This window comes from Crinia signifera, chromosome 3 (genome assembly GCF_055691185.1).
Source record: "Crinia signifera chromosome 3, ASM5569118v1, whole genome shotgun sequence".
Lineage (NCBI taxonomy): Eukaryota > Metazoa > Chordata > Amphibia > Anura > Myobatrachidae > Crinia > Crinia signifera.
Window position 1 is genome coordinate 50,027,821 of NC_139219.1, and position 121,896 is coordinate 50,149,716.

At 46.8% G+C, this 121,896-nt stretch overlaps 1 long non-coding RNA gene and 1 pseudogene across 3 annotated transcripts; one reads left to right on the plus strand and one right to left on the minus strand.

Annotated features, from left to right (window-relative positions):
• Window positions 1–24,217: 24,217 nt before the first annotated feature.
• LOC146062485 (uncharacterized) lies at window positions 24,218–120,932 on the plus strand. Of its 3 annotated transcripts, none has more exons than XR_014471350.1 (4): window positions 24,218–24,433; window positions 39,375–39,468; window positions 114,038–114,227; window positions 120,798–120,932. It is a non-coding gene; the product is annotated as an uncharacterized LOC146062485 (long non-coding RNA). The 3 variants fall into 3 exon arrangements; XR_014471351.1 differs by lacking the exon at window positions 24,218–24,433 and adding an exon at window positions 38,692–38,728; XR_014471352.1 differs by lacking the exons at window positions 39,375–39,468; window positions 114,038–114,227; window positions 120,798–120,932 and adding an exon at window positions 75,258–75,584.
• On the minus strand, window positions 46,052–46,158 carry LOC146066045 (U2 spliceosomal RNA; annotated as a pseudogene).
• Window positions 120,933–121,896: the final 964 nt, after the last annotated feature.

Consider the following 121,896-nt stretch of genomic DNA (forward strand, 5'->3'; position numbering starts at 1 on the left):
ATGCTCTACATGAACTGTGTTTTTATACCAGTTCACACCCTCTCTGGTAATTTCCCTGTAAAGCTATCCTATCCAATGCCATATTTGATGTGATGAATTTTTATTTGTGTTGATGTTTTTAATGGATGTTTTTAGATGTTGTGATTAAATACTTCACTATATATCTTCTTCTTCATTTTTTATCCCGGAGACTCATATACCTCTGGATCGATGTATATTTGAATCAGCGCAAGCTAAGTGATACCTTTGTAACTTCTCTTTGCATGTACACTTTTTGGTGGAGGTTTGGGAAAACTCCACACTCTTAGGAGTCACTGGCATTGCAGCTTATTGCGCACTCATAGTCTAGTACACTTTAACTCTTTCTGTATATGTCATCGTGAGCTGAGTCGGCCACCGTGGACCTCCCACTTTCAAGGACAGCTGCGGGGAGGTCCAGGGGAGGGGAGTGCCAATGGCTCTTAGAGTCTTGCCTGGCCTTCTGGAGCTCGCAATTGGCAGCGCTCCAGCTACACTGACCCTGAACCACCGGCCGCTGTCACATAAAGTCACAAGATTTAGCCATCTGCAGCTTGTAGAATCTGCACTCACCGATGTCATATACCGTATATATATAATGCACATCGCACATTTCACAGTCCAGCGCAGTTTGAGTGGTACCAGATGGGAGCCAAATTGTTATCAATTGTCAAACAGGTGACAACCACTGTAACTTTTTCAAAAGTATTGCCAAAAGAAGGTTTGCAAAAGAAGTAGCAAGTATTGTGAAAGCAAAAAAGTTGGCCTTTAAGAAATTTAAGCAGATGCAGAAGAATGAGGACAAAGAGGACAAAGAGGTGTATCTTGTTAGACAGAAGGAGGCTAAGAAGGTAATCAGATGTGCAAAAGCACAGGCTGAAGAGAAAATGGCCCAGTCAGTGGGTAAAGGGGGGAAAACTTTTTTTAGGTATATAAGTGAAAGGAGAAAAACAAAAAATGGAATAATTAGACTGAAGACAGAGAGTGGAAGTTTTCTTGAGGGGGACAATGTAATAGCAGATATTATTGATAATTATTTCTGCTCAGTATTCACTGCTGAAAGAGAGGAGAAGGGGGTCACAGTTAAGTTGCAAGTATAGTCAGAAAACTGAGGGAGAAACAAGTACATTTACTGAGGAGAAAGTCCTCACAGAACTCTCAAAACTGAAAGTGGATAAATCAATGGGGCCAGATGGTATACATCCAAGGATACAAAAAGAGCTTAAAGGGGAGCTGGTAAAACCAATAACAGAATTATTCAACCAGTCACTAGCTACTGGAGTAATCTCAGAGGACTGGAAAACAGCGAATGTAGTCCCACTGCACAAAAGTGGAAGCAAGGAAGAGGTAAGCAACTATTGACCAGTGAGCCTTACATCAGTAGTAGGGAAATTGATGGAAACACTTTTAAAACAAAGAGTTGTAGAATATCTCAAAACCAGCAATTTACAGGATCCAGAACAGCATGGGTTTACTGGGGGAAGATCATGTCAAACAAATCTTATTGACTTTTTTGACTGGGTGACTAAAGTAATAGATCAAGGTGGGGCTGTAGATGTAGCTTATCTAGACTTTAGTAAAGCTTTTGACACTGTCCCACATCGCAGACTGTTAAATAAACTTGAAAGCTTGGGATTGGATTCTAAGATAGTTGAATGGATAAGAGCGTGGTTGCAGGACAGAAAACAGAGTGTTGTAGTAAACGGAGTACAGTCAAAGGAGGGAAAGGTTACAAGTGGAGTACCCCAGGGATCTGTACTTGGACCGGTGCTTTTTAATATCTTTATTGGTGATATTGCAAATGGAATTGAGGGTAAAATGTGCCTTTTTGCAGAGGACACAAAGGTTTGCAACAGGGTAGACACACCAGGAGGTGTAAAACAAATGATTGAGGATCTTGGTAGATTAGAGAAATAATCAAGAGCATGGCAACTACAGTTTAATGCCAAAAAATGCAAAATCATGCACTTGGGTCTCAGAAATCCAAAGACTAAATATAGTATAAATGGCACTATAATGGAAACTACTGAGGAAGAGAGGGATCTAGGTGTCACTATTTCAGGGGACTTAAAAGCAGGTAGGCAATGTAACAAAGCAATGAAGAAGGCAAGTCAGATGCTTGGTTGCATAGGGAGAGGTATCAGCAGTAGAAAGAAAGAAGTAATAATGCCACTGTATAGGTCATTGGTACGACCTAACCTAGAGTATTGTGTTCAGTTCTGGAGGCCATATCTCCAGAAGGATATAAATACATTAGAGACTGTACAAAGAAGGGCAACTAAAATGGTGCATGGCCTACATCACAAAACGTACCAGGAAAGACTAAAATATCTAAATATGTATACTTTAGAACAGAGAAGGGAAAGGGGGGACATGATAAAAAAAGTTTCAAATATATCAAGGGTTTTAACAAGGTACAGGTGGGAGACATTCTTCACAGGAAGAGGAGCAACAAAACACGAGGACATGCACTGAAACTAGAGGGAGGAAGATTCAGGGGAAATGTGAGGAAGAATTACTTCACAGAAAGAGTAGTAGATAAGTGGAATAGCCTCCCATCAGAGGTGGTAGAGGCAAATACAGTAGTACAATTTAAACATGCTTGGGATAAGCATATTGATATCCTTACAAAAAAATAAGGATCAAATATGGTTTGAGGTAACATGTTTAAAAAAAAGGGGCAGACTAGATGGGCCAAGTGGTTCTTATCTGCCATCAAATTCTAAATTAACCATGCAGCAACAGCTGGAGTGCTGCAGAGCTCCGTTGGAAAATCAGTTGTCACTCCTGGATCCCACAGGATGACTGGTGCATGGGATGCTGGTGGTCAGAATACCAATGCCGGGATCTCAATGGAGGGAATCCCAGCAGGGGTCCAGAAATGATAAACCGCATCTCTGTGTGTGACATCTGTGTGTGTGTGTGATACATATAATATATATATACTACTCCTGGCAGAGGGGCTTTTAGAGAGGAGGGGGCCGTGTGCAGGCTAAGATCAGTCCTCCTCCTCTCTGGTAGAGAGGTAGACTCTGGCAGTGGCCCTAATAGTGATGTCTGTCACTGAGGTAGGGATGGTTTTCTGTCACTGAGGTAGGGATGGTTTTCTGTCAGTGAGGTAGGGGTGGTCTTCTGTCAGTGAGGTAGGGATGGTTTTCTGTCAGTGAGGTAGGGATGGTCTGCTGTCAGTGAGGTAAGGATGGTTTTCTGTCAGTGAGGTAGGGATGGTCTGATGTATGTGAGAAAGGGATGGTCTGCTGTATGTGAGAAACGGATGTTCTGCAGTCAGTGAGGTAGGGATGGTCTGCTGTCAGTGAGGTAAGGATGGTTTTCTGTCAGTGAGGTAGGGATGGTCTGCTGTCAGTGAGGAAGGGATGGTCTGCTGTCAGTGAGGAAAGGATGGTCTGCTGTCAGTGAGGAAGGGATGGACTGCTGTCAGTGACGAAGGGATGGTCTACTGTCAGTGAGGTAGGGGTGGTCTTCTGTCAGTGAGGAAGGGGTGGTATGCTGTCAGTGAGGTAGGGATGGTCTGCTGTCAGTGAGGTTGGGATGGTCTGCTGTATGTGAGAAACGGATGGTCTGCAGTCAGTGAGGTAGGGATGGTCTGCAGTCAGTGAGGTAGGGAGGGTCTGCTGTCAGTGAGGTAGGGATGGTCTGCTGTCAGTGAGGAAGGGATGGTCTGCTGTCAGTGAGGAAGGGATGGTCTGCTGTCAGTGAGGAAGGGATAGTCTGCTGTCAGTGAGGTAGGGGTGGTCTTCTGTCAGTGAGGAAGGGATGGTCTGCTGTCAGTGAGGTAGGGATGGTCTGCAGTCAGTGAGGTAGGGAGGTAGGGATGGTGTTCTGTCAGTGATGTTCTGCTGTCAGTGAGGCAGTGATGTTCTGCTGTCAGTGAGGCAGTGATGTTCTGCTGTCAGTGAGGCAGTGATGTTCTGCTGTCAGTGAGGCAGTGATGTTCTGCTGTCAGTGAGGCAGTGATGGTCTGCTGTCAGTAAGGCAGGGATGGCTGCCAGCCTCGGGAGGGACGCGGGAACGTCCCCGAAAACTGGGACATTCCCACAGTATTCGGGACAGTTGGGAGGTATGGTTTTACGAGTAATCGCAACTCCTGATTACTATTTGTTGCAAATGGAATTATGGAGATGTTATAAATGTACCAGTAGCATTAATTCTAAACAGGGCAAACAGAATCTTTGCTTTCAAAGAATCAGTGACTAAATTAATTTACCAGGAAATGTAACATGTACATGAACTGTATTAGTTTCAAAGTTTCACTTTTCCTGCACATATTGAATATTCAATTGAAAATTTGAAATTATTTTTGTAAATAAAAATGGAACCTGAACAAGGTCAGAGAGGATATACGCCTGCTGAAGATTATTCAAGCATGTCTGCATTTTGTAAGCATCCACATTTCTATCTGACACATCATTTCATTGGAAAATAATTTTTTATTTTCTTATTATTAATTCCAGGAAATTTTAACCTTTTTTAATTGTCAAATTCAGCAGATGTCCATGAGGAAACTTTGCAAACAATGGTTTAATTTTTCAGAAATAATAAAAGTATCCTAAATTGTTTTTCTGCTAATTAATTTATTATTGTCTACATTATAAATAATAATAAATAATACGTATTTAATATTACAAGAATTATTCACCAGGGGAAAAAGCAACGTACTGTACAACACAGACAGGAGGGAACGGTAAGTAATGGGATGTGAGATGAGAGAAAAGAGGAATGGGGGCAGGCAGGGCTGGTGCAAGGCACCGGAGTGCCCCAGGCGAGTCAGGGTGGGGGCGCCCCGGTGCCGGGGGGTGGGGGCGGGGGGTACCCGTTTTGCCGTCTGGGGAGTGGGCAGGGGGGTCCGTGCTGGCGTCTGACAGGAGCCTGCAGTGGTGTCCTTGCCGCGCGGTTACCTGCGGCGCTGTGTATAAAGCTGGTGGCGGCGGGGGGTCCCTGCAGTGAATAAGAATTAACTAGCGCTATGCGGCGGTGCAGGTAGCGCTTCTGTTTTGAAAACATTGGCCGCACACTGATTGGCTGAATCTCAGCCAATCAGCGTGCGGCCAGTGTTTTCAAACCCGGCAGCGCTTCCCGCACCGCTGCATAGCCTGGCGGATAGCGCTAGTTATTTCTTTTTCACTCCAGGGACCCCCCACCGCCACCAGCTTTAGACACGGCACCACAGGTACCCGTGCTGCAAGGACACCACTGCAGGCTCCTGTCAGAACCGGCATGGACCCACCTGCCCGCTCCCCAGACGGCGCAGCAGGTACCCCCTTTGCACAGGGGGGCGAGGGGCAAACTGCTGCCCTCCAGTGGCCGGTGCCCTAGGCAAATGCCTAGACCTGCCTAGTGGTAGCGCCGGCCCTGGGGGCAGGGGCATATATAGAACTTCCAGACTGTGACATCACTATGTGGTGCGGGGGGGTGTGCTGTTGACGATGCCCTTCCTAAATAGGCCACACCCCCTTTGTGAGCACCTGTGCCTTTGGCGTGGTGGGGGTTATTGCACCTCTGATTCCTATTGTTCATTTAAAAATGTAACAAGCGTTACTATCAATGCAATAACTGTTACGTTATGACAGGGAATTAGTAAGTAACATACTAATATAAGTGATTTTATTTCACGATATTAGTAGGTGTAGACAGGGCCGGTGCCAGGTACGGCAGCGCCCCAGGCAGGGGGGGTGCCCCACCGCCCGCCCGCTGCTCACTTGCTCCATCCGCTATCCACTGCCACTGACTAGATGGGGGGTTGTGCTGCGACTGCCCACCGAAGATTACCTCAGACTCATGGGGGGAGGGGGCTGCAGCCACTTCTAGCTGCCCGAGAATTGCCCGGGCGCTAACTAGAATTGCCCGGGCTGACGAGAAATGCCCGGGTGCTGACTAATGCTGACCAGCGTGGGGGGTGCACCAAGTTTAGTGGCGGGAGTCTGATGACCAGCGGGGGGGGAGTGCGATGACCAGCGGGGGATCCGATGACCAGCCAGGGGGGTCGAGGGAGTCTGATGACCAGCCGGGGATGGAGGGGGGTGAGTCGATGACCTGCTGCGGGGGGCATGTCCGATGACCAGCCGGGGGTGGAGGTGGGGGGGAGAGTCCACTCACCTGAATAAGTTGGCTGGTGCGTTCAGATTCCTACCTCTTGCTCTCCTCGGCGCCGGCGGGACCTTTCCTGCTGCTGCTCCTCCAGCAGCTCAGTACCGCCCTCCAGTGGCCGGCGCCCTAGGCAAATGCCTACAGCTGCCTAGTGGTGGCGCCGGCCCTGGGTGTAGAGCATACAGTAGGTGATGATTTATGTTTTTGCTGGTGGGTGCTAAAGCCAAAAATATAGGGAAGTGGCTCAATGGGGAAGAGGCGTGGCCACAAATAATAACAATTTATATTACGCAGCACAGTTGTCTCCAATATTCAAATTATGGCAGCAGAGTTCCCCTTCTTACACATTACAGCACAATGTAACGAAACACACCATGAAATGCATTCAAAGTAATGTTTTAGTATTAATACTCACATGAGTCCCACTGAGGTAACCAAGGCTTTGTGGTATGACTTAAAAAATGTCCACAAACTCCAGGGGGGGGGGGGGGGGGGGGGTAGCTCTTATCCTGGAGGGGACACACTCGATCTCTGGGGAGCCTCTGTGTGTCCATTAAATTGTGTCCAGACTTTGGATATCACTGTATTTGTCCCCCATGAGGATGAGGAGCAGAGAACATGCAGTTTAAAACAATAGTAGCCAGTTATCAGCTCCTGCAGCAGCCCCGGGGGCAATGTGCATTGCGGAGGGAGGCAGAGTGCTAGCAGCCAGGCCTGGCATGGGAGAGGGAATGTCCAGGTGTCCGTGGTGCCGGGTGGCAGAGTGTAACACAGTGGATGGGGTACAATGCATGGATGGCGGGGAGGGACTCCCGATTTCCTCCCCGTGATGCTTGCTTGTGTGCTGCTGGTACGCAGTACTGCGTGTAGTCATGACGCTGCATTATGCACGCCGGACCCACAATGCACCTCTCTGGCTCTGGGTGCTCATCATATTCCGTGGGTGCTCGGGCCCGGGAGCACCCACAGAATCGTCGCCTATGGCGTAGAATGTAAGTGGTTCCGGGCAACTAGAAACCATCTAAAGAGTACGTCTGAGGCAAAGATATGATGAGAAGACACAGATGCTAAAGGGCTTATTCTAAATTGTGAGCAAAGTAAAAACAGCAAGTAACTTTATATCTGGAACAAACCATACTGCAATGCAAGGGGAGCAAATGTTTTATTTATTGTTGCATGGAGGGCAAATACTAGTTGCTTTTGCATGTAGATATGTCTGGACTGGCAATTATGACATACAGTATGCAGGAAAGACAAAGGTACAGGGCTGGAGTGATGAGGTACAGGGCTGGAGTGATGAGGTGCAGGGCTGGAGTGATGAGGTACAGGGCTGGAGTGATGAGGTACAGGGCTGGAGTGATGAGGTACAGGGCTGGTGTGATGAGGTACAGGGCTGGAGGGATGAGCTACAGGGCTGGAGTGATGAGGTACAGGGCTGGAGTGATGAGGTATCTGGGGGGAGAGAGGGTAACTAGTTACCGCCTCGTATTGGGGGCGCAGTGGATATGGGGTGCTTCGCCAAGCTGCAGTGTGGGTAGGAGGTAGTCAACCTCCTTCTGGGTACAAAAGAAACACAAGGGGGTACACTGCGCTAAAAAATATAGTGGTAATTAATAAATTTGTGTCAATGAATTGAAAAAAGTAGTGAATATTTAATTTAAAAACATGTAATATGACATGGTATATGAAATAAAAATGTGGATAAAAATAGAACACAGTAAAATAAAATAAAAGAGGGGTACTGAAAAAATTGTCCAGTTGATACGGTACCGTATTTAATGTAGCCACTGATGGGTAAGTCCGTTCCTATGTTGTCTCCTGGTAGATGGCTGGGTCATGTGGTAACCAATATATCCAGAGTTACCCGCGGTAGGTGTTATTGTGGAGTGTTGTTCTCCTACTTGGAATAAATATCCTCCGTTCGGGTTAGATCCTGGGTGGGCCCTTCTTAGGGATCCCAATTGGTATCCGTGGTGTTATTGAATTATTTTTAGAGGAGACTGGTCCGGGTCAAAACAGTGGTGAATATCAAGGTCCAAAACTGGTTAGAGACACCCTCTTAGTTCACCAACGCGTTTCGCCAAGAATTGGCTTTATCAAGGTGTGCATGGTGTTGTCACTGTGAAGTTTATATACCCATGGGCTTATCACAGTTCAATTGGCACATGTGTGGGAAATCAAATACCTGAACATTCAAAATGTATTGATACTTATATGAGGAGCATGAGCAGGAGAAACTAACTGATAATATATCAAATAAATACTAAAACGAGTGTTATGAATGTCCAAAAAAACCTTTTAATTATAAAGACCGGATGTAAGTTCTGGCGTCCTGTGAAACGCACAGAGTTTCCGGAAAGTGATGTGTTTCCTGTATATGGAACTCACGGCACTTCCGGATTGACTGTTACAATCTAAGCGTCATCGCTTGCACTGGGCATGACGCGGCGGCATTTAAGAGCGCCAGAGGGCGGTACATTTCCTGACTGTGGAGCGCATAGTGTTCCTTATTGCGCTCCACAGTGACTATAACGGTCTTTATAACGCTTTAATTAAGCCTTCTGGCCGGAAATAATACAGACGCCATCTTTAATAAGGGATGATAGCGTCTGAGGTTGTATAATTAAGAAGCTGTAATATTCCGGCTAGGTGATGCTGGTATTGATTTATACAGATAAAATAATTCATATGAGTAAGTATGTAAATGAGAAGGTTTTTAGAGGATATAAATAATGAATATGAAGGATATACATACAAAAAAGAGAGGTAAACTAAAAGAGGTACAAGGAATATTAATAATAAAAATAATGATATATATATAAATATAAATATATAAATGCATCAACTTTAAGTAAATAGTGGCAAGTTTATGTACATTTTTTAGACATATAATTGTATAAACAATAAAGAGCTGCACAAGTAGTTTATAGTAATATTTTAGCCTATCTTGTGGAAAAGACATTCTCCATTGGGTTATCCAGGGAGAGGGGCCTCCCATTTATGGAGAAAAAGAAAAAGAAAAGGAGAGAAATAGTGAAATAATGACCATTGCAGTATCCCAAAATTATATACAATAGCATAGATTTCCTCAAATATTATGCGTTGAGTAATATTGAGAGTATCATCCCGATAGGAACATTTTGGCATTTTTTATTTATTATATTTTTGTATAAACATTATACATATGTTGACCTCTACTGTTCTAATTCCGGTAGGGTTTGAGAAACTAAAAGAAACTGAAAAAACTAAACTACCTAAAAAAACTAAACTAAAGAAAGGAGGGGGGCGGAGGGGGGAGAGGGGAAACAGGAGGAAAGGAATGGGCAGAAGGGTAGAGTATCGTTATATAGGGATGGTAATCTATAGACAGTCCTTAGTTTATGATGGTGTTAAGTTCTATTGCCTCATTGAGGCAATCTGGATATATAGTGCGGAGTTTGTACATCCAGTAGACCTCTTGTCTACAGAGTCTGCTGAAGCGGTCTCCGCCTCTAGGTGTTCTTGCAATATGTTCCAGACTATAAGGGTGAGGCCTTCTGGATTCCCAGCATGTGCCTCAAGGAAGTGTCTCGGTATGCTGTGGTTAATGAGATGTTTGGAGATGTTGCGGCGGTGTTCTAGGAAGCAAATTTTTATTCGCCTGGTGGTTCTCCCTACATACTTGCGATGGCAGGGGCAGATCAGCAAGTAAATAAGTCTGTATTACAATTCATTAAGCCATTGGATTGTACCATGTTGCCCTCCCCATCTAGAAGAGAATCTGATGGTCAGACTTTGATATGTTTACAGGTGATGCACCTGTTTCCTCCACAGCGAAAAAAAAACATTTGGTTTGGGGCCCAACCATGTAAGGTTGGAAGGAGTTGGGTTAGCTTTCATTTCTTTTAGCATACTAGGGGCTAGTTGATTTTTCAAAGTCTTGTTCTTTCTAAATATAAACACTGGATCGGGGGGGAGAACATCTTTCAATAAGTAATAGGATTTTAATATGTTATAGTTTTTTTGAAATAATCTTTTTAATCTGAGTTGATTGTTGATTATATTGTGAAATGTACATGGCTTGGGTATCCCAACCTGTTTTCTGAGCTTGTCCCTTTGGATAGGTAGTTAGAAGTTTATCACGATCTGTAGTTATGACTTCTTCATACGATTTGTTAGTAGGGAGTTTGGATAGCCCCTTTGTCTAAAAGAAGTGATCATCTCTTTTGCCTGAATTTCAAAGGTGTTAAATTCGGTACAGTTACGAAAGAGGCGTAGTAATTGTCCCTTCGGGATCCCTTTTTTCCACGGAAGATAGTGCGCACTGTTGAAGTGAAGATATGCATTGGAGCCCACTTCCTTTGTATAATTGGAGGTGATGATTCTGTCTCCTATTGCTTCTAGGGTCAGATCCAGGAAAAAGGTGCGGTTTTCGTGATAAGTGTGAGTGAAGTGAAGGTTAAAGGAATTCAAATTAAGGTGATCAACAAAAAACTTTGTGCTGACAAGTGATCCCCTTCCCAAATAATAAATAAATCATCAATGTAACGGCCATAAAGGACCAGGTGCGCACCAAAGCCACCTCCCCAAATCATTTGATCTTCTACTTCACCCACATATAGGTTGGCGTAGCTTGGTGCGAACCTGGTCCCCATGGCCGTACCCATCACCTGGAGATAATATGTACCATCAAATAAAAAATAGTTGTGTCTTAAAATATAAGAAATTGAGTTCGTGATAAATTGTTGGTGTCTCTCCCCCAGATCACCGTCTTTCATTAGTCGTTTAGAGATGGCCTGAATGCCTGTTTGATGTGGAATATTTGAGTATAAACTTGTGACATCTAGGGGGAAATTTACTAAAGGAAATTTGTAAAAAATAGGTGTATTTGTATCCAGAAATACACTTATTTTTGACATTTACTATCCCGAAAATACGGCAATTCGTATTCGTATTGATAGAACATCCATACGACTACGAATTGCCGTATTTTCGGTATAGTAAATGTCAAAAATAAGTGTATTTCTGGATACAAATACACCTATTTTTTTACAAATTTCCTTTAGTAAATTTCCCCAGTGTCAAAAAAGCATAGGTGGTTTTCCACTCTATGGGGTTTATTCTAGTTCATTCTTTCTGACAAAATCCTTCTTAGATGGACAAAACCATGTGCACTGCAGGGGGGCAGATGTAACATGTGCAGAGAGAATTAGATTTGGGTGAGTTATTTTGTTTCTGTGCAGGGAAAATACTGACTGCATGATTTTACACTTCAGTATAGATCTCACTTTGAAGAAAAACCCCACCCAAATCGAATTCTCTCTGCACAAGTTACATCTGCCCCACCCGCAGTGCACATGGTTTTGTCCATCTAAGAAGGATTTTGTCAGAAAGAATGTACTAGAATAACCCCCTATGTCTTTTATCAATTGTAAAAAGTGGATGGTATCTTTGACGTGTGATCTGAGGGTAGAGACACGGGGCTGTAAATACGTATCAACGTAAAATGATAAATTAGAAGAGAGTGATTGAATGCCCGAAATAATAGGTCTCCCAGGAGGTGCGGTGAGGGTTTTGTGTATTTTGGGTAAATGATAATAAATGGGTGTAAGGGGGTGTTCACAATAAAGAAACCTTAACTCTTCCCTGGAAATGACCCCATCTTGTTCCGCATTGCTCAATAGGTCAAGAAGTTTGAGACCAAAAGTTTTGGTAGGGTCACCCTCCAATGTAACATAAAAGTTTTTATCCTTCAACTGTCTGTGGGCTTCGAGAATATAATCTGATCTATCCTGTATTACGAGGCCCCCACCTTTGTCTGCCTCTCGTATAATAATAGATGTGTCTTTTGTAAGTTCTCTTAGGGCCGTTTTTCATTGGAGCTAAGATTGGACCTGATTTTTCCCTTTCCTGATTTTACATTAGTTGTTTTACATAGATTTTCAAAATCTTTTAAAGTTGTCTTGTAGAAGGATTCTACACACGATCCTTTAGATTTAATAGGAAAAAAATCAGATTTTTTCTTAAACTTGTCTTTTGAGATATCAAATAGTTTTATGGATTGTGGTGAAACATAATCTAATTCCTCCAATAGTTCGGAAACGGCATTGAGGGCAGGTAAGTCACCTTGGTCTAGAATAATAGCTGCTGTCTGTTCCCTGTTTTTATTAAAAGCTGTTTAGCAAAATACCGTTTGTGGCAGAGGTTTCTAATAAAACGATTTAATTCTACGAACAGGTTGAACATGTTAGGGGGGGTTGTGGGAGAATATTTTAAACCTTTCTCAAGGAGTTTGAGTTCTACCACTGATAAGGTTTTAGAGGAAAGATTATAGATCATTTGTTTGGGCCTTTTCTGACTTTGAGCTCTCAGTTTCTTCTGTTTCTCCTTCTTTCCCCCTTTTGTTCCTCGGTATCTGGGCTTCGAACTCTTTTCGGTGTTCCCAGGTGGAGTGGGTTTAATCTGGAGTTCTCTAATTGGGGGAGTCTTTTTTCTAAAAAAAAACTCCTCATGTATTCTATCTTGGTCTCTAAAACCAGAATCTGCTGTTCTTATTTTGGGGCGAGCCCCCATTGGTTGAGAGTTGGAGGCAGTGTTAGAATCTTTTTCTCTATAGGTGGGCTATATTCCCTTTGTTTTTTCGGTGGGGTCGAAGAGGGGTTCCCATAGAACCCTCGGGGACCAGAGTGGACCCTCTGTCTCCCCGAGGGCTCCCGGTGACCCTCTCGGGACCAATCTCTTCTATACCGAGGGGTATTTTCGGATTGTTTTCTCTCCTTCCTATGGTAATTCTCCTGAGTATTTGGTCTCAGCTTATTCCTATCCCTATATGATCTGACTGTGCCATTCCTAAAGTCATCTAGGTCTCTCTTAAATTTCTTACTCTTTGTCTCCATAAGAGACTCTTCAAACTTAGAGACCCTTTTATTAATCAATTCGTCTCTCTCTTTGTATTCTTGGGTATGTTTATGTGCATCTAGTTTTTGTTTTAGTTGTTCAATCTCTTTCTCAATTTTTTGTGTCTGTGAGGTTCTATACCCAATTACAATTCTCATCAGCTCTAGTGAGCATTTGTCTAGGGTTTTATCCCAAGAGTTTTGTATCTCTGAGTCTTGAGGAAAAATTGACGGTTTGAATAGTCTCAACCCCCTGGGCACCATATCTTTATCGAGGTACCTCTGGAGGTTGACACTATCCATCCAATGTCTTAATTCTGATTTAAGTAGGTTTTCTAATTGGACGAAATCCTCTCTTAGTTCTGGATATAGGGGTTCAGTTTGTGCATTTGGTAAATCCCATTTGGAAAAAAGGTTTTGTCTCCTGCTCATGCGATCCTCAAAATTGGCAAAGCAACTCATATCTGCAGCCCCACAAAAAGAACTGGATGGATATCTGGGGGGAGAGAGGGTAAATAGTTACCTCCTCGTATAGGGGGCGCAGTGGATATAGGGTGCTTCGCCAAGCTGCAGTGTGGGTAGGAGGTAGTCAACCTCCTTCTGGGTACAGAAGAAACACAAGGGGGTACACTGCGCTAAAAAATATAGTGGTAATTAATACATTTGTGCCAATGAATTGAAAAAAGAAGTGAATATTTAATTAAAAACCATGTAATATGACATGGTATATGACATAAAAATGTGGATAAAAATAGAACAATGGAGAATGTCTTTTCCACAAGATAGGCTAAAATATTACTATAAACTACTTGTGCAGCTCTTTATTGTTTATAAAATTATATGTCTAAAAAATGTACATAAACTTGCCACTATTTACTTAAAGTTGATGCATTTATATATTTATATATATATATTATTATTTTTATTATTAATATTCCTTGTACCTCTTTTAGTTTACCTCTCTTTTTTGTATGTATATCCTTCATAATCATTATTTATATCCTCTAAAAACCTTCTCATTTACTTACTTACTCATATGAATTATTTTATCTGTATAAATCAATACCAGCACCACCTAGCAGGAATATTACAGCTTCTTAATTATACAACCTCAGACGCTATCTTCCCTTATTAAAGATGGCGTCTGTATTATTTCCGGCCAGAAGGCTTAATTAAAGCGTTATAAAGACCATTATAGTCACTGTGGAGCGCAATAAGGAACACTATGCGTTCCACAGTCAGGAAATGTACCACCCTCTGGCGCGCTTAAATGCCGCCGCGTCATGCCCAGTGCCAGCGATGACGCTTAGATTGTAACAGTCAATCCGGAAGTGCCGTGCGTTCCATATACAGGAAACATGTCACTTTCCGGAAACTCTGTGCGTTTCACAGGACGACAGAACTTACATCCGGTCTTTATAACTAAAAGGTTTTTTTGGACATTCATAACACTCGTTTTAGTATTTATTTGATATATTATCAGTTAGTTTCTCCTGCTCATGCTCCTCATATAAGTATCAATACATTTTGAATGTTCAGGTATTTGATTTCCCACACATGTGCCAATTGAACTGTGATAAGCCAGTGGGTATATTAACCCCACAGTGACAACACCATGCACACCTTGATAAAGCCAATTCTTGGCGAAACGCGTTGGTGAACTAAGAGGGTGTCTCTATCCAGTTTTGGACCTTGATATTCACCACTGTTATGACCCGGACCAGTCTCCTCTCTCTAATAATTCAATAACACCACGGATACCAATTGGGATCCCTAACAAGGGCCCACCCAGGATCTAACCCGAACGGAGGATATTTATTCCAAGTAGGAGAACAACACTCCACAATAACACCTACCGCGGGTAACTCTGGATATATTGGTTACCACATGACCCAGCCATCTACCAGGAGACAACATAGGAACGGACTTACCCATCAGTGGCTACATTAAATACGGTACCGTATCAACTGGACAATTTTTTCAGTACCCCTCTTTTACTTTATTTTACTGTGTTCTATTTTTATCCACATTTTTATGTCATATACCATGTCATATTACATGTTTTTTAATAAAATATTCACTACTTTTTTCAATTCATTGGCACAAATTTATTAATTACCACTATATTTTTTAGCGCAGTGTACCCCCTTGTGTTTCTTCTGGAGTGATGAGGTACAGGGCTGGAGAGATGAGGTACAGGGCTGGAGAGATGAGGTGCAGGGCTGGAGTGATGAGGTACAGGGCTGGAGTGATGAGGTACAGGGCTGGAGTGATGAGGTACAGGGCTGGAGTGATGAGGTGCAGGGCTGGAGTGATGAGGTGCAGGGCTGGAGTGATGAGGTGCAGGGCTGGAGTGATGAGGTGCAGGGCTGGAGTGATGAGGTGCAGGGCTGGAGTGATGAGGTACAGGGCTGGAGTGATGAGGTGCAGGGCTGGAGTGATGAGGTACAGGGCTGGAGGGATGAGGTGCAGGGCTGGAGGGATGAGGTGCAGGGCTGGAGGGATGAGGTGCAGGGCTGGAGTGATGAGGTACAGGGCTGGAGGGATGAGGTACAGGGCTGGAGTGATGAGGTGCAGGGCTGGAGTGATGAGGTACAGGGCTGGAGGGATGAGGTGCAGGGCTGGAGTGATGAGGTGCAGGGCTGGAGTGATGAGGTGCAGGGCTGGAGTGATGAGGTACAGGGCTGGAGTGATGAGGTACAGGGCTGGAGTGATGAGGTACAGGGCTGGAGGGATGAGGTACAGGGCTGGAGTGATGAGGTGCAGGGCTGGAGTGATGAGGTACAGGGCTGGAGTGATGAGGTGCAGGGCTGGAGTGATGAGGTACAGGGCTGTAGTGATGAGGTGCAGGGCTGGAGTGATGAGGTACAGGGCTGGAGTGATGAGGTACAGGGCTGGAGTGATGAGGTACAGGGCTGGAGGGATGAGGTACAGGGCTGGAGTGATGAGGTGCAGGGCTGGAGTGATGAGGTACAGGGCTGGAGTGATGAGGTGCAGGGCTGGAGTGATGAGGTACAGGGCTGTAGTGATGAGGTGCAGGGCTGGAGTGATGAGGTACAGGGCTGGAGTGATGAGGTACAGGGCTGGAGGGATGAGGTACAGGGCTGGAGTGATGAGGTGCAGGGCTGGAGTGATGAGGTACAGGGCTGGAGTGATGAGGTGCAGGGCTGGAGTGATGAGGTGCAGGGCTGGAGTGATGAGGTACAGGGCTGGAGGGATGAGGTGCAGGGCTGGAGTGATGAGGTGCAGGGCTGGAGTGATGAGGTGCAGGGCTGGAGTGATGAGGTACAGGGCTGGAGTGATGAGGTGCAGGGCTGGAGGGATGAGGTGCAGGGCTGGAGTGATGAGGTGCAGGGCTGGAGTGATGAGGTACAGGGCTGGAGTGATGAGGTACAGGGCTGTAGTGATGAGGTGCAGGGCTGGAGTGATGAGGTACAGGGCTGTAGTGATGAGGTGCAGGGCTGGAGTGATGAGGTACAGGGCTGGAGTGATGAGGTACAGGGCTGGAGGGATGAGGTACAGGGCTGGAGTGATGAGGTGCAGGGCTGGAGTGATGAGGTACAGGGCTGGAGTGATGAGGTGCAGGGCTGGAGTGATGAGCTACAGGGCTGGAGTGATGAGGTACAGGGCTGGAGTGATGAGGTACAGGGCTGGAGTGATGAGGTGCAGGGCTGGAGTGATGAGGTACAGGGCTGGAGTGATGAGGTGCAGGGCTGGAGTGATGAGGTGCAGGGCTGGAGTGATGAGGTGCAGGGCTGGAGTGATGAGGTACAGGGCTGGAGTGATGAGGTACAGGGCTGGAGTGATGAGGTGCAGGGCTGGAGTGATGAGGTACAGGGCTGGAGTGATGAGGTACAGGGCTGGAGTGATGAGGTGCAGGGCTGGAGTGATGAGGTACAGGGCTGGAGTGATGAGGTGCAGGGCTGGAGTGATGAGGTACAGGGCTGGAGTGATGAGGTACAGGGCTGGAGTGATGAGGTGCAGGGCTGGAGTGATGAGGTACAGGGCTGGAGTGATGAGGTACAGGGCTGGAGTGATGAGGTACAGGGCTGGAGTGATGAGGTACAGGGCTGGAGTGATGAGGTACAGGGCTGGAGTGATGAGGTACAGGGCTGGAGGGATGAGGTACAGGGCTGGAGTGATGAGGTGCAGGGCTGGAGTGAGTCAGAGTACCACTGTACGTGCACCACTGGGTATACGGTCATTGGGTCGACCCATAATAGCTAAATATGCATTGGGTTGACCACTGAAGGTTGACATGGTTTAGGTCGAAACGTGAAATAGGTCAACATGGCTAAGGCCGACAGGATTGGAAGGTCGACACGAGCATTAGGTGGACAATGGCAAGGTTGACAGTCAAAAGCTCGACATGAGTTGGTCAATATAGTGCTTGTTGACCTAATATGGATCGACCAAATGACCCATACCCAACCACCCCATTCGCAAGGACGATTCACACGCAGGGGTTTGCAAATGGATGTTACACAGTAACATCCATGTGCAGGGCAGGGGGAACCTCCCACATATTTTGATGGTAACGACCACGCATGAGTAAGTAGCTCTGAGCAACGTTACATATGCGTGCAGGCTGGGGAGAAAATAGGAGGGCAGCTAAGATCCGGTGATGTCAGCCCCCCCCCTCCCCCCCCCCACACACACACCTGTATCACGGCCTCATTTGCATTAGAACGCTGGGCGTGCCAATATGCTAATGGGGCTGCCCGGTGCCCCACGCCCCTCTCCGCCCCCCACCCGCTGTGATGCACTCTGCGAACAGAATGTCTGGCGTGGATGCACACACCCTGTGTATGCGCATGCGCACTAAGAAAACATTGGTCCCCGTGCGAATATCTCTTGCTTAATACATACTTGCTTATGTCTCCAAATAAATCTTTGAGAATCTTTGTCCTCATGAGCTGAAAACAAATAGCGAGTGTGCAAAATTCTTGAGCGTAAAGTCATTGTGACAGTTGCTGTACTGTCATAGCATGAGGCTTGCCAGGTGCACGTGTCAGCCCGGAGTGCAGGCAACAACTGGACAACATTAAAAATAAAGTCTGTGTAATATCTTGTGAGCTCACCCACTAGATAGGCAAGAGCCTCCTGCCACTGGAACCTCCGGAGAAACGGCAATATCATGGCTTTTATACAGTCATATTACAGGATTTTCACTTGTTAATTCTGTATCACAGAAGCAATATAAAAACAGTCAGGTTATTGGGCAAGTTCTGTGGTAGAGCTCAGTGCCAGGATGACATCTTCCCCAAACATGGAAGTACCCGTGGCATGTAGCAAAGATTCTAATATGACAGCAGCCGGGAGATGCCCAGAGACGCCCATAAGCGGAACACAGGGCACAAACCATCGGAGCCCTATCGGACAAACATTGACCGTCTAAGTAGCACTATGGTTGCGAAGGATGCCACAGGAAGCAGGATGCCAGAGACATTTCTACTGTGCATGGGATCATGTAAGGATTGCCATCGATGGCAATAGTGCAACTGGCCATCGATAGTGGCCTATTATGCAATGGATGACCATCATTGTTTTTACCTATCAATGGTCATCCATTTTCTTTGACTGATTGGCCTGTGGGCCAATAAAATCATGAGGGCTCCGTGTTCTGGCCCCTTGGGAAAACAAACAAACCAACAACTATTTGTTTATGCTTGACATTAATGCAGGGAAACCATCTGGTTCTTCCAAATTGATGGAAAAATCTATTTTACATCGGCTAGGATCATGGTCACAAGCTGCAAGCAGTAAAATGCCTACCCTCCTGCATTCTGCAGGAGACTCCCTGAAATAGCACCAATCTCCCTTTCACCCTCATTAGTCTAGCAATCTCCCTCATTTAACCTAGCCCACATTACACTGTTACATTTTTTTGGGGAAAAAGGAATGAGAGATAGATACAGTTACATTGAATCATCAGCACCATTTCCCAGCACTTTGCCAAGTATAGTATCTACATTTGGATATAAGTAATTTTAAAAGATTCCTCTCAGATGTAGCAGTGCGCACCCACGATTTTAGTGGCCACGTTCACAATCTCTCCATATATGGAACTAGCCACGCTCTTTGGGAGGAGCATGACATGCCCCCTCAATGGGGCGCTGTGCAATTACCAACTATAATCTCCCTGAAACTAGTTTTCAAAAGTAGGCAAGTATGATGTGAGCCTCCACTGTGTTTTTCTATGGGCCAAATCTATTGAACCTTTTGTATGTAACATCTCCTGTATGTAATGTCCAGCGGTTTATGTGATCTGTAAGTGATTTCTATAACATTTCTATGTGGTATCCGGACATTGGGTCACCAGCAAGTAGGTCGACAACCATTAGGTTGACACCATTAGGTCGACATGCATTTAGGTTGACATGCATTAAGGTCGTATTGGGTACAATATGGGTCGGAAGTGGCACTGGAAAACTATGATAAATTGGTATTTACGTACGGAAATTAATTGATTGAACCAACATAACTACCACCAATAGTCAATCAAAAAGTGGTATCTGGTTGGTGGTGCTCCCAAAAGTGTTCAGCGTTACAACTGAAAAGGTGGGGGGTCACGGAGTGACCAGAGGGAAGGAAGAACAACAAGGCTTTTTGGGGCACACTTTGACTAATGGTAATGAATGAGTTAAAACATAACCTTTAATAAATTTTATGGTACTTGTTTCCTAGCACGGCCACAAATCTTGTCCATCGGGGGTAATTTGAGTGGCCTGCGACGCGACCGACGCGATGCCCCCGATTTTTCCATTGAAATGCATTGAAAACAGTGAAAAATCGGGTCGGTCGCGTCGTGTGCACCTAAAAATGCTTAAATGGTCCAGACGCGATGCCCCCGATTTCCCCATAGGGAACAATGTTAAATGCCTCAATTTACCCGCGATGACCACGATTTCCCATAGGAAACAATGTTAAATGGATGAATTTACCCAAATCAGCATAGGAACAATAGTAAATGGGCCAAAAACACCCCTGAACATTGAAATGTCCCCCCAAAAGTAGTTGACGCCACCCCGCCATCAACGTGAACCCGAAGCGTGGCGAGCGCAGCGAGCCCGCGAGGGGCGGCGGTACGCGTCCTCCGACCTTTTCATGCCCTACTATCCACTAGGGCGTGGAGTGAGAATAGAATAGTGTGGCGAGCGCAGCGAGCCACCGAGCCCGAAGCGTGGCGAGCGCAGCGAGCCCCGCGAGGGGACGCGGATACCTTCACAGGTAAACGCGTCCCTTCGCGGGCTTCCCAGGTGTCCGCGTCGCCATGGACACCTGGGAAGCCCGCGAGGGGACGCGTATAACTGTGAAGGTATCCGCGTCCCCTCGCGGGGCTCGCTGTGCTTGCAACGCTTCGGGCTCGGTGGCTCGCTGCGCTCGCTACACTATTCTATTCTCACTCCACGCCCTAGTGGATAGTAGGGCATGAAAAGGTCGGAGGACGCGTACCGCCGCCCCTCGCGGGCTCGCTGCGCTCGCCACGCTTCGGGTTCCCGTTGATGGCGGGGTGGCGTCAACTACTTTTGGGGGGACATTTCAATGTTCAGGGGTGTTTTTGGCCCATTTACCATTGTTCCTATGATAATTTGGTTAAATTGAGCCATTTCACATTGTTTCCTATGGGAAATCGTGGTCATTGCGGGTAAATTGAGGTATTTAACATTGTTCTCTATGGGGAAATCGCGGGCATCGCGTCTGGCCCATTGCACCCGATTTTTTAGCGGCCGCGATGCCCGCGATGGCCCCGATTTTACCCCCGATGACCGCGATTATGATCGTTGTGGCCGTGCTAGGAAACAAGTACCAATTTTATATGCTAAAAAATGGGTACGTATCGACAATTAATAAATCAATAAATTACACTATAATCGTGAATAAGAAAGAATATCTTTTGTCATGTGACGGTCACAATTTCGTCGGCGAAATGGTCAAACATGAGGATAAGGCTCCACAGTTTGTCAATTAAGATAGTCAAGAATAAAATGGATCTCAATTAATGACAATGCTTGTTATAATGACATGACAAATAATGACATATAATAGATTAGGAGGAGTCGGCAGGTCAAGGACGCTTTGACACTCAACCCCTGCTCGTGGAATATATTATCGTTCCCGGTGATCAGTATGTGGTAAGTGTGAAGATAGAGTGCAACCTCCGTCAGACAGAGATGTATCTGCTGTCCAGATTATTTTACAGCTACTGGTATTCCCAAATGGTCTCCCAAAATGGTACTGACCAGACCATTCACTGCTTAGCTTCTGAGTGCGAGATGGTATTCAGGCGGACCAGTGATGTGTGGCCGTATTAAATTTCGGATGAGAGTACCACAGTGTCTCTAGTAGGAAGTTAAGATGTGCTTCTGCTTTTTGTCCAGTAAAATCCAAATGGACCTGTTGCAATCACGCATTGCAGGGGAATTCGGAAATACTTGGACAAATGAGAGATTCACAGAAGGTGAGTAATTTTAAAGGTACAGAGGTGGATACCCAGGACCCTCCTTCTGCTTTCTGCCATCCACCTGAGGAGTCAAATGGCAGGTGAGAGTGATAAGGGTCCCGGATGGTTCCAGCCAGAAAAAGAGAATAAATTCCCAAAAAATGTATTGGAATGTACCCTAATCACCGGGGAGCGGTGCAGATGGTGTCGGAACTGATATATCCGAAGCACCAGTCTGTGCCGAAGGGAGAGTTTACTGGGTGATAATGGTTGGTCCACAAATAACTGATGATGGACTGGTGACCAGTAACTCCTAGTTGATAAATCTCAGATCTGGGGGAGACATTTATTATCAATATTATGCAGCAGGACCAATGTGTGTTGTATCCTGAAATAGTCAACCAATGATGATACAAGTTGTAAAAATGGTAGGTATATGACAATTAAGCAAATGAGAAGGAAGGAGTTAGGTTACAATATGGTATTTAAATGTACTATCACACGTTGGTAAATCACATGAAACAAATAAGTACACAATGCACAGGATCCCAAATTGTATTTTTGCAGATTGTATGGTGTGTAGGTAAAACCAGATCTAATCCACCACAATGGATTATTGGTGAGAAAAATTCCAAGGTTTAACCTATGTGAGATAGGAGACCCTTATTATAGTACTGTATATATCATAAATCAATCCTCACTTACACGAAAGGAGCCCTTTTGAAGACTGATATGAGGACTGTACTCCTATGTCGGTTAGTCTACATCTGAGGCAACACAATATCATATAATGGACCCTAAGTACAATTAGCACACTTAATGGAGTTTAGGATAATCACTTATATTCATATACCAGGTAATTTGTTAGTTGGAGCAGCTCAAAGACATGTAACAAACAAAAAAGCATACATATAGGTCACTTCTGTTATACATTCAATGGGTGACCCTCATATGTAAGAGGATGATCAGCAATGAATGTTAGAAAAAAATGCATTAAGGTCAACATGCAGGAATGTCGACACAAGCATTAGTTCAACATGGGCAAGATCGACAGTCAAAAGGTCGACATGGTTTTTTTTACTTTTTTGGGAGCCGACATGCCAACAAGCGGTATTTGATGCCCTACCATCCACTAGGGCTTGGGGGGAGAATAAAATAATGTTCCGAGTGTAGCAAGCATAGAGAGCCATGCGAGGGGACGCGGTGCTATGTTTTAGTGTCCATGTCGACTGTGTCGACATTCCGGACAAAAAATGCAAAAAACCCAATGTCGTCCTTTTGAATGTCGACCTTCCCCATGTCGACCTAATGCTTGTGGCAACCTAATGGCCCTGTTGACCTTCCTGCTTGTCAACCTTAATGCCTATCGACCTAAATGCATGTTGACCTTAATGCAGGGTTGCCGACTTTCAAAAAATCCTCTCCGGAAGAAGCCCGGAGAGGAATCTTGCATTACGCGTTTTGGGGCGGGGCTTAACTGTGACCTCATTAAGCCCCGCCCCCATTACGACAAATAGCCGAAATAACTGTTATCCGTGGAGGGGGCGGAGCTAAAACGACACGATTGTGCCGTTTTAGCTCCGCCCCCTCCCCTGAGACCCGCGGATTGCGGCATATAAATGCAGCGATCGGGGGGCTCAGTGGTGGTCCCCCTGATTCCGGGAGGGTTGCCCATTCTTCCGGGGGCCGGGAGGAAGGACCCGATTTTCGGGAGACTCCCGCAAATTCCGGGAGGGTCGGCAACCCTGCCTTAATGCATGTCGACCCAATGTCCCATACCCTTCTGTGTAATATGTAATCTTGCAGTGTATTACCCATATGTGTGACAACTCCTGGCCTGGATTGTCCATAACACAGGTCTCTCTCATGTGCTCCTACTTCCACCAGGCACATGAGAGGTTGGACTGTGCAGCTCTGTGCGAGCTGGCAGCGGCCCATCTGCAGCACACAGCGCACTGTCTTTCCCCTCACACAGCAGCCATATCGGCAGAACTTACTCAGCTTTTAAAATGGCTGGGCTGCTGAAAGCCTGTCACTGGCGTTGATAAGTTTTGGCTGCACTTTAGAGGAGATGTTGATTGGCTCATGACAAGAACTAATAGGACGCTTCTTGATAACCGCAGCAGGAATGAACAAGTCTATTGAGCCGTTATCTGTAGAATGACATTTTTATTTGGTGGACACTGGAATCTTTTGAGTTTTCTTGTTGACGACTGAGGCATTAGATAAACCTGGAGAGAACTGCCAAACTATACAGCGGGATACTGTGAGGTAAGCCCCATACACACATGGCGATACTGTGGACAAAAAAGGTCCTCCTTAATGACGGCCATACTGCAGTGGCAGCACAGCCGTTGCATCCCCCGCCGCCGCCCTGCCGTCGCTCACCTTGGAGCCAGTATTGCCAAGTGTGTATGACCATATGGGGCTTTACTGTTGTCAAAACAAATAGGCCCAAATTGCTTTATTATACCAGTATAGAGACACCGGAAGATATTTGTAGGCTTTATTTATAGGTCCAGACTCTCAGGGGTAAATGTATTAAGATAGGCATTCTACTGAAGATGTCCTTAGCCAGGGGCGGATTGGCCTGGCGGGAAACCGGGCTGTTTCCCGGTGGGCCGGCACATTTTACAGTAAAAACGGCCGCCCACCCTCTCCAACTCGGCCGCGGCCCGCCGCACGGACACTTTCGTGCTGAAGTGGCACAGTGCCCTAACTAAAGATGGCCGCGGCCAGCCTCTTCTATTCCTTAAATTAAAATGGCTGCGGGAGGGCTGGTGCGCATGCGCGAGCGCACACAGCCGCTCCCGCGGTCCGATGGCTGGGCTGCAAACTTGATCCACCCCAGCTGGCAGCAGCAGCGGCGTGCAGTGATGTTTTGCGCGCTGCGCTGGGGAGTCGGATCCCATGGGCGGCGGCAGCAGCACCAGGTTGAGCCAGCCCAGCTCATAAAAAGGTCTCCATCTGACTCTGAGGGCAGCATAAGCAGGTAAATGGCACTGGACGAAATTATAAACATTTCTGGCCTCAGGGAAGTGTATATATATATGTGTGTATATATATATATATATATATATATATATATATATACATATATGTGTATGTATATACATGTGTATGTACATATATATGTATGTATGTATATACATATATATGTATGTATATGTATATACATATATTTGTATGTATATATATGTATATACATATATATATATATATATATATATATATATGTATATACATATGTATGTATGTGTATATATATATATGTATGTATATATGTATGTATATACATATATATGTATGTACGACAGTGGTACGGCACTCCAAACTACAGATGCAGGCTATATGTATGTATATGTATGTATAGCAGCAGGCAGCAGCACCTAAGCAGGTCTGACCGCTGAACACCGGGCTGGACGTTCATCAGCACATAGGCGCACGTGACCTCTGACGACAGTCAGTTGTCCGGGTAACCTGCTGTTGTCTGACCCAGCGTCCATACAGAAAACAGAGAAGGACACTAGATTGTGCAGAATGCTGTGAATGCAAAGTGCACACATTATGGAATACTATATGGTACTGTGCATGGTGTAACGTTAAGTGCAATATAAGATTAACGTACATAATTATGCACTTTGCATTCACAGCATTCTGCACACTCTAATGTCCTTCACTGCTTTCCGTATGGACGCTGGGTCAGACGCCAGCGGGTTACCCGGACAACTGACTGACGTCAGCGGTCACGTGCGCGTATGAGCCGACGGACGTCCAGCGGTTTCCCTGCACAAGTCACATAAGTGTGCTTTTCTATTTGAATGTAGTTTATTCTGTGTTTTGTTCTGCACTTCACTTATTTATTATTTATTAACAGCGTCTTATATAGCGCAGCAGATTTCGTTACAGTGTCTTATATAGCGCAGCAGATTCCGTTACAGCGTCTTATATAGAGCAGCAGATTCCGTTACAGTGTCTTATATAGCGCAGCAGATTCCGTTACAGCGTCTTATATAGAGCAGCAGATTCCGTTACAGTGTCTTATATAGAGCAGCAGATTCCGTTACAGTGTCTTATATAGCGCAGCAGATTCCGTTACAGCGTCTTATATAGCGCAGCGGATTCCCTTACAGAGTCTTATATAGCGCAGCAGATTCCGTTACAGTGTCTTATATAGCGCAGCAGATTCCGTTACAGCGTCTTATATAGCGCAGCGGATTCCCTTACAGAGTCTTATATAGCGCAGCAGATTCCGTTACAGTGTCTTATATAGCGCAGCAGATTCCGTTACAGTGCCTTACTGTATATAGCGCAGCAGATTCCGTTACAGTGCCTTACTGTATATAGCGCAGCAGATTCCGTTACAGTGTCTTATATAGCGCAGCAGATTCCGTTACAGTGTCTTATATAGCGCAGCAGATTCCGTTAGTGTCTTATATAGCGCAGCAGATTCTGTTACAGTTTCTTATATAGCGCAGCAGATTCTGTTACAGTGTCTTATATAGCGCAGCAGATTCTGTTACAGTTTCTTATATAGCGCAGAAGATTCCGTTACAGCGTCTTATATAGCGCAGGAGATTCCGTTTCAGTGTCTTATATAGCGCAGCAGATTCCGTTACAGCGTCTTATATAGCACAGCAGATTCCGTTACAGTGTCTTCTATAGCGCAGCAGATTCCGTTGCGCGTTACAATAGTAGACAGTGACAAAACAAACTGGGTAACAGACAGACTTGGAGGTAGGAGAGCCCTGCTGCAAGTTTACAATTTATAGACTTATGTTCTAGTATGCCGTCAGTCGTCCTGAGGAAGGAGCTACGTCTCCAAAAATGTTGACATACTGTATGCACTGACTTTTTTTGCACAATGCTTTGACGTTTTAATACACTAATTTCTATTTGGAGAGTGCCGTCTCCTGTTTTCTTTCATTGGAAAACACTATGCTTCTATATTAACCATTCTGGAAGGCACCCCAAAACTATTACATTGGCTGGATCTGAATGCCAGCCCCTACCAATTCTATATTTATATAGATATATATATTTTTAGATCGATCGATCGATCTATCTAATCTATCTTTTTATATATATATTTACATTATGCCTTTGATAAAGGACCTTTTTTTGATTGATTTGGTCCACCGCATGTTCACACTTGGGACTGATTGTGTGCGTCTGCACATGTGCATACGCAGGGTGCGTGCACCCACGACAAACATTCTGCTCGCTGGGTGCACACATCCAGGACAGCAAGCGGGGGGTGGAGAAGGGCGGAGAGTGCCAGGCAGCCCCATTACCATATGCGAACACCCAATGTTTCATGTTGCTGTGCGTTTTCATGGTAATGAGGCCGTGTCGCGGGTCAGGATTATATGTGTGCTTTACAGCAAGTGTTCTTATGAAGTGTATTCAATGCCCTGAGGGCGAACTATGACAGAGAGCAGTGCTGATAGCTCACCATCATGGCTCAGGCTTGCCCTCAGTATTCAACCAACAGCCCTTCACTCGCCGTTCCCACCTCGCTGGTTCTTTTCAGTGAGGTGGAAACAGTGAGTGAAGCCATCAAAACGGCGGAGCTCGCTACAAAATGCAATGGGCTTGCTGCATTTGCAGCGAACCTCGCCATTCTGGGGAATCATCGCTGTGCTCTGACGGCGAGGATTTCCCTGGAACATTGAATACAGCAAGCAGCCGGTGAGGGAGTTAGACGGCGAAGATGGCTTGTGTTCTCCGATCCTCGAAGAAAATTGCATTGCAATGTGAGGCATAATGTGTCAGGGGCATTACAGTCTGCAGCATACTATAGTATCAGTATCATAGGCATTGTGGTGTTTGGCATAATGTTTTTTTTTTTGTCTCGAGTAGCTCACGCTCAATTAGGGTTGGATACCACTGTATTAGTGCAATGTAGTTGTTTAGGGCCAGATTCTCTAAGCTTCAAAAGTGATAAAATGGTGAGTGATAAACAGACAGCCAATCAACTCCTACCTGACATGTCACAGGCTGTGTTTGAAAAATGTCAGTCAGGAGCTGATTGGCTGGCCCTTTATCACTCTCCATTTTATCACTTTTGAAGCTTAGAGAATCTGGCCCTTATTCTGTCATGTCCGTGTATCTGGTCATTGGCAAGCAACAGAGTCTGTGTTGCTGTCTACTTTTGGTGAGGTCTGATGACGTCACCGAATGAACGTGACTGCTGAGAGTGGGAAGTTCTGTGTCCTAAAGGGCCTCTGATAGCTGTGATGGATGCAGTGGCGTAACTATATATTTTGCTCCCCCCTGCCAAAAAGTTTGTGGCGCCCCCTGGGCTCCTCTCCAGCGTGTTTCCCCAGCGGAGAAGCTGAAACAGTAGAGAGGCAGAGAGACCAGCAGACACATCTGCTTCCCTTGGCTCAGACGTGGGAGAGGCCGCCCTAGCATGCCCATTCGCACACCCATCCTTTACATAGTAGCCAATAGCCAGCTCTGTGTACAGTCAATTAAATCAGTGGGTGGATTTGTCGTCTCTGTCATGGCTGACTCCCCTCCGGTGCTCAGCCAGCAGGCAGCAGCATGTCAGTGCGTTGAGCGGGTGCTGGCGCCCACACAGACCCCGCTGCCTCTTGCTCCCCCAAGCAGCTGCTGGGGCTGCCTTACAGTAGTTACGCCACTGGATGGATGTGGTATTTATGTAAGCACTGATTATGCACTGTAAAATTTCGGGAAAACAAAGTTTCCCTTTTGATAAAGCTCTGAGAAAAGAGCATCCTTCCCTATCAGCAGACCCCGCCTCTCAGCAGACCCCGCCCCCTATTAGGGCTGCTTCCAAAAATTTCCCGGGCTGGTTTTCCAACCCAATCCGCCCCTGTCCTTAGCACCCAATCATATTTCAGGGTTGCCGACTTTTTCTGTCTCCTCTCCGGGAGAAGCCCAGAGAGGAGACTTCCAGCTGCAGTTTGGGGGGGCGGAGCTTGAGCTTTACATAAGTAAATGATGCGATTTTAGCTCCGCCACCTCCTCTGAGACCCAGGGATTGATGCATTTCAATCCAAAGGTATGGGGGAAGACGCTGCAATCGGGGGTGGCGTGGGGGTCCCCCGGAATCCGGGAGGGTTGCCCGGGGGGCCGGGAGGAGGTCCCGATTTTCGGGATCCTCCCGGTAATTCCGGGAGGGTCGGCAACCCTGTCATATTCTATCTTCTAGAATGGGCTCCATCATTCTAGAGACCTCACAGTCATACAGTCAGAGCAGGGAGGCAGCATTCTATAACTGCCTTCCAGACTGCAGCCAGACAGCAAATGCCTACCAACATGCTGATTGGTGGATGGAGATATCCACAAAAGAGTGCTGACAGCCAGTCACTTTATTTATTACCAGTTGTTTATATAGTGCGCACATATTCCGCGGCACTTTACAGTCAATATTTGTCCATTGTAGGGTTCATTTAGAACAAATAAATTTACCAGTATATTTTTGGAGGAAGCACGAGAATATACAAACTCTATACGATTAGGGCTGTGAAGGGAATTGAGTGGGTAAAATGGGGGGGGTGACCACCAATGGGGTGTGGCTACACCCCCGTGATTTGTTTTTTAAAACTAGCAAGAGAGCCCCTGCAGCTGTCTCTCTCCTCAGCTCAGCACAGCACATGGCACTGAGAAGTGTGTAACCCCTGGTTAAAATGCCTGTAGTCAAAACTCATACAAGTAAGCATATGAATTAACTAAATGTAGTGTTCTGTATGGCTATGTTTTTAAAAATGTTTGTATATATTTTGGTGTGTTGGTGACACTGTATATGTCAGATTTCATCGATGGCAGTGGACTTAATTGTTGGATGCTATATACACAGTCCACAGATGTTGCTGACAGTTGAAGAGAGGGCGGAGTGATATACAGCTGGGAGTGATTTGCCCTGTCAGAGGAGAAGGGGCAGAGGGAAAGAGAAAAGAGAGGGGTACAGGATGAGGTACCTGTGAGGACTCTATGGAAAGACTGCCCTGTGCCTCAGAGGGAGAGCTGTGAGGTACCTGTAAGTGAGGGACAGAGACCTGTACTCTCACTAGGAGAAAGGTGGGGCATTCCTGTGTGCCTGCAGATGGAGCTAAACCTGGCATGTCAGTTGGCTCAGTGTAGAAGATGGAGGAGCCAGGATAAAGTAGCCAGCCCTTAACATGAGAACTCATTGGAGGATGCTGGACAGAGGGACAGAGGAGGGAGAGTGGTGAGTTAGACCACCCTCACAGTCCCATATAAGGCCGAAAAGGTGACACCTGGAGTCACATAGCAGATACAGTACATTGCACAAGGGGAGTGACAGCCTCCTACAGTAATGTTTCCCAAGCCTTTGCCAGAGATAATGATGGTTATTCATGCACCAAGTTGTGCACAACTACAGAAAGCTAATTAACAGTGACCCTAAAACACTGACAGAGACGTTGTAGCTGTGCACAGAAAGAGGTAATGTACAGTGACAGAGCGTTGTAGCTGCGCACAGAGAGAGGTAATGTACAGTGACAGAGCGTTGTAGCTGCGCACAGAGAGAGGTAATGTACAGTGACAGAGCGTTGTAGCTGAGCACAGAGAGAGGTAATGTACAGTGACAGAGCGTTATAGCTGCGCACAGAGAGAGGTAATGTACAGTGACAGAGCGTTGTAGCTGCGCACAGAGAGAGGAGTAAGTTACACTGCAGCAGTAGAGACCCTTGGTTGACAGACCTCAGGGCTAATCTGTCTACAGCGCATTGATGAGAATACATTTGTTACCAGCTATCTGCATGGGACACTTAACTAAGGGAGGATAATTACAGTCACAGGGAGAGAGACAGATTTGAGCAGTAAAGTATTATATTGTACTGATGGTACTCAAGGAAGAAAGTGGATTTGGCTCAATTTCGAACACAAGTTACCTCAGAAAAGTCTGCTTATTACACTGAGATAGTGACATTATTTATTCACATCTATAACAGTACTGAGGGAAAGCACTAAGTAGTTCTTTCTAGCTACTATTCTGATCCCAAGAGAGAGTGACAGCTTCAATGATATTACAAGCCTACATGTAGGATACAATATTGCTAAGAGGAGAATATTGCCTTTGGTATTAGAGACCCTGTGGTGGATTACAAATACTTCATAGAAGTTATATTCCTATTATTCCCGTACTCACCTTACAGGACTCAGGTGGGCACAGTAGTGACTTAGAAAATCCAGCAACAAATATGTGGAACGCTACAAAATAATCCAAGCGCTTATATTTTTTAGTACTAGTGTACACTTACATACTAATATTATTGCGCAATAATACTTCTAGGTTAATTAATATCTATTTATTTATTGGAGTTGGAAACTGTTCTATTTCCATTGTGTCTGAAGTGAAATGTGTTATATGTTTTAGCATTCTACCTTAGGAATGTATAATATTTTTATTACAAGGAGGCATCTCTGAAGTATACTAAGCCGGAATACTCTGCAAACGTTCCAGTCAAATAAAACGGTGGAGGTTGATGCCCTTGTCTCAGCTATGTCTGATGTGTGTATTATTTATGTCAATGATATGATGGTTATGTAAATGAGTTTAACTTTAGGGGTTACTTAATCTGTCTGAGGGTGATTCCCCAAGTTCGCCCTAATATCATCATCTAAATATTCAGATAGTTGTACCCTATAACACCAAATCTTGGGGTGGAGGCACTTGATAGCACCTGCACATACTCAGTGCAAAAGACAGCGTTACAAGTGTGTGCTGAGCTAAGGAGAGAGGCTGTGCTGAAGTGGCAAACTGTCATTTCTATCCCCACTGCCCCGCTGCAGCAGGAGAGGGGGGAGCAGGACCCAGGCCTCTGCGGTAGACCTGACCCGTGTAAAAAGTACCCGCTCACCCCACACACTTGACACCACTGGATGTATCAAGAGCAGGGCTGCCGACTTTTGGGCTGCCTTCTGTACCTGCTCTCCATGCTGCTGCCGCTGTGTAATAAGTAGCTGCTGTATTCCAGCGCTACCCACAGAGCCTATGGCGGTGGCTGACATTTACATAATAGGTCGGCGACGTCATACTGTCGCGCTTGTAGAACCCAGCGCTTCATGACTTGCGCATGCGCAGTCCAACTTTTCAGCGTGCAGGCTGAAATCCAGGAGGATCCTGGGTATTTCCGTGAGAAAATGGGGCAAAAAGCGGGAGACTCCCGCAAAATCTGAAGGGTAGGCAACCATGATCAAGAGGATATCTGCAAACTGAGCATATACCGTAGATAGAGATCAGTCTGTACATGCAGAAGAACATGCACAGATACATGGATGGACACTCAAAGTACAAATTATATTACAGTATAAGTCGAACTGTATCCAAATTCCATTTTTTACTGTTGTCCAGCCCCCCAACGTAGCTCCCCAAATCTATTATTACAGAAATAAACATGACAGAGGGCAGTATTCAATGAGAAAAATTCTCTGTGCATGGCGAGAGATTTTTTCTCTCACCATGCACTCGCCCTGTTCCGGAGGGCTCGCTGCCACTCCTGCTCCCACTATTCAATGTGGTTAAGACTCGCCGCCACTCGCGGCGAGTCTTAACCCCTGCAGCGGACGAGCGTCCGCGGCAGGGAGCTGGCAGGGAGCCGGGGGACGGTGGCAGCCAGGGAGATTAAAGTCTCCCTGGCTGCCCCAGAACATATGTGGAGGGGAGGAGGGCTCCCCGGGACCCAGGCAGCACAAGCTGCCCCCCCCCTCCCCTATAGCCAACGGGGGACCCAGTATTCACTGCACCCGATCGTGCATATGTAATGATCAGGTGCAATGAATATATGAATATCTAATGAGCGGCTCGAGAGCTCCGGCCCCCTGCTGGCTGCTCTGTGTAAAAAAAAAAAAATTTTTTTTTATAATTAAATATATATTCATGTGCTATAATATAAGCACATGAATAAAAATAACATGCCCCTTCACAGAAAAAAAATCCTGATTTTTTTACACCACAAACTAAAAAAAAAAACTTTTAGTTTAAAAGTTCACATTCCAATTCTCCATGAAAAGATGGAGAATTGCTACACGGAGAGACACAGCGAAAATTACTTAAAAAGACGGCGAAAATAGCAAAATGCTCCTTCCAACGCGAAAATAGCACAAACTCGCCATAAAACATGGCAGCATCATTTTTAATGATCACAGACATGGATGCAAAATGTGACATGTTAGCCAGGGCTGGGCAACACCGGCCCTCCAGATGTTAATGAACTACACATCCCAGGATGCTTTACATTAGTTTTGCTATGTGGCCATGCTGAAACTGATGCAAGGCATGCTGGGATGTGTAGTTCATCAACATCTGGAGGGCCGGTGTTGCCCAGCCCTGTGTTAGACGGTATTATGTCACTCAGGATGAAATAAAACAGCGACCAGTGCAGATTTACATTGTATACTTTTCGCAAGACAAAGGTAGCCTTGATATGAATAATAAATCGCAGACAGCATACGGCACAAAGAAAGCAGTCTTTTCAGTTGACTTTTTTGCCCATTCCCTTTCTGTGTGTGACACAGTCAGAGCTGCAGGACCAGCTGCTTAAGGCCTTTAAACTTTTCTATCTGCAGTCCAATCCTCAAAGGCTGAATGTCCTGCTGAGAGCCTCACAAACAGCGTGCGAAGCCTGCTAGACGGTGGGTGTGGCTAGCACTACTACACTGGAGTAGGAAGCTTTGTGTTCAGCACAGAAGATCATTAGGGTTCAATGGGATCCTGCTAGAGATAGAGAATAAATCACAGGTGGTCATATCAATAATGGCCACTAGGGGGAAGAGCTCAGCCAACTGTCCTGGGTTTTAAGATCATTAAAAATAGCAGGAGCTGTGTGTAGAAATCTGATGTCAGACATCTCAGCATCTAAAAATAGATTCGAAATGAGTGTGTAATAAAAAAAAAAAATCTAGCACAGTATCTGGCATGCAGTGTTCTGTGGGTACGCAGTAAATTCAAGGATAACGCCCAGCAAACCTGACGGCAGTTGGGTGGTCACCTGACAGTTGTACTCAAATCTTATATGAACAGTAATCGGTTGCTATTAGCAACAAACTATATGTTAAAACCTAGGGCAGACAGAACTGGGAGACATGAGAGCTCCTATGACCCTGACAGTTATAATATGGACTGTTGCGGGCTGGTCTCTGCACTTCATGACAACAACACAGAGTATATGCCAGCATACACCTCAGATGAAGCTGTCATAGAGCAGGCAGGAGAACAGACAAAATATATATACAGTATATAAAATAAACATATGACGATCCCGCATTTGGGATAACTGATGTGCATACATGTGTGTAATAGTTCTGAAAGACTGATATATAGTATTCCCTGTTTTATGAGAAAGTGCAGATGCAAGAACAGTAAATCAAAGTTAATGTGACTGCTAACAGATGGTATGTATAAAACCCATAGGTACACAAAGTGCCTGGAAGCGGAGAGGTCGCGCCTCCCTGCTCTTGTGTGACCGAGGCACTTCCAATCTGCGGAATATAGCAGGAACGATGGGATCTACCATACAATGGGCCTGATTCAGGATGGGTTGTAGTTTTGTGAATTCTTACAAAACTACCACCCATGGCTGTGGGTGTGGAGGGGGCTCCCAGCACAGGGCAAGTCTACCACGCATGACGGAACTCACCACAGGATGTGCATGCAACATTTTGTGGGAACCTCGCCAAAGAGCGAGCTCTTTACCACACAGCCCCCCAACCACCACCCCTCACACGAGTGGTTTGGGCATGTCTGGGTTGTCTGGACAGATCCCACAAAATGGCTAGTTTCCACCCCCTGTTGCCTCAACCCCACCCCAGTTGCTGCCCCTCTCCAGTGCGTGTGCATGCACAGAAGTGCGGAAATCAACAAATAACTGCTACAGTTGGGTCTGAATCAGGCCCAATAACAATTTCAAAGGGAGTCATGTGACACATGCTATATTACTACTTACAGTACCTAATATTAATATATATTTCACAGGTAGGGCTTTAATTTTGACACTCATGCATGTCCCCTATTATCCTTACAGGCAATATCTTGCTCTATAGAAGCAAATACCATTAAAGAAATAAACACTGTGCAATCACTGGCAGTGTAAACAGTAACATCATAAGGCGGGTGCAGGGGGTGTGGCCCACACCCAAGTGTCACACTCAGAAGGGGTTGACACCAAGGAGCTAGCTCTTCTGCAGAGACAGGAGCCAGGTGCTGCAGTGTGATATTCTATGGTGCAGGATCATATCAATCTGCAGCACCTGGCTCCTGTCACAGAGGAAGAGCAGGCACTACACACAGGAGCCTGGTGCCGCAGTGTGATATTCTATTGTGCAGGATCATATCAATCTGCAGCACCTGGCTCCTGTCACAGAGGAAGTGCAGGCACTACACACAGGAGCCTGGTGCTGCAGTGAGATATTCTATGGTGCAGGTCAGATCATATCAATCTGCAGCACCTGGCTCCTGTCACAGAGGAAGAGCAGGCACTACACACAGGAGCCTGGTGCTGCAGTGTGATATTCTATGGTGCAGGATCATATCATTCTGCAGCACCTGGCTCCTATCACAAAGGAAGAGCAGGCACTACACACAGGAGCCGATTCAGACCTGTTCACACAGGTCCGAATTCATCCCTGTCCCCTATGGTGGGGGTCTGCACATACAAACAGGCAATAATGCACATGTGCAAACCCCCGTAGAGAGCGCCTTCAGCAAATTTTTCACTCAACGGGGTGCTTGCTGCTTGATTGACAGGCAGCGGGGAATTCGGGGTGGGCACCCAGTGTTCTCTGCTCACTAGGCAGCGAATATACAGTACACAGCGTAGTGTGCACATCTGAATCGGGCCCACAGTCCAGTCTCCGGGGATGCTGGTCACATCCCTAGAAGAATGGAACAGAGATTCCCACAAGACTACACCTCCTTTGTATTATGTAATACCTTCTTTTGGGTGGCCCTGACACGGGGGGAATTAGGCAGAGTGCATAGGAAAAATAAGTGTAACCGAGTCCTCTCTTGGGTTATAATGCTAAGTAGGGACTCCGTTTTCTACTGATACCGCCTTCTATTGCTGGATCATCCATGCTCAGACAAGAGATCGAGCAGCTTTCCTTGTCTCCCCACTAGAGAGCTTTCAGTGCTTACATTTCTATCAGTACGATAAGAAGGAAGAGCGGCACTGATCTTACAGGCTGGGAGAAGAGCACCCGATGAAGTCCATTATCTTCTGTATCAGTACTCTCCTCATTTCCATCTGTCACTGCACACAGCGTATCTCTTTCAGTAGCGTATTTCTCACAATAGGCATTTTACTGTGGCAGTGTTAGATATTTTTGGTACAAATTAGCAACATGGTAATTACGATTTTCACGCAAATTTACTGCTCTACTCTTGCCAGGAGACTGGCTCTAATTGGAGTTCAGGATTTCAGCAAATGTGCGGCTTTCGGACAGCGAACGCATCACTGTTGGATGACAGCTTATTCCCCTCCGTAAAAATTTGCAATGATAGTAGGCCATAGGCTACTATAGGAAAACACCAGCTGGGGCTGCCTTTGCGGATAAAACTGGAGCGACGGAGGCAGATATCACAGATTAGTACCTTCATAGAGCATCTGGGAGATCCTTAGTATTTGTGGGTACCTGTTTCCAGGGAATTATCCCACAAGTATTTCATTACACATAGGCCCCACTATGTCTATAATCTTCTAACTAACACAAATGCAGGCGTAACCAATCAAATTCTAGCTCTCACTTTAACTTCTCACACCTTGCAAGCTGTTAATTATGTGCATGTCTATGGCCATTCCTTGGGTAAAATGTAATAGGATGAGAGATTCAGAAAGTGAGAGATTGGGTAAGAAATCTCCAGGTTTTTTAAAGCGGGGATCATTTACAATGCAAAACCGGTTTGAATTTGCAGCGTAAATGATTGCCACTTTTAAAAAAAAACAGGAGATTTCTTACCAAATCTTTCATCCTATTAAATCCCCCCCCCCCCCCCCCACGGTGGTCGCCGACCATTGAATGATGTGGAACATGCACACATATATAAGGTTGCTCATAGCAACTGCGGGTACCATTGACAACACTGAGCGATACTGTTCATTGTGTATGCTCATTATTGGCCAACCCTGCGGCCGCTATCGTTAACGATATCCGCCGGGGTCGTCTAGTGTGTATGGGGCTTAAGACAATGTTTGTCAGCTGGTTTAGTTGTCCTGTGTTTTTGTATTAATAGGGTGTTGTACATAAGAATGACATGTCCATTAGGGTGTGGTACAGGGGTCCGACAGTCGGGATCCCGACAGTCATTAGCACGACGTTGGGATCCCGACTGCCCGGACCCAGACAGCATGGTTAGCGCAACTAAGCCCCTTGCGGGCTCGCTGCGCTCGCCACTCTGCGGGCATGGTGGCTCGATACGCTCACCACCTATTCTGTTCTCCCTCTATGGGGGTCGAGGACCACCACGAGGGAAAATTGCACTTGGCCGCCGGGAACCCGGCTGCCGGTGTTTTGACAATCGGGATCCCGACGTCGGGTAAATGCCGGCACCTGTCCATTAAACCTTGAGTATTATATGCATATAACTGACATATACAGTAGGTACAGGATTCAAACCTGTCATTATACCTTCGTTTCTTTTTCGGTCATTTTCTACTGCAGATATAAAGCAATAGCCATTCTGACAGAGCAGCTAATTATCAGAACACAAGGTAATTTATGTACCTGAGAAATGACCAGCAGCCCGTGGAGTCAATCATGTTTATTAAAGTTTGACTTGTTTTTGTTTGTTTGATAAACCACCCACACTCAGGAGGTGACATTTTCAGTGCGCAAGCCCTGGCCACAAACCCTCCATTAACTGATTTATAAAATTTCCATCTTTAAGAAATAAGCTTTTCACATGTAATGAAATCAGGAGCAAGAAAGTGCTAAACTCAGAGAATTATGGTGACGCAGGGCCAGCTCCAGGCCAACTAGCGGCCTGAGCCATAAAAATGCAAAGAAACAAACCCCCCCCCCCCCAATGGCACGTGTTTTTGGAAAAGTGGGCGGGGCCTCACAACTTTATAACATTCTGTAGACTTCCATGGTGCCGGTTACAGATATGCTGCCAGTTGCACTTTCTGTATGACCCCACAGTGCTGCCAGTATAGCAGGGCTCGACAAAACCCGGGCGCCAGGTCGCCATGGCGACTAGATTCTGCTTCCTGGCGACCACATTTGCCAGGAAACAGAACCCCCGGGCACAGTGGTAGCGTGAATTAATGACAGGTTCAGTGGCCTCATGGTGGATTATACTATTAGATATAAAAGGCAGCGCGGCAGCAGCCGGCAGAGCGGTGCACTGCTCACCCGGATGCCGCTGTATCAGTGCAGGTCCGCAGCGTGCCTGTTTCTGGAGCACGGAGCTGCACTGTGGGAGCTCCTGATTGGCTCACAAGCCACCTTGACTATAGTCGCTTCATGGACTCTGATACAGCGGCAGCTTTGTGCACCGCTCTGCTGTGTGTATACAGGATAACACTCCGCGGGGCTGCGGCTTTTGATGCTGCTGTGCCCGGTGCCGGGCGTGTGACTGTAGCCTTGCTGACAGGCCGCGGCGCTCACCTCCTCTGATGACAGGGAGCGGCTGTCAGCTGTACACCGCCGCCCACCCGCACTGACATGTCTGGGCCGGCTTCAAGTTCCACTGTCACTCACCCCGCCTGCTGGCCGGTCACCCTTCATGGCAGAGCCGCAGCGCAGAGGTCATGCAGACTGAGCGCTTTCTAAGGACTAAGGAGGACCTTGTAGTGCTGCTGCTGCCGCTGCAGGGGGCTCAGGCCATGGCTGGTGAGTGATGCTGCTGTACATGATGGGGGAATCAGGGTCTTCCCCCTCATTCTGGTGGGGTGTCCCCCTCAACTTATCATTCCCTCTGGCCACCTTCACCCTATGAAACCGCCTCATCCTACCCTGTGTGCCCACATCACTCCTCTTTGTGGCCCCCTAACCCCCCATCCCCCCCCCCCCCCCCGTGCCCAGCTCACCCCTCCCTGTGTTAGGTATACAGGTGTTAGGTATACACTGACTGAAATCACGGCCAGGAAGCGTGACAAGGTCAGGAAATGGAATCAATCTGACAGCGGGAATACAGGAAACGTTACAGGAAGCCGGCATTGTACTGTATCAGGAACTCCATACATCTACCATGGCGGAACAGTAGTTCTATATACAGTATTTATGATTTCACATTTAGGGCAGTTTGAACCAATGATCTGAAAACACTTGTGGAGCTCCTGTCTGGCTATAGATTGTGAGTCTTTATATTGGACATATTATACAGCTGCTTGATGGATAGTTTAGTGGTAATTCAGAATTTGTGTTGGTGACTGTCTCACCTTTAAAAGCCATGAGTTATACCCTGTTCTCACTGCCGCAAAACCCCGTGTTTTTGCCAGGGCAAGCAGTAATTTCCAGTGTCCTGTCTCAGTGTGAAAAGGTCTTTGCGAAATTCCCGGGTGTTATGCACCGGGAATTACACACGGGTTTTTATGCAGGGTTTTTCCTGGGTAACACATGGGTATATGGCAGTATGAACAGGTTAGACCCGGGTTTTTCGATGCCACACACTTGATGGCAGGCATAACAGGGGAAGCAGTGTGAATGGGGCAGACACAGGAATTTCCCGGGTCTAAGGTGCAGTATGAATGGGGTCTGTAGAGCTGAGATGCTCTATGCCCCGCCAAAAACACGGGAACAAAAACCCGGGATTTTGCAGGGGCGGCAATGAGAACGCAGCATATTTTGGCAGGTGAGCTCTAAGCTGTAAGGCATATTCTCAAGCATTTAAGAGTACGGACGTGCAGTGGAATGGGGTTTCCTTGACGTTGGGCTGCAAGCTTGAATGCATCGACCAATCCAATACATCCATTATTTATTTAATTATTTATGCATTACAGTGAGTTTACCATGATGAGTGCTGAACTCTTTGTGCCCAGCAGCCCCCTCCACATTTGGAAGATGGAGGAGAGACCACTGGAGACCCCTGGAAAGGTGAGTATCTTTCTTTCTTTCTTTTTCACACGCTGTTAGGGTTTCAGCCCCACTACCTGCGGTAATCCAAAACGTGGGCATGATGAACACAAGGTTTTTACCCTCGCTATACTTTGCTCCCAATTGGATTTCCCCTAAATGGTACTAAAAAATTTCAGAGAGCTTAGTTACATTTAATCGCAAAAATATAATTACGCCTCCAGGCCAACATCACGGCATCTCTGAAACCGGACTTCCCTAGACTAAGATTTGCAAGAGGCAGTCCTGTTTCTATTCATTTCCATATGCAAATGAGAAAGGGGCAGCATACAGTATGGCAGTGTTGTAACTAAGGAGCAGGGGCGTATTAAAGAAAGGGCGTGTGATGTCTGCCTGGGGCCCCACCTCTCTACCCGGCAGTTCATTTGAGACTAGTAGACTTTAACACTGAGACAGAGGGTGACATTTAATAGGATGCGAAAATGTGATATTTGCGAAATCGCACTTTTTCCCAAATTCGCATATTTAATTAAACCGACAATTTTGCAGCGAAATCGCACTTTATGCAGGAGAACTACAAGTACCAGCAGACCTACCCTGCATGCTGGGACTTGGAGAACCACAAGTCCCAGCATGTGGGGCATTAATGGGCCTGCTGGGACTTGTAGTCCACCTGTAAAAAGAATGTTAAAAGAAAACACACACACAGAAAAGTATAACTTTATTTCACACACATACACACACCTCACTTTTACACCAATATACTTTTTTGATTGAAAAGGCAAATCTTTATTGTACATAAAGAAAGCAAAAAACAGACGGTAACATTTAGGCATATATACTGTGTCGCAGCACAGCCAAAACACAGCACACATGCAAGACTGTATAGTACATTTCATGAAATACAGCATAAGAAATCAAATACCGTAAGACATGTCATGCACTATGCATTCTAACCTTAAACAATCATTGACTATGGATAAGACTATGGGTGGAGGGGAGGGGGGTGAGGGAGGGGGAGTCACATTGCCCGAAGCTTTATTGACCAGACAGACACATATAAGGGGAGGGCAATAAATAGACAGGACATCAATAAAACAACAGACACTGTGAAATGGGGGAGCGGGGCCACGTCATAGTTCTTATCACTCAGTTCAATGGGGAAAGGGCCAGAAGAAGGGGGGGGTTAGTCCTCTTCTTCCTCAGGGCTATCCCGGATGGAGTAGTCTCTGAGCAGGCTGTGGATCAGCCTGCGGCAGTCCTGCACGGACATCCTCTCCCTCCTCAAAATGAGGCGATTCCTGGCAAACCACACAGCGTCCTTAAAACAGTTTATAAGGCGCCAGGCCTCCTGGGTCGCCCCAACAGTGTGTGTGCCGGGGAACAGTCCATAAAGCACCGAATGGTACGATAGGTGGCTCCTGGGCACACAGTCCTTAAACTCAGTCTCTAGGGCATCCAGCAGCAGCTGGGCATAGGTGCAGTCCCAGAAGAGGTGCATAGATGTTTCCTCGCGAACGAGGCACCAGGGACAATGTCTGTACCTACACAAGTTTCGGGAGTGCATGAATGACCGGTGAGGCAAACCCCCCTGGATGGCCATCCATGACAAGTCTTTATGTCTATTACTCAGTCTCTTGGATGCCACGTACTCCCAGACAAACTTAACAGTTGCCGCCGGGAGCCCTGGGATCGATTCCATAGTGTCTTTGGCTCTGATGAGCTTGTGGACGGTTTTTGGCTTCCACAAGTCGGGTTTCAATCCCTCCAGTTGGTGTTCCCTCACAAACTTGGACACGTCCAGGTAAAACCACGGAGTGGTCCAGTTGTAAGGGATGGAGCTGTCCCACTTGTCCCATTTAAGGGTCCTCCACAATGGTAGGAGAAAGAAGCGGGACATGGAGTTCCACGCAGAGCCGGCACAATTTTCAATCAAAGTTCTGCGGATGCAAGTACATACAAAGAAGGCTCTCAGCATAGTTGGAATGTCTGGAATGCCTTTGCCACCTTTGAGGGGATCCTTGTACATAATGCTCCGCTTCACTCTGTCCATTTTGGAGCCCCAGATGAAGTGGAAAGTGGCCCGGGTAATGGCCTTGCAGACCGCAGTTGGCGGTGGCCAGGCCTGGGCTGTGTACTGCAGGACGGGAAGGATCTCGTTCCGCAGCACAAGGGCTTTCCCTTCGATGGTAAGGTCTCTGAGGCTCCACAGTCCAATTTTCTGTCTCACTGTAGCAAGTTTCTCATCCCAGCACTTCCGGGCGGCTCCATCATCACCGAACCAGACCCCCAGAATTTTGATGAGGTCCGGTTTGACGGTGAATGGGAAAGGAGCCGAGGATGACAGGTGCCACTTTCCGAAGAGCATGGCCTCTGACTTCCCGCAGTTGACTTTTGCCCCCGAAGCACGGCCGAAGTCCTCACAGGTCTGGACGAGTGCTGCCACCGAGCGATGATCCGCGCAGAAGACAGTGACGTCGTCCATGTACAGCGAGCACTTGGCCACTGGGTGGTCTGGACCTGGTGCGGTGATCCCTCTAATCTCTGGATTCTGTCTGATGGATAGGGCCAGGAGCTCTATAACACAAACAAAAAGAAGAGGTGAAAGAGGGCAGCCTTGTCTGACCCCAGAGAGAACAGGAAAGGGGTCAGTCTTCCAGCCGTTCACCAACACCGTGCTGTGGATATCAAGGTACATAAGGTTAACATACGAACAGAACAATTCACCAAGACCAAATTTTCGCAGCACCTTACCCATCAGCTCATGAGAGACACGGTCAAAGGCCTTTTCCTGATCAAGACTGATCAGGGCCGTGCGCACATTACGATCTTTCACGTAATGGACCGTGTCCCTGAGGAGGGCAAGGCTGTCTGCGATCCTGCGGCCCGGAATACCACAGGTCTGATCCGGATGAACAATCTGTCCGATGACAGCCTTCAGCCTGTTGGCCAGCACCTTGGCGAGGATCTTGTAGTCCACGTTCAGAAGAGAGATGGGCCTCCAATTTTTCAGCTCACATCTCTCCCCCTTCCGCTTATACAAGATCGTGATCATCCCTTCCCTCAGCGAAGGAGGCATTTTTCCCTCCACCACCATCTCCTCATACAGCTCGAGCAGGTCCTGGCCGATTAGATCCAACAGCGCTACATAGAGCTCAGCTGGGAGACCATCGTTACCTGGAGTCCTGCCTTGCCTAAAGGATTTGGTGGCAGATAGTACCTCCTCCAGCGTCAGGGGAGCGTCCAGCGCCGATCTGCCTGCAGGATCAATAGGGTTAGTGATACCTGACAGGAACTTGTCGGCCATGTCGTTGTCAGTCGTCTTAGGGGAGTAGAGGTCGCTGTAGTAGTCGCGGACGACCTTCATCACGCCCTCCTTCCCCTGTCTGGGAATGCCATTCTCATCTCGCAGCTCGGTCAGGGGCGTGTGGCCAGAGTGGAGTTTCCTGAAAAAGAAAGAAGAACACTTCTCACCCTTCTCCAGATTCTCCACCTTGGAACGGAAGACGATACGTCTGGACTCCTCCTCAAAGTGCCTTTTCAGGCTCTTTTTGGTCTCATCCAGGTCGTCCTTCACGTCCCAGCCGCACCGCTGGAGGTCCACCAGGGACTGGAGCTCACGCTGCAGATTTCTGAGGTTCCTCTTACGGTCGCATGCCTGGATACGCCCTTTGACCTGAAAGAAACTGCGGATGTTAGATTTGGCATATTCCCACCAGTCAGACATACAGTCAAAATAACATTTGTCATTTTTCCATGTGATGTAGGCATCCTTAAGTTCAGCCAATACCTCCTCCTTTTCCAGCAGTGCACAGTTCAACTTCCAGGAGCCTGGGCCAGGTGGAAAACCATGGCCCAGGATACCTTGGAAGAGAATGGCCCTGTGGTCAGAGAAGAAGCAGGGAACCATAGAATGCCTAACCTGCTGCACTGCCCGGGAGGTGAACACGAAGTCAATGCGGGAACGCACAGAGCCATCGGGGCGGCTCCACGTGAAATTCACGGAGCCTCCCCCCATGGAGCCCACAGCGTCTCGCAGTGATGCTTCGGCCACCATTTCCCGGAGCAGATTGGACGTGATGTCCAACTTCGCAGAGTTGCAGGTGCTTCGTCCATCCCCTTCGATCGGGCAGTTGAAGTCTCCAGCCATCACTACAGCCCTGGTGGTGGCGAGCTGGGTCCGCAGGGTCTGGAATAATTCCAAACGCTCATTCTTGATAGGTGAAGCGTACACGCAGATAAGCCTGATAGGCTCACCTGCCCAGGAGCCGTCTACGACAATAAGTCTGCCGCAGACAAGCTCCTGAACAGAATCCAGCGTGAAGAGGCTCCCCCTGATCAGAATAGCTACCCCTGCAGACTTACACTCACCTCCACAGGACCAGTAGGACGGGCCATGGGACCACTGCCGGGCCAGGTGCTTGTATGACCTGGAGAAAGGGAGAGAGCATTCCTGCAACATGTAAACATCACATTTCTGATAGTCAAGGAAAGTAAAAACAGACTGTCTCCTAGCCTTATCCTTAATGCTCCTCACATTAATGGTAAGAATATTAAAAGCTACCATCTGTTAAGAGAAAGGGCAGGTTAGGTTACGATACGTTTACGTTACCACTCCCATCAGGGGGCGCAGCGTCCGGCTCTGCAGCTGGATCTCCTTCATGGGTTGGTTCCGTAATGCCAAGCAGCTGGTCGATGTCGCTGTCGCAGACGAGTTCAGTCGCCCCGAACTCGTCGTAACATTCCACCAAGGCCGCCATCTCCTCCTCGAGGGAGGGGGGGGGCTGGGGTGGTTCCACCAACTCAACTGCTGCCTTTTTGGAAGTTTCCGGGTCGGCAGCGGGGCTCTCCAACACCTTCCTCTTCCGTCTCAGCGTAGTCGGGCCTGCAGAGGCAAGGGGTGGAAACTCCTCCTCGGAGAGGGGAGGGGCAGATGGGGTGGAGGGAAGAGGGGTGGGTTGGGCAAGAGGTCGGGAGGGTGAGGGAGGGGGGTGAGCAGCAGTGGAGGGGGGTGCTGTCACAGAGGGAGGTAGGGGAGGAGGGGTGGGGATGACAGGGGCAGGGGAGGGTTTCTTACCACCTTGTTTCTGCGGCTTCGGCTTTGGCTGCTTCTGTACCGGCTGGGGAGGCACCATGGGGGTAACTCCCTTCACTGCTGCGGCGTAGGACCTCGCTCTGTCAGGGCATGCCTTGTAGAGGTGGTCTCCTTTGCCGCACAGGTTGCAGACGAGCTTCGTGGGGCAGTCCTTTGTCTCGTGGCCGGCCACGTGACAGAACTTGCATGCCGAGACCTTGCACTCTCTTCCCACGTGGTCTTTCCCACTGCACTTTCGACAGGTGCGTGGTTGATCCGCGTAGTAGATGAGTCCAGCGGTTCCCCCCAGGGAGAAGCACTGTTTGAGGTGCTTGACTCCGTCTGGGCACGAAGTGTCCTTGTGGAGCCTGACCACCACCGACCACTTTCCGTCCCAGAGCCCGTTGCTCAGCAGGACCCTTGTGGGGTCCCTGATGACCGTGCAGGATCTGCTCAGGAACGTGACGATGTCTTTGGCAGGCACATGTGGACTTCGCATTGAAACCATCAACCGCCTCTCCTCTCTTTGAATAGGGCAGTTGCCCACAAAGCGAGAGAGAGGGGAATCAGGCTTCGCCGCTTTCACCGCCTCCCAATACCTCTTGCAGATGGCAATGGTGGCGAAGGTGACGTAAAAGATCCCCTTGATGAAGGTCTGGGTGCTGAGGACTTCGGGGGCCGAGAATCCTTGGTCCAGGACCATCATCTTGCCGAATTGCACCAGCGAAAGGTCCGGCACCCGTCCGTCCACCTCCTTCAGCTTCATCACCACGGTTTGCCTCATCCAGGGTTCCAGAGCTGGGGTAGCCTTGGAGCCATCCCTGGCGGGCACCACTGGTGGTGTCCCTGAAGGGGGGCAGGAGCTGGGGCCGGCCACATTTGCTGGGGTTTCGGCCGGGGACTTGCCCTTCTTCCCGGCGAGGGGGGCTGGAGCGGAGGCTGTGGCCATCCTTCCGGCTTCTCGGGGCAAAAGGGTCTTTTCCGGGACCCCGGCAGGAGGGGAAGGAGGAAATCTCTTCAGAGGGCAGAGCAACACAAGTCTAACCCTCCAAGGTGGCTAGAGAGCGATGCACGGCTTCAGAGGGCAGAGCAAAGCAAGTCTAACCCTCCACGGAGGCTGGGGAGCGTTGCAGAGCTTCGGAGGGCAGAGCAGAAAGTCTGACCCTCGGCGGCGGCTCCGGAGCGGTGGAGGCTTCAGAGGGCAGAGCAGAAAAGTCTGACCCTCCTAGGCAGCTCGGGAGTGCTGCAAGGCTTCGAGAGGGCAGAGCAAACAAGTCTGCCTCTCCCAGGTGGCTAGGGTGCGTTGATCTCCCTCCTCAGGCGAAATCCTCTTCTCCTCGCAGTCGGGGGCGGAGCTTCTTCCTCGGCGTCGAGAGGCGGAGGGGTCGGCAGTCGCTTCGGAGGGCAGAGCAGAGCAAGTCTGACCCTCAGTCTTCTCCGGCTTCTCCCTCTTCAGCGATGTCTTCTCCTCCTCGCAGTCTCGACGTCTTCGCTCAATTCGCTCTTCTCGGCCTGGCAGCGGTAGCCCTGAGAAGGACCGTTGTCGGTCCAAGAAACAAGGAGCAGAGCTGCCTCTCAGAATAAACTGATAAGAACAGATACTACACTTGATCTTAGCCAAAAGGCCGAGAAGCGCGAATTGAATTTACACCAATATACTTACCAATCCAGGATCCAGCACTGGCAGCGTGGACAGCGGGGTGAGCCGGCTTTCTCCGGCACAGCTATCACCTTCTGTAGTGCTGTCCCAGCACTACATAGGCTGATAGCGTGATTGGCCAATGTGTCTCCATGGAGACGCATAGCTCAGCCCTGATTGGCTGATTGTGTTTTCCTAAACACAAAATCACAAATGCCTAAAAATCACCCATTATCGCACTTAATCGCACTTTTTTTCCCGGAATACGTACCTCATTAAATATGCGAACTCGCAGCAAAAAATGCGATTTTAAAAAGTGCGATAATGGGTGATTTTAAAAGTGGGATAAAATCGCATTCTATGAAATGTCCCCCAGACTCTAATGTACATGCTCAGGTCTCGATGGCAATGGCACGGAGCCATTTTCTTTGTGATTTTTGTACTGTGCATATACAACTATATATGAAAATGGTCACCACCCCATTTTCCTGGTGATTTGTGCAGCGCTGGGGCAGCTGCAGATGACAAGAGAACTCACAAGTAAACCACAAGTTTGTGGTTTACTTTTTAAATACTGGATACACTTAGGGGGGTATTCAATACAGGGTCACGACTGTCGGGCTGGCCCGACAACCGTGACCCTGTCCTGTTCTCATCCAGCTCGACACTGAATCGGCAGGCAGGATTTGGCGGGAATTACCGGGATCCCTGTTCAATGCTGTTGAGGAAGACAGCATTGAATAGGGCCCCTCTGCTATTTCCCTCATTGGAAATAGGGGCGAGAGATTGAATCCCCCCCCCCATATACTGTTTGCCTCATAGATCACCCACATCTAAAGGGAGAAAAAAAACTCACTGTACCACATTTATGATTATACTGAATACTGAATAGCCCCCATTGTCATAACAGAGGGAGAAAATGGTTTGATATAAATCATAAATCCTTACATGTATTCTAGAGGTCCTTTGATATTGAAGGTTCTGGGCTGTGTTTTAAGCTGGCTGTATAAAGAAAGAGCGCTGGATCTGTGTGATGGGTGGCTAGTGGAGGCTGTATCTGTGTGATGGGTGGCTAGTGGAGGCTGTATCTGTGTGATGGGTGGCTAGTGGAGGCTGTATCTGTGTGATGGGTGGCTAGTGGAGGCTGTTTCTGTGTGATGGGTGGCTAGTGGAGGCTGTATCTGTGTGATGGTGGCTAGTGGAGGCTGTATCTGTGTGATGGTGGCTAGTGGAGGCTGTATCTGTGTGATGGGTGGCTAGTGGAGGCTGTATCTGTGTGATGGGTGGCTAGTGGAGGCTGTATCTGTGTGATGGGTGGCTAGTGGAGGCTGTATCTGTGTGATGGGTGGCTAGTGGAGGCTGTATCTGTGTGATGGGTGGCTAGTGGAGGCTGTATCTGTGTGATGGGTGGCTAGTGGAGGCTGTATCTGTGTGATGGGTGGCTAGTGGAGGCTGTATCTGTGTGACGGGTGGCTAGTGGAGGCTGTTTCTGTGTGATGGGTGGCTAGTGGAGGCTGTATCTGTGTGATGGGTGGCTAGTGGAGGCTGTATCTGTGTGATGGGTGGCTAGTGGAGGCTGTATCTGTGTGATGGGTGGCTAGTGGAGGCTGTATCTGTGTGATGGGTGGCTAGTGGAGGCTGTATCTGTGTGACGGGTGGCTAGTGGAGGCTGTTTCTGTGTGATGGGTGGCTAGTGGAGGCTGTATCTGTGTGACGGGTGGCTAGTGGAGGCTGTATCTGTGTGATGGGTGGCTAGTGGAGGCTGTATCTGTGTGATGGGTGGCTAGTGGAGGCTGTATCTGTGTGATGGGTGGCTAGTGGAGGCTGTATCTGTGTGACGGGTGGCTAGTGGAGGCTGTTTCTGTGTGATGGGTGGCTAGTGGAGGCTGTATCTGTGTGATGGGTGGCTAGTGGAGGCTGTATCTGTGTGATGGGTGGCTAGTGGAGGCTGTATCTGTGTGATGGGTGGCTAGTGGAGGCTGTATCTGTGTGATGGGTGGCTAGTGGAGGCTGTATCTGTGTGATGGGTGGCTAGTGGAGGCTGTATCTGTGTGACGGGTGGCTAGTGGAGGCTGTTTCTGTGTGATGGGTGGCTAGTGGAGGCTGTATCTGTGTGATGGGTGGCTAGTGGAGGCTGTATCTGTGTGATGGGTGGCTAGTGGAGGCTGTATCTGTGTGATGGGTGGCTAGTGGAGGCTGTATCTGTGTGATGGGTGGCTAGTGGAGGCTGTATCTGTGTGATGGGTGGCTAGTGGAGGCTGTATCTGTGTGATGGGTGGCTAGTGGAGGCTGTATCTGTGTGATGGGTGGCTAGTGGAGGCTGTATCTGTGTGATGGGTGGCTAGTGGAGGCTGTATCTGTGTGATGGGTGGCTAGTGGAGGCTGTATCTGTGTGATGGGTGGCTAGTGGAGGCTGTATCTGTGTGATGGGTGGCTAGTGGAGGCTGTATCTGTGTGATGGGTGGCTAGTGGAGTCTGTATCTGTGTGATGGGTGGCTAGTGGAGGCTGTATCTGTGTGATGGGTGGCTAGTGGAGGCTGTTTCTGTGTGATGGGTGGCTAGTGGAGGCTGTATCTGTGTGATGGGTGGCTAGTGGAGGCTGTATCTGTGTGATGGGTGGCTAGTGGAGGCTGTATCTGTGTGATGGGTGGCTAGTGGAGGCTGTATCTGTGTGATGGGTGGCTAGTGGAGGCTGTATCTGTGTGATGGGTGGCTAGTGGAGGCTGTATCTTTGTGATGGGTGGCTAGTGGAGGCTGTATCTGTGTGATGGGTGGCTAGTGGAGGCTGTATCTGTGTGATGGGTGGCTAGTGGAGGCTGTATCTGTGTGATGGGTGGCTAGTGGAGGCTGTTTCTGTGTGATGGGTGGCTAGTGGAGGCTGTATCTGTGTGATGGGTGGCTAGTGGAGGCTGTATCTGTGTGATGGGTGGCTAGTGGAGGCTGTATCTGTGTGATGGGTGGCTAGTGGAGGCTGTATCTGTGTGATGGGTGGCTAGTGGAGGCTGTATCTGTGTGATGGGTGGCTAGTGGAGGCTGTATCTGTGTGATGGGTGGCTAGTGGAGGCTGTATCTGTGTGATGGGTGGCTAGTGGAGGCTGTATCTGTGTGATGGGTGGCTAGTGGAGGCTGTATCTGTGTGATGGGTGGCTAGTGGAGGCTGTATCTGTGTGATGGGTGGCTAGTGGAGGCTGTATCTGTGTGATGGGTGGCTAGTGGAGGCTGTATCTGTGTGATGGGTGGCTAGTGGAGGCTGTATCTGTGTGATGGGTGGCTAGTGGAGGCTGTTTCTGTGTGATGGGTGGCTAGTGGAGGCTGTATCTGTGTGATGGGTGGCTAGTGGAGGCTGTATCTGTGTGATGGGTGGCTAGTGGAGGCTGTATCTGTGTGATGGGTGGCTAGTGGAGGCTGTATCTGTGTGATGGGTGGCTAGTGGAGGCTGTATCTGTGTGATGGGTGGCTAGTGGAGGCTGTATCTGTGTGATGGGTGGCTAGTGGAGGCTGTATCTGTGTGATGGGTGGCTAGTGGAGGCTGTATCTGTGTGATGGGTGGCTAGTGGAGGCTGTATCTGTGTGATGGGTGGCTAGTGGAGGCTGTATCTGTGTGATGGGTGGCTAGTGGAGGCTGTTTCTGTGTGATGGGTGGCTAGTGGAGGCTGTTTCTGTGTGATGGGTGGCTAGTGGAGGCTGTATCTGTGTGATGGGTGGCTAGTGGAGGCTGTATCTGTGTGATGGGTGGCTAGTGGAGGCTGTATCTGTGTGATGGGTGGCTAGTGGAGGCTGTATCTGTGTGATGGGTGGCTAGTGGAGGCTGTATCTGTGTGATGGGTGGCTAGTGGAGGCTGTATCTTTGTGATGGGTGGCTAGTGGAGGCTGTATCTGTGTGATGGGTGGCTAGTGGAGGCTGTATCTGTGTGATGGGTGGCTAGTGGAGGCTGTATCTGTGTGATGGGTGGCTAGTGGAGGCTGTTTCTGTGTGATGGGTGGCTAGTGGAGGCTGTATCTGTGTGATGGGTGGCTAGTGGAGGCTGTATCTGTGTGATGGGTGGCTAGTGGAGGCTGTATCTGTGTGATGGGTGGCTAGTGGAGGCTGTATCTGTGTGATGGGTGGCTAGTGGAGGCTGTATCTGTGTGATGGGTGGCTAGTGGAGGCTGTATCTGTGTGATGGGTGGCTAGTGGAGGCTGTATCTGTGAGATGGGTGGCTAGTGGAGGCTGTATCTGTGTGATGGGTGGCTAGTGGAGGCTTTATCTGTGTGATGGGTGGCTAGTGGAGGCTTTATCTGTGTGATGGGTGGCTAGTGGAGGCTGTATCTGTGTGATGGGTGGCTAGTGGAGGCTGTATCTGTGTGATGGGTGGCTAGTGGAGGCTGTATCTGTGTGATGGGTGGCTAGTGGAGGCTGTATCTGTGTGATGGGTGGCTAGTGGAGGCTGTATCTGTGTGATGGGTGGCTAGTGGAGGCTGTATCTGTGTGATGGGTGGCTAGTGGAGGCTGTATCTGTGTGATGGGTGGCTAGTGGAGGCTGTATCTGTGTGATGGGTGGCTAGTGGAGGCTGTATCTGTGTGATGGGTGGCTAGTGGAGTCACCAGCAGTTGACAAGTGATTCTTCTTACAAGTGTTCTCTGACTCTCCATTAAGCAGAGTGGGCTTTCTTATGTCAAGTACACTCAGCAATTCTATGGAGAGGATATAATCAATCTGGCATTTAACACTGGTATACAGCAGTCTGCTACATCTGTAGCTGCACAGCAGGGCCGTTTCTAGAGGCGGACAAGCCGTGCAGCAGCCCGGGGCGCCGCACGGCTTGTCCACCTCTAATAAACAGCCGGGGCGCCCGGCAGCAGCTCCCCCCAGCGCTGCCTCCCTTCCTCCCCCCTCTACGGCTCGCCTCTCAGCGCTCACCGTCCACCGCCGGCGCCGCTGATTGATTTCCATGGGGAGGGGAGGGAGCGCATCGTGCGTCTCTCCTTCCCCTCTCTCACTGTGTCACTGGGCTGTCAGCCAATCAGGAGACAGCCCGCGATGTATGGATAGCTGACAGCTCAGTGAAGGGGAAGGAGAGACATGCGGTGCGCTCCCCTCCCCTCCCCAAGGAAGATGAACAAGAGGCAGCACTGCAGCAGAGGCGATGGCAGCAGGGGGAGGCACGCACAGTGAGTTACTGTATATGCTGCTTCCGGCACTGTGGGGCATATTGGCACTGTGGGGCATATTGGCACTGTGGGGCATATTTGGCACTGTGGGGGCATATATCTGTGGCACTGTGGGGGCATATATCTGTGGCACTGTGGGGGCATATTTGGCACTGTGGGGGCATATATCTGTGGCACTGTGGGGCATATTTGGCACTGTGGGGGCATATATCTGTGGCAAAGTGGGGGCATATATCTGTGGCACTGTGGGGGCATATTTGGCACTGTGGGGGCATATATCTGTGGCACTTTGGGGCATATTTGGCACTGTTGGGGCATAGCAGTCACTGGGGGCATATATGTGTGGCGCTGTGGGGGCATATGTGTGGCACTGTGTGGGAATAGCTGTCACTGTGGGGGCATATATGTGTGGCGCTGTGGGGGGCATATCCAGCACTGTGGGGGCATATATCTGTGGCACTGTGGGGGCATATATCTGTGGCACTGTGGGGCATATTTGGCACTGTTGGGGCATATCTGTCTCTGTGGGGGCATATATGTGTGGCGCTGTGGGGGCATATGTGTGGCCTTTGAGGGAATAGCTGTCACTGTGGGGGCATATATGTGTGGCGCTGTGGGGGGCATATGTGTGGCACTGTGGGGGGCATATGTGTGGCACTGTGGGGGCATATTTGGCACTGTGGGGGCATATCTGTGGGAACATATCTGTGGGGGCATATTTGGCACTGTGGGGGCATATGTGTGTCACTGTGGGGGCATATATGTGTGGCACTGTGGGGGCATATCTGGCACTGTGGGGGCATATTAGTAAATGGCATCAGTTGTGCGGCAGCGGCTCGTGGGGCATAATGTGTAATGGGCATTACGGTGTGGGGAGTATTGCGTAATTGCCATCCCAGTGTGGGGTGTAATGGGCATCACGGTGTGCAACAAAAATGTGTCATTTTTATCACGGTGTGCGGCGTAATATGTAATTGGCATCACAGTGTGCGGCATAATGTGTAATTGTCATCACAGTGTGTGACGTAATGTGTAATTGGCATCACGGTGTCCGGCGTCATGTGTAATTGGCATCATGGATAAATAGTGTATAATGATTTAAGTAGCCTGTCATTGTTTGGCCTTGATCTGTGAGGTGTACTAGGTAACTGTGTGGGCCTTTATGTTTTTTATGTCACTGTGTGGCCTTCAGCCCGCCAACTTAAGTGCAGGAGGACAATGACAACTCCTGCGGTAACCAATGTCTGGTCACGCAGGTCGCAAAAGTGTGATGTAAGGTAATTGTTTTCCGGCTAGGCCACACCCTTATATTAAGCCACACCCCTTTTAAATTAAGCCACACCCCTATTTCGGCGCGCGCCTCCGCGCGCTCAATTTCTTCTATACCATGTTATGTATTTGGGGGGGGGCGCATTTTTTTTTTTCGCCCTGGGAGCTAAATTGTCTAGAAACGGCCCTGCTGCACAGCATACTGTACATGGAGACTAATTACTGTGTACACTGTGGAGGAAATACAAAGAATTGCTTTCCCTGCAGGTCCTGAACATAAGTACAGTAAACCCTTACAGAAACGTACACAGTATTGCCTGACCTTTTTGTATTGTGACAATTACAGACATGCGCAGATACCAAATTCATTATATTTTCCATCTTGCAATTTTCTTTCATTGAGGACATCTCATTGTGAAAAAAATTGTGAATAAAAACTCTATTTACATATATAACCTTATTAATGCCACACCAGTTTTGGCCGTGTGTTACATTTCGTTCAATAAAAATTGTTTAAAAAAAAACCCACTGAAAAGTGGTTTATTCCTACCAGGAGTGGATTGGGGTAGAAAACAAGCCTGGGAGATTTCTGGAAGCAGGACCTACAGTATAAGGAGGGATTCTTCCATTTGAATAGACCCCACCCTCTCAACAGACCCCACCTCCTTATACTGTAGGTCCTGATTCTGAGTTGGAGAACCCTATTGTGAATTGTATGTGGCCAGATATTAACCCAGCTTCAAAATTATGTTTCAAACATGGGGGGGGGGGATGTTCTAACATCCGCACCCCAGCTCCGCCCCCCTTCGCCGCCCATCACATTCATAATTATCGCATATGCACTAACCCCTCCCTCCCTTACCTGGTGCTGCTGCTGCTGCGCCGGGCTCTCCTCCTCTCTGCTCCCGGAAGAGGTCACAGGTCCGGGCAGCACAGCACTGTGCTGCCCGGACACAGGTGAGGGGGTGTTGATGCGGGGCGGCGGTGGGTCGGTGCGCGGCGGCGGTGGGATGAGGTAGAAGCCCACAGGCTTCTATGGGGCATCGCCAGATTTTTCTGGGGATGCCCCCCGTCGCGGTAACCCAACGGGGGATGCTTAGAGCATCCCAAAATGCGGTAAAAACTGGGTTTTTACCGCATTTTTAGTTTTTAGTTTAGAGAATCTCCCCCATGGAGAGAGGAAGCTGTGAAGACAGAGATTGGAGGCAGGATCAGATTGGGACCAAGATGTTACTTTGGCAGGCTTTTAACTAGTTAATAAATTATATGTTTCTGGATTTAAACTGTCCGTCAGAACAATTCCCGCACATTTATAGTGTATTCATGTATTTGTAGGCAGCAATATTGTAGATTTACATACCTCCCAACATTTGGCAGCTGTCAGTCAGGACATTGAAGGCACACCTGAAAAGGGGGCGTAGTTGTGAATCATATGGGTGTGGTCTCTCATCATGCCCCTGTTTTCCATAATTATGGGGTGTGCCCAGTGCTCCTCAAGCTGCTGAGCTTTCTCCAGCCTCACGAGGCACTAAGCAAAGCATAAGTCACAGAGTAGAACCATAGTTGCCAAGTCAGATTGAAACAAGCGGATTTGGGCTTGTTTTTTTCGTGAGTTGCTTATGTTTTTTGATGGTTGCTTGTTGCTTGTTTTTGGGCTTAAAATTTTTTTTAGTAGCTTGTTTTGGGCTTGTTTTATTTTGGGCTTCTCTGTAATTCAGTTATTTAACACAGAGATAAGGTACAAACACAGGTGAGAACTAGGCTTATAGAAATGGTAATGACTCCCATCATCTATGTTGGGGCTTGTGTGTATTCAGTAGGGCTAATCTGATTTTAGCAATGATGCTTGTAGTAAGATTGTTCTATCTTTTCTTAAGATGTCCACGCATGGTACAATTTATCCCGCTCACATCGCACAGCACAAAAAGTATGTGCTCACTAGATTGCATTGCAGCGCATTCAAAACGCATGCGATCTAGTACAAAATGTACATCGCCTGTCGCACTGTGTATGGTAAATATTTCTCAGTGTGTACAAAGGACAATGTTCACTTGAGATTTTTCTTTAGAGAAAAAAATGAAAGTAAAATATCTCATATTAGGGCAGATGTATGAAGGCGCGCTATGGGGGAGAAGGGGGAATCAGTGCATGTTATGTGCACTGATCCCGCTTCTCCCCCATGTAAGAAGGAGTCAGTGTGCACAGGCCGCTATGTAAGGTAAATGTATGAACGGTCCACAGCGCTGACTGTTCCGCCCCCTGCCGCTATCCGCTTCAACAGCTGCAGGGTGACGAAGCCCTATACCCAAAACAGTGACATCACTGTCCCTGCTGCTGGCTTCGGGCTGCACTGGGATCTCACGTGGGTAGCGAGATCTCACGCATGCCCAGTACAGCCGGCCATGGGGAAGGAGTCAGCGCGCAAGTTTGTGTTCGCCCGCTTCGGCAGACAAGATGTTAATACATCTTCTCGATGTCTCTTCCTGCTTTGCCTCATTAATGAGGCGAAGCAGGAAGTGTTATAGTATTCTTTAAAAGCCAGTTTTGTGCTGATAAAATATCATTGTAAAGACATTACATGTAGATTGTATAAATAATATGTAAAATATCTACCTATCTATAGTCAAATGTAAGTTGGGCTTGTTTTTGGGCTTTTTAGGATTAGATTGGGCTTGTTTTGGGCTTGTTTTTTGGTCATCAGTTGCTTGTTTTACATTTCAAAATTGGCAACACTGAGTAGAACTGAAAGGCTGAATAGGAGGTTGCCTCACCGAATAGTTTCCAGTGTGTATAGGTAACAGGTATAGGTAGTCTTACATAACAAAATATTATAATTTAGGTAGTTAAATAAAATATTGCAACATGGGTTCTTGCGGGCTGATGTTGTGCCTCAGCAGTCTGGACAATACAATAGCTTGGAATGCTACAAGTCAACATTGGATTATGATAGTGTAACATGAGGAAAGCATGATAACTAGGACTGCCAGACAAGAAATAAATCAGCGCTGCTTCACTCTTTATTTAGAGATGATAGTAGCCATCCTGCATAATTAATGACTCTCACGCAGCCCTGTACATACCTTCCATGCTATCATGACAAATATATTCGAACGTGTTCTGTGGGTTATAAGTAGCCCATAACTTAAATACCTTTACATTATTTATTAATAAAACCCTTATCTAAAATAAATGAGACGACACCAAATAACTCACACGGACAAGAAATAACCACACTGACACCAAGAAGACCTTGTAAGCTAAACTAGTAAATTTGGGATTTGAATTTGGATATCGAGTCCCTAACTTTAAACTAAAGGTTGGAGGATGGCAAAGACTAAGCCGCTACCAACACGCCAGCCCAGTCAACTTGAAATACGTAAACAGAAACTGCAGGAGGAGTTCACCACCGCCTCCTAATGGCACAACCTGCACCGTGAGGGTCCCACCACCCCTTAACCTGGCTGAGCCCTTAGCGGACGGTCCCGCAGGGGAACGCCCCCTGTCCACCCGCATGGGAAGGACCACCCGCCGTCCTACGAAAGGGGTGGTGCCCCACGATGACCGCTTGTGCCCCCTTTTGACCGCTGGCTGGTAGCGACTTCCCGCCACACCAAGGTTAACTAACCGCAGCCGCCATCCCCAAAAAAAAAAAAAAAAAAAAAAAAATATATATACTATCTGGGAATAATACCCCCACTACTCAAGCCCACAAACGAAAAATGTCCTCAAGAAACATGCAGTTTCCCGCAGGGGAAAGATGCACCCCATCCTCTCTCCAAAATCTCACATTGTCCAACACAAGCGAAGGATGTCTCACCACTCTACCGCCCATAGCCCTGACAAAGACGCCTATGTCTGAATCCACCTTTTTCCGTGCTTTCTCAATAGCTGAGGTCCGGACCGCTCCCCGCCAATGGAACCGAGGAATAATTTCGGACCAAACTATTCTCACTTCGGGCCAATGAGCCCGCACGGCCACCAAATCAGACTTGATGCTTAAAATCAGGTCTATGCTCTTGACCATTCCCATGTCGTTGCCACCCAGGTGGATGACCACCACTGTGGACGACCCCAATACCTCTCATGCCTGAAAAGTTCATTCAAGAATTCTCCCCAGCGCATGCCTCTTACACCTATCCACCTAACTGTCCTGTTTCCTAAATAGTCATGTGACCTCCTCCCCATCGGGTGCCTCCCTGCCCAATAAATAAAGGAATGGCCAATGAGCCATATCTGTCCCGAGGATTCCATTGCAACTGAAAAAAGAAGAATCCTTACCGGCAGTAACTTATCAAAGCACACAAACTTAAATATTCAACCCATGTGAAGGAGAAAACTTAAAAAACCTCCCGTGGACCTTGGTTTGCCAATTGAATTTAGGCCCCCACGGAGGAAAAAGTAAAAGCAACCTTCACACCCACGATTCCTGAACGCTTTCGTTCAAAAACCGGGAGTAAACTACGTTTTAGGGTTGGCGCAACAGGCGCAACTACAATTTATCCAATCTAACATAACTTTTATATGAATCAGACTTCCACCGGCCTAGCGCCTGGAACGCCCCTGGGGACAACCCAGCTGCCTCAGCCTGTGTAGCTGAACCAATCCGAACGGAATGGGTACCATACTCATGAGGCGGAAGCCCCAACGCACTCAGGCAACGTTTCAACACAGCTGCAAACTGAAACTTAGAAAGTGCAGACTTATCTCCATGCAACAAAAACTGACCCCCATCCCCCACGGGGCGGATCCCCACATAAGCCTGCGCCAAATGGACTGGGCAAATCTCCGACTCGCTCTGCGCTTGTAACACAACCCACTTACCTTTTCCAACTTGGTCTGTCTTGGACCTAGCTATCCTGCAAAGCACACTTCCGCTGCGCAATTGAACATTACAGAACAGCAAACCAGACTTACCAACGCTCTTACTCTTGGCAACTAGCTCGCTAACCCGAAAAGCCCCAAAAATTGAAAACAAACGCCGTGCGAAATAGCAGGATTTCGAAATCAGACTCGGCGACTTCCGCCTAGATCCTCACTAACTCCTTTAATAAAGCCAAATCGATAGGCCTCCGCGAATCCTTGCCCACCGGAACCGCCTTTGCCCAACCCTTCATTGCCTTTTTTAAGACAAAAGACCGCGTGGGGTCTTCCTGACCTCTTATAAGTGAATGAAAGCAATGCCCGCAAGGGCAGTGGACATGACCATACCTACACATAAACTCCTGCCAATCCATCCAAGCCTCCAAGCCGCATCATAAGCCTTCTGCGTAGAAGGCGCCAAAGCGTTCCTGGCCAGTCCCACTATACCGGCTCGACAATCCGCCAGATATAAAGTGGGCAGGGTAAACCTACATCCGCGGCATCCGGCACCAATTCTCTAAACCTACCCCACTGAAAACGGGACAGGGCATCTGCGATCTTATTATCAATGCCCAGAACGTGACAAGCTGAGAAAACCACATTAAAAACGCAAACACTGTAAGACCAAATGCCTAAGTAACCGCAAGGCTAAAGGGCATGAAGTCTTTTGATTGTTGATGGTGTGCACCACGCCCATGTTATCTCACCGAAAAACAACCTGCTTGTCCGCCAAATCGTGAGCCCACAACTCCAATGCCACCACAATCGGAAACAACTCCAACAGCAGCAAATTCCTAGTGAAACCCCTGTCCACCCAGGAGGCAGGCCACCCCTCCGCGCACCACACCAAGCCAAAGAAAGCTCCAAAACCAACACTGCCCAACGCGTCAGTGAAAAGCTGCAACGCACTGTTACAACAAGGGGGGGGGGGAAGGCCACAACACCACCCTGTTAAATGACTCCAAAAACGAGGACCAGGTTCGCAAATCATCCCAGATCTCCCTAGAGAGATATACCGAATGATGTTGCCTAGCATCCCCCGCAGTTGCCCGCTCCAGCTTCCTGCTAAAGGCTCGCCCCATAGGGATCACCCTACACGCAAAATTAAAACAACCCAGCAAGGACTGAACTTGCTTCAACCGCACCTTCCTTTTCCCCAAACAATCCTGTATGAGGCAACAACCCTCCCTCGTATCAATTTCAATCCCAAGATAACATAGACAGCGTGTTGGGCCTTCAGTCTTATCTTCTGCGATAGGGACTCCCAAAAACTGTTCTGTGGTCTCCAACAACTTCCTGCAAACTGAACTATCCTCCGGGCCTACAAACAGGAAATCATCAAGATAATGTGCAATACCCTGACAATACCCTGACAACCAGAAGCCTTCTGAATGCACCAATGGATAAAACAGCTAAACTTCTCAAAATACGCGCAGGACACTGAACAACCCATAGCCAAACACCTATCAACAAAGAATTCCGCCCCTAATTTAAAGCCCAGAAACCGCACGGAATCCGGGTGAATTGGGAGCAACCTAAAAGCTGACTCAATACTGGTACTTAACTTTGCAAAGCTCCTCCGGTATTGCATCATTAACCGAGCCACCATGGGGTGAGAAAGTTGCTGTATTAATCTGAATTTCCCCGGGGTGCTCTTGAGAACCACCTCCACCGGGGGAATACACAGTCTCTGCATAGGAGGAACCTTATAAGGGCCGCACATGTGTCCTAGCCTGATTTCCGCATAACTTTCTCCCTGACAATGTGGGGGAAATCCCTGGCGGACTTCAAATTCCTTGAAACCACAACATGAACTGCGCCCCTAATGGGCAACTGAAAACCTGAACTGAAACCTTCATACAAAAAACGAGCCACTGCGGCATCAGGGTACCCCCTGAGCCACCTACCCAGCTCGGAAACAACTACCGGCAAAAACGCCTTACTTGTGACTTCCCCCGGCGTCGGCTGTTTTACCAGCTGGAGCTGCGTTAAATGCGAAGCATTTACCCTTAACCGCTACCTTGGTGGCTGGAGACGCTGCCACGGGCGCTTTCCTCCCCACCCCCTACCCAGGAGGCTTGGTCTGTTGTGTAACCTCCAACCAGACCTTGAACCCCATGGGCAAAACAGCATTCCCATCCTGCTTCCGGCGAAACTTTTCGTCGTAATCCCTCCAGGAGCAACCCTTTGTTTTTAGGTACATTTCATGCGCCAAAAACAAATATTTCACCACGTTAGGATACTCAGCAGGCCTGGTCTCCGCATAGCAGGCCGCGAAGACCAAGAAACCCCTCAACCACTGATGGAAATTCCTGAAGGCATTTTTCCCAATGCCATCGGCCTTTTCACCTCGTCAAAAGCCTGTCTCATGTCCTCCGTAAGGGTGAACATGTCAACGTATTTCCCCTTCTTAATCTTCTCCCTCATCCTCTTACGGAGACCCCTAGCCACCGCAGTATTCGCACAGTGAACCATTTCGGTAAACAACGGGGGGGTCAGGAGGAGGAGGAGCAGCAGCAGCGACCTTGTCCTTACTTGTTGCCTTCGCTACATGACGCGCAATGAGCCTAGCCAGCTTCCACGGGCGGCGCGGGGAATCCGACCCCACGCTAGTGCTATCACTATCAGATGAATCACAGGAGGAATAAGGAACTGCACACTCACCACCATCAGATGCCCCCGGAACTTCATCGGCCGCAACGGCCAACCCGGAACCAGCTGACGTTGTCCCCACTGCCGTCCTCGACTCTTCTTCTGACCTCCCGACTTCTCCTCCTGGAAACCACCGTAGATGCCTGCACACTCATATCCTGTGAACACACAACGGGAGGGGGGGGAGAAGACGACAAACTACCCCTTCCTCCCGACCCCACTGGGGATGCCAATGGTGGGGGAGGTGGGGCTGACACGGTGGCACTGGGTGCAGGACCCCTAGGCAACGGGGGAACCCCCGATGGCAAAAAACCACTCTGTGCCCCCAAAACATTACTACCCCCGTGAGGCAATGACACTCCCGGACCCCTTTGAGAGGGCCAGGGCCCCGCAGGGGGAAAACCCTGATCCCAACCACAACCCACTGAACTATGCGGGCTGTGAAACTGCGCCCCCGTGGACCACAGAAGTGGCTGACTTGTGGGGACAACCTGAACGCCAGCAGTATACTGCGGCCCCACTCCCAGAGCCGCCTGGTGTCTCCAAGGTGCAACCTGCGGCCAGGCCCCATAACCCCCACCCACGGGTGCCTGAAAATACGGGGACCCCGGAGGCGCCCACTGCCCAGGAAAACCCATTGTGGGGGGACCCTGTGCTGTTGACCCTGAATGGGAACCCTGCCAAGAGGGAGTGGACATACCCCCACCCCAAGATGCCATGGGATGTCCCCCGAGGGGGGACCCTCCAAATGTACAGACGTTGCCAAGGTGCTCCTTGAATATACCACCTGCCCTGGCGCCCCACGGCCAGTGGGAAACCCTGCTGAGAAGCCCATCGGATTCCAAAATGAAGCAATCCCCACTCCTCTATCCGAGCTGCCCATGGGTAAACTCTGGCTACCCATTATATTACCCCCTAAACTTGAGGGCAGCAGTGCACTCCCACCTACCCCCGCGCTAACCGGGGGCCTATGATCCAAGCTGCCGAAACCAGCTGCCGCTGCTGCTGCAGCCCCCACTGGGACACTTTCAAACCCACCCGCTACCAACCCTGTACCCTGCAAACTATAGCTGTCCGTGGCACCAAGTACTCCACTCACCCCTCCCCCCCCTGCCTCCTAGCGAGGCACCAAAACCAACTCCCCCAGTGGCAGACCCCAAGTGGTCGATCCCCGCAAGGGGAGAAACCCCCATCACATTCACTGGTATTGAACTGGCAGGCCGCGCGTCCACAGACGCCGCGGCCTGGTTAACAGCGATGAGACCCGTCGGGAGCCCCGGGTCCTGCATTGATGACGCCAGCCCCGCGTCAGCCGACGGCGGGGCCTGATGCTGACCCGGAGCCCCCTCTGGCGCCCGCACCGATGTCACAGGCCCCGCGCCAGCCGGCGCCAAGGCCTGCAACACCGTCAGCAGCCCTCCCTCATCCCGCCCAGGAATCACAGGCCTAGCGCCAGCCGGCGCTGAGGCCTGTGACACAGCCGGAGCTCCGCCCGTCACCGGAGCGACAGGGGGAACCTCCGGCGCTAAAACCGAGGCCTCAGACCGCGCGTCAAGCGCCGCAGCGGCCTGAGGTAATTGGGGCATATCGATCCCCGCCGAGGGCCCTGGGGAGGACCGGACCGCGCCGCCGCCTACCACAAGCGGCTCACCCGCAGAGGTGGCCGCTGGTGTATCCTCCGGTGCAGCGCTGGACACGCTCACCGGAGGTAACTGGCTCAATAAAGCCAGACCAAGCCCTCGCGCCGGGCTCCCCACAGGGGACCCGGAGGGGGCAGGAACGCCCTGTACCCCTATCACCCTAACCCGAGGACGGCGGTACCCGGCTGCAGATAACTGCCGGGCCGCGTCCACCAGGCGGCGGGGAGGGGGGGCAGAGCATCTCGGACGAGACATGTTAATAAATCAGGGTTAAATTGACAGAAAATAAATCCCTTACCAGATCTGCGCAGGAGCTCCAAGCACTTCAAAATGATAAAAGCAGGAAGAGGTCACATGATCACCTGGCTTATATACCCTACTTCTGGCTACTCCCACTAACCTCCTGATAGGTCCCTGCCTGATCACCAGCTTGTATCCAGGCAGAACAGACTAGCCTAAGTTTTTTCTCTCTGCTGAACTTTCTGTGACCTAAGTCAGGGCTCTTATGTGGCTTCTGGCTTAGGCAGCCCTCAGCCAATTTAAATTGTGCAGTCAGAGAACTGGGACAAATGCCATGCACATCTACAGCATATATTATTTCCATAGCGAGGGATGACACTTATACCCGGAACCAGCGCTAACATTTCATACCTGTACGCACATGGCTGACAAATGGACGTTCTCCACACGACTTCTAGATTACCCGGTCAATTCCTTTTTATCTTTTTTTTTTTTTTGCGGTCACTGGCTGGCATGGATTTCCTCTGCAGCATGGAGCCGATTCAGACCCGTTAGTAACAGGATGAATTTGTCTCCGTCTCTGATGATCGGAGTTTGCGCATGTGCAGATATGTGCATGCATAAACTCTGGGAGTGAACAGCTGCGGCGAACACTCCAGGAGGGGCGGGAAAGGGGTGGAAGCAGGGGAACTCCCATAAAAATGCAGGACATACCCCTGCAGATGCAGGTGTGGCGATGCCTGCTTGAAATGGGTGGCTGACCTCATATGAAGTCAGCGCCCCGGGGTTGGGTTGTTCGGTTGACGTGTTTGCCTGTAGCGGACAGGTGTGAATCAGGCCCCATGTACTGTAGATTGGATGGTTTGTGTTGTTACCGGTTTTATATGTTTTTTTTATACTTTTTTATGGGTTTAATAAAATGTTTTCAGCTATTGCACTGATGCAGAAAGAGCTGTAGGTACAGTGATGAGACCCCTATGTCCAGGAATGTAGCAATCATGCGTTTATTGATAATAATTTTTATTATTATTAAGCTTCAAAAGTAAAACGGAGAGTGATAAACAGCCAGCCAATCAGCTCCTAGCTGCCATGTCACAGGCTGTGTTTGAAAAATGGCAGACAGGAGCTGATGGGCTGGTTGTTTATCAGTCTCCATTTTATTACTTCTGAAGCTTAGTGCATCTGGCCCAAAAGGAGGTATCCAATTAGCTGCTGTAAATTACTGTGGGTAATAGATTTGCAGGGAGCTATGCAATTAGCCTTGATAGAATAGAATAGAATAGAATCAACTTTATTGGTCATGTGTGCTTGCGCACACTAGGAATTTTTTGTGGATTACAGTGCAGCATCAAGCAGGGATGAAAAGAGGTGGAGGGAGACATTACATATCTCTTATATATTTAGCCAGATCTGTCACTCACAATTAGTCTAGCAAACGGTGGGCGGGCTTCCACGGGTGATTGACAGGCCCATAGTCACTGTCAGCCACAATGCAAAACATGCCAACTTCCGTCTTACACAACCCTCCGCTCTCCACAGCAGCTATCCGCCCCCTCCTCGCCCGACACTCCCCATCATCGCAGCCACGCAACAAGCCCGCCCCACGGCTACACGCCGCGCCCCCCCCTCTGCCTCCAGCTTGCACAGCTATCCGCCCCCTCCTCGCCCGCCACTCCCCATCGCCGCCCAGCCACACAACAAGCCCGCCCCACGGCTACATGCCACGTCTCCCCCCCCTCAGCCACCAGCTTGCACAGCTATCCGCCCCCTCCTCGCCCGCCACTCCCCATCGCCGCCCAGCCACACAACAAGCCCGCCCCACGGCTAGACGCCGCGCCCCCCCCCCCGACCTCGCACCAGCTGAAGTATGCACAGTCCTGCGCACAACCCCCCACACCCGCACGGAGCAGCAGCAAACACCCAGAAGACGCTGCCTACCAACCCCAGCTGCCACTCCCGTGCCCACCGTCACCGTCCAGCAGAGCCTACACGCCGCACCCCCCCCCCCCTGCCTCGCTCCCTGGACACATTAGACCAGGTTAGTATGCCCCAATCAGCGCACAACCCCCCACAGGAGACTCTGCCTGCCTCCCCAGCTGCCACTCCTGTGCCCACTTTCACCCTGTAGCAGAGCCTACACGCTGCGCCCCCCCCCCCCGCCACGCTCCCTGGACACATTACACACTGGGAGACGCTGCCTGCCGCCCCCAACTGCCACTCCCATGCCCACCTTTACCCTCTAGCACAGCCTACACGCCCCCCCCCCCCAACCTTGCTCCCTGGACACATTACACACCGGGAGACGCTGCCTGCCGCCCCCAACTGCCACTCCCGTGCCCACCTTCACCCTCTAGCAGAGCCTACACGCCGCACCCCCCCCCCCCCCCCCACAGCCTCGCTCCCTGGACACATTGCACCAGGTTAGTATGTTTGCCCACTGACACACATCCATACTTCCAATACACAAAACAAACACACCCCTCCATTCCTCCAATCATCACAACCACACATACACACATCCATGCCTCCAATACTCACAACTACAAACACACAACCATCCATACCTCCAATAATCACTACGAAACACACATATACACACACAAACACACACACACACACACCAATCCATGCTCACAACTACCCACACACACACACACACAAGCATCCAAGTACACACACCCACCCACCCATTCCAGCATCCAATACTCACAACTACACACACACACCCATGCCACCAATACTCACAACTACACACACACCCATCCATGCTTCCCATAATCACAACAAAACACACACAGCTATGGCTACAATAATAATACACACACACACAATACTCACAACGACCCCATACCACTACACTACCAACACCTCTACTAACACACTATTTTGTGTACCTTCCCATCTCAGGTCGGTACATGCTACATTTCGGACTTCAGCACACCTCAGTCACAAGCTAACGCCTTTACAACTTTAACACACTACATTTTAGGTTTTATTACACACAACACCACACACACACATCCATGCCTCCAACAACTACACACACCCATCCATGCCTCCTATACTCACAACTACACACACACATCCTTGCCTACCATACTCACAACCACACACACACACCTCCTTACCTGCAATACTCACAACTACACAAACACCATCCATGCCTCCAATACTCACAAATACACACGCACACACATATCCATAACTCCAATACTCACAACTACACACACACACACATATCCATGCCGACAATACTCGCAACTACACACACATACACACACACATCCATGGCTGTAATACACACACACAATCACACATTGCACACACACACACACACACACACATCTATGCCTCCAATACTTACAAGTACACACATCCATACTTTCAATACTCACAACTACACAAACACACACACACCCATCCATCCATGCCTCCAATACTCACAAATACACACGCACACACATATCCATGCCTCCAATACTCACAAATACACACACACACACACACACACATATTCATGACTCCAATACTCACAACTACACACACACACACACACACACATATCCATGCCGACAATACTCGCAACTACACACACATACACACACACATCCATGCCTGTAATACACACACAATCACACATTGCACACACACACACACATCTATGCCTCCAATACTTACAAGTACACACATCCATGCTTTCAATACTCACAACTACACAAACACACACACCCATCCATCCATGCCACCAATACTCACAAATACACACGCACACACATATCCATGCCTCCAATACTCACAAGTACACACACACACACACATCCATTCCTCCAATGCTAACAACTACACACACCCATGCATGCCTCCTATACTCACAACTACACACACCCATCCATGCCTCCAATACTCACAACCACACACACATCCTTGCCTCCCATACTCACAACTTCACACACACCTCCTTACCTGCAATACTCACAACTACACAAATACCATCCATGCCTCAAATACTCACAACTACACACACACACACATGCCTCTAATACTCACAACTACAGATGCGCACGCACATACACAAACACATCCATCCCTAAAATACTCACAAGTACACACAAACAATGCCTGTAATACACACACCCAGCCATACCACACACACACACACACATCTATGCCTCCAATACTCACAACTACACACACACACACACACACACACACATCCATGCCTACAATACTCACAACTACACACACACACATCCATCCATGCCTCCAATGCTCACAACTACACACACACCCATCCATGCTTCCCATAATCACAACAAAACACACACACACACAGCCATGGCTACAATAATAATACACACACACAGACACACACACACACACACACACACACCTATCCATGACTCCAATACTCACAACGACCCCATACCACTACACTACCAACACCTCTTCTAACACACTATTTTGTGTACCTTCCCATCTCAGGTCGGTACCTGCTACATTTTGGACTTCAGCACACCTCATTCAACTTTAGCACACCTCATTATATGTCTTATAACCCACAACAGCCCATACCACAAAACCACCAATGCCTCTCCTCCCTTCAACATTTAGTCTCACACTATATTGTGTGCCTTTCCATCTCAAGTCACAAGCTAACGCCTTTACAACTTTTACACACTACATTTTAGGTTTTATTACATACAACACCACACACACACATCCATGCCTCCAACAACTACACACACTCATCCATGCCTCCTATACTCACAACTACACACACATCCTTGCCTACCATACTCACAACCACACACACACACCTCCTTACCTGCAATACTCACAACTACACAAACACCATCCATGCCTCAAATACTCACAACTACACACACACACACACACATGCCTCTAATACTCACAACTACAGATGCGCGCGCACATACACAAACACATCCATCCCTAAAATACTCACAAGTACACACACACAAACAATGCCTGTAATACACACACCCAGCCATACCACACACACACACACACACACACACACACACATCTATGCCTCCAATACCCACAAGTACACACTCACATCCATGCTTTCAATACTCACAACTACACACACACACATCCATGCCTACAATACTCACAACTACACACACACACATCCATCCATGCCTCCAATGCTCACAACTACACACACCCATCTATGCCTCCTATACTCACAACTACACACACACCCATCTATGCCTCCTATACTCACAACTACACACACACCCATCCATGCCTCCTATACTCACAACGACACATACACACACACCCATCCATGCTTCTCACGGCCGTAGATGCAGGGTTTAGGACTTAAGCACACTTAATTTTATCTATTATAATTTTTCCTTTCACTTTAAGGTCCCTTCAAACATCACGGTGTGCCACTGTACACTTTACTATGTTTGCCCACTAACACACCAACGTCATTGTCAAACACACACACACATCCATACTTCCAATACTCACACTAAACAAACACACCACTCCATTCCAATCATGACAACTACACACACACACACACACATCCATGCCTCCAATACTTACAACTACACACACACACACAACCGCCCCACGGCTACATGCCACGTCCCCCCCCCTCAGCCTCCAGCTTGCACAGCTATCCGCCCCCTCCTCGCCCGCCACTCCCCATCGCCGCCCAGCCACACAACAAGCCCGCCCCACGGCTAGACGCCGCGCCCCCCCCCCCCCCCCCCCGACCTCGCACCAGCTGAAGTATGCACAGTCCTGCGCACAACCCCCCACACCCGCACGGAGCAGCAGCAAACACCCAGAAGACGCTGCCTACCAACCCCAGCTGCCACTCCCGTGCCCACCGTCACCGTCCAGCAGAGCCTACACGCCGCACCCCCCCCCCCCCTGCCTCGCTCCCTGGACACATTAGACCAGGTTAGTATGCCCCAATCAGCGCACAACCCCCCACAGGAGACTCTGCCTGCCGCCCCAGCTGCCACTCCTGTGCCCACTTTCACCCTGTAGCAGAGCCTACACGCTGCGCCCCCCCCCCCCCCCCCCGCCACGCTCCCTGGACACATTACACACTGGGAGACGCTGCCTGCCGCCCCCAACTGCCACTCCCATGCCCACCTTCACCCTCTAGCACAGCCTACACGCCCCCCCCCCCCCCCAACCTTGCTCCCTGGACACATTACACACCGGGAGACGCTGCCTGCCGCCCCCAACTGCCACTCCCGTGCCCACCTTCACCCTCTAGCAGAGCCTACACGCCGCACCCCCCCCCCCCCCCCCCACAGCCTCGCTCCCTGGACACATTGCACCAGGTTAGTATGTTTGCCCACTGACACACATCCATACTTCCAATACACAAAACAAACACACCCCTCCATTCCTCCAATCATCACAACCACACATACACACATCCATGCCTCCAATACTCACAACTACAAACACACAACCATCCATACCTCCAATAATCACTACGAAACACACATATACACACACAAACACACACACACACCAATCCATGCTCACAACTACCCACACACACACACAAACATCCAAGTACACACACCCACCCACCCATTCCAGCATCCAATACTCACAACTACACACACCCACCCATGCCACCAATACTCACAACTACACACACACCCATCCATGCTTCCCATAATCACAACAAAACACACACACAGCTATGGCTACAATAATAATACACACACACACAATACTCACAACGACCCCATACCACTACACTACCAACACCTCTTCTAACACACTATTTTGTGTACCTTCCCATCTCAGGTCGGTACATGCTACATTTCGGACTTCAGCACACCTCAGTCACAAGCTAACGCCTTTACAACTTTAACACACTACATTTTAGGTTTTATTACACACAACACCACACACACACATCCATGCCTCCAACAACTACACACACCCATCCATGCCTCCTATACTCACAACTACACACACACATCCTTGCCTACCATACTCACAACCACACACACACACCTCCTTACCTGCAATACTCACAACTACACAAACACCATCCATGCCTCCAATACTCACAAATACACACGCACACACATATCCATAACTCCAATACTCACAACTACACACACGCACACACACACACATATCCATGCCGACAATACTCGCAACTACACACACATACACACACACACATCCATGGCTGTAATACACACACAATCACACATTGCACACACACACACACACACACACATCTATGCCTCCAATACTTACAAGTACACACATCCATACTTTCAATACTCACAACTACACAAACACACACACACCCATCCATCCATGCCTCCAATACTCACAAATACACACGCACACACATATCCATGCCTCCAATACTCACAAATACACGCACACACACACACACACACATATTCATGACTCCAATACTCACAACTACACACACACACACACACACATATCCATGCCGACAATACTCGCAACTACACACACATACACACACACATCCATGCCTGTAATACACACACAATCACACATTGCACACACACACACACACACATCTATGCCTCCAATACTTACAAGTACACACATCCATGCTTTCAATACTCACAACTACACAAACACACACACCCATCCATCCATGCCACCAATACTCACAAATACACACGCACACACATATCCATGCCTCCAATACTCACAAGTACACACACACACACACATCCATTCCTCCAATGCTAACAACTACACACACCCATGCATGCCTCCTATACTCACAACTACACACACCCATCCATGCCTCCAATACTCACAACCACACACACATCCTTGCCTCCCATACTCACAACTTCACACACACCTCCTTACCTGCAATACTCACAACTACACAAATACCATCCATGCCTCAAATACTCACAACTACACACACACACACACATGCCTCTAATACTCACAACTACAGATGCGCACGCACATACACAAACACATCCATCCCTAAAATACTCACAAGTACACACAAACAATGCCTGTAATACACACACCCAGCCATACCACACACACACACACACACACACACACACACACACATCTATGCCTCCAATACTCACAACTACACACACACACACACATCCATGCCTACAATACTCACAACTACACACACACACATCCATCCATGCCTCCAATGCTCACAACTACACACACACCCATCCATGCTTCCCATAATCACAACAAAACACACACACACACAGCCATGGCTACAATAATAATACACACACACAGACACACACACACACACACACACACACCTATCCATGACTCCAATACTCACAACGACCCCATACCACTACACTACCAACACCTCTTCTAACACACTATTTTGTGTACCTTCCCATCTCAGGTCGGTACCTGCTACATTTTGGACTTCAGCACACCTCATTCAACTTTAGCACACCTCATTATATGTCTTATAACCCACAACAGCCCATACCACAAAACCACCAACGCCTCTCCTCCCTTCAACATTTAGTCTCACACTATATTGTGTGCCTTTCCATCTCAAGTCACAAGCTAACGCCTTTACAACTTTTACACACTACATTTTAGGTTTTATTACATACAACACCACACACACACATCCATGCCTCCAACAACTACACACACTCATCCATGCCTCCTATACTCACAACTACACACACATCCTTGCCTACCATACTCACAACCACACACACACACCTCCTTACCTGCAATACTCACAACTACACAAACACCATCCATGCCTCAAATACTCACAACTACACACACACACACACACACACACATGCCTCTAATACTCACAACTACAGATGCGCGCGCACATACACAAACACATCCATCCCTAAAATACTCACAAGTACACACACACAAACAATGCCTGTAATACACACACCCAGCCATACCACACACACACACACACACACATCTATGCCTCCAATACCCACAAGTACACACTCACATCCATGCTTTCAATACTCACAACTACACACACACACATCCATGCCTACAATACTCACAACTACACACACACACATCCATCCATGCCTCCAATGCTCACAACTACACACACCCATCTATGCCTCCTATACTCACAACTACACACACACCCATCTATGCCTCCTATACTCACAACTACACACACACCCATCCATGCCTCCTATACTCACAACGACACATACACACACACCCTGCGGAATCTGCTGCGCTATATAAGACGCTGTAACGAAATCTGCTGCGCTATATAAGATGCTGACAGCTGTAAATAATTAAATATATATACAGATAAAAATATATACAGCACAGCAGGGCAGCAGCAGAAGCCAGAGAGATTCACTCTCTCTCCCCCCCCTCCCCTGTGCCCCACGAATCCCCCAAACCCCAAGTTTATTACTATGTTCATTATTAACAACATTAATTAGCTGTAAAAAAAAACCACCTTGAATAATGGGTTAACAGGGCGTCACGCAGTGGCGTAAGTTCGTCCCAGGCACCCGGAGGCAAGATCAATGTTGCCCCCCACTTCAATATATATATATACATACCCTCTAACAACAGGCAATAACCCCCCTGGCAACAAGAAAAAAAAACCCTGGTAACAAGCAAGAAACCCCTTAGAAACAAGCAAAAAAAAACCTGCCAACATGCAAATAGGTAAAAAAAATAATGTATGTATGGGGAGGGGGGTGTGCCCAGAGCCGAATTTCCCATTAGGCACGTGAGGCACCGGCCTAGGGGCGGCACATGTTTGGGGCCGGCACTTGGATGCCTGTGATAGTACTGTCAGCCCAAAATGTACCAATAACTGCAAAATATCCACTGTACTGTACTATATTAAATCTTAAATAGAGTGTAAATGGATAGGACATGCAGATACTGCCCCTATAAACTGTCCTACTTAGTAAACATTATTGTTGTGCCTAGGGGCGCCCTCATCCCTAAATCCGCCCCTGGGTGTGCCAGGTGCATTATTTCTAGTTATGCCAATGGGTGTCAATTGAGGGATGCATTTGATATATTATTTTATTTCCTGCAGTGACAGAATGGGAATGAGCTGGGTTTTGGGTTACTCACACTGCTGTTGTTTCCCCCAGTCCAGTGCACTGTAGCTTGGCTGTGAGTCTCCAATCAGGGAAAAGCTGCTGGTGTTGAGACTCAGTTCCATTCTAGAACAGTTTAAAACTGACTTTTTTCTCTGGTGTGCTTAGCTTCAACAGCCCCTCGTTTTATGTCCATGGCGGCACTGTTGGTGATGTCTCCACCTCCGCACACAGCGCTGGAGCCGGCGTCTGTGCAGCAGCAGAGAGAGATGAGGAGCGGGGTGTGCTGCTAGCGTAACATGCAGCGCAGCAGACCCCCGGCACAGTGGCCAGCCACAGCGCAGCCAGGATCCTGCATGGCTGACTGCTCGTGCGGCACTGTGTGTGACGTCAGCACACAGCGCTGGAGCCGGCATCTGAGCAACAGCAGAGAGAGATGAGATGAGGAGCGTTGCATGCTGCTAGTGTAACATCCAGAGCAGCAGACACATGACCCGGCTATAGCTACTACAGTGGTTAGCTTGTTGGATTGGGGCACTGGGCTGGCGGCACATTGAGTCCATTCCCTAAGCCACCCATCAGCCGGGATGTTCCGCCACTGGCGTCATGGGTGGCAGCAGCACAACTTCTAGCAGACTCAGGCAGGTGACTCTGGGAGGAGTCTGTAGAGCTACTACGCTGCGCTGCCCGGAAGCCGGACCGAGCAGCAGCAGCAAGGAGAGAGGACATAGAAGTGTCAGCCCGCCGCCCGGCCTCACAGTCCGTGACGCTTGGCGGTAGGGACCGGGCGAGCAGGGCAGGAGGCAGGGGCCGAGGGCAGCCGCCGGCGCACGCTGCCTGTTAGTAGTATGATACTTTAACTTACTTGTGCAGGGAAAATTTGCGGAGGGGGGGGCGGGCCGGCGGCGCCATTCGACCAATCGGCGCCCTCCCTACGCCTCTGATAGAGGGAGAATAAAGTAGTGCCAAGCGCAGAGAGCCCACAAAGAGGGGAGCGATCCACGTCCCACCCTTGTCGGGATTTCAGTGGTCGTTATTCCGGCATCTGGATTTTGACCGACGTGATTCCGAACGCCGGGATTTCGTACCAATCCCTTTTTAAGGATGGCCATACGGATTCTATTGGAGCCCATATTCAAACAAGTCACCCTCTATAAACTTCCCTGATAATCAATTTAGATTTTGACTATCTGTCATTGCACAAGGAAGAGACAATGGGCCTTATTCTGGTTGGTGCGGTGCAACATACTTACGGTCCGTTTCACCGTACGTTTCCCATACGCGGACGGTGAGCGTAAGTCCGCCCACAAAACATCCGCATACGGACGGGCAAAAACACGACAATGGGGAGTGGCGTACACTTGAGCGTTCGCCACCGTATACGGACGGGTCTCGTCCGTTTTCACACCGACATCTTCCGTATATCGGAGCGTACGCCACAGTGCACGGACTGGTCTCGCCTTTTTTCAATGGAAAACTCAGCGTGTGTCACCGATCGTGAGAGTGAGCGTACGTCCGTGCACAGGGGCATACCCTTCGCATATATGGCACTGCAAATCTTCCCTTTTAACTATAATTAAGACATTTAATTAATTATTCTAATTGTTATTCAATAATTGTTTTCTAATTACTCAATTGTCTACCTTAATAAACACCCTAATCAAACAACATTTTAACCCTCATTACATGTATATTTATTATGTTCTAATGTTGCATTTTAATCACTATCTATGTGTCCCCACATTGGTTTTACTTTTAAATAAAGTTATGTTGGTGTTACAGTGAAAAAGTTGACACATGTAGACTCTGTGAATTGAGTGTCCTGCTTTTTAAAGTATACAAAAACACTTACTGAATGGGTGTAGATGGTTATAAAATAACTACCTGGACATATATAAGCAGGTCTTAGAATGAATCTTACCTAAAATTAAAACAACCTTTACATGTAGAGAAGTGTAGAAAGATATGCTTCCAATGTGTTTGAGGGCTGTGTGTGGCTTGCAGGTAGTGAAATCATGGTTTTCACTTAATAGGCTGCAGCATTGCTTATTACATTCAGGTGTAGTAATCAGCATTAATCAGCAGACCCAGGCGTCCGCTCTCATGCGGTATCTCTAGGGGTGGTCTGGAGCTATCTTTGGCGTCCGCCTGTTTTTGGCCCAAAATGCACGGTGCGTTCGCCGTTCGAGCGGTTGTAGCACCGTACATTTTTTGTGCACACCCCCGTGTACGCCCATGTTTACGCCCAGTTTTCCTTATTATTCCGTCCGCTCCCATAAAAACGCCCCCATGCCGCCCACAATGACCGTACTCTTGGGGACAGCTTTTTTCGCACGGAGACACCCGTCCCTGAACGGTGTGAGGTCGCCGCACATGCGCATAGCGAAAGCTACGCATGCGCAGATGGAAAAAAAACCCGATCCGCCCGTATACGGTCCCACCGTACCAAGCAGAAGAAGGCCCAATGGCCCTTATTTTGGTTCACTCCTGGCAAATTCCTTCTCAAATGGACAAAACCATATGCACTGCAGGTGGGGCAGATGTAACATGTGCAGAGAGAATTAGATTTTGGTGTGGTTTTACATCACAGTGAGATCTACAGTATATTGCAGTGTAAAAATAAAGCAGTCAGTATTTATCTTTTTTTATATGATTGTAAGTAGAGATGGCCATTGACCATTGATTCATAATCATTGATGGTTTATGGTCAATGTCGAATAGTTTTGCCACCAATGGGTGAGAACCAGGTGGTTCCCCTCTATCTGCATAACCAAATAAGTTTTTATAAAATTTTCCAGAAGGTGCCGGGACACGGAGCATAGATCCACCTCCGACACACATGAATGCTCACCCCTAGGCTCTGATTGGCCACGGGCCAGTCATTCAAAGGAAATGGATAACCATCGACACTCAAAACATCAATGGTCATCCATTATTTATTATGCAATGACAGTTTGTACTCTTGCCATCAATGGCAACCATCGATGGCGATCACAATGACGGCCATTCCTAATTGTCAGTTGATTGCTTTTATATGATTGTTAGTCAATTGCTCATGCCTTACTAATTTCAATATTGTTCTTGGGGATTTAAGAAAAAAGGTATATTTAAACTTAAATTCTACCAGAGTCTGGCAACGAGGCTGCAGTACTGTAACTCTGTGACCTTACGAGGTATTAACCTTTTCCTTGGCAGATCATCTCCGTCACCTGTATTGGAGGCATTTAGCTTCGAACCAAAGTCTGATGGGATGGTGAAATAAATAAGACACAATGAGACTCTCAAGATAGACTACAGATCTATTTTCCCAGATTTCACGGATTACTGTGAGCGATGAGGCCGTGAAGACTGCCATAGCGGAAGAAGAATGGGCTCTGCATAACTATATTACTCCCCTGACTAAGCCCTGAAAAGACAGTAGGTCAGCAGAGGAAAAATACACCAGCTGAGCACAGCACAAGTGAAGTCACATAAGTGTCTTAAAGGGAAACTGACACCTAAAAATTAAATGGGATCATAAGGCTTTACCTCCATTATTTAAGTAACAATTATCTGATAGAATCCTGGTGACCTTTGGCCCTTCCCGTTGCATCTGGAAGAAGCCGTGAACTGTGTTTTGTGTGTTTTGGAGTATCATTCATTGCCAATTGTTGCTTTACCGAAGTGAAAGAATGAAGGACTCAGGTGTGAAAATTACACAAAAATCAGCACTATATAAATATCTATAAATACAGTACTCTTAAATAAAAATTACAAAATTAAATTATTACATAAAAATATCATCAAAACACATCGTGTAGGTATATCTGCAATAAATAGTGTCCCCTGAGCTGTAATATCTATAACTCACTCCATGGACATGATAAAACTTACAATATAACTAGTGTTCATTCTAGCACCCGCCAATTTTGAAAACCCATGCAGTTCCTCTTCCATGCCTGGGGTGTCGCTGTCTACTGTGGTGTTTTTAGCACAGATCTGGTTTGCATATCAGTGCTGATATACAGACCACACTGTGCTAGAAGCACTACAGCAGACAGCGACACCCTAGGCAGGGAAGAGGACCTGCATGGGTTGTCAAAGTTGGCGGGTGCTAGAAGGAAGACTACTGTATATAACTAAATCCACCATGATAGAGTCTATTAACGTGTCTGAAGGCTCATATGGAAAAGTCAAAGAGGCATATTTACTAAAGGTTGATGTTGATCAATTTCAGATGGATTAAAATCAATCCTAATCGATGTTGGGATTCTGGGGCTAAAACACACATTTACTAACAGATTCATTTTTATATTTAATTGTTAGTAAATGTGAGTTCAAGCCCTGGAATTGAAACATCAATAATGATCGATTCATTGTTATATTTAATTGTTAGTAAATGTGAGTTCTAGCCCTGGAATTGAAACATCAATAATGATCGAACCCCTCAACTAAGACCAAAATTGACTTTTTCTAAATATACCCCGAAGTCCATAAGTTGCATGCAATTCTGCCTCTAGACCATACTAAGTACAATTCAGCTTAAAAAAGAGAATTGGTGTAGAAAGAATATGAGATCCTGGGAATAAGGAATGTATTACCAGGATCTCATGTAGTTCTGGCTAGGAATATTAGCCTCGCAGCTGCATTCATGATGGACTGTAGTGGTGAGAGTCTGTATTGGGGAAGGCCAATAAGGAGACTATTGCAATAATCAATGCGTGAGATAATGAGAGCATGGGTTACAGTTTTTGCAGTGTCTTGTGTAAGCTAAGGGCAAATTTTAAATATGTTTTTAGGTGCATGTAGCATGATTTTGAGACAGATTGAATGTGGGGTACAAAGGAAAGTTCAGAGTCAAGGATAATACCTAGGCAGTGAGTTTGAGAGGTAGAAGTGATTGTCATCTTCTCAACAGCAATAGAGATATCAGGTTGGTAACTACTATTTATTGGTGGAAATATAATAAATTCTGTTTTTGAGATATTGGGGGACATTTACTAAAGGAAATTTGTAAAAAAAATAGGTGTATTTGTATCCAGAAATACACTTATTTTTGAAATTTACTATCCCGAAAATACGGCAATTTGTAGTTGTATTGATGTGCTATCAATATGAATACGAATTGCCGTATTTTCGGGATAGTAAATGTCAAAAATAAGTGTATTTCTGGATACAAATACACCTATTTTTTACAAATTTCCTTTAGTAAATTTCCCCCATTAAGTTTGAGGTGGCGACATGACATCCAGGATGAAACAGCAGAAAGGCATTCAGAGACACGGCTCAATACAGATGGGGACAGGTCCGTGGAGGATAGGTAGAGCTAAGTATCATCCGCATACAGCTGATACTGAAATCCAAATGAGCTGATTAGTTTGCCAAGAGATCAGGTATAGATTAAGAAAAGCAGAGGACCTAAAATTGAACCCTGAGGTACGCCAACTGAATGAGATAGCGAAGAGGAGGTAGAATCAGAGAAACAAACACTAAAGGAGCGGTTAGATAGGTAGGATGAGAACCAAGAGAAGGCTGTGTCTTTAAGACCTAGGGATTGTAGTGTTTGTATGAGAAGTGTGTGGTCAACAGTGTCAAAAGCAGCAGAGAGATCTAGAAGAATTAGTAGTGAATAGTGGCCTTTAGACTTAGCAGTGACCAGATCATTCACAACTTTAGTCAGTGCTGTCTCTGGGGAGTGTTGGGCACGAAAGCCTGACTGAAGCGGGTCCAGTAAGTTGTGCGAGTTAAGAAAGCGTGTCAGGCGAGTGTAGGCAAGTCTCTCAAGTAGTTTGGAGGTGCATGGAAGTTGAGAAATGGGACGGTAGTTTGAGAGACCGTTTGGATCAGAATTCTGAAATTTTTCTACAGCAGACAGCAACACCTTAGGCAGAGAAGAGGATCAAAGTTGGTGGGTGCTAGAATGAACACTATATAACTAAATCCACCATGATAGAGTCTATTAACGTGTCTGGAGGCTCATATGGAAAAGTCAAAGAGGCATATTTACTAAAGGTTGATGTTGATGTTGATCAATTTCAGATAGATTAAAATCAATCCTAATCGATGTTGGGATTCTAGGGCTAAAACACACATTTACTAACAGATTCATTTTTATATTTAATTGTTAGTAAATGTGAGTTCTAGCCCTGGAATTGAAACATCAATAATGATCGAACCCCTCAACTAAGACCAAAATTGACTTTTTCTAAATATACCCCGAAGTCCATAAATTGCATGCAATTCTGCCTCTAGACTGCCTCCCGGTCATACTAAGTACAATTCAGCTTAAAAAAAGAGAATTTGTGTAGAAAGAATATGAGATTCTGGGAATAAGGAATGTATTCCCATGATCTCATGTAGTTCCTCTCTGCAGTGTCCAGATAACAAGTCTCATTTTTGTCATTTGTATTGCTATTAATTCCCTTTACGTTCAGCTTGAGAATAATTTCTGTACGATGGAGAGTGGTTTGATATGTCAACATTCATCATGTCCACACGAGAATGTCAATATGGTTATAACATCAATATTGACCATGCCAACATTCAGACAGTATTCAAATTCAACAAAACACAGGAAAAAAGTCATGATTTGGACCTAAAGGGGTTAGAGTCTTGAGTTTATAGATTATTTATTTATTTATTTACAGTTTCTTTACATGGAGACAGAGATACAACAAACAGGGTATTTACAGACAGTCAAAAGATAGGAGGGCCCTGCTCGTAAGCTTACAATCTATAAGGAAATAGGTATTGATACATAAGGATAGATACTGTATTTTTTATTGCATCGATTCCACCAGAATGCAAGGTTCTGTGACTGGTTCTGGAATTTGATAAGCTTGCCTGAAGAGATGAGTTTTTAGGGAACACTGATAGGTTTGGAGACTGGTATAGATTGAGTAGTTTGGAGGTGCATGGAAGTTGAGAAATGGGACGGTAGTTTGAGAGACCGTTTGGATCAGAATTCTGTTTTTTCAAGTAATAACTGCGTGTTTGAACAATGAAGGAAAGACACCAGTAGAGAAAGAGATGTTACAGATTTTAGTTAAGATTGGGATGAGCACAGGAGACAGAGATTTACTTATTTGTGAGGGTATAGGGTCAAGAGGAGAGGTAGTAGAGTGGGAGGAAGAGAAAAGTGCAGATACTTCATTTTCATTCGTGGGATCAAATGAAGTAAATGCGTCAGAGGGCTCAGGTATGGAATTGAGCAGATCACCAACTGAGTTGGAGCATACCAAATCCATCTCTGAGCTTGTCAATCTTATCCCTGAAGTAGGAAGCAAGATCTTGTGCATGGATAGTGGCTGGTGGCTTGGGTGAGGGAGGGTTGAGAAGGGATTTAAATGTATTAAAAATATGTTTTGGGTTAGAAGCTTGAGCAGAAATGAGAGTTTGGAAATATGTTTGTTTGGCAGTTTCCAGGGCATAACTATAGGACTGGTAGATAGGCCCTTATTCTGATCGGTGCGGCCGGATCCGATTATGCGGCCAGGACCGTGCGTGCGAAACCCAGCCTTCCATACGGATCGCCAACTCCGTCCGTACGCGGTAAGAAGCTGGCCGAACGGACCGCACGTGTATTTTTCACGGAATACGCCTCCTCCATCTAAGGGAACCTCCCCCATCATTCGATGGTCGCAGACCATCGAATGCAGGACTGAGTGTTCCACCAGCTCCCGCAACCTCAGACCACACGGACATTTTTCCGTGCAAAAGCAGGGATCTGGGCGGGCAGCTGACATCTGGCGATGTCATATGTCCGCCCCCTACACGTGCGTCACGGCCGCATTACCATACGTACGCCCAGCGTTTGCATAGGAACGCCCATGAAACGCGGGGCGTATGCATATGGTAATGAGCCCAAATAGCCCTTCACGCCCCTCTCCACCCCCTGTTCGGAGTGTTCACATATCATGCGGGATTCGGCCGTACGCCCCGCTCGCACATGCGCAGAGACGCCTCTGCACATGCGCAGACACAAAACATCGGCGGGCCGATCGCACGCGGATATATCCGCACCGACCAGAATAAGGGCCATAGTCTTGTATGTAAAGAAATCCATTGGGCTGTGAGATTTACGCCATTTACGCTCAGCTAGATAAGTTTCATTTCTGCTCTCGCTAAATTTTGTTCTGTATTTCTGATTCTCCAATTGCCAATCATTTTTTGTATCCCTACAAATCTTATTGAGTTTATTGAGCAATGATGGGTCTCTTTAAAGTGACTAGAAAGATGTGTCATTAAGCCATTTTTAATATTTCAAAGGTGTTCTGATATCCTCACTTCAAATGGTCGGGTTGTCCTCCCTATAAAAAATGAACCACAGTCACATTCCACCATGTAAATAATGTTTGAAGTGTCGCAAGTGAAGTGATAAAATGGAGAGTGATAAACAGCTAGCCAATCAGCTCCTACCTGCCATGTTACAGGCTGAGTTTGAAATATGTTCGGTAGGAGCTGATTGGCTGACTGTTTATCACGCTCAACTTTTTCACTTTTTAAAGCTTGATACATCTGGCCCAAAGTCTTTAATCTTAAAAAGGACCTGATTAACAGTTATTTCTGTGGTTTTGAAATTTTCGGCCTTAATATTCTTGCAACAGATGCAGAGACCACACCGGTGGAATCCCTTTGTGCGAATCAAATTCCTTTTATCTTCCGGCAAGGCACTTCTTACTAAATGATTTTTCAAGTTGGTCGATCTTCGATAGATGAACTTTGCTCTATCGGGAATCAGATTTTTCAGTACTGGGTCTTGTTGTAATAAGTACCAGTGTTTTTTAAAGACTTTTTCTAATTCCCTATGATTCCTATCAAATTGGGCAATTGCAAGGACGTAGGTCCTCTTTATCTGGATTTCTTCTCCTAGTTTCTAATAGGGGGGTTTATTCTAGTTCATTCTTTCTGACAAAATCCTTCTTAGATGGACAAAACCATGTGCACTGCAGGGGGGCAGATGTAACATGTGCAGAAAGAATTAGATTTGGGTGAGTTTTTTGTTTCTGTGCAGGGAAAATACTGACTGCATGATTTTACACTGCAATATAAATCTCACTTTGAAGAAAAACCCCACCCAAATCTAATTCTCTCTGCACAAGTTACATCTGCCCCACCCGCAGTGCACATGGTTTTGTCCATCTAAGAAGGATTTTGTCAGAAAGAATGAACTAGAATAACCCCCAGGTTTTTTTTGTCTTTTTGTTGAATTTCTTCCATGACTGTGTTTAGATCTTCTTCTTGATATCCCTTCATCAAAAGTTCTTCCTTTAATTTTGTGTTTTGTGTTGACAAAGTCTCAGGGTCACAGCAATTCCTTTTAAAGCATAGAAATTGGCTCTTTGGGGCGCCTTTTAGCCAGGGATGGTGATGTTGACTATCGATGGGAATGAAAGTGTTTGCATCCGTCGGTTTGTGGTATGTTTTAGTGTGTATAGTTTCATTGTCGATGTAAATAGTTAGGTCGAGAATTATTTGGATTGTATTCATATATCCTAACATTTAAGTGTCCATAAGAGGAGCGCCAAAGTTTAGAGTATACCTTTTTTTGTGTGTACATATTCAAAAGTAACCTGACAAATGGCCTGAAGACATATATGCTGTGATTCTTGGCTTTTTTTGTGTCTCTCCTAAATTAACAAGGCTCAGCTGCACCCTATACATTTGATCTAATAATACATATAGGCCCTTATTCAGATCTGATCGCAGTACAAATTTGTTCTCAAAATGGCCAAAACCATGTGCACTGCAGGTGGGGCAGATGTAACGTATAGAGAGAGTTAGATTTGTGTGAGTTATTTTGCTTCTGTGCAGGGTAAATACTGGCTGCATTATTTTTACACTGCAATTTAGATTTCAGTTTCAACACACTCCACCCAAATCTAACTCTCTCTCTCTCTCTCTGCACATGTTCCATCTGCCCCATCTGCAGTGCACATGGTTTTGCCCATTTTGAGAACAAATTCGTAGTGCGATCAGATCTGAATAAGGGCCATACACCGCTATCATTAGCACTGCAAACAAGAAGGGATGCGAGTGGGTGCTCATTTGACAGGCTAAAAGGGATAATTCAATTTCTGGGTTCACCAAATCATTAAGCTAACCTTGGCCCATTGTCTTATGATTCAATTTATTTATATCTGGTCAGCTCGGCCGATGAAGGAATAATACATTCCTCTTCTCCTTTGCCAGCTGAGCTACATTGAAATCTCAATCTTCAGGGAATAAAGATGAATATGGTAATTTGTCAGGAGCCCAAGATTTTCCTTTCACTCCTAACCAAGTAGTAAAAACCTCCTTTTCTATTTGTACCCCAGAAATTGCTTGCACAGACAAAGCCATCGCCTCTGTCTGCATTTCTGATCCTTATTGTGCTGTGCACATGAAAACAGCTGAATTAGTCACGGATGTAAAAGATTTATTGTGGAGTATGAGGATGTGTGCACATGTGAATAAAAATGAGCTGGCCTGTTCAACGGGATTGGCTGAGCAAATGTGTCCCTTTGCCTACGTGTTGGTATTTCACCCTTGTAAATCAGCAGATGCTGGAATCACCAATAATATCTAACAGTGGAAGGACAATGGCAGTGATACAGGAGCCGCATTCAGTGCTCAGAGTATATATATAGCTCTCCTGCAAGAAGTATATTTATAGATCTGTGTATTATGAAAAATACAGAAATAATACGAATCTCTGCTGAATGGCTGGACAGTCAGCTAAGCTTCATGAACAAGTAGAAGTAGATTCTCTGCTTTTAGCCTTCAGTGTGATATTTATAGAATGTTTGAGCCCTTAGCATCAATACAATAAGAGATGCAAATAATTAGAAAAATCCTCTGACTCATGTTTCCAGTTTTCTAAAATGGTTAGCAATCATCGAACGATTCCTCCACCTAGGCCCTTATTCAGATCTGATCGCAGTACAAATTTGTTCTCAAAATGGGCAAAACCATGTTCACTGCAGGTGGGGCAGATGTAATACGTGCAGAGAGAGCTTACCACAGATAGTTTATGTCATGGCCTGGTTTACCACCGCTGTGCAGATGATACACAACTACAGCGGCGGATTGGCATGCCGGGATACCAGGTCGAATTCCAGTCGGCCGGCTCATAAGCTGCTAGAAAGGGCCCCTTAACCCACTTGCGGGGCCGCCGTGGACCACAGATTCAGGGGGATATTCAATCGCCGTCGAGCATCTCCCGTGGGGGAGATGCTCGACGGGCCCTATTCAATGCTGTCTTCCCCGACAGCATTGAACAGGGTTTCCTGGCAGAACGAGCCCGACATCTCTAGCTGTCGGGCTCGTTCTGCCGAGAACAGCCGGGAAGTGACGAGCTGCCGGCTGCATCTCGTCAAAAAATGGCTGCAACAGCTTCTGATCCCTTATTGTCCCACTCGATTACTGTGATGGGTTGATGGACTGCGAACAGTACCCAGAATTTCCCTGAATTCATCTGGAGGTCGAGCTTTCAGCGCTGTGGCTCCAACTCTATGGAACTCACTTCCCCGCACAGTTCGAGAAGCTTCCACTCTGGAAACATTCAAAAATAGACCCAAGACTTTCCTGTTCACCCAAGCATTTCACTAATGTCCCTTGTTAAGTTGTTAAGTTTGTTTTGTATTTTGTGCTGTAAAAGGCTAAAGCAAGCACTTTGAGCCCTATTAGGGGAAAAGTGCTAAATAAATAACATTATTATTATTATTATTATTATTATTATTATTATTATGCACATAGGCAAAAACCTGAACTAATTCATTTCCTGACCATTTAATTATGGACATTTTTGCCACTATTGAAGGCATTTTTTTTTCAGTTAAAATATGCATCAAAAGTGGCAAAAAAAAAACAGTGCAAATGGAAACATGGTTTTGTGGTATGCCCACTGCTATACCCCGTTCTCCTGCCTTACAGCATCTCCTATATATTTGGCTACATCTGTCACTCAAAGTGGGTGTCTGTGTCTATAACGCTCTGTTCCTGGACTTTCCTCTTAATGTGTGATTGCCTTCATCTGTGCTGAACACCTTTCTGAGAAATTAACCTGTTTAAAACAGGTGATGGCAATCATACATTAAGGGGAAGTCTAGAAACAGAGCATTGTGTCCCTCCTGGAGAGGGTCATTGCCAGACACCCACTGCCTTCCCATGTTGCCCAGCACTGCTACTCCACAGCCACCAGGTGAGCGCCCCCCTCCCGCGATTTGCGGCAAAACCTCCCCCCCCCCCACCCCCCCGGCGCGCCCCTCCCGCGATTCGCGGCAAAAACACCCGCTCCCCCGTGACCCCCCCTACCGCGATTCTCAGCAAAAACACCCCCGCGACCCCCCCTCCCGCGATTCGCTGCAAAAAGAACCCCCCCACAACCCCTCCCGCAATTCGCGGCATAACCACCACCCCGTGACCCCCCCTCCCACGAATCGCGGCAAACCCTCCCCCGTGACCCCCCCCGATTCGCGGAAAAAACACCCCCCGCGATTCGCGGCAAAAAGAACCCCCCCGCGACCCCCCCTTGCACGATTGGCGGCACCCCCCTGCGACCCCCCTCCCGCGATTCGCGGCACCCCCCCCCCCCCCCCCCCGCAATTCGCAGCAGCCCCAGGATTAAATGGCACATGCAAAACACTGACACGGCTATGGTCGACAATGAAAAAGGTTGACATGAGTTTTTGAAGATTTATTTTTAATTTTTTTTTATTTTTTCATATTCATTGCCATGTGTCGACATGGACACCAATGAAGTGGCACACTTATGTCAACATTTACATGTGTTGACCTTTCTGTGTTGATTTTTTCTTGTGGCGATTCGCGTCACACCCCCCGCAACCCCCCCTCCCGCGATTCGCGGCACCCCCCGTGACCCCCCACCTCCCGCAATTCGCGGCAACCCCCCACCGGAACCCCTGTGAACCCCGCCCTCCCGCGATTCGCGGCACCCACCCCCGCGACCCCCCCTCCCGCAATTCGCGGCACCCCCCCGTGATTCGCGGCAGCTCCAGAATTAAATGGCACATGCAAAACACTGACATGGCTATGGTCGACAATGAAAAAGGTTGACATGAGTTTTTGAAGTTTTTTTGTCATTTTTTGAATATTTTCATATTCATTCTCATGTGTCGACATGGACACCAATGAAGTGCCACACTTATGTCAACATTTACATGTGTTGACCTTTCTGTGTTGATTTTTTTCTTGTGGCAATTCGCGTCACACACCCCGCAACCCCCCCTCCGGCGATTCGCGGCACCCCGGCACCCCCCTGCGACCCCGCCCGCAATTCGCGGCAACCCCCCACCGGAACCCCCATGAACCCCGCTCTCCCGCGATTCGCGGCACCCACCCCCCGCAACCCCCCCCCCCTCCCGCAAATCGCGGCACCCCCCCGCGATTCGCGGCAGCCCCAGGATTAAATGGCACATGCAAAACACTGGTACGGCTATGGTCGACAATGAAAAAGGTTGACATGAGTTTTTGAAGATTTATTTCATTTTTTGAATGTTTTCATATTCATTGTCATGTGTCAACATGGACACCAATGAAGTGGCACACTTATGTCAACATTTACATGTGTTGACCTTTCTGTGTTGATTTTTTCTTGTGGTGATTCGCGTCACAACCCCCCCACCCCACCACAACCCCCACTCCCGCGATTCACGGCACACACACACACACACACACACACCTCCCCCGCGATTCTCGGCACCCCACCCCGTGACCCCCCCTCCCGTGATTCACGGCACACCCCCGCGACCCCCCCTCCCATGATTCGCCACAACCTCCTCCCCGTAACCCCCCCTCCCGTGATTCGCGGCACCCACCCCCGCGACCCCCACTCCCACAATTCGCGGCACCCCCCCGCGATTCGCGGCAGCTCCAGAATTAAATTGCACATGGAAAACACTGACATGGCTATGGTCGACACTGAAAAAGGTTGACATGAGTTTTTGAATTTTTTTTTTGAATTTTTTGAATGTTTTCATATTCATTCTCATGTGTCGACATGGACACCAATGAAGTGCCACACTTATGTCAACATTTACATGTGTTGACCTTTCTGTGTTGATTTTTTCTTGTGGCGATTCGCGTCACACCCCCCCCACCCCCCCACCCCCCCGCAACCCCCACTCCCGCGATTCACGGCATACACACACCCCCCCCCGCGCGATTCTCGGCACCCCACCCCATGACCCCCCCTCCCGTGATTCACGGCACACCCCGCGCGACCCCCCCTACCATCATTCGCCGCAACCCCCGCCCCCGTAACCCCCCTCCCGCGATTTGCGGCAACCCACCCCGCGACCCCCCTCCCGTGATTCTCTGCAATCCCTCCCCTCCCGCGATTCGCAGCATCCACCCCCCCCCTCCTGCAATTCGCTGCACCCCCCGCGACCCACCCTCCTGCAATTCGCGGCACCCTCCGCGACCCCCCCTCCCGCGATTCGCGGACACCTAAGTTGCAATACAGGGCATCTTTCATACAATTCTAACCATATTTCTCATATACAAACGTTAACAAATTAAGGGGGCGCAGCCCCTTACAACGGTGTGAAGAGCGCCCGTAGGGCGCGATGAATCACCTAGTTATATATTACCAGTTATTTATATAGAGCAGGGCTGTAACTACGGGGGGGCTAGGGGGTCATGCGCCCCGGGCTCTGGGTAGGGGGGGGCATAGCCAGTGACAAGCGTGCTTAAGCAGCCGCCCGACCACCTAGCAGAATGACCACCGAGCCGGCCAGTGGCAACATAGAACCGGTGGAGGCAGCAGCAGCAGCAATGTCGTCAGCAGCAGCAACCAGCGCAGATTGCTGCTGCTCTCTCTGCAGATGCTTCCGGCCAGTGACAGGCAGCGATCCCACGTGGCGCTGCTCATCTTGCCGCACACCCGCTACATGGCGCCCTGCCATGGCCGCTGTACCGCTCCTCTCAGCCAGGAGGAGGATGTCACGCTCCTCCGGCACTCTCTCTACGGTCTGTTAAAGTTAAGCTGGCCATACATCAGAAAGATCGATCTTAAGATCGATTGCGCTCATGATTGTGTACAATTTCCCTTGAAATTCCCGGCAGTCCTTGGTGGTTTTTGGACACACAATCTACACACAATCCATCATACAATCAGTCATACAATCCATCTGCTGCATGATTGTGTACACAAGATGTGCACACAATCTGCATACAATCCATCTTACAATCAATTGAGATTGTATGATTGGGTACAATATCTTTCTGATGTATGGCCACCTTTACAGTGACAGTGTTATTATGTTTGTGGTTGTCTACTGATTTGTAGTTATTCACAACTGTCGACATAGTCTGACTATTGACATGAAGAACATGTTGACAGTCTATGTTTAGGGTTAAGTTCATGGCTAGCGTGTGCCCTGTCCTATGTACTGTGGGAGCTGCAGAGCTATAGATACCTTGATTTACACAGTAAATGTAAATCTTTGACTGATTTACACCTGAAATTGGTTTTAACTTACAGTGCAAATCAGCCATAGGTTTTTAGCCTATAGTTATTGTGGTGGGTTGTTTTTGTTGTTTTTTTTTGGGGGGGGGGGCACCAAATTAATGCCTTGCCCCGGGCACCAGAAATCCTAGTTTCGGCCCCGTATAGAGCACACATATTCCGCAGCCTTGTACAGAGAACATTCACATCAGTCACACACACATTCACTTTTGGGTTAATTTTTGTTGGGAGCCAATTAGCCTACCAGTATATTTTTGGATTGTGCGAGGAAACCGGAGTACCCGGAGGTAACCCACGCAAGCATAGGGAGAATATACAAACTCTGCACAGTTAGGGCCATGGTGGGAATAGAACCCATGACCTCAGCGCTGTGAAGCAGTAGCGCTAACCATTACACCATCCATGCTGCACTGAATCCATCTATTCAAATCACAAACTTCAGAACATATCTAATTTATTTCACAGACCAGGAATAAAATAGCACAACAGGCTTCTTAAGCCTAACAGCACCAGTAATATTGAAAAGGAACAAATAGATACAAGACAGACAAACCGATGGGTATAAGGGTGAGTTCTAGAGCATAATAGTATCAGGGTGGGAAAGTGACAGCGGGGGAGAAGTACAGCAGGAGGGGAGGGAGTGGAGCATGAGGATATGAGGAAGGCTGAGGGGCTGGTAGGAGGAAGGAATGTGGGCACTGCTATACCAAAGATAGTTTACATACGCACATGACGTTAATGCTATGTCATGCCTCAAAGTCAGCTTGCTGTCTGCTCCGTGTTTGCGTGCAGTGACACCAGATGCCTCCACCCTCACTAGAGTAGGAGGATGAGGCAGAGGGATGACTGTGCTACTCCTGAGAATAATCTAACACCATTGTTGCATGCACTGTAGGACTAGGATTTACTGGTGGGTAACTTGCTGAATCACAGCCTTCTCAGGCACAAGTGTCATCATACACGTGGGTTAAAATGTCATTTACATCATGATCCAGCGATGGCGTTCTCTCTCCCTCCAGCTATGATCAGCGAGTGCTGCTGCTGCTAATGTACCCTAATGTAATACCCTAATGTATTATATACATGTTTATTGCAGTATATGTCTTGCATTATGTTATAGTTCTGCTGTTTGCATGCCTTCTCTTTACATACCATTATCACAGGGAACTGTGCATGTGCTGTGTAATAACACCAGGATGCAGCTGATCCGTTTGCTGCTGTTTCCTCCTCTGCCAATCACTCTCTCCTAAGTGTGCTATAACATAAGGATCATCCCCACAGACCCAGGACTGACCCCTTTCCACTGTGGCTCCAGATGCTCCAGAATAATTTGCATCCATTCGTAGCCTTGCACGTGGGGGCAAAAACATTTGATGGTCGCAGACCATTAAATGTTTTTCCAGAGCTGTGGCGCCCTTGTATGGGAAAAGGGCAGGCAGCTGACATCCACTGACGTCAGCTGACCGACCCCCATACCCGCGTCATAGCCGCATTTTCATGGGGAACGCCCATGAAAAGCTGGGCGTTCCCATGGGTGCTGCCCCTCGCCGCAGCCCCACGCACACACTGCTCCGTGCGAATGGGCTGGCAAATAATCAATTTGCCATGCCCACTTGCAAATGGAGCCTGCACATGCGAATACAGGGCTATGCGCATGCGCAGTCCAAAAACATTGCTCCCCTGTGCGAACGCGCCGGGGAACAAATTAACTACAATCAGGCCCATAGTGTCCATAAGGATTTAGCTAATGCTATAGTAGTACACAAGTTGCATATAGTCCAGTGTTCACAATAAGATTAAGCGAGGGCTGTATAGGCATGAGGGCATTTAAGAGCCTGTGAATTTTGTGATTGTCCTAATAAAGTTGTTGAATAGTTCATTACACATAGAAGTGCACGTGATTGATAGTTAGAGTAGCCAATTTGGTAGAAAAGGGGTGGTAGCTTATGCAGGGGTATATAAATGGGAGATGATGCTGCTTCCTCTTTGAGGCTGGATTCCCACTCTCCCTCCCTTGCTTTTTCAATTGCTACCTGGCCTTTCGGCCTTCACCTAATTTGGCTTTACAAAAATTAATTAATAATTGGCGGGAAGGCGCTCTCGAACAGCGGTCTATTTTGAGGTACAGGTGGTCACTGTGCGGTATTGCCCCCCTCTGCCAGGACGGCTGGTGAGTCCTGCCCCCGAGGGGGGACGTTGGCCACTTCCTTGAAGTGTCCTCACCATGCCATAGGAGGGGCGGTAAGACCGTCACAGTGCGGGCTGTGCCTTAAATTCAATGGGGGCGGTTCATCGCCCTGGTTATAAGTTGTAGTCGCCGCCATTACTAACATTTTTGACCTGAGCTGGTCTCCAAGCGCTTTCCTGGCCATCCATTTCAATAGGGTCATACCACTTAATAAATATTGTTGACCTTTTAACTTATGCAGTTGTTGTCCGTGTGATTATTTTAGAATAAGGTGTCCGTGTGATTCTTTCTAGGGGTAATTTAGAGTTAAGTTAAGGTAAATGTCAATCATGATAATTCAATAGGCGCCTCACAATAACATTTAATACACCAAAAACATATGATTAGGGATGAATTTATATATTTATTACCAGTTTCTTATATAGCGCAGCATATTCCGTTGCGTTTACAAAGGAGACAGTGATACAACAAACAGGGTATTTACAGAGAGTCAATATGTAGGAGGGCCCTGCTCGCAAGCTTACAATCTATAGGGAAATAGGCATTGATACATAAGGATAGATACTGTATTCTTTATTGCATCGATTCTACCAGAATGCAAGGTTCCGTGACTGGTTCTGGAATTTGATAAGCTTGCCTGAAGAGATGAGTTTTTAGGGAACGCTTATAGGTTTGGAGACTGGAGGAGAGTCTTATTGTGCTTGGGAGGGCATTCCACAGAGTGGGTGCAGCCCGAAGAAAGTCCTTACATTTGGAATTTATTGCATGGGCATCACATTAATCATGTATATTGTGCTGAGTGATAAGAAAAGAAAGATAATTGCAAACAGCAATGTTGGTATCAATATTTGCAAAACTTCCAAATATATTGTTACAAATGTTATATAGTGTGGCAGGGACAGCATAATTCCACATGAAGTGAATGTGGAATATCCAGTCCAGGGTTTAGAGCAGCAACAGCATGGTTTGTTTAAGTAACAGCACCTGTGGTTTCCTATTATTTGTTTGTTCAGAACAGAGGGTCAGTGCTCCCAATGCGTTTTAGTGGCTGGGCAATAGGCTGGGAGAATGTGGGGATTCCACTGGGGACCTCTGGATTGTACTCACATTGTGAAGCCTATGTGTTGCCTGCTGAAAAATCTGCCATGCTGTAATTTAAGAATTGTCAAGCTGTTAACCTGGTATGCTGTCTACCTGCTACCAGGGCTTAAAGTGGTTTCTGTAGAGGTGGTGGAACTCCTTTCCCCTAACACTGACACCCCCCCCCCCCCTGTATCCTCCCCCCCTCATTAGGCAGTGTCTAGACCAGTGCCAGGGAATTTGCACACAGAACACAATCGTATACACATTACACCACATGTAGTGCCTTTGATTCATATTAAATCACACAGTAGTGCCCCTTATACACATAATATCCAAAGTTGTGCTGCTTATACACACTCATTCACTCCAGCAGCTCCATGCCCTGTGTCCCTTCAGCAGCTTCCTCACCTCTGAGTTCCTCCAGCCCCCTCTCACCCTGTCTTTAGCAAGCTCAGAGCCTGCTCCTCTTAGTGACTCTTCTTCACTTCAGCGGCGGTGATGGCATGACATCACATACTTTTGTGTTGCAATTACTGTTCAGGGCAGTGGTAGAGGTGGAACTCAGTTCCCCTTACCATTAGAGGTGGTGGAACTCAGTTCTACCCAGTTCCCCCTCACTTTAACCCCTGCCTGCTACACATAAATAACCAGACATTATTTCCATTCTGTGTATGTGATTCCTTGTCACAATAGAAATATCTTGCAATAACAAGCATTTAAGTCATACTCGCCTACTTTTAAAAAGAAGTTTCAGGGAGATTATAAATCAAACTGAAAGGCATCATGTGGAGCACCTTTAATGGGTCGTATCTCATTCTACCCAAGGGGCATGTCTATCTCCACCCATGGGCATTTCTACTGTCACTCAGGGGTGTGTCCTGGCAGGTAAAAATGAAAGCTTTGCTTTGGGGAATACTGGAGCTGCGCTTCAATTTGTGGGGCTGTGGGGTTATCAGGCTAAAATCTGGAGCCTAAAATGAAGGAGGGTAGGCAAGTCTGCCCCCTATATTACACAACACATTGCACACAACAAAAAGTTACACACAGCCCCCCCATATGACACCCAGTACACACACTCAGCATCTTGCACACAACACCATAGTACATTATACGGTTTCCCCCATATTACACACAGTACACACAGCATATTGCACACACACCATACTACATTGTACACAGCAGCCCATCCCCCATTTTGCACACACCATACACAGCCCCTCCCCATATTACACCCAATACTCAGCACATTGCACACACCACAGTACATTATACACAGCTCCTCCCCCATATCACACCCAGTGCACAGACATTATATTACACACAGCCCCCCCCCCCCTTCTTTCCCACAAACATAATATACACCGCTGCCATTAACTCGCACACAGCACTCACCTGGCTGTGTTTTTTATTCCAGGGATGTGCAGGGAGCCAGCAGGGTGGTGGAGGAGGAGGTACAGCACAGGCATAGGAGCAGGAAGATCTGGCCTGATACACGGAGCCCACTGTCCGTGTGGTGGGTGGGGCCAGACTCAGGAAAGCCCCGGCTGCTGTCTCTCCTGCTCCCGAAGCACAGACTTCCGGTCTGTGTCCACAGCAGCTCAGCCACCACTACCCACAACTCCGCGGTGGCCGGCTGTAACTTCCCCCCGTACAGGCCCCGCCCCCACCAGTTCAGGTCGGGTGCATGCACAGTTCGAATTTCACTAAAGGAGTCCCAAAAACCAGGAGGTATGGGTGGGGCAGTGGGAGCCTCAAGCAAAAGTTGGGAGCCTCCTGCTATATGCCGGAGAGTAGGCAAGCCTGATTTAGTCAATAAAACACCCATTTGGTGCTGGACACACCCTTTAAGCAGAGTGTGACACGCCCCATCAACGGTGTGTTGCATGCCGCATCACATTGCATTTCCCTGGTGGCCCTTCATTGTTTTAACATTTAGATATAATAGGAATTAATAAACTTCTACTAATAAATACAAATAGACGCGTGATAGTTGCTTAGTGGAATATAGAACTTGTTTCTTCTTCTTGTTAAAGGGTCTTCCAGTTAGTCTGTGATCTGTGTCCATAATTCCAGCGCTTAGCATAGGAAGAGTACACACTGCGCCGACGTCTCTCCATCTCATCTGTTATAGACTCATACAGCAGTGGGACCTGATAAACAAAACGTGACCAGAGGCCAAGAACCAGCATCTGCAGGCTTCAGGCCTTTCTTTCCCTTTCAGCTCACTGGAAATTACACCAGCTGTCGTCAAACAATAATAGCCACTGATGAGTAATACTGTACAATGCATGCAAAGTCTGCTACAGTATGTTCTCTAATGTGCATGGACTTTTATTACACTGCTGAGGTTGAACAAGAACAAAGGAGGTAAAGGGGCACACATACACGGGGCGATCTCAGACCCATTTCTAAGCGATCTGACTAGATTGCCTAGAAATGGAAAATGGGTCGCTCCTTGTATATGCCCAGAGTTGCCTACTTTTAAAGTCTCCTCTCTGGGAGAAGCCCAGAGAGGAGAATGTCAGCAGCACTTCGGGGGGCAGGGCCTGATTAGGGTTGCCACCTCTCCCGGATTTCCGTGATTCTCCCGTTTTTGGTGGCAACCTTCCAGGAGGCTTTTCCAGTCTTCCAGATTCCAGGATTCTCCCGGAATCCGGGTGTCTGAAAAAGCCTCCAGCACCGCGCACCGCCCGTACCACCCGCACCGCCCGCCGCCCTGCAGTTTGCCTGACGCTCGGGAGATGATGTCATCATCTCGCGTCTTTGGCTTCCTGCAGGGCCGCCATCCTCTGTGCTGCTGCTCCAGCCGGCCGGCCGCCCTCCCTGGTCCTTCATAGAACACCTTCCCAGCTGCCCCTCACAGCCAGCCAGCAGGTAATTAATAATATTATTAATGACAGTGTGTGTGTGTGTGTGTGTGTGTGTATATATATATATATATATATATATATATATGTGTGTATATATATATATATACTAGGTGATTCATCGCGCCCTGCGGGCGCTCTTCACACCGTCGTAAGGGGCTGCGCCCCCTTAATTTGTGAACATTTGTATATGAGAAAGATGGTTAGAATTGTATGAAAGATGGCCTGTATTGCAACTTGAGTTATAGATGAAATGTGTTAAATAGAGAGCATATGATGTGGAAGGGGGTGTGTATTGTTTTATTTAATTAAAAAGCGGTTACAGAGTAAGATGTACATTAATAGTGTGGATGGTACAGTGACATTTGTGGGTGTGGGGGGGGGGGGCTGTGTGTGCATGTTGTTTAGGTGTGTGTGCAATAGTATAGTAGGGTGTTTCTGAGTCAGCGGCTCCCCACTGGCGGAGGTCACGACACAGGAAAACAGGAGGCTGGGTAGTGATAGGGGTGTGTGGGCATAAGGGGGACTAAAGAGGAGGGTGGGAGATACTGTGCAGCTTCTGCCAGTGGGTGAGGGTCCAGCGTGGCAGTACAGGAGTGTGGCCCTTAGTCAGTGTCTCCTCCTACTGGGTGGGAGTTCGGGTGCATGAGAGCAGGAGGCTGGGCTATGAGGCATGATAGGGTCATGTGGGCAAAACAGCGTCAGCGACTCCCCAGTGGTGGAAGTTACGGTTCAGGAGAGCAGGAAGCTGGGTAGTGATAGGGGTGTGTGAGTATACGGGGGACTAAAGAGGGGCTTAGGGGTGCCGTGAATTGCGGGAGTGGCGCGGGGGGTGCCGTGATTTAAGGGAGGGAGGGGGCGCAGGTGTCGGCGAATCGCGGGAGAGGGCGGGGGTCCGCAAAGCGTGGGAGGGGGCGTGAATTGCGCGAGGGGGGGTTGCGAATCGCGGGAGGGGGGGTGCGCGGGGGTCCGTGAATTGCGGGAGGGGGGGGCACGGGGCGCGATGAATCACCTAGTTGGTTATATATTCTTGTAGAAGGATGGTAGGATGTTGCTGTCATTCAGAATGCATTTACATAAACAGTAATAGTAGCAGTAAAAGGTCTGACTTAAAACACCTACAGTAAAACAGAATAGGTGTTATATATTATACAAAGAATTGGTTGATGATGTGTAGGTTGACGTGCACATAGTTCATAGTTGTCACTGGAAAAGAATTGCTACAAGAAAAAATCAACACAGAAAGTTCAACACATGTAAATGTTGACATAAGTGTGGCACTTCATCGGTGTCCATGTTGACACATGAGAATGAATATGAAAACATTCCAAAAAAGAAAAATAAATCTTCAAAAACTCATGTCAACCTTTTTCATTGTCGACCATAGCCGTGCAAGTGTTTTGCATGTGCCATTTAATCCTGGGGTTGCCGTGAATCACGCGCGGGGGTGGGTGGGGGAGGGAGGAGGTGAGGGGTGTCCGCGAATCACGGGAGGAGGGGTCGTGGGTGGATGCTGTGAATTGCGGGAGAGGGGGTCGCGGGGGGGGGGGGGTGCCGCGAATCGTGGGATGGGGGGGGCGGGGGGTTGCAGTGAATCGCGGGAGGGTGGGTCGCGGGGGCGGGGGGTTGCCGCAATGACAGGAGGGGGGGTCAGGGGTGGGGAATCGCGGTAGGGGGGGTCGTGGGGGGCACCATGAACCGCGGGAGGGGGGGCCCGGGGGGTTGCCGCGAATCGTGGGAGGGGGGGCGTGTGGTGCCGCGAATTGCAGGAGGGGGGGTGTCACGGGGTGAGGCCGCGAATTGCGGGAGCCACCGGGGGTGCTGCGAATTGCGGGGGGTGTGCTGCAAATCGCGGAAGGGGTGCCGCGAATCGCCACAAGAAAAAATCAACACAGAAAGGTCAACACATGTAAATGTTGACATAAGTGTGGCACTTCATTGGTGTCCATGTCGACACATGAGAATGAATATGAAAACATTGAAAAAGTGAAAAATAAATCTTGTCAACCTTTTTCATTGCCATGTCAGTGTTTTGCATGTGCCATTTAATCGTGGGGATGCCGTGAATGGGGGGGGGGGGGGGGAGGTGCATACCCAACATGACCCTCTCCAGGAGGGACACATTGCTCTGTTTCTGGACTTTCTTCTTAATTTATGGATTACCATCACCTGTGCTTAAACACCTTTCTTATCAATTACCCTGTTTAAAATGACAGGTGATGACAATCATAAATTAAGATGGAAGTCCACAAACAGAGCATTCTGTCCCTCCTGGAGAGGGTCATGTTGGGAGGTATGGAGGTGTGGGGCGCTCACCTGGTGTGTCTGGTGAGTAGCTGTATCTTTGCTGTGTAACATGGAGAGGCAGAGGGTGTCTGGCACTGTCTGTGGGCTCACTGGGCTGGTTCTCTGTCATGTGAGTCAGTCATGTGAGTCAGAGGCTCCACCCAGCGTTATAGCTCCAGACACACTTTGAGTGACAGATGTAGCCAAATATATAAGAGATATATATAAATAAATATATATATATATACACACAGGACCTGCACTCTCTCACCTTCAAACAACAGGCAGCCGCTGGGGTGCCATATAAATAGCAGTGTAGTCAGAACCAGCACTGGTAGCCTTTGTGACTGAATAAACTTCTTTGGGACACTAACCCTGGTGAACATACCTAAACAAGTCGGGTGAGTGCTGTTTTCATAGGTGTGCGCAGATTGAGTGTTAGGGGTGCACAGGCACCCCCTAATGCTGTGCCCACCCTTACGAACACCTCTGCCGCTAGCAATACCAGCAATACCTTTAACCAAAGACATTTGCTTTTTAGAACTGTATTCAATTTAAAGAAGCGCCCATTAATCAATTATGTGTGTTTGCATTGTTAATTGTACTAGACCATTGTCATATCACTACACACCTGTGTCATCCATATATGTTTATGACTGTATTTGCATGTACTGTTACACAGAGTAATTAGAAGATTAAAACTGAAATAGGTAGGAGATTATGGTGTGGCTGAGAGACTTCTTATATTGTAGAGAGTGCCAATAGATGATGGAAGACACGCCTGATTGGCGATGTTAGACACGCCCAATAGGTGTAGCTACGCACACCTCTTTGACGGTGCACCCCCTAATAAAATGTGCTGCGCACGCATATGGCTGTTTTCCCCATTGGGGAGTATCTGTATATATACAGGTCTCTGGCTCCACGAGACCCTGTGATTCATGGTTCATGTTATATTGAGAGGCTGTATAAATCTGCAATTGTGGACAGAGGAATACCACTTTGAATACTGCCACTATATTTGTGAATTTGTCTACTATTATCTGGTTTGAGAGACCATTTTTCACCTAATTGAGGCTTTATAGATTTACAACTGTGGACAGAGGAATACCACATTGAATACTGCCACTACATTTATGAATTCGTCTGCCATTATCTAGTTTGAGTGACCACTCTCACCCGAATCGAGGCTGTATAAGCTTGTTACTGTGGACAGAAGAACACCATATTGAATACTGCCACTTTATTTGTGAACTTGTCTGCTACTATCTGGTTTGAGAGACCACTTTCACCTAATCGATTGATTCATTGCCCCTGATGAAGTCCTAAGGGACGAAACGCGTCGGGCCGCGGATCTGTACTATATGTGGCACTTTTGGAAAATCCGAAACTGTGAATGAAATCTTATTGCTGGATTAACCGCCAATAAATGTACACTTGTTTTTACATATTGTCATTGATTTACTGTATGTACAGCCACTAAGTGGTATTTTTAGTATAGTGCACCCCTATTCTTTCTTTCTATCTTTTCCCCACCTGTGCCTTTACTAACAGCAAGGTACTATAGAGGTGCTGCTCCTTTATATATATATATATAGAGCATGAATACCGGCACTCGCTACAAGGATATAGCTGCTCCTGTTGCCGCCCGAAAGAGACGGAGTCAAAGTACTCCCAATATAGACATGTGTCGGTGGCACTCAGGATAAAAAAACACTCGGAAACCAGCCTTATAGCCAACGTTTCAATGGCAAACAACCATTTTCATCAGGACATACAAAAGACATAAAACTCAGGATAAAAAACCACTCGGAAACTAGCCTTATAGCCAACGTTTCAATGGCAAACAACCATTTTCATCAGGACATACAAAAGACATAAAACTCACCCATATATGTGCACACCAACCTTCACCATCCATTCACCGTCTATATATATATATATATATATTTATTTATATATATATATACACACACACACACATATATATATAATACACACACACACATACACACACACACATATATATATATATATATATATATATATATGTGTGTGTGTGTATGCTATGTAAATGTAATGGACAAAAAGCTTATTTTAGGTATAACGGGTGGCCAAGCCCATTTTCTGGCTAGGACACCCCGATTTGCGTGGCCGCGCCCACTTTTACGAGAGCGCACGTGCCTTGGGCGCACGCATTAAGTTGATGGGGGGGGGGGGGGAATCTCCAGGAATCAAACAGGCTTCAGGAGGCAACCCTAGGCCTGATGTAGACGTCATCAAATTAATGATGCGGTTTGCATCTTTAGCCCCTCCAGCAAAAAGCAGCGAGTCGCGGGAAATTAACGCTGCGGTGGGGAAGATGCAGGGGAGGGGGTGTCGGTATCCGGGAGGGTCAAAACTATACCTCTGTTTGCCGAAACTACTGTTGTCCTTTCATTTTGGAATTTGTGGTCTGGAGCAAGTTGTTTAAATTTAATTTGAGTGCAGGCAGATATTTTTTAACTTTCTCTCTCTTATTTGAATTATGTAATGTGTATTCCTGTAACCAAGACAAAATTACATATAATACAATTACCAGTTGAATTAAATACTCATTAAATTTATCTTGACAAAAATAAAAGTGGTAGAACTTTATTTCCTTCTTCTATCTTTATCCTCTAGCTCTGTTCACTTTTTTATTTTATATTAGAACAGTAATTTGACATTTTCTTAAGCCGTAAGTCCTTCTTTAGATATTTTAGCCTTGAGGGGTATCCCTTTCCCCTGCTGCCCACACATTACCTATACATTCATCTCCAGTTCTCTCAAAATATGTTATCAGTCAGGCTCGTCATCACCTGAACATTCGTCTCTCAGTATATGCTAAACCCATGGCTTGGAGCAAGTCTCCGGAATGCAGTCACTTAATAACCTTCAAGAGCTTACTGTCACTAAGACGCATCCTAAAGTTCTCTACTTCTAGAAACCATCTCACTATCTGTACTTCTAATTATGCTGACAATGATACCCTATGAATGCTAACAGAAGACTATCGCTTCCAGCTAAGGTGCATTGTATGCTCCTGATGGTATAGGACCCACAGCCCAGGGGTGCCAATTTATGTTTTTGCTGGTGGGTGCTCAAGGGAAGGGGTGTGGCCCTGCAATGGGCCCCACAGACCCCCCCCCCCCTGGCAGATGGGGATCCGGGCAGCACCGCAGCAGGGTCCGTGCAGAGCTGGGGAGACAGCGGGGTCCCTGCAGTGGATGGGCAGTCAGCAGCGGGGTCCCTGCAGTGGATAGGAACTAGTAGCGGTATTGGCAATACCATCCACTGCAGGGACCCCGCCACTGACTGCCCAGCAGTTCCGCCAATGTGTTTTCAGACTTAGCGGCACAGGTTGGCAGCAAGCTGCTGGTGAGCTCCGGCCGTGGACCGTGTGTGCTTATCATTTTAAATGGGTGCTCGGGCCCCAGAGCACCCACGGAATCAGTGCCTGTGCCACTGCCAATAACCTTTTCTGTACCATAGTGACTGTTACAAATTTTGTCTGTCATTTCTCTATTGCATCCTAAAAAAATATTGTACTTATGTAATATCTGGGCTCCCGTTTTTCATACGAGACCGCGTCCCTCGCGGGGCTCGCTGCGCTCGCCACGCTTCGGGCATGGTGGCTCGCTGCGCTCGCCACACTATATAAAGTCAACTCCATGCATAGTTGGATAGTAGGGATATGAAAAAATGGGGTGCATTTAACATGGGAGCCCAGATAATACATAAGTACAAAAAATATAAACAGAATCTAATTGGTTGCTATCACCTCTTTTAATTTCTGGAAACTTTAGTAAATTTAACTCCAGATATTAGATAACATTATTTTTCCATTGTTTTTCAACACTTGGCTTTCATTCCTAACACTCCACAGAGACAGCACTGACTAAAGCTGTGAATGATCTGGTCACAAGTCTAAAGGCCACTATTCACTACTTATTCTTCTAGATCTCTCTGCTTCTCTTGACACTGTTGACCATACACTTCTCATACAAACACTACAATCCATAGGTCTTAAAGACACAGCCCTCTCTTGGTTCTCATCCTATCTATCTAATCGCTCCTTTAGAGTTCGTTTCTCTGATTCCACCTTCTCTTTGCTACCTCTATCAGCTGGAGTACCTCAGGGTTCAGTCTTAGGTCCTCTGCTTTTCTCAATCTATACCTCATCTCTTGGCAAAGTAATTATCTCATTTGGATTCCAGTATCATCTGTATGCGGAAGATACTCATCTCTTACCTATCCTCCCCGGACCTGTCCCCATCTGTATTGGGCTATGTCTCTGCTGTTTCATCCTGGATGTCATCTCGCCACCTCAAATATTTCTAAAACAGAATTAATTATATTTCCACCAATAAATAGTAGTAACCAACCAAATATCTGTATAGCTGTTGAGAATATGACAATCACTCCTACCTCTCAAACTCGCTGCCTTGGTTTTGTCCTTGACTCTGAACTTTCCTTTGTTCCCCACATTCAATCTGTCTCGAAATTATGCCATATGTACCTAAAAAACATATTCAAAATTTGCCCTTACCTTACACAAGACAAAAACTCTAATCCATGCTCTCATCATCTCGCGCATTGATTATTGCAATAGTCCCCGTATTGGCCTTCCCCAATACAGACTCTCACCACTACAGTCCATCATGAATGCAGCTGCTAATCTTCCTACCCAGACGTTCATCATCTGCAAAGCTACTCTGTCAGTCACTTCAATGGTTACCTGTTTTACCTATACTACCATATTCAATACAAAATTATTTTACTTACACACAAAGCCATAAACCAAACTACACCATCATACATCTCTTCTCTTATCTCAAAATATCTTCCAACCCGACCTCTTCGCTCCTCACAAGATCTAAGTCTATCATCCACACTCATTCCTCGCTCTTATTCCCAATTGCAGGACTTTCGACTTCTCTGTGGAATGCTCTCCCATGCACAATAAGACTGTCCTCCAGTCTCCAAACCTACACGCGCTCCCTGAAAACTCACCTCTTCAGGCTATACACTTGAATAGTAGAAGAAAAAGATAGAGGGGAGTCTGCACTAGGTGGGATTGTATAGTTCAAGTAGGATAAAGATATAGATATTGGATAAAGATATACAAACTGACTAGAATATTAAAGATTAAATTCTGAAATTTGCATTACATGCAGGTTTATGGCAATAGCCTTGACCTGACTGCTGTAATGGTCAGTGGTGCACCCCCGAGTGGAATGTAAGTTTAACAGGAAAAACAAAAGAAAAGAAACTCGGGTGGGGTGCACTCTCAATATCTTAATCACTAAAGTTATTCAATAAATATTTTAAATTGTTTTTTATTGTGCTTTTTTTTAAATATTTGCTGAGTGATTATTAAATTAATAGCAAAAATTGCTGACTAATAAGATGTTTATTTTATACTGGCGATTTATTAGTTTTTTGCAGGATTTTAATCCAATTGATATGTGCAAGAATACATCTATTATGAGTGTAAAAACTGGCCGTCATAAATCCTTTATGCCCTTATCCAGAAGGCAATGTCAATGCAGTCTCAATTAATTTTGAGATAAGGATTATAATCATTGGCCAGCATAACTCAAAATTTCAAAAAAAACGATGATAAAAGAACACATATCAAATAAAACAATTTTTGCAATATTATTTACATATATACATACTGTACTGCTTTTTCAATTGTAGAAAAAATCCCTTAGTTGGCATCTAACACAATTTGGCAACACTTTTAGCTATGTAGCAGACCTGCTGTCATACATTGTAACAAATCTTTTGCTTTTGTTTGACAAGGGTTATTGGGTTAATTATCCTAGCTCTATTTAAGAAATGCTGTTTTTTTAGGATGGCTGTGGTTTTTTTATGATTTAATGCTAGTTGTTAAATCCTCCTGCAGCTACAATTTTGTCTATATGTGCGTCATATACTGCTGTGAATGCAGCAAAAGAAGGCAGCGCAAACATAAATGAGCCACAACCAATATATACTATTTGGATGCTATGCTGGATGTTTGAATGCTATGCTGGATGTTAATACACCCACACCTGCAGCCCACCTTCAATAATTAGCACGCACCATGAATGTTTTAAATGCGATATGCGGAAGAGAGGGGCATAGACACAAACCAAAACCAACAAAAAATCGCTGTCAATTATACCGCTCAAAGTCACAAAGCAACCTTACTAATTTTAGACACAATTCAAGACTTTGCTCATAGAGTCAAATACGAAGTATAGGTCTCATGTATGCATATTGAGCAAGCGCATCACGGAGGAGTAATAACAAAGACCAAAGCCAAAACTTATCAATAAATGCTATCCTAATTGCAGTTCTAAATAAGACACCTTTAATTAGATTTTATGCCCAATAGAACACACACCTCCCAAAAATATGAGTTTAAACGCAGAAATATATCTGAGCTGCCACCCTTAGATATCACTGCGGGGGCCCCATGAATATGGCTCTTATGGGGGAGTGAAAATATAGCGTGTGTGCAGCAACAAGATTAATATCTGTATAGCTGTTGAGAATATGACAATCACTCCTACCTCTCAAACTCGCTGCCTTGGTTTTGTCCTTGACTCTGAACTTTCCTTTGTTCCCCACATTCAATCTGTCTCGAAATTATGCCATATGTACCTAAAAAACATATTCAAAATTTGCCCTTACCTTACACAAGACAAAAACTCTAATCCATGCTCTCATCATCTCGCGCATTGATTATTGCAATAGTCCCCGTATTGGCCTTCCCCAATACAGACTCTCACCACTACAGTCCATCATGAATGCAGCTGCTAATCTTCCTACCCAGACGTTCATCATCTGCAAAGCTACTCTGTCAGTCACTTCAATGGTTACCTGTTTTACCTATACTACCATATTCAATACAAAATTATTTTACTTACACACAAAGCCATAAACCAAACTACACCATCATACATCTCTTCTCTTATCTCAAAATATCTTCCAACCCGACCTCTTCGCTCCTCACAAGATCTAAGTCTATCATCCACACTCATTCCTCGCTCTTATTCCCAATTGCAGGACTTTCGACTTCTCTGTGGAATGCTCTCCCATGCACAATAAGACTGTCCTCCAGTCTCCAAACCTACACGCGCTCCCTGAAAACTCACCTCTTCAGGCTATACACTTGAATAACCTGTATATAGCACAAAAAAAAAAGAGCAAGTAATTTTGCACAGTGGCAAAGCCAAGCTGTGTTGCAGGTGGGACAGACAAATTCATAAACATAAAGCTGTCCAGCATTTCATGCAAAATCAGGCAGTATTTACTCTGCATGCACAAAAAAGGAATGTCTTTGCTCCCTTTCAGTTTGCCCATGTGCAGTTACAGATGGAGCGCCTCTCAGCCAACTCAGGGAATTTCTTGTGCTTCTCCGTCACACGGCGGTGGGGAGCGGATTCCCTGCCCGTCTCTTCTTTAGGGAGACCGGCAGGGTAAGGGAGGGGGGGTGCGGGCAGCTACAGGGAAGCAGCGGGAGGTGGCGGCGGGATCCGTCAGAACAGGGCGCTCAAGCATTTTATGCGCCCAATTCTGGTGGCTGGCGAACGGCGGCAGATGGCGATTCTCACTGGCGGAGGTCTGTGTATGCTCATGCGTGAATATGCTCAGGTGCAAACCCATTTTTCATTCAACAGGGTTCTCGATGCCTGAGTAACAGGCAGGGGGATTTCTGAAGGGTCCGCCCAGCGTTTAGTGGGCATGCCCACAAAAACAGTCACATGACATCAGCGCCCGCCCCCAATTTGGGAGCTGAGGGGTGAGTTGGTGCGGTATCACATGTGATAACTTGCAGTAGTATATGGGGGCTTTAAGAGTATTAAGACCATGTTTAAATTATCCTTGTTTCTTTTCATACTATCCATAAGACACCCACACTGTATGTAGCATATACACTATCATGATCAGTTTGTAGGAAATAAACTTTTATTTATAAAATGTAGACCCGTATGCCAAACATCTGACAGAACAAGAGATTGTAGCACAGAACACAGTCAGATCTATATCTGTCAGAAGTGAATGTGTTGTCATGTGACTGTTATTAATATCACATGACTCTGAAGTCACATGTCTCTGCAGTTGTTTCTCTCCCACCACGCCCGCTGGCTGTAATATAAACAGTTTTTTTAAATTGTACTAAAGTAGACTTTTTTTTACATCGACAGTATTCAGTATTGTTCTGTAATCATCATTAATAATTAATACATTTTGCACAGTTTTAGTTGTCAGTTAAATGTTTGCAGTAAAAGTCACATACTGTAACCCTCTTTATCTGATGTGAAATTGATGGTAATATAAATATGTTTATTTTTAATTTCAGCATTTTTATTTATTTTTTAATTCACATACCTGCCAAACTTCTAATTATCCTGATACAGTCCTAATTTTTCCCTCCAAAATTATAAATTACTTAGAAAATCCTGCTTGTCATTTGCATAGGACATGATTTACTTACACAGTGGTGTGCTTAGCGGTACTGCATGTACTGTTTTGTGCAGGGAAATATTGGCTTGTAAAAACTCATGAACTTTAAATAATCATTTTAAAAGATAATTTGTGAATATTGGTATTAATCAGGGGCGGATTTGAAAAAATTCTATAAGTGGTCTGATGCAGACAGGAGCATATCAGATGCAGGTGGAACTAACTAAAAATGTAAGCGGGATAAACACATTGGGTGAAATGTATTAGGATGAGAGATTTAGAAAGTGAGATATTTGGTAAGAAATATCCAGATTTTTTTAAAGCGGCAATCATTTACACTACAAAATTAAACTAGTTTTGTAAATGATGTGTAAATCAAATCTCTCACTTTCTGAATCTCTCATCCTATTACATTTCTCCCATTGTTACACCTACACACAATGGTCCGTACTTGAAGATCCCAAGTTACTGCTCCAGAAAAATTCTTCTATATTATTTTTGTCCTTTTCTGGTGTGCTATCTCTTTAAATAAAGCTATAAAGAGTTGCTGCTAGGTAATCAAAGTAGCACATGCCTGTTAAACAGTAGCTGATGGGTAATACACACAGATGACTGGTCGGAGAGGGTGCTGGCGGTAAGAAGACGGACAGCAGCATCCCTATAGAATGAAACCTGACAGGGGCCTGGTAAGGGTGTGGATTATGATGATCGCGTTCCCCCGTCGAACTGCCCCTTTATTTATTTATTATTTACAGTTTCTTATATAGCGCAGCAGATTCCGTTACGCTTTACAATACTAGACAGTGTTAAAACAAACTGGGTAACAACAGACAGACTTGGAGGTAGGAGAGCCCTTACAATGTATAGGGCTATAGGAGGGAAACACAGGCACCAGTAATAGCATAGCAGTCCCACCAAGTTACAAGTCCAGAAGGGAAGCTATATAATACACAGGTGCCTCAGAGGGTTATGCATATGGAACTTAAATATGATAGGCTTGCCTGAAGTGGTGAGTTTTCAGGGAACACTTGAAAGTTTGGAGGCTAGTAGAGAGTCTTATTGTGCATAAGACTGGCAGAGCGGATCAGCAGACAATGAGCGTCTTGCAAGGAAGATCAGCCAAGCAGCAGCAGCACAGTGGCGAGAGTCTGTTCTTGGGTAGACCAGTTAGGAGACTATTGCAGTAATCAATGCGGGATATAGGGCGGGATGTACTAAAGGGAAAATGCGGTAAAACGGGGGTTTTACCGCATTTTCCTATGTACCATTACCCATCGGCCCCGTCTCCGCCGAGCCTATGGGCTTCTATCGCCGTCCGCGCGACCCCCCCTCCCATTCTCCATCGATCTCCTCCTCTCCAGCAGGTGTCACAGCCGGGAGGACATCCAGCTGCAGGGGGGAGGAGGAGACGCAGGGGGACACTGACAGCCGCCGGGATGTGACGGAGACCCCCACACACCACATTACAGGTATCGCGGGGGTCTCCGTCACCGCAACCCGATGATAGCCGCATATGTTAGCATCGCGGCGGCTGACAGGCGAGGGGCGGCGATGTATATTAATACATCCCGCCCATAATGAGAGCATGGATAAGAGATTTAGTAGTGTCTTGTGTGAGATACGGTTGTATTGTGGATATGTTTTTTAGATGCATGTAACATGATTTGGAGACAGATTGAATGTGGGGAAGAAAGGACAGTTCAGAGTCAAGGATGACCCCTTGCTGGGGGGGCTAAAGGCACCCCCTTTCTGGTGGTGCTACAAATACTTTCTTTTAATAGGTTGTGGCCACATCTCCCGTGGTACAATTATGCCAACAAAATATTACCCGAGCCCAACAGAATTGAGGGTGTGGGTGCGGCCTTATTTCACGTTTCTTTAACACACCTGCAATGATGAAGCTATATGTGGAATTATGGGGTAGTGTAGCAGAACAATGCAGCGCTATCATGCAACTTGCTGATGTAATGCTGGGCTGTGTTACTTCATAAGTAAATGAATCTCAGCTATGTTTTTATTCCTTTATATCTTTTAGTTAGTTAGATGGTTATTCTACAGAAAGAGCTGTAATATTTGCTGAAAATCAGTGTAGGAAATCCGCAATCTATCCCTGATGAATCATTTCTTCTGATGAGCTGAATGAAACGGCTATTTTCTTTTTATTATCTGCTTGGTGAAATTTGTTGATCTTATTGAAAGCAGTGAAATAAGTTTATATCTGGAATTAGATTTTATAGCATATTGGGGCCGTATTACAGTATTTCCATTGATTCAGGCCCCCACCTACAGTGCACAGGGAGGAGAGGACAAGCCCTTGGGGAGGGTTTCTGTAGGGTGCCGGAAGACTTACCAACAGTCGGAATTCTGAGGTCTTTCCACGACATTGGATCCTGTCTGTCATGAGCCCAAAAGTCGGAATCCTGACTCTACAACCCCCATAGAGGGAGAATAGAATAGGTGACAGCGTGACTAGAGCCCACAAGGGGCTTGAATGCACTTTCCTCCTGTTGGACACCTTACAGTTGGGATTCCGATGTCGGAGAAATGACCGTTTGAATCCCGACTGGCGGTAAGTTATACCATACCCCTTTCAGTAGAGGAGTAACAATCAGTAATGATCTCGGGCCAGTCACTAATACCAGCCAGAGTCACTCCATAATATGTTAATAACAATAATTTGAGCACAACATCCCATCTCTTAAGGAAGTATACTGTTATATTAGTTTCATTGGTATGAATAAAGACAGAGAGCATAGAAACATAGAATTTGACGGCAGATAAGAACCACTTGGCCCATCTAGTCTGCCCCTTTTTTAAACATGTTACCTCAAACCATATTTGATCCTTAATTTTTTTGTAAAGGATATTAATATGCCTATCCCAAGCATGTTTACATTGTATTACTGTATATACCTCTACCACCTCTGATGGGAGGCTATTCCACTTATCTACTACTCTTTTTGTGAAGTAATTCTTCCTCAAATTTCCCCTGAATCTTCCTCCCTCTAGTTTCAGTGCATGTCCTCGTGTTCTGCTGCTCCTCTTCCTGTGAAGAATGTCTCCCACCTGTACCTTGTTAAACCCCTTGTTATATTTGAAAGTTTCTATCATGTCCCCCCTTTCCCTTCTCTGCTCTAAAGTATACATATTAAGATATTTTATTAGTTGCCCTTCTTTGTACAGTCTCTAATGTATTTGGGGGAGATTCTCTAAGCTAAAAATGCGGTAAAAACTCCGTTATCTGGGTTTTTACCGCATTTTGGGGGGCATCGCCAGAAAAATCTGGCGATGCCCCATAGAAGCCAATGGGCTTCTATCGCAACCCTCCGCCGCCCCGCGCCGACCCCCCGCCGCCCCGCATCGCCCCCTCCACCCTCACCTGTGTCCGGGCAGCACAGCGCAGTGCTGCCCGGACCTGTGACCTCCTCCCTGCACTGTTCCTCTTCCGGGTGCAGGGAGGAGGAGAGCCTGGCGCAGCAGCGCCGGGTGTGTGAGGGAGGGGAGAGCCGCCAGGACCTGCTGGGACCCGGCGACTCTCACCGCAAAGGACAGCTCTTAACGCAAGAGCTGTCCTTTGCCTTAATTATCGCATATGTTACAACATATGCGATAATTAAATATGCGATGGGCGGCGAAGGGGGGCAGAGATCCTTAGAGAATCTCCCCCTTTATATCCTCCTGGAGATATGGCCTCCAGAACTGAACACAGTACTCTAGATGAGGTCGTACCAATGACCTTTACAGTGGCATTATTACTTCTTTCTTTCTACTGCTGATACCTCTCCCTATGCAACCAAGCATCTGACTTGCTTTCTTCATTGCTTTGTTACATTGCCTACCTGCTTTTAAGTCCCCTGAAATAGTGACACCTACATCCCTCTCTTCCTCAGTAGTTTCCATTATAGTGCCATTTATACTATATTTAGTCTTTGGATTGTTGAGACCCAAGTGCATGATTTAGCTTTTTTTGGCATTAAACTGTAGTTGCCATGCTCTTGACCATTCCTCTAATCTACCTAGATCATCAATCATTTGGTATGTTTAGGCAGTGGTGCCCAGGTGGTGGTGGTGCGGGAGACAGCTACTAATTCTCCCTTCCTAGGAGGCATTGGTGGTGATCAGGATCCATGCATAGTCCCACCCACCTTACCAGCAGCCGCTGCCTCTTTCTCCAGCCCAGCACATGTTGCTGTGATCTGCCTGCAGTAGGTCCAGGTAGGCTGTGCCACTGAATGCAGAAGTTTACACTCGCTAGAAGGGGGGGCGGGTGTTTGCACAAATCAAGCACCCTCCCTGGATCTGACTTGGTGCTCCCCACTGCAGGCCGGTGCTGCTGCACATATATAAAAAGTTTTTCCAACCACTTATTATTTTAAATGTATGCATACTGCCCGATTAGGCCATGCTCTTTCATCAATGGGATCCTGGAATCCTTTATACAGCCTTAGGTTTAGGAAACTTGTATTTGATACAGGTATAAAGGGACTAGACGTAAGGGGGATAGGACAAGTGCACATTGCAGAGGGTTATGCGGAAGGTGTAAAGTAGTGGTGGTTGTAGTGGTAGGAATTAGTATATATTTAATTTACTACAGTATATATTTGTAGGAGTGCCGTGAACAAAAACTCTGATATGCTAGGACTTCATGATTCAAAAAGGTTTGGGAACCACTGGTTTATAAATACATCCTTAGGGCAGCCATTCACCTCTTCAGGCACCTCCAAGCTGAACACGAAGCTGGGAACTCGGCTTACCATGGGGCGATGAGTTCACCCTGATTGGTGGATATGCCACTTTAAAAAGAAATTATAATACTTTTACGTAAGTCATACTTGCCTAGCCTCCCAGAATGGCTGGGAGGTCCCCGAAATTCGGAGACCCCTCCCAGTCCCGGGAAAGTGGGCAGGTCTCCGGCATGCTCCCTAAGGCCCCCACCTCCCCCGGATCCGCTGAAACAAATTCTAGAATTTGTGGGTCCGCGGGAGGGGTTGGGACTAAAATTAGACGAATCGTGTAATTTTGTGACATATTAGCACCGCCCCCTCCTTGCCACAAATCGCAGACTTTGTGTGGCTTAGTGGTGGAGCTTTGTAACCGTTTCCTTGTCGCCACCCCTCGAAGTGCAGATTTGGGTCTCTTCTCCAGGCTTCTCTCGAAGTTGGCAAGTATGACTTAAGTGCTGGTTTTAGAATTTTACAAAAAAACAAATATTGTTAAATGGCACATCTGTTCTCTAAAGCATAGATTTCTTTGGACACAATGAGATAATCAGATTTTTCTATAATACATGCTACAGAGGCTGTCCAAGTAATGAGCAGGGCTCATGTACTTTGCTCCTCTGGCCATGTGCGTAACAGAAAAAGAATATGTTTTTTGCCAAGCGTGTACATTTTAAAACAATGTAGGATCAAGGAACAGGCTTTGAGAGCGAGAATGCAGAACAAAAGCTTGTTATGAGCAGTGGACAAGCTTCGGTAAGAGTTTGTATTCTACCCTTTTTTCTGTGGGAGTTACTTCCTGTTGTTGACTAGAGATCTTTATTTAGAACCACCTAGCTGCAGAGCGATGGTTTGCTTGCAGAATCCGTGTCATAAGAACTTTCAAAAAGCCGGTCAGACAGACGCTTCGGTGATTTTTGCAGTTTTATTGCTTTAGGTCTCCTTCCAATGCCTTGTGTTTTAATCATGCAGGACAGAAATAATAAGTTAACCTTCACATACTGTATATTTAAATTAATTTATTTCAAGTTTCTTTAAGTTTCCACCGGTTAAAGCTATTACAAAAGAAAATCAACAACTAGAATAGTTTTCTAGTGATTTCTAGCTGGCATAAAATAACTTACTGCACGGCTGCTTGGCAACTAATTCACCTTCATTCTGCATGCTCTCAGCTGACCTGAGTGTCGTAAGCCGCAATGCGCATGGATCTTGCAGATTTCAGCATACTGCACATACAGGATGGATATTGACAATCAGAGACGGATTTAGGGGAGTATTCAATGTCTGCTGATATTTCCGACAGTGGAAATATTGGCTATTCAATCACAACTATGACTCGCCATCCTGGCCGGGACTCGCCTGCTACAGACCTTCTCCCTGTGGAAGTGAGTCTGTATTGTCGGAAACGGCTGTGGATTTTCGAATCTGCGGACATTTTTTGACAAAATGGCCGCGTATTCACCGATCCTCTGACTTTTTAACACTTCACAGCTGGAACTGGGAATTCCAGCTGTCGGAAGAACCAATCACGGGCCAGGATTCCCGAATTAATGACCCCCCTTAGACCTTGAATACTTCCCATTCCCCTACAGAATCCTCTTTAAACTCCTCGCCCTCCCCACCCTCAGGAAGAGGGCGGGCAGCTGACATCCGGTAATGTCAGCTGCCCACCCCAGAAGCCGCATCTCTGCCTAATTTCCATGGGATTGCCCAGCATTTTCATGGAAACACCCATTAAACGTCACCGTTGCCCCATGGACACTGCCCGCACTGGTAGGTGTGAACGGGATGGCGAACTAGCAGTTTGCCGTGCCTATTCGCACCAAGTGTATGCACATGCACAGTAGTAAAACATTGCTCCCCCGTGCGAACGCGCGGGGGGGGGGGGGAGTGAACAGATCAAAATCAGGCCCCTAGGGAGATTATAATTGGCAATATAATTTTGCACCGCACCCCATTGAGAGGGCGTGTCGTGCTCCACCCAATGGGCGTGTCTAGTTCCATATATGGGTGTATTTGTGCTTAAAAACTTGTTACAAGGTATTTCTAGATAACATTATTAACTATGTATTTTGGGAAATTTATTCTAACTCAGCACAGTATACTGTACATGATAATTAATGTGATGCTCTGGAAACTCATAAGGATTATTTTCATACTGTAGAATACGAATATTCATATTTTTAGCACTCCCTGATTAACAGTATTAGTGATGATTATATAACTGGCTTACGATATTCAGCAATATTTCACATTGATGCCTGTGTTTGGCATTAGGAACAGAGAATTCACATCCTATTACTTTCCTCTGCATTACACCGAAGCTGTTCTCACTCTTGTGTAGGTTTTAAATCTGTTCAGAGCTCCCCAAAAAGTTACTATCCTTTGTTTAGTTTATCCACCCAGACTTGTCCCCCTGCCCCTCCTTCTACCCAGTTCTCTTTCTCTACATCCTCTGACTATATCCCTCTTTCCATCTGTCATGGCCTGTGCCGTTTGTCTGTTAGTACCGTGCTGGGATTGCATTGTCCTTTTCAGTCTTACTGTCAATACTCCTCCATTGTTTCTGTTACTGCCCCTACCAGAGGGAGCTTGTCATTCATACCCCACAGTGTGTGTTGCTGCTTCCTCACATGTACTGTATATTTGTGATAGTCATTGCCCCCGTCTCCGTCCAGCATCTCTATGACACTGAGACCTTACTGTGGCACAGGGCTTCATAAGAAAACCCAATCCATAATCCATATGGAGCAGGGGTGGCCAAACCTGTCGCCCCAGATCTACAGGATCCTGTTTTGTAATGCTATATATATATATATATATATATATATATGTATATGATTTAAATTAACATTTATTTGGTCCTCAGGATGAAAAATTGTTGGTAACTGTTGCTAATCAGGATCATCGATTCCTGCTATTTGCTGCTCCCACCATGGACAGAACTCTCATAGACAATGGAGTCAGTTACCACTGGGCTCCAGTCCTGAAAGGGGCACCTCCACTATTGTCCCTGGTCTGTGCCTGGACCTGCCAATGGTCAGCATCATTGAAGCTTGGCCTCTGTCACCTAAACTCGGTGCCTTGCTGTGCGGTCACTCGTCCTACACCCCTGTACTTGACTGAGGAGCTTGCGAGGGGGTGCAGAGAGTAGTGTGATGTGACTGTCACTCTCTGTGGACTGGAAGTTGGAAGAGCAACACTGTTCTTATGAAGGGGTAGGGGCACAACATTTATCTTTCCTCCAGGCATCTCTGATGAAGTTTTGTCACTCGCTCCCACAGCAACAGCAAAGGCAGCAGGTAGTATATATGAGAAGTCATGTACTCCAACATGTTCCCCACCGCCTTTTATGTACATTGGTGCAGTTTGCTGGCTAGTGATCTGTCAGTAGGTTGGGAACAAATTCCAGGGTAGGGGTCCTGGGAGATGGAGGACCATGACAGATGCTCTTGTGTACATAAAGCATAACCTGGAGCAATAGAGAAATTCTGGGTGCCTGCATTAGGGCTGGTGCCAGAGGTGACTGCCTTCAAGTCCTCCTGTATTAACACCCCTGGTTCAGAACATTGGTTGTTGCCCCAAATAGAGGATTTATACATTTCCATTCTACCATTGCTGTTAATGTCAGTTGACTCTCTCCTGTTCCTGCCAACAGAATCGAGTTAGCAAGTCCCAGAGCGCACACCCTGCCGCCTTGTCAAATCCCACCCCCCCCCCACCGCCACCGCCACTGCTTCCCCTCTCACCCATGCTAGGGGATATGTGGCACAAAGACACATCCCCTCCCATGTCCCGCTGCTGGAGAAATCATTCAATGGTCGCCGACAGGATCAAATCGGTTGACAGCCGCCCTTCCCCGGCACACATCCTCCCATCCGCATTCCCATGGGAACGGCCAGCTTTTCATGGGGACACCAATGAAACGTTGGGCGTTCCCATGGGCGAACTCCCCCCCAGCACCGCTCCATGGGAACGGCCCGGCGTCATTGTTAATCACCGGGGGCCATTCGCACAGTGGACCGACACATGCACACAACAGACCGTGTGCATGTGCAGTCCATCAACAATTCAGAATGACCCCATTGTGTGAAACTGCGAGATATCTTGCAGTTTGCGGCCATGGTATCTGATGGGTTTCAGGCTGTCAGATAAAATGTCTGTGGTTTTATCTGACTGTATATACCCAGCATTAGTGCTGTGAAGTAAGAGGCATGATTATACCTGCCGATATTAACATAACCACTGTGTATGATGAATATAGTATATAGAACATGTATTATATTATCATATAAAGTTGGACTTTGAAAATTTTGCAAGTGTTCTATTCCGCGACCGAACTCTTTTCCTGAGCATGAATATTATACCAGGAGTCTCACTTGTACATTTCTCGTACAGCCAAATTGCAGCTACCAGGTACAGAGAAGTAACGATGCAAATGCAGGTTACCATGACAACCTAATATCCATCTTGAAAAAAAAAAAGCCTTAGCCTTATTTTTTGTGGAGATATGATTTATAAATTCACTGAGACAATTTGGCTGTATAGGTTTATGTATTATTAGGCTACTTTTTTCAATCAGTGAAATAATATCACGTTAAAATGCATTTCATGTTAAACATAAAAAATAAGGATATTAGAACATGTTAAACATACAAATAGGGATATTAGAAAATGTGACATGGGGGGAATTTACTAAGATGTGAGTTCTATTTCAAATGGGTTGTTGCTATGGGCAACCAATCAGAATTAACTTATTATTTATTTAGCATCTTCTAGAAGATAATGGATAATATCTGATTGGTTGCCCATGGCAACATCCCATCTTAATACATTTCTTAATACATTTCCCCCATAGTGTTAACTTTAACTACTGCTACTTTCTATGTCTTCCTCCTCCACAGGTTACCAAAAATCAGAGGCAAACACTCACCCCCTACATTATTATGGTTTAAAAAAAAAGAAAAAAGAATGAAAAACTTCTTTGCATTTATGGCGTTAGCATACTTGCTGAATCTCTCTTCCTCCATGAAGGGGTTACCCAAAAAAGCAAAATGGGAACAAATATAAATTAAAAACAAAATAACTACAAAAGTGAGTCTTTAAAAAAAAAAATTATAATAATAATGACTTTGAAATGTTAGTAGCTTTTGATATTTAATTATCAGCGCTGTAACAAGTGCTCCCGGTGCCCTATGCTGGCCCCGCCTGCTTTACGTATGAAGTCATGCACAGGTGGCAGGTTGCCAATATACAGCAGTCTCCTGAGTCCGGGCCTCTGTAGTAGGGAGATGCGCTACTGGTGGCAGGGTGTCGTTCCATGTACCCTGCAAGCCGGAAGCCCAGGCAACAGGGCAGACAAAAGTGCACCCACAGAGCCTTTGCCCTCGGTGCACCGCATAGCTCACCCATACCTAGTTACAGTGCTGATAATTATATACACCCTTGTGCAAATTAATTGAAACAAGCAATGAAAATGACATTATTTAAATTTTCACCTTGGATTTTATTTCAAACAACATTTTAATAGTTTGTATTTTTCCTCAGCCAAATTGGAAGAGTCATTGGTGATTTTAGGATCATGGTACCACACTTGAATCAGTGCTTCAATCAGCTTCACTTTTGTCGTACAGTCCTTTCCTCTAACCCGGAGACGCTTACAAATAGACCACAATAGGATTCATGTCTGGTCAGTTCCCAGGCCAGTCTAGTACCTTTAAATTTTTCCCAGTCATGAAATTCTTGACCATTTTAGATGTGTGGCATGGGGCAAGATCCTGTTCGAAGATGCCTGATCCATCTGTGAATGGTTTTTCCAGTTCTAGAACCACTTTGCTTTGAAGAATATCAATGTACTGAGCTGAATGCATCATACCATCAACTGGCTTCAAGCTCCCAACACCTTAGTACTGTAGCTGAAGCATCCCCAAAAACATTTTCTGTTTCACACACTGATCAATGTGACAATCAGTGATCTTCTCTACAGTTGACCTTCGAACATGTTGACTTCTCTGTCCCTGCAGAAAGAAATGTCTTTCATCACTGAAGATAGCCTTCTGCCAGTCTTCCTTGGCCCAGTTTTTATATTTCTGAGCCCATCTGTAACGCTTTACTTTCATAGGTTTTGTGAGCAACTGTTTTTTCACTGGCCTTCTAGCCTTCCATCCAACTGCAAGAAGTCACCTGGGCATTTTACATGAGCTAACCTGTATTCCAATTTCTTTCAAATCCATATTCAAGGCATCACTTGTTTTCCAAAAACATCCAGAAAATAAATTCAGAGGTCAAATTATAATTTTTCAGAAAATGGAAAGAGATTAAGTATCAAAAACCAAAAATTTGCCTCTTGTTTCAATTAATTTGCACAAGGGTGTATTATAATGTTAATTGAGAAATGTCGCATTGTAAAATAAATCTAAATTGCAGTTTAAACATAAAGCAGCCTGTATTTACCCTGCACAAAATAAATCTAACCCAACCAAATCTAACTCTCTCTGCACACGTTACAAACCAACTGCAGTGCAGCATGGTTTGCCCAGTTGTGTGATTCTTTTGCTTTCGGCCTAATATCCCTATTTAAACACATATATTATGCGTAACTTTATTGTACCTTATATATGAGACAACAATGTTATAAGTATACATACATAGCTAAAATACATTTCTGTCTAGAACATTCCGTAACAAATTTGTATACATATGTATTATACCATAGACACTAAAATAGTCCAAGAGTGATAAAGTGCAGAGCGGTAAAATAGCAGCCAATTAGTTCCTAACTGTCATGTTATATTCTGTGTTCTGTGTTTGAAACGTGACAGTTAGGAACTGATTGGAGTTGACTTTATCTCTCTCTCCACTTCATCGCTCTCAAAGGCTAAGTACATCCTCTGTTCCACTGTATGAACTGATTGTAGTAGAGTAATGGTACGAGCACTCTGTAGTTGAACTTACATCACTAATATAAACATATGAATCTTCAAGAGATTTTTTATTTTTTTTATTTTTTATTTTTTTATTCTTTAAGATCCTGTTTGCATTGTGAAAACATGCTCTGTAGGAGAACTTGCTTTTAACCGTGTATCAGTCCCAAGTTACATTAACATATAAAATCCACTTCTTCAGTACTGCAGGTACTGCAGTTGCCCCATAGCAGCCAATCAGCTACTTATTCCTATCATTTATCAAGAATATACAACACAGGGATGGCTATTGACCATCGATGATTCAAAATCATCGATGGTTTATGGCCTATGTAAATTAGCTTTGATCGGGGAGAACCAGATGGTTTCCTTCCATCAATGTCAAGCATAAACAAATAGTTTTGTTTTCTTTTTTACCCAAAGGGGCTGAAACACTGAGCATAGCTCCGCCCCTGACACCCATGAAGCCACACCCCCTGTGTTTTGATTGGCCCACAGCCTAATCAGTCAATGAAAATGGATAACCATCGATAGGTTAACCCCTTCCCGACATTGCCTTTTATGGTAATTTTTTTTTTTTTTTCCTCCTTGCGTTCAAATAAGCGTAACTTTTTTAATTTTCCGGCTATATAGACACATGAGGGCTTTTTTTTTGCGGGACAAGTTGTACTTTTTAATGGTACCATTTACTATACCATATAATATTCTGGGGAATCAGGAAATAATTCAATGTGGGGTAAAAAGAAAAAAAAACGCAATTCCACAATTTTGCGCTGGTTACGGTTTTTTTGGAGTTCATAATTCGTTTAAAATGATGGGTTTTCTTTATTCTATGGGTCGTTACGATTCCGGTGATACCAAACTTATATAGTTTTCGTTACATTTTACCACTAAAAAAAAAATAGAAAATGTTACGGTTTTTCGAATTTGCGTCGCGTCGCCATGTTCTGCGGCTTATAACTTTTTTATTTTTCCACCTACGGACCTGGGTGAGGGCTCATTTTTTGCGGGCTGAAGTGTACTTTTTAATTAATACCATTATGGGATATGGGCGACTTTCTGATCTCTTTTAGCTATTTTTTTGGGGGTAGGCGATGCGACCAAAAAACGTAGTTTTGGCGTTGGGGATTATTTTCCGTTTACGCCTTTAACCGTGCGGGATAACTAATGTTATATTTTAATAGATCGGACTTTTAGGAACGCGGCGATACCAAATATGTTTATTTTTTTTATTTTTTATTTATTTTTATTTGGGAAATGGGGAAAGGGGGTGATTTGAACTTTTAATATTTTTTTTTTTTTTTTTTTTTTTAAACTTAATTTATTTTTTATTTTTACTTTTACTAAAAGGCCCCCTAGTGTACTTGACCACTAGGGGGCGCGATCGCCTGTACTAGGTTCAGCCATAGAGCTCTATGGCTGAACGTAGTGATTTTATGCACTTCCTATTACATCCTGCCTCAGGCAGGATATGATAGGTATGCAGACACGGCCAGCACAGGGGTCTACATTAGACCCCTGGCTACCATGGCAACCGATCGGCACCCTCCGATCTCGCTGCGGGGGGCCCCGATCGGCGCCGGAGGGGGGCGCCCCCCCTCCGATCAGCTATTTAAGCACTGCGGTCGCTTTGCCCGCGGTGCTTAAAGGGTTAAATGGCCACGATCGGCGAACTCGCCGCTCGTGGCCGTGAGAGCAGGGACCTGGCTGTAATATACAGCCATTACCTGCTCTCTTTCAAGCCAGCTCACTCCGTGAGCTGGCTTGATTCCCCCGCAACCGACACATGACGTATATATACGTCATGTGTCGGGAAGGGGTTAAAAACAGTGATGGTCATCCATTGCATAGTATGACACTATCGATAGCCAGTTGCACTATTACTATCAATAACAACCATCGATGGCAAAGGCAACGATGGCCATCCCTAATACATCATACCTCCCAAACGTAATTTTGCAAGACTTGTCCTCTTCTACGCTCTTTAGACATTTTTTGATACATCTCCACATGTTCAGTTTTTTTATATTTTTACTTCTATCTACATACTGTATAAGACATATATTTTATGGCAATCCCTTACTTGCCTTGTACTCCTATGTACAAGTAATCATTCCATTTAAGGTTTTACCACTTTAAACTGCCTATTTCGCAATGTCACTTCATTCAGAACAGTATTCTGAAAATGGACAGGATATCCTAACATTTCAAGTGAAAATGGAACAGATGGCAATGCTAGACTCGCTCAGCACCACCCTGATCCAACTATTACAAAATAAAGAGTGGTGCAGGTACACATAAGGCAGTGTATCGTATCACATGTCACTAAAACAGATGGGTCGTCATAGGTCATTTTCAACTATGGTGTATGGTAATGACATCAGAATATATACCTGATGTTCACGAAGAGTTCTAGTCATGTCCTGACATGATCCTTAAGGACTGTACTGAGAAACACTGTGTTAAAATAATCAATGACTCATCATTGTACAATGAGCCAGTCTTAAGGTTAGCTAGTTCTGGAAGTTGCAGTGTGTAAATAGAACAACAGTGATTGCGGCGTACATGGCTTTGCATGTGCCACTAATATCATAAGTGAAAGCAATTTTAGGAATTTGAATTGCTGATTTAACCTTTCGGGTGCCAATTAAATTTTTTCAAAAAAGGTGTAAAAAATTGCCATTTTTATCCGTCATAATGACCTGTAATGTTTACCTGATATAGGAAATATACAGTGACCTATTTTTACACAACATTTTTTATTTGAATTTATGTAACAAATGCATACCTCCCAACCAGTGTTCCCTCTAAGCTGTGCGCACGTGCGCGCGCACACAACTCGATGAGCGTGCGCACAGACATTACAACAGAGCGCACAAAGCAGCAGTGGTCCCTTTTTGCAGTTGTGGACTCAATTAATGTGTAACTACATTGTGTGCTGTGTTTTGAATGTTTAAATGTTTATTATCATTTTGAAGTAAAGTTAACACAAATGCTGAACGTCATTTTCCAGTTATATATAAGTGACGCACAAAAATTTTAATTTCCTTCCAAAGTTGCACAGCCAAAATCTTTTGCCGCACACAGCATTCGTAAAATTAGAGGGAACATTGGGAGTCACAACTGTCCCATTTTCCCCGGGAACTTCCCGTTTTTTGGGCAGTGTCCCGAGGTGGGGGGGGGGTGTGCATGTGCACAGCGTCTATTCTGCAGCCTGAGAGGGGCTGGGGACATAGCAAGCAGCTCAGACAGGGGCGTAACTATAGCACCGCAGCCCCCGGGGGGGGGGGGGGCGCTGTGCATGTGGGGGCACCGGGGGCTGCGGTGCTATAGTTAAACCCCCCCTCAATCCCCCGCAGACTTACCTATCGCGCTGGTCCCGGCGGCTCCGTTCTTCTGCTGAGGACCACCACAAAATGGCCGCCCCCATATAGCACACAGTTCTCTGAAACTGTCTGCTGTATGGGGGCGGCCATTTTCTGGTGGTCCTCAGCAGAAGAACGGAGCCGCCGGGACCAGCGCGATAGGTAAGGCTGTGGGGGATTGAGGGGGGTTTGCATGGGCGGCGGGGTAGGGGAGCTCGGCGGGGCGGCGGCGGGGGGGCGCCCCCCCCCTAACGGCGGGGGGGCGTCCAAAACATAGCTACGCCACTGAGCTCAGAGAGCCGCTAGCCATTTCCTTACAGCAGTGAAAAGCGGGCGTGGCCTCGCAGGAATAGGCCAAGTTCCAGTATCGCTAGGCCACGCCCCCCAAACATTTGGGCGAGCGGTCCCTCTTTGTTGCTGGGAAATGTTGGGAGGTATGCAAATGTGACAGACGCTGGCATTTTTAGTGGATATTCTCTCACAGAGATGTTGGCACTCAAAGGGTTAATGGTGATACAGAAAATGTACTTCACTAAAGCTACTGATAACGCAAAACAAAATTGTCTTTTTAGAATGTTTAATATATTCATGCTGGATCGCTGCACCTTAGGTCTGGATGTACACTTTTTTTTTTTTATTATGTTTATTAAGGTTCAAATAAAACAAATTGACAAATTTGCATAAACCGTGTGTACAGTGACAACAATAAAAATAGCAATCATCAAATGAGTAATGAGCTTATTTAATCTTATTACTCTGAATCTTATCCACTGGTAATAAAGACAATCTTAGCAAAATAAATATCGAACCTGTCTTTTTCTATTTTCTATTATATCAAGGAATTTCTTAATATATAATGATATTTGGAGTCGGGGGGGGGGGGGGGGAGGAGAGAAGGGGAGGAAAAGAGGGGGGGGGGGTAAACAGCAAAAGTTAGTCACAGTTCAGGTGTAAACTTAGATATATTTCAAGTATCAAACTCATCCACATGTATTTCAAACAATTTGCAAATATCAGCTCTTTGAGAAGCGTTTCGGCTTTTGATAAACGGTCCCCATATAGAGTAGAAACGGTATGTAGGAATGTTGGAATGTCTGAGGGTATCATACTTATCATAGTACATATATTTCAAAAGCAGTGCTTCCATCTCAGCCATGTTTGGGATATGTGGCTTGATCCATGAGTTAAGTATGACCTTTTTGGCTATAGTGACCGTCAACGTCAGGATGGGTAAAAGGGAGACACCACTGGGAGGGAGGGACCATGGGTCAAAGTTTGCGAATAGGGGAGGAAGAGAGTCAAAGTGAGCTTGTATATGGAAGTTGCATTTCATGTAGTATACTACTTTGTACCAAAATTGTTTTATGTGCCTGCAGGACCAGAAGTTATGGAAGAAGGAAGCAGAATGATATTTACACTTTGGGCAGGTGCCCTGCTCCTCCAGGTCAAAGCGACTACATTGTTGCTGGGACATATATGCCCTGTGTATCGATTTGACATGAACTTCCTGCAGAACAGAGGATCTCAATATTTTAATTGTCTTAATGTAATATTTAGAGATTGCTGTGTTATCTGTTATTAACCCCTTCCCGCCCTGAGACGTACCGGTACGTCACTGCAGCGAGGTAGTTCACGCAACTTGCCGTACCGGTACGTCCCCGCCGTGTCATGTCGCCTTGTCAAGTGACAAGGTGACATAGTAAAGATGGCTGCTGTCATCGACAGCAGCCGATCACTGCAATGCCCCGGCGGACCAATCAGAGTGGTCCCGCCCCGCCGATCGCTGTGATTGGTCAGTCAGTCCTGACTAACCAATCACAGCCTTTCAATTGAAACAGGAAGTTTTGCTTCTCTTCCCGGGCTCTAACCGTCTCACTCCTGTTAGAGCCTTGGAAGGAGAAGCAGAGAGAGCTGTGTCAGAGCTGTTTTTAGTGTTAAAAAAACTAAAATTGCGCCGATCACCACATTACCCCTGCCTATACACATTTGATCACCCTTTCTGTGGTCATCTGTGCTGGGATCACCCTCCCTGTGGTCATCTGTGCTGTGATCATCCTCCTTGTGGTCATCTGTGCTGTGATCACCCTCCCTGTGGTCATCTGTGCTGGGATCACCCTCCCTGTGGTCATCTGTGCTGTGATCACCCTCCCTGTGGTCATCTGTGCTGTGATCACCCTCCCTGTGGTCATCTGTGCTGTGATCACCCTCCCTGTGGTCATCTGTGCTGTGATCACCCTCCTTGTGGTCATCTGTGCTGGGATCACCCTCCCTGTGGTCATCTGTGCTGTGATCATCCTCCTTGTGGTCATCTGTGCTGTGATCACCCTCCCTGTGGTCATCTGTGCTGTGATCACCCTCCCTGTGGTCATCTGTGCTGTGATCACCCTCCCTGTGGTCATCTGTGCTGTGATCACCCTCCCTGTGGTCATCTGTGCTGGGATCACCCTCCCTGTGGTCATCTGTGCTGTGATCATC